Genomic DNA, 144,179 nt, shown 5'->3' with positions numbered 1-144,179 from the left:
TTGCACCAGAGTGAGCCAATCTGTGAAAAATAACCTCATTCAACTGTGAACATTCATGCAACAATTGCACCTGGCCAGGTTTCTAGAGCTGTGCTCTGGCCACTGAGGAGCAGCGAGCACAGGGCCAATCAGCTCTGGCCTTAGTGACAGCACCCCTCCTAGGCCTCACTCTGCTTCTGGACTTTTCTTGTGATTACAGCTCATACCTGTGTGTCCAGCCTGTCTGCTTTGCCTTATTCATTTCTTTTACCTCCTGCATGTTTAACGACCATTCTTTTGCCTGCTGTTCTGTGCCATTTAGTACATCTGGTTTGACCCTAGTTAGCATTTGTCGTTTGATCCAGCCTGTCTGACATGCATCTTTTATCTATCTGTCTGTTTGCCCTTTGCTGTATTGTGCTACTTAGTTTGTGCTTAAGTGAATCCATTGTGTCCTGACCTGATCCCTGACCTCTGTACTGTGTTCTGTTTATTATTTTGACTTGCTACGCCCCTGCACTTTAGTTCAGCAGGGGGAGTGACTCCAAGTTGTGGAATTGTCACCTAGGTTGATTATGCAAGTAGGCAGGGAAAGGTTTTCTGGGTAGTATAAGGCGCACTATTCCCTGCCAATGCCTCAATTCACATCTTTATTAGTCATTACGTGTACATGTGCGCGACTTAAATTCCCTGAATTCAGTGAAGCTGCTAAAAATCAACATTTAAAGGAACAGTGGCAAAATATCCATTCATGTGGCTCAAAAGCTGTATGATTCTTAGTTGAACAACTGTATTAGATTGAATCTGCACAAGAAGTTCAGTAGAATTATTGTGCCAAAAGAAGGAAGGAATCAAGGACTCTTAATGTCAGGGGATCTCATTCCTGCACGTCACACTATGGGAACAACTTTGTTAACAAAATATAGTAGTTGGGTCACAGGGCACATTGGGTTAGCTACATCATCTTGTCAAGTGACATATCAGTTAGAGTACTACAACGTTCAGCTAACCTGCCCCATAGCCATCCTTGCACTCAGTTGCAAAATTCTTAAAATAAATAGAAGGGGGAAAGCTGCAGCAACTTGGATTCACTCTCCATTTAAATAATATCTTCTCAGATCAGTTTCTATACATGGGTTATTGATTAAAGTGTTGGAACTATGGTGTTTTTATACATCTATGTTCCTCTAAAAAACATTGTGCATCTTGTCCCTACCTTTCTCTCTGTCCTCTGGCAGGTCCCTGTAATGGTTAAGAACAGGACACTGAAACTCATAGACACCATTATGACCTTTTTCCTTACCTGTACTACAGATGTACTACTAAATGATAATGAATTCTATAAGGCTTTGTACAATCTTGTTTTGAAGATTCCAGGGGCAAGTGCGGATTAGCTATATAAAATGAATGTTCAGGACATACTTTTAGGAGGGACCCAATGAATGGATTTAAATGAAGAAAATTAGTGTTTTCACTGTCTATATGGACACTGGGAAAGGGACAACAAGGAGCAATTAAATAAATAACAGTCTATCTACAAAAGCTATTATACTGTATTTTAGGGACAGGGTAGTGGGGTACATTCGGAAATCATCGCTTTGGTGCCGTCAGAGCTTCCCAAGTTCTTGAAAGGATCTCTCACCACTAATATGATTACGGCAGGGGAACTGCAATAAGAAGTATAAAATTCCCTATAGCACCACAACAGGAGAAAAGAAGCATCTCCCTTTTCCTATTGAAATCAATGGGTTTTCTGAGTTTTGTAAGAAAGTTCTTGGGCATTCAGTGCTTTAGATATTGACACAGTAGAGCCTCTCTTCTGGCTAGTGGATGTGGGTTCCTGTAGAGTTCCATACTAAGGTATTTGAAGTCTTTGCTAAGACTTTTAAGACTCAGGGAAATAAGAAATAATGCAATCATTATTTTAGGCTATAGACATCTGTTAATACTTTCTAGTTGGCAGAGAGAGCAAGCAAATATGTTTTCATGATATTGTTATTATGTCTCATCAAGATTCTATTGGATATATCACTGTAAATACCACATCATTGATAAAGCTAGCCTGCTATTGACTACTGCATGTTCCTCATCCTAAGACCATGTTATGTCATTTGGATTATTTGCCTGGTAGCTGTTGTATGACTGATATAGATCTGAACTTTGGATATGTTCCTGACTAGAGATGAATGAACTGAACCTGTCTGTGGAAGGAATAGCTTCACCAGTCATTTTAGGGATAGCAGGTGTAAGCGGCTTTGAGCAGATAGGAGTAGGACCACACATATATAATCACTGTAGTTAAAGCAATACTCCAGAGAGTGGTCAACATCTGTTCTGCAAAAAGCGGTACATAGAGGGTTTTGATACTTTTGTGCACTTTCTATGATACTAATCCTATTAGTACTCCCCAAATTGGAATTTTGTGTCAGCTTGTAAAAAGCCATTGCTTCTTCACCTTTCAGGTGTAAAAGCTGTTGCTACTCCCAAAAAGGGATAATTTTTGGACTGCTGGGAGAAAACCTTTGCTTATTCCAATACCCTTGTGTATATAAACCCTGCCAGGTATCTTCCACTAAAAGGAGAACATTTATGTACATTTTTTATTTTAAAAAATCATAAAAATCAGTTAGTGCAGTGTGTTTTTAAACAAGCTGTTATTTACTATTGGGGTTACCCTCCTTTTGCCCATAGCATACATGTTGCCGTAACTTTGAAATGAACTTTGCCTGAAAACAGTACATATAGACACTCCTAGGTGACCTGACAGTGTAATTCAAGGCTTTTAGGGCTATTTAGCATTGTTATACACATGTTTGGGATATTGGTGAAGTGCCTCAAAATAGATTTCACCTGTGCCATACAATCTAAATCTATTCTAACTCTTGTACTAGACCGCTAGGATTGCTTATTACAATGTCTCTGGTTACTGTAGTGTGTTAAAAAAATGTCAGCACTTCAATAGATTCTCGAAGAGAAGATGTTCAAAAAAAAAAAGATGACAGCCAGCTCATAGTTTGCTTCTCACATACATGCCTCCTCACAAGTTATCAGAAAATATGTATTAAAAGCAGCATGACATTGCTTTTGCAACAGCATTGAATTTAATGGCAAAATAGATTCTCTTCAGTGAAAAAAGCTTAAAGGGGTACTCCGGCCCTAAGACATCTTATCCCCTATCCAAAGGATAGGGGATAAGTTGTCTGATTGCGGGGGTCCCGCAGCTGGGGATCCCCGCAATCCCTCATTCCGTCCCCACCTTTTTTTAGCTTTCTGCAGCGCTGGAGGCTCCGAGTGTGAAGCCAGAGTATTGTGACGTCAAGACTCCACCCCCTTGTGACATCACACCCTGCTCCCTCAATGCAAGTCTATTGCAGTCTGATTGCAGTAAATAGTCCCCTATGGGGACATAAAAAGTGAAACAAAAAAAGTAAAAAAAAAAATAAAAAAAAGAAAAATACCCTCCCCCAATAAAAATGTAACTCGCCCCTTTTTCCTATTTTACCCCCAAAAAGCGTTAACATTTTTTTAATAAACATATTTGGTACTGTATTGCCATGTGCGTAAATTTCTGAACTATAAAAATATAATGCTAATTATACCGTATTGTGAACAGCATAAACGTAAAAAAAAAAAAGTTCAAATTGCTGCTTTTTTGTCACATTTTATTCCAACAAAACATTTATAAAAAATGATAAAAAAAATAAAAGTGGTAACAATAAAAACTACAGATCATGGCGCAAAAAGTGAGCCCTCATACTGCCCCGTATACGGAAAACTTTGAAAGTTATAGGTGGTCAAAATAGGGACATTTTTAACACACTAATTTTGATAAAATAGTTTGAGATTATTTTTAAAGTGGTACAATAATAGAAAAGCATATAACATGGGTATAATTTCAATCGTATTGACCCAGAGAATAAAGAAAACACGTACATTTTACCATTAAGTGTACAGCGTGAAAACAAAACCTTCCAAAATTTCATAAATTGCGGTTTTCTTTTCAATTTCCCCACATATTTTTTTTTGCTTGCGCTGTACATTTTATAGTAAAATGAGTGATATCAATACAAAGTAAAATTGATGACGTAAAAAAACAAGCCCTCATATGGGTCTGTGTATGAAAATTTTAAAGAGTTATGATTTTTAGAAGGTAAGGAGGAAAAAATGAAAATGCAAAAATAAAATTGGCCTGGTCCTTAAAGGGGTACTCTGCTGTTAGACATCTTATTTCCTATCCAAAGATGTCTGATCGTTGATTAAATAAGATGTCTGATCGTTGGGGGGCCCGCTGCTGGGGACCCCCATGCCACCCCCCCCCTGCAGCAGCCCGGCACCTCAGCAGCCCAGAGCTAAGTTTTCTCCGAGGCTGATGAGGGGCGGTGCAGGGGATGGGGCATCATGACATAATGGCCCGCCCCCTCGTGACGCCACGTCCGCCCCCTCAATGCAAGTCTATAGAATAGACTTGTATTGAGGGGGCGGGGCATGGCATCACGAGGGGGCGTCCCCTGCACCGACCGTCATCAGCCTCAGAGAAAACTTGGCTTTGGGCTGCTGAGGTACCAGGCTGCTGCAGGGGTGATTGCAGGGGTCCCCAGTGGCAGGCCCCCCGCAATCTGACATCTTATCCCCTATCCTTTGGATATGGGATAAGATGTCTAACTGCGGAGTACCCCTTTAAGGTCAAAATGGGCCTGCTCCTTAAGGGGTGTTGGAACATTAGACTGATGCAAGTTGATACACTTTGATGTTCTCGGATATGCTGGGGGGACATTATATGAGGAGTGAATCTGCTTTCACCCAGTTTTAAATAGCAATGTCAGTAGGCCTGGCATCTGGATATCTTGTTTGATCCTATTGTGGGCAGCAGTATCAATAAGCCTGGGAATTTTGGTTTCATACTGTTGTAAAAGCTGCAAAACAATGCTGAATGATAAGGATGAAAGTGAGCCTCCTGTCCTGAGGAAACGAAACCAGCCCATCCGCAGGAAGATGTAGCTACTGCAACAATATTCATGAACTGACCCATATCCGGTTACTGCCAGTTGATTGGAGAGACTGTAACAAAGAATGCCGAACTATACCGGAGCAAAGGGTGGAGTTGTGGGTGTGAATGTAGTTTGATATGATATATATATACTAGGCCAAATTGTATAAGATATAGCATTAGATTTAGATACTAGGTTTATATGGTATATGTTTATTAATTGCTTATATTCTTTTCCAAGTATAGGACATTGAAGGGAGGTTTTGCTTCATACTTTATTTTAGTTACTTTGTAGCCTTTTATGTTATTTTATCTTTTTGCTAATTAAATAAGCTATTTCTTAAAGTCTGGATTCCTTATATTTCAAAGACTAGTTCAGGATAGATTAGGTAGCAGATTATCATAGATACAACAAGGGGTTAAGGACACAGGGGATTTATTGTTACCTCTTGGGTTTCTTTGCCTTTTTTTTTTTTACTATTATTTAAGTAAATTCACACTACAAAGCCATGGGATGCACTATATAATGTCTCTGTAGAGCACCAAATGCATAGACTAGTTCACAAAGAAGGGTTTAAAGTGAGAACAGGAAGTGGGCCGACGGCAATGTACTACTTTGTGGTTGGGATATGCTGTGTATCAGCAAAGTCCACAACCTCGTCAGCAAAATTTACTTAATTTAAGGTCAGATAGAAATTTGGCTCCTTAACAATATGCCAGTTGTAGTTCGTTCATTTGTCATGACACATCTGTTACAATGGTTACATAGATTTCAAGAAGGATCCAAGAAGTATGGTGTTGCCCTACGTTTGGGCTACATTTTTGTTGTTTTTATTTCTGCATTTGCCTAAAAGCTAAATAAAGCCATTCATTTGTATTGCAAATACAGCTTCTATGTAGTTTATTTGGCACTCACAAAAGCCTCTGTAAAGTCCATGAAGCTTCTACCTTTAATGCTATTTTATCCCCAAGTTGCTCGAGTAAATATCATACAGCAGTTCAATAAGTTCTAGTTAAGTACAATTCTGAACTGCATATTTTATAGCACAATTAAATTTATACATTAAATATCATTAACTGACACGGAGCTTTCCCATAAGGTATTCATTTGCATAATTACAGTACATAATATAATAACATAATACATCTGATATACAAGACAACTGGATGAAAGTATAAGTTATATCTCCAGCTACTTGTGTCACATGGGGTACTGCTCAGACAAAATAAAGCTGAAAGAAGAACTAACTGATTTTTCAAGAATCCAGCAAAAGAACAATTAAACCTGATAGAAAGAAGACTGAGTGAAGCAACAGTTAGGGTGCTCAGCTGCACCCCAGAAGAACCCATAGGGCTGTATTTCTGATCATATAAGAAAAAAAATAAAGCATACCAATACCTTCAAAAGAAGTTAGAAACATGTATGGTTTTGTCAGATTATAAATTCAGTGTTGACAAGGGGATTCCAGTGCATTTACAGCTGTTAGTCCAGTCATGGTGCAAAAAAAAATTTCATTCTGTCCATTTGTCAGCACTGCACATTATTTCCCTTACTCCTCTGGCTAATAACTGAATTGTCAGATGATTTATACTGCAGTATTAATGATGGAATTTGGGGGAATTATTAATGTAGTGGATGGACAAAGAGCTATGTGAGCTGAAATGAAACAAAGAGTAGCAAAGTATCATGAGCATCACAGCAACATGGGGGTTACATGACAAAAGCAGCCCTGGTCTAAGCAGTATCCTGCTTTGAGTTTTATCCTTTTCATTCTTAGGACAGTTTAAAAATATTTTAAAAAACACAAAAAAACATCATTTTAAAATTATAAAATCGTATTATTGAATAATACCCAATATCCAAGTTTGTATCAAAGCATAATATGAAAAAAAAAAATAATAATCAATGTAAAAAATGAATACAAATTTACATTTCTGGCACAAACTCTGACTTTCACAAACTATTTTTGTCTAGGTGTAAAGTTTAGGTATGAAAGAAAAAGTTTGATTTTGTCATTTTTCACTTTTTTTTTAACATATTTTGTTAGGCACAGCAATGACATTTAACATTTCCACTAAAACAACAGAAAACTGTCATTCCGTCTGCCAGCTAATCCTGGTCCAGTCAGCCATACAGTATCTGATATGTCTCAAATCAAACCACATTGCCTTCTCATTTCTACATCCAATCTTTAATTAAAATACATAAATAGCTACTATTTGCAAAATATCTCAATATTTAGCAATAAAGAAAAACAAACCAAAAATGTAATAGAAAAATATAAGGCTGTGTTCACACATTCAGGTTTTTAAATGCAATTATTGAATTCACAGATCATAACTGGAGGAAACTTCTAAAAGGAAGACTGAGACTTCTCCCATTTGCAAATCCATTCCTGGCTTTGTATTCAGTAACTGTAATTAACAATCTGAATGTGGGAAGACACTCTACAAAGAAAAGAATATTGAGGTATGTTAAGATCTAATACACGAGTAGATTTTCTAGTTAAAGGGGTACTCCGGTGGAAAGCATTTGTTTTTAATCAACTGGTGCCAGAAAGTTAAACATATTTGTAAATAACTTAGTCCTTAATCCTTCGAGTACTTATCAGCTGCTGTATACTACAGAGGAAGTTCTTTTGAATTTCCTTTCCTCCATATTTTTAAATAAAAGTAATTTTCAAATTTGTTTAACTTTCTTGCACCAGTTGATAAAAAAAAAAAATAAAGGGCTCCTCGCCCTGTCAATCACTCTTGTGGCAGCCACAAGAGGTAGAGAGAGCGAACGTGTGGGGCTCTGTGGGGGGCACATGTTGTGATCTGTTCATACCTGCCTCTGTTTAATCCCCTTCTGGTATCCTGCACTGGTTTCCATGTTTTACTTTTACATTCATTCGTATATTTATGCTCTGTAGGATAGACAGTTCAGCCAGTATATGAAGTATAGGGCAGCATTACTTCCCTTTGATGTTACACTGTGTAATTTGTAACAGTATTATCTGCCTACCATTTATATACATGTGCCATTTTGAGGGTGATTATATCCTCCCCTCGCAGTCACGTCATCCAATAGGAGCGGTGTGCGTAGCGCTGTGATGGCGACGACGGAGAGCGAGGATGCCGGGGAAGCAGAGGCCTTGCCGGAGCGTTGGGGACACCCCGGGGACGCGGCGACAGCGATGGAGGGCGACATCCAGGGCAGCGGTGACGAGTGGTGACGGTATATATAGATGTCATCTATAGAAAAGTTTCAAACACTCTATTAGGTGGAACCCACCTTCCATTAACCAGAGCAGAAAGTGACTAATGAAAGCATGCAAAGAAATTGAATGCATGCTGCAGGACCATTTTTGCTGCTAGGCCCTGGTTGTCCAGTGCCTAGGGTGGCTGCCTTGAGGGAGTGCCATCAGCTGAAAGGGAAAATTATATATTGATGCTTCTTGATGATTTTACTAGTAATAACAATATCTTCAGGAAGGGCTGTTTGGTGTAATTGAGAACACAATTTGAACAGTAGAGGGGGGGGGATAAGAGACAAGTATAGTTCTTCCCTCTCCCCCACTGTACCCGTGAGCAATGGTCAATGGAGCAGCAAGGTTTTAGTTCTTAATTTCAACCAAGCCAGGTTAGCGTTCTCGTGGAAGTGCGGGCGGGCGGACAGGAGCAAGGGGGGTGGGGGAGTGGGACGGGCAACGGTCCATATCACGCACACAGCGCTTTGTCAGGCCCTTCTAACCTGGCGTGGTTGAAATAAAGAAGTTCCTCGTTGGTTAAATGACCCGGTGAGTGCTCCATTCTTTTTACGTTTTGCTGCTTGGATATTTGTAAATTATGTACATTTGGGCTTTTGTTTCATTAAAAGGTTTCCAATAAGTCCTAAATGTTATGGGGTTACTTCTGTCCAGAACACAGACTCAGCTGTTTTATATTGTTAGTAATAGTAGTAGTGGTAAACTAAGTATATGACCCAGTGATATGGAACATTTATAGGAGACATTATACAATATATGGCATCATTTGACATAGGGAACTTTGGTGGCTATTTTGGCACGTTTTACCGTGAACAGTACTAATTTTATGGCTTAGCAGAGCTGAGTGGAAGAGGTCATCATAGTAATCTTGGTCAGTTAAAAAAGAGTTATTGGATTTAATCTGATAATTACTGTAGCTATTTATTCAGTCCTCCTTATAGTAATATAGTTTGTAAGGTTGAAAATAGGCAAGAGCCCATCGAAGTCAACATAAAACCCTACTGTGTTGATCCAGAGGAAGGCCAAAAAAAAAACATGAGGCTGATGCCAATTGCCTCATGACAGAGGAAAAATTCTGTCCTGACCCCAATATGGCAATCAGAATAAAACCCTGGATCAAGGTTCTACCCCCATAAATCTACTTTCCACAACCTCTTATGTTATTACTCTCTAAAAAAACATTCAGGCCCCCCTTGAACTTGTTTATTGAATCAGAAATCACAACATAATGTGGTAGATGTCAGGGTTCGGCAGGCTGGTTGTGGATCCTCTGTGTCAGTGAGGGATTGGCGTGGACCGTACAGGAGGATCGGTTCTAAGTTGCTACTGATTTTCACAAGAGCCCGCCGCAAAGCGGGATGGTCCTGCTGCGGCGGTAGCAACCAGGTCGTGTCCTCCGATAGCGGCTCAACTTCACTGACTCCTGAGACAGGGGAAGTACTAAGGAGAAGGCAGAAGCGTGGTCGGACGTAGCAGAGGTCAGGGCAGGCGGCAAAGGTTTACAGGCGAGAGGACAATAGCAACGGGTACGGCAACGGCCAAGGCAATACACAACTGTGGGGAACGCTTTCAAAATGGCACAAGGCACAAAGATCCGGCAAGGGCAGGAAGGGGAAGAGCTCTTAAATAGGCAGGGACACAGTGGGGGAATCAGGAACCAGCGCATCAATTATTGGTGCGCTGGCCCTTTAAATTTAACATAGATGGCACGCACGCACTCTGGGGAGCGGGGCCGCGCGAGCCGGACTGCCGAGGACGGGACTGCAGCGCACCGAAGCGCAGGTGAGAAGGAGGGGGACGCGGCGCGTGAGTGGTGGCCAGCCGCCACGCGAGCTGTGTCCCTGGGACAGTAGGACCCGCGCTCCCAGTCGGTGTCTCCGACCGAAAGACGCCGGGGCCCGGGTGCAACGGAGGTAGGCAGCGGGCGCTCCGATCCGAAGGCAGGGATCGGAGTGCTCGCTGTAACAGTACCCCCCCCTTAGTTCTCCCCCTCTTCTTGGTACCAAGAAAGTTGAGAACGAGGCTGCGGTCCAAGATGTTACTCTCAGGCTCCCTTGACCTTTCCTCAGGACCGCAGCCCTCCCAATGAACCAAAAAAAATCTTTTCCCCCGGGAGATCTTAGAAGCTAGAATTTCTTTGACCGTGAAGATGTCAGAGGTACCAGCGACAGGGGTGGGAGAAAAAAGTTTGGGAGAGAAGCGGTTAAAGACAGTGGGTTTAAGGAGGGAGACATGGAAAGAGTTATGGATACGAAGGGAGGGTGGAAGATGGAACTGGTAGGAAACCTGATTAATGCGGCTTTTGACCTTGAAGGGACCCAAGAAACGAGGGCCCAGCTTCTAACTTGGTACCTTGAATGTGACGTACTTAGAAGAAAGCCACACCTTGTCCCCAGGACGGAATTCTGGAGGAGATCTGCGACTCTTATCGGCCTGGATCTTCATATGGGTCGAATCCTTGAGGAGAGCTGAGTGGGTCTCTTGCCAAATGGAAGAGAAGTCTTGAAGAAGATCTTCGACAGCAGGTACAGAAGAGGAAGTGGTGGTTAGAGGCAGAGGTGGCAGGGGATGACGACCATACACCAAAAAAAACAGAGATTTTTTGGAGGCGGAGGATGGCTTGAAATTATAAGAAAACTCCGCCCACGGGAGTAGATTCGACCAATCGTCATGACGGGAAGACACAAAATGACGGAGATAGTCTCCCAGGATTTGGTTGATTCGCTCCACTTGACCATTGGACTGTGGATGGTACGAGGAGGAAAAGTCCAATTTGACTCCGAGTTGACCACAGAAAGCCCTCCAGAATTTGGAAACAAACTACACTCCATGGTCCGAGACGATGTGTCTGGGAAGACCGTGGAGGCGGAAGATGTGAAGAAAAAACTGTTTGGCTAGTTCTGGCGCGGACGGAAGACCAGGCAGGGGCACAAAGTGAGCCATCTTCGTGAACCGGTCCACCACAACCCAAATGACAGTCATACCACGTGAGGAGGGGAGATCAGTAATAAAGTCCATAGCTATGTGAGACCAGGGGGTCTCAGGCACAGGAAGGGGCAGAAGAAGGCCCGCTGGTCTCTGACGAGGAACCTTGTCACGAGCACAGACCATGCAGGATTGAACGAATTCGGTGACGTCTCTCTCCAGAGAGGGCCACCAGTACCTTTGAGAAATTAGGTGAAGAGTCTACTTGACCCCAGGATGACCGGCAAAAAGGGAAGCGTGGCTCCACTTGAGAATCTGTAACTGTTTACGAGGAGGAATGTAGATCTTGCCAGGAGGTAGTAGGCGCAAGTCCGTGGGAGCCACAGAGATGAAACGTTCAGGTGGGATAATGTGTTGGGGAGAAGGTAAGTCCCCCACAACGTCAGAAGAGCGGGAAAGGGCATCAGCCCTAATGTTCTTGGCAGCAGGACGGAAATTAATCTCAAAGTTGAAGCGGGCGAAAAACAGGGACCAACGGGATTGACGGGGGTTCAGTCTCTGGGCAGACTGGAGGTAGGCTAAGTTCTTATGGTCCGTAACAATGTTCACTGGGTGAGGAGCACCCTCAAGAAGATGTCTCCATTCCTCTAGGGCCAGTTTAATAGCCAACAGTTCTCTGTCCCCTATGGAGTAGTTCCTTTCAGCGGAGGAAAACGTTTTAGAAAAGAAGCCGCAGGTTATGGTCTTACCCTTGCACGACTTCTGGGTCAGCACAGCTCCGGCTCCCACCGAGGATGCGTCCACCTCAAAAAGGAATGGTTTGGAGGGGTCAGGCTTGGACAGAACCGGAGCAGAAGCAAAGGCGGATTTCAGGGACTGGAAGGCCTCTTCAGCCTCAGGAGGCCAGGTCTTGGGATTAGCTCCTTTTCTGGTTAATGCCACTATGGGAGCCACCAGGGTAGAATAATGTGGAATAAATTGCCTGTAGTAGTTGGCAAACCTAAGAATCTTTGTATGGCCCGGAGTCCAGTGGGGCGTGGCCAATCCAGAACTGAGGAAAGCTTAGCAGGATCCATTTACAGTCCCTGAGCAGAGATGATGTACACAAGGGATTGGCGTGGACCGTACCGGAGTTGCTACTGGTTTTCACCAGAGCCCGCCGCAAAGCGGGGTGGTCTTGCTGCGGCGGTAGCAACCAGGTCGTGTCCTCCGGTAGCGGCTCAACCTCACTGACTGCTGAGACAGGCGAAGTACAAAGGAGAAGGCAGAAACGTGGTCGGACGTAGCAGAGGTCAGGACAGGCGGCAAAGGTTCACAGGCAAGAGGACAATAGCAATGGGTACGGCAACGGGCAAGGCAATACACAACTGTGGGGAACGCTTTCAAAATGGCACAAGGCACAAAGATCCGGCAAGGGCAGGAAGGGGAAGAGCTCTTAAATAGGCAGGGACACAGTGGGGGAATCAGGAACCAGCACATCAGTTATTGGTGCGCTGGCCCTTTAAATTTACCATAGACGGCGCGCGTGCTCCCTGGGGAGCGGGGCTGCGCGAGCCGGACTGCGGAGGACGGGACCGCAGCGCGCCGGAGCGCAGGTGAGAAGGAGGGGGGCCCGGCGCGTGAGCGGTGGCCAGCCACCACGCGAGCCGCGTCCCTGGGACAGTAGGACCCGCGCTCCCGGTCGGTGCCGCTGCCTACCTCCGTTGCCGGGGATCGGGGGCAACGGAGGTAGGCAGCGGGCGCTTCGAACCGGAGGCGGGGATTGGAGCGTTCACTGTAACAGCAGAGAGTTCCATAGTCTCACTGCTCTTACAGTAAAGAATCCCTGTCTGTGATGATGGTGGAACCTTCTTTCATCTAGATGTAGAGGATGCCCCCTTGTCATGGTTACTGGCCTAGGTATAAAAAGATCATTAGAAAGATCTCTATAAGGTCCATTCATATATTTGTACATTGTAATCAGATCGCTTCTAAGACATCTTTTCTCTAAACTAAATATCCCTTGATAACCTGTCCTGGTACTGTAATCCTACAATACCATCAATTATCTTTGCCGCCTCCTCTGCACCCTCCCCAGTTCGGCCATGTCCTTTTTTTAAACAGGTGCCCAGAATTGGACACAATACTCCATATGTGGTCTGACTAGGGATTTATACCAGTGCAATTGCCATCCCCCCTCCCCCAGATTAATTTCCCCCTTCACATTCGGGACATCCCTGTGTCCCGAAAGATCTTTTCGGGACACAAGGATGTCCCGGTTACTTTTCTTTGGCCCGCATTAACTTTAACCTGTTCAGGACCCAAGACGTATGCATCCGTCTTGGTACCCTGGTACTTAAGGACCCAGGACGTATCATTCGTCCTGAGTCATTCCGGTCTCCGCCGCTCGCCGGGCAGAGATCGGAACGGCATGCCTGCTGAAAGAGTTCAGCAGGCATACCGTGCAAATGCCGAGGGGGGTCCCGGGAACCCCACATGTCGGCGATCGGCGCAGATCGCGAGCAAATTCACGCCAGCGATCTGCGCCGGTTCCGGTCATTTGGGTCAATTGTAACCCGATGACCCGGTAATAAATGGTGATCGGCGGTGTACGATACACCAATCACCTGCCGTTGCTGGGGAGAGGTGACAATACTGTCACCTCCCCAACAACGCTGCTATTGGCCAGCGATCGTCCGGCCAATGGCAGTGCGGCAGAGGAGGGGTTAACGGCTCCTTCTCCCCGCTCTGCGCGCTTACTGAGTTCAGTCAGCAGGCAGAGCGGGAAAATAAGGACCAGGATCCCCCCTCGGAGCATCGGAGACCCTCAGGAAGAAGAGGAGACCATTAGATCAGGGTGAGCTTTTTCCAGGGACAGGTAGGGAATCAAAACGAAAGTAAAAGTGAAAAAACAGTAAAAAAAAAAAGTAACCCCCCCCCCTGACCCCCTAATAGGTCCCCAAGGGTCCGCTGTCACCTGATCCGTGTGACCCCAGGCCCTATTAGGGGTTCAGGGTGCTGCGAGTGTCACCCATTTTTTTTTGGGCCGCAGCTTTTTTTTTCTTTTCTGTAAGTTTACACCAAGTACCACACACTACACACTTCCCTGCCCCCCCCCCCCCCCCTGCACACACACCCTCCCCCTCGCCACCGCCACACCCCCGCAACCGTAGAAAAAAGGCGATGGCCCGCCGGGCATTTTTGGCAGCGGAGGCTTACGCTTTTTTAGCCTCCGACTCCGAATCTGCCAGTGAGGACGAGGAAGATCCTACTATTTTTGTTCTTCCTCGTCCTCCTCATCATCTAGCAGGGATGATGAGTCCCCTGTAAGGTGGCAGGTGAGGCCACGCACCCCCCCATGAGAGTGACCCAGTGGCCGACACTAGTACGAGTCGCAATGCCACTCGTAATAGGAGTCCGGCCCCCCAGACAAGTGCACCGGAGCCCCCTTCCAGTGACCCTGTCTGGAGCCCCCCAGAGGGTTATCAGCCACAGATTACTTAGTTTGTTGGTGACTCAGGAATCCGAATTGACCATGCTGGATTCACTAATATATACTTTTTAAAGTTTTTTTTTCCTTGACAGGTCAATCATATGGTGGAGCAAACAAACTTGTATGCCCAGCAGTTCATTGCCCAACATCCCAATTCATTTTTGGCCAGTTCCAATGAATGGTACGCCATTGATGCAGCCGAAATGAGGACATTTTGGGGCCTCACGCTGCATATGGGCCTGGTCAAAAAACCAAGTGCTCGTCAGTACTGGAGCGGGGACGTCCTCTATCAGACCCCGCTTTACAGTATGCTGATGACACGGAAGTGGTTCGAGGCGATTCGGAAATGCCTGCATTATGCAGATAATGCGGAATGTCCGCCCCAAGGTGATCCCGCCCATGACCAGCTTTACAAAGTGAGGCCTGTCATCGATCACTTTGGGGCCAAATTTTTGGAGGCCTATCTACCGCTCAGGGACCTCTCTGTAGATGAGTCTCTCATCAGTTTTAAGGGGAGACTCATCTTCCGCCAGTATATTCCCTTGAAGCGGGTGCGGTATGGCGTGAAACTCTACAAACTTTGCGAGAGTACCTCCGGGTACACTTGCAAATTTAGAGTATATGAGGGACGAGATTCCCGTATTGAACCCCCAGAATGTCCCCCTCTCTGGGTGTTAGCGGGGAAATCAATTGGGACCTTATGCACCCATTGCTGGATAAGGGTTTCCATGTATATGTGGATAACTTTTATACCAGCATCCCTCTGTTCAAATCCCTTTCCGCCAGATCCACGTCCGCTTGTGCGACCGTGCGGAGGAACCAGAGAGGCCTCCCTCTAAATTTGGTCCAGACGCCTATCCCCAAGGGTGAGTCCCGTGCCGTGACCCACGATAACCTGTTGTTGGTGAAGTATAAGAATAAGAGGGATGTCCTTATACTCACCACTATTCATTGGAACGGCAGCACCCCTGTTCCTGTGCGAGGTAACGTGGGACCGGTCCTCAAACCCGATTGTATTCTGGACTCCAATCGGTATATGGGGGGAGTTGATCCATGAGGAAACCACAGGCATGGTACAAAAAAGTTGCGGTCTACATGGTACAGGTTGCCATGTACAACGCTTATGTACTATCCCAGTACACTGGCAACACAGGGACATTCCTCCAGTACCAAGAAGAAGTCCTAAGGTTCCTGATCTTTGCTGACCGGGAAAGATCAGGCCGGATTTCCCAAGGGTCTGGAGTTAGAGGCACCAGGATCATCCTAGGTCAACACTTTCCAGGTGTGATCCCCCCCACTGGAAAGAAGGGACGAACCCAGAAAAAATGCAGAGGGTGTTTCAGGAAGGGGATTCCGAAGGACACCACATATCAATGTGACACTTGCCCAGATAATCCGGACCTCTGCATAAACTGCTTCAGGGAGTATCACACTTCCATGGAACCCTAAATTTTCCCTTTTTATGTTAATTTTCCATAATTTTACCAATGTACCAAGTCCAGAGTATATTCCAAATTTTTAACCCCATAAATCTCTAAATTGCCCCAAAAACCTAAAAAAAAACTAAACAAAAACCTGATAAGACCTCTGGGGGTGTTTTTAAAAAAATGGGTCATAGGTCACTGAGTCACTATCATCGGGGACTTTTTTATGTTGCCTCAAATACACAGCGCTCTCTCTCCACCTGAGCAGGTGCGCATTTGAGGCAACAGGTTAGGGACGGCCACACACATCACATTCCCAAAATGATGACTCAGAGCATAGGGTTTGGGGCGGGCATATTTTTTTTCAGTTTTGGCTATGCTCTGGGTCATGATTCTGGGAATATATCCTTTTTTATTATAATTTTCTGGCCCTCTGTACCCCACCTGTATACCCCAGTTACGGCCTGTTGTCCCCCATAGTGTTCCCCTGTTTTAGGGCTCAGTGCTCCCCCATTAACGCTCCTTGAGGGGGGGGTCCCACATCCTGGCTCCATATGAAGCTCAAGGCCCCTGACTGCCCTCCCACTCCAGCAAGACCTGCTGTGCATCCGCCGAACCATTATCATCAAAAAATAAGGTATGTCCTTACTCCAAAGAAATGTATTTACAAATTGTGGGGGGTCTTTTCTGCTATTAACTCTTGTAAAAATGTAAAATTTGGGGGGAAACTCACATTTTAGTGAAAAAAAAAAAAATTTTTTTACATATGCAAAAGTCGTGAAACCCCTGTGGGGTATTAAGGCTTACTTTACCCCTTGTTACATTCCTCAAAGGGTCTAGTTTCCAAAATGGTATGCCATGTGTTTTTTTTTTTTTTTTTGCTGTTCTGGCACCATAGGGGCTTCCTAAATGCGACATTCCCCTCGACCAAAATTTTCTCTCAAAAAGCCAAATATGACTCCTTCTCTTCTGAGCATTGTAGCGCCCCTGCAGTACACTTCAGGTCCACTTATGGGGTACTTCCATACACAGAAGAGATGGGGTTACAAATTTTGGGGGGTCTTTTCTGCTATTAACACTTGCAAAAATGTGAAATTTGGGGGGAACCCACATTTTAGTGACATTTTTTTTTTATTTACATATGCAAATGTCATGAAATCCCTGTGGGGTATTTAGGCTTACTTTATTCCTTGTTACGTTCCTCAAGGGGTCTAGTTTCCAAAATGGTATGCCATGTTTTTTTTTCGCTGTCCTGGCACCATAGGGGCTTCCTACATGCGACATGCCCCCCGACCAAAATTTGCTCTCAAAAAGCCATATATGACTCCTTCTCTTCTGAGCATTGTAGTTCGCCCGTAGTGCACTTCAGGTCAACTTATGGGGTACCTCCATACTCAGAAGGGATGGGGTCACGAATTTTGTGGGGTATTTTCTGCTATTAACCCTTGCAAAAATGTGAAATTTGGGGGGGAAACACACATTTTAGTGAATTGTTTTTTTTTTTTTTTTTTTACATATGCAAAAGTCGTGAAATCCCTGTGGGGTATTAAGGCTCACTTTATTCCTTGTTACGTTCCTCAAGGGGTCTAGTTTCCAAAATGGTATGCCATGTGTTTTTTTTTTTTTTTGCTGTCCTGGCACCATAGGGGCTTCCTAAATGCAACATGCCCCCCGAGCAAAATTTGCTCTCAAAAAGCCAAATATGACTCCTTCTCTTCTGAGCATTGTAGTTCGCCCGTAGTGCACTTCAGGTCAACTTATGGGGTACCTCCATACTCAGAAGAGAAGGGGTTACAAATTTTAGGGGGTATTTTCTGCTATTAACCCTTGCAAAAATTTGAAATTTGGGGGGAAACACACATTTTAGTGAATTTTTTTAAACATTTTTTTTACATATGCAAAAGTCGTGAAACCCCTGTGGGGTATTAAGGCTCACTTTATTCCTTGTTATGTTCCTCAGGGGGTCTAGTTTCCAAAATGGTATGCAATGTGTTTTTTTTTTTTGCTGTCCTGGCACCATAGGGGCTTCTTAAATGCAACATGCCCCCCGAGCAAAATTTGCTCTCAAAAAGCCAAATATGACTCCTTCTCTTCTGAGCATTGTAGTTTGCCCGTAGTGCACTTCAGGTGAACTTATGGGGTACCTCCATACTCAGCAGAGATGGGGTTACAAATGTTGGGGGGTAATTTCTGCTATTAACCCTTGCAAAAATGTGAAATTTGAGGGGAAGCACACAATTTTGTGAATTTTTTTTATTTATTTACATATGCAAAAGGGGTATTAAGGCTCACTTTATTCCCTGTTACGTTCCTCAAGGGGTCTAGTTTCAAAAATGGTATGCCATGTGTTTTTTTTTTTTTTTTTTTTGCTGTTCTGGCACCATAGGGGCTTCCTAAATGCGACATTCCCCCCCAAGCAAAATTTGCTCTCAAAAAGCCAAATATGACTCCTTCTCTTCTGAGCATTGTAGTTTGCCCGTAGTGCACTTCAGGTCAACTTATGGGGTACCTCCATACTCAGAAGAGACGGGGTTACAAATTTTGGGGAGTATTTTCTGCTATTAACCCTTGCAAAAATGTGAAATTTGGGGGGAAACACACATTTTAGTGAAAAAAAAATTTGTTTTTTACATATGCAAAAGTCATGAAACACCTGTGGAGTATTAAAGCTCACTTAATTCCTTGTTACGTTCCTCAAGGGGTCTAGTTTCCAAAATGGTATGCCATGTTTTTTTTTTTTTTTTTGCTGTTCTGGCACCATAGGGGCTTCCTAAATGCAACATGCCCCCCAAAAACCATTTCAGAAAAATGTACTCTCCAAAATCCCTTTGTCGCTCCTTTGCTTCTGAGCCCTATACTGCGCCCGCCGAACAATTTACATAGACAATTGAGGTATGTCCTTACTCGAGAGAAATTGAGCTACAAATATAAGTATACATTTTCTCCTTTTACCCCTTGTAAAAAATTAAAAATTGGGTTTACAAGAACATGCAAGTGTAAAAAATTAAGATTGTGAATTTTCTCCTTTACTTTGCTGCTATTCCTGTGAAACACCTAAAGGGTTAAAATGCTGACTGAATGTCATTTTGAATACTTTGGGAGGGGTGCAGTTTTTATAATGGGATCATTTGTGGGGTATTTCTAATATGAAAACCCTTCAAATCCACTTCAAACCTGAACTGGTCCTTGAAAAATAGTGAGTTTGAAAATTTTGTGAAAAATTGGAAAATTGCTGCTGAACTTTTAAGCCCTCTGGTGTCTTCCAAAAGTAAAAACACGTCAATTTTATGATTCAAACATAAAGTAGACATATTGGAAATTTGAATAAAAAACTTTTTTACGGGGAATATCCATTTTCCTTACAAGCAGAGAGCTTCAAAGTTAGAAAAATGCAACATTTTCAAATTTTTCATCAAATTTTGGGATTTTTCACGAAGAAAGGATGCAAGTTACCACAAAATTTTACCACTATGTTAAAGTAGAATATGTCACGAAAAAAATCAGAATGATAACTAAAAGCATCCCAGAGTTATTAATGTTTAAAGTGACAGTGGTCAGATGTTCAAAAAATGGCAGGGTCCTAAGGTGTAAAACGGCTGGGTCCTTAAGGGGTTAAAAACGCAGGAGCCGCTGTGACGTCCCGTGCGTGCGCCCATAGAAACAGAGCAGAGCGTAGCAGCTAGGAGGAGGATGCGCACATGGTAAGTTACCAGCTGCACGTCATCTTCGGTGCCCCGACCACCGTTACTCCGGTCCCGGAGTCTATAGGAGGGGGCGTGTAGACCACCGCACGATACTCTGATAGTGCCCCTCCCAAAACTACACTCTGGAACCACCCCTGATTTATATAGAGGTAACTATGTCCTTATTATGAGTCTCTGTGCCTCTCTTGATACATCCCATTACTTTGTTAGCCTTGGCAGCTGCTGCCACCTGTACCCCAAGTCTTTTTTGGTAGAAGTTTGACCTAATGTCTTATTATTTAGCACATAATTGTACATTTTGTTTTTACGACCCAAGCAGGAGTCAGCGTCGGGAGCTTGTGATGTCAAGGCCCCCATCCTCTCATGACGTCACACACCGCTCCCTCAATGCAAATCTATGGGAGGGGCGTGACAGCCATCACGCCCCTCCCATAGACTTACATTGAGGGGGCGGGGTGTGACATCATGAGGGGTCAGGGCTATGATTTCACAAGCTCCCAGCTCCAGTGTTCAGAACAGTTTGTTCCAAACGCTGAGCAGCGGAGTACCCCTTTAAAGAGAAACTGTGCCCTAACTCTAAAAAAGGAGATTGCATTAAAGCCTTGGCTTTAGTATACAAACCCGGACAAGTGCCTCTGCACTGACTTTCTTATGATGACATTTGGATTATGGATGCTGTACCTGTATCACTGAGTTAGTGCAACGTCGGGGCCTTTGAATCTTGGGTACAAATAAATACTTACTTCCTGGGGAAGTCCGGGCAGTACTAGCTGGTAGTAATTCTTCTGATATAGTATATACAGTAGATGTACAAGTCGCAGAAGTTCTTAACTATGTCACAGTATAACATCAGTTATAGCTTAGTTCATTATCATATACATGGTAGTACTCTGAAAGAAAACATCACATCAAATGATATAAATAATGGGCATATATCTAATCTCTAGATATTTAAAATTAAAGTGACTTGTATAATCACTCTGCCCACTTCTAACTAACCACACAACTCTGGAAGGTTTATTTTAGGTATAGTACAAAATACCTAATCTATAGTACTCTAAATTTGGAGGAATACTTTTTCCTTATGGGAATATCCCTTATATCCATTATATCCATTAGATGTCACGTCACGTCACGGCTTTGCCCCCATGTGACGTCACGCTCTGCCCCCTCAATGCAAGCCTATGGGAGGGGGCGTGACAGCTGTCATGCCCCTCCAATAGACTTGCATTGAGGGGGCGGAGTGTGACGTCACTATGCTCCGTCCTCGTGGTCGAGATGGACTCAGCCTTAGGACTGCATGGTAGATCCCGGGGGTCCCCAGCGGCTGGACCCCGGCGATCTGACATCTTATCCCCTTCCTTTGGATAGGGGATAAGATGTCTAGGGGCGGAGTACCCCTTTAATGGTCCAAAGGTAGTCAGCTAGTTTTTACATTCAGGCTACTTTCAGCTGGTACAATTAGCTATATTCAGACAAATAAAGTGAAGGACCCGTTGCTGTTCGCCTCAGTATATCAACATCACTTTTTGACAGGATGCTAACATATAGCTGAGATGGACATTAATAACACTGTGTAAACCCAGCATAATTTTCAGCTGTAAACAGCCTGGTTAATAGATCTCTTTTTGTTTGGGTAAAATAATAGTTCTATTAGTTAAGGCTGGTGATGCAGACAAAAGCCACTGGGCACTGCCCCAATGACTCATGGTTCAGAAATCATGATAATGACAGGTCCCCTTTAATATGGATCACCACCAGAATGGCTATTCCTATCACATGGAAAACTAGAAATTTATCTTATGATTCTGTTTCAGAGTAAATAAGATGATATTATACAAGGTCTCAGGAATGAGGACTAATGTTAATGTCATTCTGTCGTTATCTCTTTTATGCTACCTGGGTAATTTGTGCAGTCATTTTTGTAAAATTCTTGATAAAATGTCTAAAGAATGTAGTAATTCCTAGAAATCATTTGGCAGGTATCCTATTGCTTAAATTGTACCACAGTCTACTCAGTACCCTTAGGGAGAAATTACATAACCCATGAACTGGATTTCTGTCTGAGGAAATTCAGAATTTAATGAATTTTTCTTATTTAATATATAATTCTATGTGCTCTTACTGCTCTAAGACAATTCCCACATGATTCTGATGTTCTTCTGCATACTTAGAGAACATGAATATATCATCCAAATACTGTGATACCAAGTCTTTGAAAATGTAATTAATAAAATGCTGGAAGTTGTAAGATCACTGCCAGCCCCAAAACACATGGCATAACATAATGTTAATGCGGCTTACTATCCTCACCAAGTCTAAAATGAACCAAATTATGTGCATCTCAAAGTTTTCAGATAGCTAACATCTTTTCTTGACAAACATGAACTATGGGTAATGGTTATTGATGTGTGGATTTTTTTTTTATTTTTTTTTACATTTAATACAAGGTTATGCATTTTGTTAAATTTGCTCCCTCTGTGTCCTATAAAAGAGAAAAAAATATTTAGTACAACACAAAATTATTTACATTTAAAAAGATTGATTCTTCTGTGGATATTTAAGCATCTGAAATCTACTTATTTTATCTTATGTGTGTGGGAACTACTATTATACCTTATATTGGGGGACATACCAATCTTTCCTCATGTGTGGGAAACCTACCTATCTTACATTATGTGAGGGACCTACCACCTATGTGAGCTCATGTGCAGAAGACTTACCTATTTTACCTTATGTGAGGGACCTACCGTATTTTTTGCACTTTTTCTTCCCCAAAACTGGGGGAGAAAAGTTGGTGCGTCTTATACAGCGAATACACACACCTATCGTGGCGGTACCTGCGGCCATCAACAGCCTGGACCTGCGGCTAATACAGGACATCACTGATCGCGGTGATGCCCTGTATTAACCCTTCAGACGCGGCGATCAAAGCTGACCGCCGTGTCTGAAGGGAAAGTGACACTAACTCGGCTGCTCAGTTGGGCTGCACGAGACTGCCACGGTGAAATTGCGGCATCCCGAACAGCTTAAAAGACACCGGGAGGGACCTTACCTGCCTCCTCGGTGTCTGCTCCGTGCCGGGATCCCCTGCATGGCCAGCGCTCTCCTTCAACATCATCACATCGTCGCGCACGCCGTCCGTCATCCAATAGGAGCGGCGTGCTTAGCGACGTAATGACGGCGACATGATGACGGCGACGGAGAGCGTGGATCCCGGGGAAGAAGACGTCCGGAGCGTCAGGGACACCACGGGGACACGGCGACAGCGATGGAGCGACATCCAGGGCAGCGGTGACGGGCCCGGAGCGATGGGGAAACGTGAGTATTACCTCCTATACCAGTGGTCTTCAACCTGTGGACTTCCAGATGTTGCAAAACTACAACTCCCAGCATGCCCGGACAGCCAACGGCTGTCCGGGCATGCTGGGAATTGTAGTTTTGCAACATCTAGAGGTCCGCAGGTTGAAGATCACTGTTGGGTTCAGAATCTTTTTTTTTCTAGATTTTGCACCTTTAAAATTGGCTGCTTCTTATATGCCGGTGCATCCTATAGGGCGGAAAATACGGTACTTATGTTAGCTTACGTGTACAGGACTTACCTATCTTACCTTATGTTGGAGAAACCTACTTATCTTCCTTTATGTTGGGGGTGGGGGGCAGAGAGACCTAACTACAGTTACTTAATTTGGGAGGACCTACATGAGTTAACTTATGAGGGGGGGAAAATGTGCAAATGGGCCATATTAAATGGGGGCTACCTATTTAATGGGTGGGGGATTAATGCAAATGGGTACTTTTAAAATAGGACTACTAATGAGTGGAAATATTGGAGAAAAGTAGCACTAATAGGGGAGGTGGGATTGACCTACCTATATAGTATTGGGGGAAAATATTAGTTCAAAGTGGGGACTATTAAGAGGGTTGGACCTACCTCTAAATAAACCTACTCTAAATAAATTAGAAATGACTGGGGGGGGGGGGGGGCACTCATGAAAATCTTGAACTAGGCCAAGCAATTTGTTAAACGCCACTAAGTATATAAAGAAATAGATCAGCAGAGATATTTGAATCTTTTTAAATAAAACAAAACAAAAAAAAATGGTATGCAATGGTGAAAGTTAAAGTTCAGAAGTTTCCTAGTAGTTTACATGTTCTTTGACAAATTGTCAAATATGATCCAATAATGTTCCATTTTCTCTTCTTTCATTGTAATATTTCCCATCCTAAACTTTTCTCTAATGCTCTCATACAGATGGGTGAGAAGGACAGAGGGTTTTACAGTAACAGGAAGCCATGTTTCCTCAGCTAGTGACTGACATGTTACAACCTGTTTCCTTGTATGCAAAATATGAATTCTCATGCAAACCTAAACTTTAGTCAGAACAAAAACAGAAGTCATATGTACAGAGACATAACAGAGCTGAACTAACCTAGGATATACAATTCATCTTAAAGATGATGTCAGTTTTACTACTGACGCTTTGTCTCATTCTGCACATTGGTGGTGGAAATACAAGAGGGGATTCATTTGGTGTGACCGTGCACCCATGGACAGAACCTGTGGACGCCAACGTTAAGAAGCTTCTCTCTGAACTTGATAGCAAAATTCTCAGGGATCCCACCCAAAAGAGTAACACTGAGGAAACTACACTGTTTGAAGATGAATTCTCTACCACACAGCATTCAACCACAACTGCCCCTGTGCTACCCAACTTAAAAAGAAGAGAGTACAAAATATTTGAAAAGATAATAAGGATGCCAGTAAAAACTCCAACAACTGCAAAAGCGGAACGTGAGAAATCCAGTGACGGACAAATGGGGACTTCAGAAAAGGCAACCAAACAAGTGGAGGAGGTCCAAAAAAGAGCCGATAGTACTTCTGGACTGAATTACATCAATAGAAACGGCCAGAGACCAAGCTTTGAAACAACACGGGGGAAGTAAGACACTTTTTCTCTATGTTTAGACAACTTTTTAAAACTTACATGTCTTAAATTTCAAGAAAAATAACACAACTCTCTTCCACAGAGGGCTATCCAGATGTTGCAAAACTACAACTCTCAGCATGGCCAGACAGCCGTTGGCTGTCTGGGCATGCTGGGAGTTTTAGTTTTGCAATAGCGGAAGGTCTTTAGACCACTGCTTTAGACCAAATATCAGGATTGTTTTTATTTTTTTATTCATAGATCTTTTATCGAGTTTTATCAAGAAAAACTATTTAACAATATGGATGTGGAAAGAAAAAAATATATAAAAATAATATAATAATATATCTTATATCTAAGTAGTCAAATAAGATACTATTAATGCAATCTTACAATGAATGCCAAATTAGCAGCGCAAAAAATAATAAAAAAGAAAGGAAGAAACTAACAGAACAAACATTACCATACAAGACAAAAACACAAATACAAACATAATAGGAAAAGAGGATTAAGCAATAATAAATGGGCACATATTCTTTGAGTTTAGTAATTGTACATAGTAATGACACTATTATGGGGAATAAAAGTAACATCAAATGTATTCAATTAAATGGTCACACATTTAGTGTGTTTGCTCCTAGCATCTGTAATGGAATATCTCAGTTTGCTGTCTAATTCTAAGAAGTCATTGTAAATAAAAGAGTAAATTGTTTATTTAACAAAACTTGTATTTTGCTGTCATTAGACTCTAGTTGTTTTGTAAGACTAGTTTCCTTCTGTGAGCATCATTCTGTCTTGTACTTGTTGAATTGCAACTTGTAGAATTATAGAAATGCTCACTCAGTAGTTTTAAAGACAGATTACATTATTGTACACCATAGGAATGAATATACTTCAACTGGAAAAAAAAATTACACACACACACACACATATATATATATATATATATATATATATATATATATATATATATATAATGCATCATTCCTAGTGTAAATTCAGTGAAAGCAAGTGTTTTATTCAACTAGATTTTATACTGTTGGATTTTAGATGACAAAACATATATTGGGGCCGACACAGGAGAAGCGCTGTTGTAGGGTGTAGGAATTTACGAGATGACCAAAATGGTGTAAATTAGGCCAAGTGTAGAAAAATTGGGCACATCCCATTATAAGTATGCTGCAACTCTCTAGGTATTTAATACACTTCCATGTTATTCCTCATGGTGTATTGTACTACATGGAAACGGGCAAATTGCGAATAGCTATTTGTTTGAAAAAGTAAGGCCACACACATGCCAGATAGTAACCTTATGGCAAGAGTTGAATGCAAGCAAGATAAGTATCTACTGGACTGAGGTGCCATATTAAAGCGTAACTATTACTTGTTACATTTAAAATCCACGTGATAACACACTAAAGTGAATCTCAAGTGAAAAACTAGTCAATATTGGGATATATACAGTACACTTATCCGCTTGCCATATAGCAGTACACATGCTAACAAGGGTCGCAATTCAGACTAATGCTCCCATAGTCTCAAGGTAAGTAAATCCTCAACTCAACACATTTCTATGCAGGCGGCTGGTTAGTCAGTTGACACCTGCACTTCATCCCCCTGGAGTGTGCATATAGGGGAGTGTGCATATAGATAACAAAAAATACACTGCAATAATCAAAAATATTAGAGAGTGATAATGGTATCTATAATCAGTATGTATAGCCTAATACTGTGGTAAATGTTAATAACCATAGCAAACCACAGATGATGCAACCACAAAACCCAACCCATAGGTTAGTTGCCAGGTCATATGGCATCACCACCATCCCTGCTTTGACAGGGTCATAGAAGCGAACTTAGGCAGGCAGTTACAGTCTAATACAGGGAAGCCAAAGAAAGAGGATGCTGTAAATAGTGGTTTTGAGAATGAGGCACAGCAAGGCGATGACTCTGCAGTGGCAGGGTTCCCGGTCTGTAGCCTGCTGCTTTTTCTAGACACTTACCAAAACCATCCAGGTTCATAAAAAGTAACTAAAAGGAATAAAAAAAAGTTAATAAATGTGTTGCCAATCATGTACTATATACTTAATATTTAGCATATTTTGCTTAACAAACCCCACCCATTATTTTGTATATAAATATGCTATAAAACATTTGACACATGATTAGCTAAATCACCACATGCAACATAACTCTGAATAGAAAGACACTAAATAGAAAGTTAAAGCGTATCTGTAATATCACAGAAAAACACTTAATGCTTAAATATGTTACTCACTGCAGATAATTTACATGTCTTTTATAGTGTTGCTCGCGAATATTCGCAATTCGAATATTATTCGCGAATATCGCATATTCGCGAATTCGCGAATTTCGCGAATATAGCGCTATATATTCGTAATTATGAATATTCTTTTTTTTTTTTTTTTTTTTCTTCACAGTACACATCACAGTGATCACCCCTCTCTGCTTCCAGCTTGTGTGGTGTAAAGAAGGCTCTAATACTACTGTGTGAGACTGGCGTGAAAAAATTTGCATATGCGAAAAGTATCATATGCTAATTTTCGCATATGCGAATTTTCGCGTATGTTAATTTTGCATATGCTAATTTTCGCGTATGTTAATTTTGTATATGCTAATTTTCACATATGCTAATTTTCGCATATGCGAAAATAAAACGAGAATAGAACGAACATGCGAATATTCGCGAATATATGACGAATATTCATCCATATATTCGCGAATATTCGCGAATTCGAATATGGCCTATGCCGCTCAACACTAGTCTTTTATATGTATATGTCTAGTTTCAATATTTGGCTCACAAATCCCTCTGTTCTGCTGCTCACTCATTCTGACATCCACTGCTCAGGAAGGGGTGTATCCTAGGCGGGCACTGAGCCTGCCCACCCTCACCATGCATTTACTTTCTCCCTAAGTGCGTTGTGCTGGGCCCCTTCATCCAATCACTGCAGGCTGCTCTGTAACCTACTCCTCTATGTTTTCAGACAGGAGTCTTATAGACAGGACAGGAGTGATAGTGCTAGTCCCATGCTCAGTTACAGGACTTTGTTACATCCCATGCATCAGCTGGGCCAAACATGATGCTGTAGCAGAACAGAAATATGCTCTGGATGGTATGGGGACCCCTAGTGCTATTTTTTGTTTGTAAGCCATGATTTCTATAAAAAAATAAAAAAAAAGGACATGAAAATGTTTTATAAAGTAGATTATAAAGGTTAATGCTTTGCCAAGAAGTACAGTATATACAAAGTATTTAGGAACAATATCCTGCTCAGCACCTTTCTCATATTCACATGACTTTATGAAGTTGGTCTCCTAGTCTGATGATTGCAGGAACCTCAGTCTGTGTTGTCCAAAAGCAACATTGTAATAAAATTCCTTGCCCATTTTGCTACTGTTACAAACTGAAATTTCTATAGATTTAAATAGACTTTTACAATTTCTACAATACAACATGCATTGTATTTGTGACACAAACAATAATGAGAACAAACCATCACTACTCTTACAGCGCTATTTGTTCCTTTCCAGTACAGCTGCATACATGTGTTTCATTACTGTATCTGTTTCATATAATCACAAGTCTATAAAACATGGCCTTTTTTTTGGCAAATAATTATTTTGAGATACAAACCTAAAGGGAAGGGTTAAAAACGCAGCACTTCTATACTATTATATGTTCTCATTTATGGTCACTACACAAGCACTCAATATGTGTAACAAATGACTTAGGCACAATTGCAGTGTGTGCCCAGGAATACATTGGCCGGCATTTATCATTGTCTTTAGACTGTTTTTTGCGTCTACAAGAGGCGCAAAAAGGAGCAAGCAGGGTTTATTTGCGCCTTCTTTGCGTCTTTTTGTTTACACATTTCTGCTGATTTTGAGTTGCAATCCACTGATTTTGAGTTGCGATCCACTGATTTTGGCAATACACATGATACAGAAGGGATTTATGAACTGCGCCTTTTGTAAAAAGGCGCAAAAAAGGTGCAAAGCCACTGAAAAGTGTCTAAAACTACACCATCCCAGACCTGGCATAGCTTTTTGGTGTATGTGAAGAGAGAAATTTGAGAAAATGTTTACCTGCACAAAATGTATCAAATGCTCGGTGAACTTTTAATAAATTTGGTGCTCCTACATATTACTAGCACACAAAAAAGGTGTAGGAAAATGCTTCACTTACACCTACAATCATAAATGTGGGCCATTGTGTATTGTGCTGCTGTAAAAACACTTTTTGAAGTGGTGATAATCTTTGGCTTTGCTCTTTGTAATCTGCAGAATAAGTGATATGCCAATTCTATACAAAGGATAGGGGATAAGATGTTAGATTGTGGGCATCCTGCCACTGGTGATCCCTGTGATCTCCAGCTAGACACCCCAGTCATCTATGCACAGAGCGAACTCCGCTCCATGCGAGATGACTGGCGACTTCAGCCACCACGCCCCCTCCATTCACATCTATGGTAGGAGGCGTGACGTCTGCGTACTAGCCATCACGACCCCTCCCATAGACATAAATGGAGGGGATGTGGCGTGACATCATGAACGTGGAAGCTCCAAGCTTCCATGTTCCGTATGCTGCCGCTGCCGGCCCGGCAATCACGTGGGTCCCCAGTGGCAGGACCTCGCAATCAGACATCTTATTCCCTATGCTTTGCATAGGGAATAAGATGTTTTGCAGCAGAGTACCCCTTTAAGAATATTATATAATTTCTCAGCAATACATCTTGCAGCAAATCCATGACAAATATGCTGCTATTATGTAGAAAAAGCTGTATGTGTTGTGTTTTTGTGCTGCAAATTCACTGCAGATGTTACCTATGTTTGTCAACGTAGTGAAATCCATGGTGGAAATCCATAGCATTTCTTTAACAAAATGAGTATGCTGTAGATTTGATCATCTTTTGCATGTTTGTGTGCTTTAAGGTGAAGAATGTTATTCTCCAAAAATCATCTACATGTATTGTAATGCATTTGGGAGCATATTATCTTTTTCTGCTATGGACCCACTTCTTGTCTGTGTGCAGCTTCAATAGTTAAAGTGCACCTGTCACTTTAATAACCTTTTAATATGTTCTACAGACATTTTGAAAGTTTGGATCAATCAGGGTCCCATTCAGACCCTGACCAATCGCAAGAACGAGAGCGTAGAGTAGCATGGGGCTGAGCACTTTTCTCCACACTCCATGGTCCATGGTACTGTGGTGGCTCCATAAACTTACAGTATGAGATCATTGCTGTCATGTGGTACAGAGCCTGGGGAGAACATGCTTATTTCTCCTGGCTGTAAGAACAATAAGAACCCAATCAATCAAAACTTTGTCTAGGACAGGACATATAATTTTTTTTTTTTTTTTTTTTATGACAGGTACCATAGGAAGACTGTACTTCCACCAGTTGTTGCCTGGATGGTTTACTGGTTGTAGCTTTGTAGCTATTGGAGGATAGTGTTGAGCGGCATAGGCCATATTCGAATTTGTGATATTTCGCGAACATATGGACGAATATTCATCATATATTCGCTAAATTCGCATATTTGTAATATTCGCATTTTATTTTCACATATACGAAAATTTGCGTATGCGAAAATTAGCACATCCGAAAATTAGCATAAGCGAAAATTCACATATGCGAAAATTAGCATATGCAAATTTCCGTATATGCGAACATTTGAACACGCCAGTCTCACACAGTAGTATTAGAGCCTTCATTACACCACACAAGCTGGAAGCAGAGAGGGATGATAACTGTGATGTGTACTGTGAAAAAAAAAAAGAATATTCTTAATTACGAATATATAGTGCTATATTCGTAAATTTGCGAACATGCGATATTCGCTAATAAAATTTGCATGAGCAACACTATTGGAGGACTCAGTTGGAAAAATGCCTTTTAGTCTGATGACAACAGAGCTTTTTCACCCATACACAATTCACTGTATTGCATACAATATTGGAGTACATAGATTGACATCTCAAATACAGTAAGTGCAATGAATCCTATTGTCAATACATTAAAGACTGAATATAGGGCACACCACATGAAATAATCCTTTGCTGAGAAATAATAGTAATAAAAGACTTTACATCTGTCTTGTTCAGTAAGCGATATCCTGATTAAACACAACGTGTGGTTCAGATCAATTCCTTATTTAACAGCCACTTAAAGTAGCTTTCAGACAGAAGACAAGCTCAGGAATAATGAATGGGTATGTCTATAACGTGCAGGTGGAAAAGCAACAAATACTGGAGACTTATGTGGTTGTTCTGGTTAATTTCTTCTTTATAGGAGTAATAATCTATGTGGAATATAGGTGCACTACTGTGGTAGATGTAACAATGACATGGCTTTCATGTTAGAAATACCCCATAAATTACCACATTATAAAAACTGCACCACTCAAAGTATTCAAAATGACATTCAAAGATTGTTAACCCTTTAGGTGTTTCACAGGAATAGCAGCAAAGTGAAGGAAATCTTCATTTTTTTACACTTGCGTGTTCTTGCAGAGCCATTTTTTAAATCTTTACAAGGGGTAACAGGAGAGAAATCATCCCAAAATTTGTAACCCCATTTCTCTCGAGTAAGAAAATACCTCATATGTTGATGTTAAGTGCTCCGTGGGTGCACTAGAGGGCTCAGAAAGGAAGGAGCGACAATGGGATTTTGGAGAGTGAATTTTGCTGAAATGGTTTTTGGGGGGCATGTCACATTTAAGAAACCCCTATGGTGCCAGAAGAGAAAAAAACAAACAAACACATGGTATACTATTTTGGAAACTACACCCCTCAAGGAACGTAAAAAGTGGTACAGTGAGCCGAAATACCTCACAGGTGTTTGATGACTTTTCGTTAAAGTTGGATGTGTAAATGAAAAATAAAAAATGTCACTGAAATGCAGTTTTTCCCCCAAATTTTAATAGGAGAAAATGCCCCTCAAAATTTGAGTTTGGAAATACCTCATGTGTGGACGTCAAGTGCTCTGCTGCCGCACTACAATGCTCAGAACAGGAGGAGCACCATTGGGCTTTTGGAGAGATAATTTGTTTGGAATGGAAGTCGGGGGCCATGAGCATTTACACAGCCCACCGTGGTGCCAGAACAGTGGACCCCCCCCCACATGTGACCCCATTTTGGAAACTACACTCCTCACAAAATGTAATAAGGGGTGCAGTGAGCATTTACACCCCAAAGGCGTTTTACAGATCTTTGGAACAGTGGGCTGTGCAAATGAAAAATAAAATTTAAAATTTTCACGGACCACTGTTCCAAAAATCTGTCAGACACCTGTGGGACGTAAATGCCGCACATCATCCCTGCACGTCATCTCTGTCCGCCGATTGTTGCCCGCTGCTGCCGCCGATGGTGAGTGAACTCCTGTGCCGGTCACCGTCGGTTCCCAGTTCTGCCCGGACTACTGTGGGTGGGCAGAACGGGGGAACCAAACTTTAACCCCCCCCGCCCCCGATCTGCCATTGGTCAGTTGCTTCTGACCGACCAATAGCAGGGATAGGAGGGGTGGCACCCCTGCCACCTCACTACTATCCCTTCATCCCGTCTTGGACAGACCCGATCCCCCTTATTCTCTGTGTCACCAGAGACCCGTTTGACCGGGAATCGACACAGATCGCCGGTCTGAATTGACCGGCGATTTGCGGCGATCGCCGACATGGAGGGGGGGGGGGTCTCAGGACCCCCCTCAGGAATGTGTCGGGATGCCTGCTGAATGATTTCAGCAGACATCCCAGTCTGGTCCCCGTCCGGCTAGCGGCAGGGACCGAAATTCCCACGGACGCACGGACGTACCCATACGCCCTCAGTCCTTAAGGACTCTAAAACGGGGGTGGTATGGATACGCCCTCAATCCTTAAGGGGTTAAAGGACACAGTCTATTTTGGCCTTGAGGAATGGGCCAATTTTTGTTTTTGCTTTTTTTCCCTCTTTGTCTTTTAGACCATTAGACCATTTTTGCTTGACCATCGGTACTTTGTAATTATACTTTTCATTTTACCCTATAATGTATGCCAAATAAAAATATATTATTTGTGAGAGAAAATTGAAAAAAAAAATCTACAATTTTGAAACTTTTAGGGTGTAAGTTTTTCCACAGACGGACACATTATCTTTTTTTCTGTGGGTCAATATGATTAGAACAAAGTCCGATTTTTATATCAAAATGTTTAAAATTATACTATTCTGACCAATACAACTAGAGAAGAGCAAATTTTAGAAAAATTTGATTCGGATGATTTGCAGAACTTTCTGAAAAAATTGGTTAGTTCTCAATGTATTTGCGGCGAATCGCTATTAAAAAGGCTATTTCTGGGCTACAGAGAGCCTCAATAGGGGGTGTAGAACACTTTGCCTTGTCATAACACGCATAGGGAGTGTGCTGTGTTAGTGAAATAATACTGTTATTCAGTATGACATGCAGATTACAGGCATTGTTATTAGAACCACTCCTGCAGAGTGTCTGGATTTGGCGTCACAATTGAAGAGATTAAAGATATTTTTTTATGTAATTTTTATTTTATTTGAACACTATTTGAATTTTTTTAAATCCCATTTTGAGGACCAATTATGGTGAGCATCGAGCTTGGCGGTCCGCCACAAGGCAAACTACCACCAATTCCAGCCCCTGACTCTCAGCACACCCCCATGCTCTGAGTGTCCACTTGAAAAGGGAAGGGCTGCAGTACCAGCAACTTGGACAGGAGCACATTCAGCGTCTGTGCCATTCGGCTGCAGTGAAACAGCTTAAATCTTAAAATCGAGCCGGTGGTCCTCCGTGAGGCGAGCTACCACCTGCTCCAGCCCCTGCCTCTCAGCACCCCCCTGACTGTGAAAGTGCAAATGTTTCATTTAATCAGTCATGGTTCATTATTATCGCTCCAACATGTTTCATTGGATTGTTGTGGTAATTCCACAGGTAATATATAACGACGACCATAGGGCCTCACAATTGAATATCTTGAAGAGATTTTTTTAAATTTAAATTGAAGATTTTGATTAGATTCACAAGTTTAATGCAGATTTAAAATAGATTAAGATAAAAAGTTTCAACTAATGAGCAGCATGAGGAGACCACATGGCCACGGTGTGTCTGGGTGCTCTGTCTTGTCTTCCTCATCACCCTGTAGCTCCACAGCCTGCTCCTGCTCCTCCTCTCCTGTCAGATGACTATAAAAACCACCCATTTCACAAAACCTTGTCTGTCCTCCACTGTCCCCCTCCTCCTCCAGTTCAGCCCCCACAGGGCTCATGTGGCAGTAAGATGTAGGCGCCACATCTCCAGTGCCCTGACCAGCCATTGTTTCCAACACGTGTTGTAGGAAATGAAGCAGTGGAATGATGTTGTTCATTCCGTATTCCTGGCGACTGACTAATAATGTGGCTTCCTCAAAAGGGCTTGAGCAAACGTCAGGTGTCACGTATGAGCTGCCGCAGGTTGACATTGCAGTTACACAGAGGAGTCTCCCTATCCTCTTGATCATCAAGAAATTGGTGATGGCTTTTTTCTGTTTGTATAGTCGGTCCAACATGGAGGGTGGAATTCCAACGTGTAGGAAACGTTGCAAATCAGACTATGTTGGGGGATGCCGTTCTGATGCTGCAGCTCAAGAAGGGTGTGCTTTGCGGTGTACGAGTGGCTGCAATGCATGCAAAGTTTCCTTCCCATTGTTAGGATGTCTTGCAGATGGGGGGAACACTTCAGGATCTGCTTCACAACCAGATTGAACACGTATGCCATGCAGGGCGCATGACTCAGGCTTCTTTGACGCAGCGCAGACAAGATGTTCTTCCTGTTGTCGGTCACCATGGTCCCCATTTCCTGTTTTAGTGGAGTAAGCCATGTTTCAATTTCTTGATGAATGACTTTTAGCAGTTCCTCCCCTGTGTGACTCTTTTTGCCAAGGAAAACCATGTGATGAACAGCGTGTATGCTGTAGGGGCACTAAGACTTGTCCGTGCAGTGGAGGCTGAAGACACGGAGGAGGATGAGGAGGCAGAGTTGCACACTGTCACAGGACCAGAGGTCTGAAAGCGTGGAGGCGGAAGCGGCGTGACCTGACCAAGTTACTGTTGTGGCTGGGCAGGAACCACATTCATCCAGTGGGCCGTATAGGACATGTATTGTCCCTGACCATAGTTACAGCTCCACACATCGGTGCTGCCGTGCATTTTGGCACACTTTGGTAGAGTGGGGTGGTGGGTGTTAATACCAGTCCCAGGTGATGAAGGTCAGTGAAAGAAGGAGAACTTGGCATCAGATGTGTGGCATCAGGCAGGTGGCAGGATCAGAATAGTAGCTGAGGCCGGTAGGCAGAAGAAAACAGTCTCTATTGTCAAAGTGTTGGTGTGCACAAGTAAGTATTAAGGATACGCATTACTTAAAAATGCTTAGGATAAAATATATGAACCCAATTTTTTTTTTAAATCTAACAAAAGGAAAGGTGTGCAAAAAACACCATGTGCCACCTACACCACCAAGTATTGATGTGATGCAAAGACCTCTAAAAGGTGAAGGGAACAACGCATGGCCATTGTAAAAGGTGGGGGTAAAAACTTCCCCTTTAAGGCCCTACTCTCACACTATTTATTCCCTTATTAGTAAGTGTTAGTAAGTCCCACACAGGAACCTCTCCCTATTTCCACCTACAAACACTGCCATTTCTCAGGGTTTTTAGTTGGAAATAGGGAGAGATTCCTGTGTTGGGCCGCCCTTTTTTGCCAAGAAGGGAATTAACCCCTTAAGGACTCAGGGTTTTTCCATTTTTGCACTTTCGTTTTTTCCTCCTTACCTTTTAAAAATCATAACCCTTTTAATTTTCCACCTAAAAATCCATATTATGGCTTATTTTTGCGTCGCTAATTCTACTTTGCAGTGACATTAGTCATCTTACCCAAAAATGCACGGCAAAACGGAAAAAAAATCATTGTGCGACAAAATCGAAAAAAAAATGCCATTTTGTAACTTTTGGGGGCTTCCGTTTCTACGCAGTGCATATTTCGGTAAAAATTACACCTTATCATTATTCTGTAGGTCCATACGGTTAAATGATACCCTACTTATATAGGTTTGATTTTGTCGCACTTCTGGAAAAAATCATAACTACATGCAGGAAAATTTATACGTTTAAAAATGTCATCTTCTGACCCCTATAACTTTTTTATTTTTCCATGGACAGGGCGGTATGAGGACTCATTTTTTGTGCCTTGATCTGAAGTTTTTATCGGTATGATTTTTGTTTTGATCGGACTTTTTGATCACTTTTTATTCATTTTTTTAATGGTATAAAAAGTGACCAAAATACGCTTTTTTGGACTTTGGAATTTTTTTGCGCGTACGCCATTGACTGTGCGGCTTAATTAATAATATATTTTTATAGTTCGGACATTTACGCACGTGGCGATACCACATATGTTTATTATTTTATTTTTTTTTACACTGTTTTATTTTTTTTATGGGAAAAGGGGGGTGATTCCAACTTTTATTAGGAAAGGGGTTAAATGACCTTTATTAACACTTTTTTTAAACATTTTTTTTGCAGTGTTATAGGTACCATAGGGACCTATAACATAGGGACCTATAACACTGCATAGGGACCTATAACACTGCACACACTGATTTCCTATGCTGATCACTGGCGTGTATTAACACGCCTGTGATCAGCATTATCGGCGCTTGACTGCTCCTGCCTGGATCTCAGGCACGGAGCAGTCATTCGTCGATCGGACACCGAGGAGGCAGGTAAGGGCCCTCCCGGTGTCCGGTCAGCTGTTCGGGATGCCGCAATTTCACAGCGGCGGTCCCGAACAGCCCGACTGAGCAGCCGGGTCACTTTCAGTTTCACTTTAGAAGCGGCGGTCAGCTTTGACCGCCGCTTCTAAAGAGTTAATATCGCACATCGCCGCGATCGGCAATGTGTGGTAATAGCCGCGGGTCCCGGCCGTTGATGAGCGCCGGGACCGACGCGATATGATGCAGGTCGCGGGAGCCGGTGCAGGACGTAAATATACGTCCTGCGTCGTTAAGGGGCTAATAGTGCGAGAGTAGGGCCTTACAGAGGAAATTTTTACCCCACCTGTTACAATGAACCCTTCCCTTCACCTTTTAGAGGTCTTTGCATCACATCCATACTTGGTTGTGTAGGTGGCACATGGTGTTTTTTGCACACCTTTCCTTTTGTTAGATTAAAAAAAAAAATCCATATATTTTATCCTAAGACAAATTAAGTTTTAGCTAATACATATCCTCAATACTTACTTGTTGTCTAATGCAGAGGGATTTCTGTAACTGGGGACCAGTATCTTAATTATGTTTTGCTGTATCCATGGCAGCACAATGAGAGAGCCTGGAGGTGGTAGCATCAGCATGAGGAGACCATATAGCAGCACAATGAGAGAGCCTGGAGGTGGCAGCATCAGCATGAGGAGACCATATGGCGGCACAAAGATATAGCCTGGAGGTGGCAGCAGCAGCATGAGAGCCATTCCAACTGAGGATTGAGTCTGAGGAACCCACCCACTAATGACTGGGGGTGTCGGATGTCACTTGGGATGAAGTGGATGATCGCGTGAACCAATCAATCATGGCTGCTGGGTTGCTGGTCGAGACATGACTGCTAGCTGACACCGAGAGCTCAGACCTCTCGTTGCGACTCCTGCTGCCACACTCCCCTACTCTGCTGCGACCTCTGCCTGCCCTTGATGAATTTAGGCCTCTGCCACTCCTCTGTGCACATTCTGGCACTTCTCTGGCTGACATACTTATACACCAGCTGAGTGCGTATATGCTACACTTATGTGAGGAGGACAATGCGCTCCACTATGCTTAAAACTGTATTAGACTACAGAAACAAGCGTGCAGCTTTGGCTGGCCTTTCACAGTTACTAGGCCCAAATTAGTTTAACAGGAAGCTATATAAAGGACACCATGTAGGTATATGTACAGTTTGAACTCATGAGAGGAGGACTATGCACTCCACTACAAACTGTATAAGGCTACAAAAACAAGTGTGTACCTTTGGCTGACCTTTCACAGTAACTAGGCCCAAATTAGTTTTTCCAGAAAAAAACATACACCACATTGGTGTACGTACAGTTTACACTTATGAGAGGTGGACAATATGCTCTGCTTAAAACTGTATTAGGCTACAGAAACAAGTGTGTAGCTTTGGCTGACCTTACAGTAACTAGGCCCAAATTAGCTTTACAGGAAAAAAAAACGTTCACCACCTATGTACGCACAGGTTACACTTATGAGAGGACAATAAGCTCCACTACGCAACCTGTATTAGGCACTGTAATCAGGTGACTATGGATTTTTGTACTCAACCTAACTGGACCCTGTTAGCTTTAGAGTTGTTGTACACCCAACTGCAGCAGTACAGAATCGCCGTGTAGTAGATCCCAGTACAGTATTATTAGGCACTAATAGAAGGTGACAATGGCTTTTAGTGCTCAGCCTAACTGGCCCCTATAAGCTTTAAGGTTGCTGTGCACCCCACTTCAGCAGTACAGAATCGCTGTGTAGTACAGCCCAGTATAGTATTATTAGGCACTAATAGTAAGTGACAATGGCTTTTAGTGCTCAGCCTAACTGGCCCCTATAAGCTTTAGAGTAGCTTTACACCACTTTAGCAGTACAGAATCGCTGTGTAGTAGAGCCCAGTACATTATTATTAGGCACTAATAGCAGATGACAATGGCTTTTAGTGTGCAGCCAAACCGGCCCCATTAAGCTTTAGAGTTGCTGTACACCACTGAAGCAGTACAGAATCTATCTCTATCTCTACATCATCTAACTGTCTCTATATCATTTGACTAAGAGGTCAATCAAAACATATATAATTAGCAATTTTTACCCTAAATCAAGGACACTACATTACATATATGATTAGAATTAGGAATCATAAAGTGTAGATGATATGAAGAAGTATTCATTTAGGAGTATGAGAAAGATATTACATTCATCTTAGAGCAGGTGGTAATAATAGTGTCTTTGTCTCTAGGAGTTTCTATCATTGGGGATTACTTTTCATCTCACCTCAAGTGTTTGATGATCTGCCAAAGTTATTGTGAATGTCAAAAGAGGAAACCTATTAGATTTCATAAAGAACAACATAGCAGAAAGGCACAGTCACATGTATACAATTTGTTGATTAATGAAAGATAGTGGAGATTAACAGAGACAAAGAAAAATGAGCTTTATACTATTCCATGTACTGCACAATATATAGCTATTTTTCTGTTCTTCAACTCACCAATATCATACATGGAGCACTCAGGTTCTTATTTGTAAAGCTGATTAATTGACTTAATGGGGTTGTCCCATCAGGTAAAATATGTATAAACCGATGCAGTGTATAAAATTATTAATTATACTTGGATACAGCTGGCTAGTATTTTAGGTGGTACAGTATTATTTTAGGGGCACAGTGCCCAAGTACCATTTGGAGGGGCACAGTGCCAAAGTACCATTTATAGGGGCACAGTGCCAAAGTACCATTTACAGAAGCCCAGTGGCCCAGTAATAATAGGGGGGGGGGGGGAGGATGACAGCTGGAGGCACACTATAGGGTCGGGTCATCGGCGGATCCGCAGTGTAAAATATGCATGCTGCACAGTGTGTATTATAATAACTTTCTGGGGGAATGGTACATCTTTTTATAAACTTTAGGGTGCACAGTGTACCTTATAATAAATTTGGGGAGCACAGTTTGTGTTATTATACATCTTAGAGGAAACAGTGTACGCTATAATGAGTTTCAGGAGGGCATTGTTTGTGTACATTATAATGAATTTCTGGGGGGGGGGCAGGGTGTGTAATATTGAATATCAGTGGAAATTGTGTGCAGTATAATGAATTACATTTGGCACAGGGTGTCCTATAATTAATTTCTGCGGGAACAGTGGCCTTAATTTATCAATCTGTCTGAGACAGAAACTGGAGTGGAAAAAAAAGTTAATATAGATCATTTCCCCCCTTCCCTAATAAAAGTTTCCCATAAAAAAACAAAAAACAAAAAAAAACAGTGTAAATAAAAATAAACATATGTGGTATCGACGTGTGCAGAAATGTCCAAATTTTAAAAATATATTATTAATTAAACCGCATGGTCAATGGCATACACGCAAAAAATTCAAAAGTCCAAAATAGGGTTTTATTGGTCACTTTTTATAGCATGAAACAATGAATAAAAAGCGATCAAAAAGTCCGATAAATATAAACAAATTGTACCACTAAAAACTTCAGATCACGGCGCATACCGCCCTATACGCGGAAAAATAAAAAAGTTACAGGGGTCAGAAGATGACAATTTTAAACATATACATTTTCCTGCATGTAGTTATGATTTTTTCAAGAAGTACAAAGAAAATCAAACCTATATAAGTAGGGTATCATTTTAATTGTATGGACCTACAGAATAAAGATAAGGGCCCTGATTTACTAAGAGTGGAGTGTTTATTCTGGAGTGATTTCAATATCACTCTTCTTATTTTTTCAGGCTTATTTACTAATCTGTCGCACATGTCGGTTATTTTTCTTTCGCACAGTTTTTGTGTCGCATTAGTCAATTGTGCCGCACAAACTCCGAGCTAAAGAAATTAGTTATGTGAGTCAAATTGGTTTAGACTTGTTTGTTTAAAAATGTTTTCATGAATCAAAAGTATTCATGTGTTATAATTTTTCAAACATTACATCAATTATCCTTGTTTATCAAAAATAAAAAATGAAAATTGAGGCTAAGGGTCAATTTCCATTTTTTATTTATTGCATTTTACACCGTGGGTATAGGTGTTATTTGAGTAGCTCGGGTCCCAGGAAACTAGCTGATAAGAGCCTCTCCTACTCTTTATATATCCTTGTTTATTAGCTTGGGTGTTAAATTGATTTAAACCTGATATTGCAAATGTGTTAAAAAAATAAATAAACATTAACAATCACAAAAGCATTTCAATATTTTATTCATAAAAGTGATGAACTGTACAAAATGTTCAGGTTAGAAAACAAGTTACTTTCACACAAAACACAATGGTAAACAGTCCCTTTTTAGAAATCACTCAATTTTTTTGAATTTCACTCGGACTCTTGGCTGTCGGTTATTGTGTGAGGCAAACTCACACTTTTTCTAGAGGGATTTTGGAAGTACTCTGAGTATATTTTGTTTTTTGTCGGGAGCACGCACATTTTTGCATAAAACACGCCCATTTCAGAGAGAAAAAAAACACTCCAAGTGGTTTCTAAAGTGTCGGTTGTGCGGCATAAAATTTGGTTGCAGAAATAGTCACACAGACATTGCGACTAAAATTTGGGCACAGTAACTGAGAAAAATAGTTGGTTGGACTTTAATTAATCAGTAGTGTTGGGCAGCATAGGCCATATTCAAATTTGCAATATTTCGCAAATATATGGACGAATATTCGTCATATATTTGCAAAATTCTCATATTCGCAATATTCACTGCCTTTTTTTTTTACTATGTGCCATAAAATTAGCATGAGCATCCGCAATATTGCATGATAACCGTTTCGTCGTAGATGTTTGGGTAAAATGACTGATGTTATTACAAAGTAGAATTAATGGCAAAAAAAAAAAGCCATCATACGGATTTTTAGGTGCAAAATTGAAAGAGTTATGATTTTTTATAATGAGGAGAAAAAAAATGAAAGTGCAAAAAAAGAAAAAACCCTGGTCCTTAAGGGGTTAAGATATAAAACATGAGCTGTGTTGCGCTCAGGAGGTTTTTACCTAAGACTGTCTCCTGTCCACGCTGAGAGGGAAAATCATCTTCCAAATCCCGTTTTCTGTTCTCAGACGGAGAATAGACTAGTCAGAAGTAAAAATAGCTGAACAGGGATTCTTCTAGGTGCAAATTCAAGTTGAGAAAGATATGGTCGCACATCCACAATATGTATTTTTATCTACTTGCTTCTCAGCATAAATTCAAAAACTAACAGGTTGTTAAAGGGGTATTCCAGGAAAAAACTTTTTTATATATATCAACTGGCTCCAGAAAGTTAAACAGATTTGTAAATTACTTCTATTAAAAAATCTTAATCCTTTCAGTACTTATGAGCTTCTGAAGTTAAGGTGGTTCTTTTCTGTCTAAAGCCTCTCTGATGACACCTGTCTCGGGAAACGCCCAGTTTAGAAGAGGTTTGCTATTGGGATTTGCTTCTAAACTGGGCATTTCCCGAGACAGGTTTCATCAGAGAGGATTTAGACAGAAAAGAACAACCTTAACTTCAGAAGCTCATAAGTACTGAAAGGATTAAGATTTTTTAATAGAAGTAATTTACAAATCTGTTTAACTTTCTGGAGCCAGTTGATATATAAAAAAAAGTTTTTTCCTGGAATACCCATTTAATATACATTTTGATCAAAAAGTACAAGCCCACTTGCCACGTCAAGGCCACCTATTTAGAGTGGGTCCCTAACATCCCTAGCATAAAATGGCATAGCACTGAGCTGTCACCACCACCGCCGCAACACCAGTGCCCACAGGGGGAATGACCTACTGGCAGAGCGGCCCCAATGCCGCTCAAACCAGTCCCTGGGCTGCACCCCCCACAGACACGGTGCCACGGCAACAATGGATGCCGCACAGCACCACACCAGTGTGAACAGAGTGTAAAAGATCACTTACCATGTGCTCTCAGTCAAACTGGGAGGCTGCTAGAAAAGAAAAGGCCCTTGTGTAGCTACCTGCTACTTAATATAGGGTTCGACTGAGGGGATGAGGCGGAGTGCTGACAAATAAAAAAAGAAGGGATAGAAAACACAATGTGAATTCAAGTAGAGAAAGACTTGGTCGCACATCCACAATATGTATTTTGATCTACTTGCTTCTCAGCATGAATTCAAAAAAAGGTTGTTAGTATACATTTTGATCAAAAAGTACAAGCCCACTCGCCACATCAAGGCCACCCTGCTGCTCATCGCTAGTGAGCAATTGTACTAGCTAAAAATCTCTGATATGCTTTTTGGACTTGCTGAAAAGTTACTAGTGTAGCTAGCTAGTTACAGTCCAATTAAACTTTCATGTGGATGGCCTACACAAGTTGGTTTACTGTGGTGCAAACACTTACCTCACGGTTGTATGACACAATTCCCTGGTGCATGGCATACACTAAAGTAGTTTGTAACATGTTTAGCTAAGCAGAACTAACTCTGACTAGAAGCCCACAAACAGATGAGCTCACCTAGAAGAATGTGAATGCAGGTAAGGAAAACAGACATGGCCGCACATCCACAATTTTGTATTTTGATCTAATTGCTTCTCAGCATAAATTCAAAAACTAATAGGTTGTTAATATATGCTTGAAAAAGGCAGTTTATTGCCGAAACGTTGCACATGGATGGCAAATAAAGTCTTGCTCCATCTACCAGCCTGAGTCCTCAGCTATTTGGTGCTGTATCCACTCTGAATTTCTTCAGGTTGTTAATATACATTTTGATCAAAAGGTAAAAGCCCACTCTCCACGTTAAGGCCATCTATTTAGAGTGGGTCCCTAACGTCCCTAGCATAAAATGGCGTAGCACTGGGCGGCGACCACCACCACCGCAACACCAGTGCCCACAGGGGGAACGACCCACTGTCAGAGTGGCCCCAATGCCACTCAAACCAGTCCCTGGGCTGTGCCCCCCCCCCACAGACACGGTGCCATGGCAGCAACGAACGCCGCACAGTACCACACTGTGAACAGAGTGTAAAGGATCACTTGTGTGGTGCTGTGCGGCGTCCATTGCTGCTGCGGCGCCATGTCTGTGGGTGGGTGTGGCCCGGAGACTGTTTTGAGTGGCATTGGGGCGGCTCTGCCAGTGGGTCGTTCCCCCTGTGGGCACTGGTGTCGCGGCGGTGGTGGTCGCCACCCAGTGCTACACCTTTTTATGCTAGGGACATTAGGGACCATCTCTAAATAGATGGCCTTGATGTGGAAAGGGGGCTTTTACCTTTTGATCAAAATGTATACTAACAACCTGTTAGTTTTTGAATTTAAGCTGAGAAGCAAGTAGATCAAAATACAATATGTGGATGTGCGGCCATGTCTGTTTTCTTTACCTGGATTCACATTCTTCTAGGTGAATTCATCTCTTTGTGGGCTTCCAGTCAGGGTTAGTTGTGCTTAGCTAAACATGTTACGAACTACTTTAGTGTATGCCATGCACCAGGGAATCGTGTCACACAACCGTGAGGTAAGTGTTTGCACCACAGTAAACCAACCTGTGTAGGCCATCCACATGAAAGTTTAATTGGACTGTAACCAGCTACACTAGTAACTTTTCATCAAGTGCAAAAAGCATATCAGAGATTTTTAGCTAGTACAATTGCTCACTAGCGATGAGCAATTATATCTTTCACCTAAAAGAAGGGAGTGATCAGTGCTGATATTCGCAAATATATGTATATTTGCATGTACAAAATATTCGCACTCCACACCGACTCACAGTACATAATATTGGAGCCTTCTTTGGACCACAAGCTGGAAGCAGGGAGGGATGACCACTTTTTTTTCCCACACAGTACACATCATTGTTGTGATGTGTACTGTGAAGAAAAAAAAAAAAAAAAAAAGAAGAATATTCGTCATTATGAATATATCTATTGCTATATTCTAAATATTTGCGAAATCGCGAAGTGCCGATATTCCCTGTAAAAATTTGCATTTTTAATATTTGCGCTCAACACTACTGCTCGCAAAGCATTTACAAAAGAAGCTATGACCCAAATTATAGTAATGTACTCTTAAGTCAATTATTACATTTTATTTATGTTTCAACTGTGTCTGAAATGTTATTGTTTGCAAACAAAGTCACGGGTATACACCCAGATATTCTATCAGGTGTACTTTAGAAGTTAAACAGGCTCACAGGGGACTAATCACGTTAGCAAGCCACCCTGCCATACATGACATTGCCATATGCTTCACGTGAGGGACTACTATCCCAAAATAGCCTGAACCACTAGTCTCATCCTCTACGTAGGCACAACATGGGGTGTAATAAAATGTTTATTCCGGGAGCACAATGTGTATCATAATTCATTTCTATGCATATGATTATTTCCTGGAGCACAGTGAGTAACTTACAAACATTGCGTAGTGGTATTATTTTCTCAGGGCACATATTATGGCTTCATATTCAGGCTGCTATAGCATATAGATTTTGTTTTTAGAGTGGTTATAATTTACAAAATCTAAACATTTGAAACCCAACTGTGTGTGTAGGGGCACACACCAACAAGGTATTCCCACTTGTCAATATTTTTATTTCCAAGAGAAACAACAGAGTAAAGGTACAACGGGAACAGATCCTGCAGAACTGTTATCTTATGGGTAAGGCAATCATTTACTGAAGGTCCTTTTGGATGGGCAGACCCATGCCCTATATGAGTGCCGGAACAGATAATTAAGATCACACCAGGTTTCAGTGCTGAGACCCACTGCGATTGTGACTAATAGCCAGGTTAGGTGCATAGGTTCACTCCCAAGCTGTCAATCAAATCCGACTCTTTCACAGCATTAGTCTATAGAGTGAAAGGGTCAGATTTGGAAGTCAGCAAGGGATTGAAGATCGCTGCTATGCACTTTAGCCAACTAATACTAATGATCACAGTGGGTCTCCACACTGAGACTCAATCTAAACTGCAATCCAAACTTTTGATGTGCTTGGAAAACATGACAAAAGGTTTTAAAAATTACACTAACACTTTATTGCAATGCTCAAACTGCTACATGTTGCTATATTTTCTGTGTACATGCTTCTGCATTGCATCCATATGCATTATTATCCTCTGCTAACTTACAGGGAAAAAGTTGACCGTTTGCCCATAGCAACCAATCAGATTGCTTCTTTTATTTTTCAAAAGGCTTTTAAAAATGAAGGAAGCAAGCTGATTGGTTGCTATGGGCAACTGGTCAACCTTTCCTCTGCACAGGTGTTGATCAATCTCCCCCAATATAACAGTTGGTGTCCAGTGATCAGCTGACAGTGAAGGCAAAAGTTTCCACCAATTTAAAGTGGTTTTCTGAGATTATGTTGGCCTAACAACATGATAGACCATCAATCGCTGATTGGCAGGGTGCCCGCATGTTGCACCCCCTGCCAGTCAACTGTTTAGCACCCTGCACTACTAACTAAATAGATGCTGAGCTTCCAACCCCATTCACTTTGTAGGGCAGGGCGGTGAACAGCGGATCAGCAATTTATGGACAGTTGTAGCAGAGCTAGAGTCTTAGCATGCTAACTTGATTCCCTAACCTACCCAGTATGACTAATTAGACTACATTTGTAGTCCAGAAGCTTTAACTAGAAGCTTTACCATATGGAAAGTGATTCTAATAATAACTCATAGATATACCATATGTTAAGCTATTAAAAGTCTGTATAGGTTTAATGTATTAAACCCTATCTAATTTCAATAAGTCATGGGAAGGCCTGGGCGTTGTAGTGTAATACGAACACTAATATGCCTTAACCTTTAAAGCTTACAGAGCTGTAATATGGCACAAGTGCTTAGGAGAACATTCTATACCTATGTAGGTCTTCAATTTCATAGTCATTTAAAGGTGTTTTCTGTTGGATTTGCGGAATCTTATTACAGCTCTATTGATGGATTTTTGTTACCGAAAATCTTGAACAATTGCAAACCGTGATAAAAATCAATTTAGGTGGGCAAGCAAGTCAATATCTGTGCCGATAAAATGCATATACAGTATGACAAAACATAATATCTTGTATATTATTCTTCACATGTTAACCTGGCATTTGTTGTGAAAACCAGAGGACTATTGATCAATCCTCACAAATCATACGTGGTGCACAATATATTGCTGCAGACTATTGATTCATTCCAGCCTTGTAGAGCAATCAATGAAGTATCCTGATATTAATAGCTGCTGTACTGCACACGGCATATTTAATACATACTTCACTCTGTGAATGCCACATGTTTACTCTCTGACAACACGCTATCATTTTCCTCTATTCACCATGCTCACCAGATGGCATCTCAGATGTCAGCAGTGAACACCAGAAGCGTAGACAGAACTTATTCATGATGAGCTCCAATGAGGATGTCATTCCTATAGTATCTTATATCCATGGTTATTAATAATCTGCTGTATGTACATCAGCGTCACAAAAAAGGCTCAAAAATAGGAAGTTGGTCAATGTAATAATTGCTGCTTACTGGATTTTCCAGTATAAAACAAATGAAGGAAGAACAGACTTTGACGATGGTTGTTTTTTTCTAAATTTTAGCTTTGTAACAGGGAGTTAACTTCCTTTGCTTTCACTACAAAAGATTTTTGAGATTACAGGTTATTTTTATATTTTTGTATGTTTCATGTAATTACGGTACCAATATATGCCTTCAATATAATCACCAATTCGACCAGAGTTTGGGATTGACAAACTGCAGAACACCTGACGCATTGTCTTCTGTGTAGTTTAGCCCTATTAGCTATGTGAACTACCTTGGTCTGATTTGGTATACTTTCTCCAAGTTTCACATTCCGTGTCCAGTTGGTTATTGTGGAGGACCCCTTTACTGGGTACCCCCAGAATTATCTGGTCTCTGCCAACAGAATGAAAAGGCATCAATTCAAAAAGTGAACACTTCATGAGTATTTATGATTTTAAAGGTATGACTGCAAGTCTTCTCAGAGCAGCTTGACTTTTTGGCATTGGTAATTTTTTTCTTAGGGTTTTCTATCACCCATACATCCAACACATTCCCTAAAAGGACACAATAGGGGGAGACAGGCTTTATAGCATAGGGGTAACCTTTTTTTTTTGTTTTGTTTTTTGTTAGAGCAACTGGTGCCAGAAAGTTAAACAGATTGTAAATTACTTCTATTAAAAAGTCTTAATTCTTCCAGTACTTATTAGCTGCTGAATACTACAGAGTGGTATTCAGTAGCTCATAAGTACTGGAAGGAATAAGATTTTTTAATATAAGTAATTTACAAATCTGTTTCAGGTAAGCGAACGCTGTTCCCACAGAGGAAAGGATGTCTTCACGGCGCTCCTCCGGCAGGAATAAATAATTTTGACCGTACAAACGGAATCAGGCGGCCTTCTCTGTACCATGTTCTGCTTCTTCCATGGCGGCAGTTTCTCCTCTGTTCTCTAGGAGCTGCGCGCGAGCACTGGCTGAGACTTATAGGGCCAGTGTGCACTCTCTATTATACAAAGTATTGAGATGAGCTTTTGTTATTGACCAATTACTTATTTTCCACCATAATTTGCAAATAAATTCTTAAAAAATCACACAATGTGATTTTATGGATTTTTTTTCTCATTATGTCTCTCATAGTTGAGGCATACCTATGATGAAAAATTACAGGCCTCTCTCACCTTTTTAACCCCTGAACGACGCAGGTCGTAAATGTATGTCCTGGTGAGGTGGTACTTAACGCACCAGGATGCACATTTACGTCCTATACATAACTGCGAGCACCCGGATGCTCGGGTCATGCACGGCAGGTCCCGGCTGCTGATAGCAGCAAGGGACCCGCCAGTTATGGCGGACATCCGCGATCGTGCGGATGTCCGCCATTAACCCCTCAGATGCCATGATCAATACAGATCACGGCATCTGCAGAAGTGCAGCACTTAATGTCGACGATCGGATCTCCCGGTGTCTTCTGCTCTGGTCTGTGATTGAGCAGACCAGAGCAGAAGACAGCCGATAACACTGATTAGTGCTATGTCCTATGCATGGCACTGAACAGTATAAGCAATCAACTGATTGCTATGAATAGTCCCCTATGGTGACTAAAGTGTAATAATGAAAGTAAAAATAAAATAAATGTGAAAAATCCCCTCCCCCAATAAAAATTTAAATTGTCAGTTTTTCCCCATTTTACCCCCAAAAAGTGTAAAAACATTTTTTATAAACATATTTGGTATCGCCGTGTGCGTAAATATCAGAACTATTAAAATATAATGTTAATTATCCCATACGGTGAACGGCGTGAACATAAAAAAAAGTCCAAAAAAAAAAGAGTTAAATGATCTTTATTCACTTTTTTTTTTACTTTTTTTTTACTTTTTTTTGCAATGTTATAGCTCCCATAGGGGGCTATAACACTGCACACACTGATCTTTTACATTGATCAGTGGTTTCTCATAGGAAAACATTGATCAATGATTCTGCCTCTTGACTGCTCATACCTGGATCTCAAGCACTGAGCAGTCATTCGGCAATTGGACAGCATGGATGAAGGTAGGGACCCTCCTGCTTTCTTTACAGCTGTTCGGGATGCCGCAATGGCAATCCCGAACAGCCCCCTGAGCTAATCGGCAATGCTTTACTTTCACTTTAGATGCGGCGTTCAACTTTAAACGCCACGTCTAAAGGGTTAATAGCGTGCGGCACCGTGATCAGTGCTGCGCGCTATTAGCCATGGGTCCCAGCCGTGGCCCCGCATTATAGAAAGGGAGAGGGTATATAGGTACGCCCTCCATCCCCAAGGAGTTAAGGGGTTAAGTGGAAGAACAATTGGTGGCTGACTAAATACTTTTTTGCCCCACTGTTGGAAGATGTTGAGGTTTTAGGTCCAAACTTTGCCCCAGGGACCATAGGACTGTAGGTACACTTCGGTATGTACAGTAGGTAGATTTGCTGATAGATATAAAATATCATCGTTACCTAGACACCGATATTGTATATAATATACAGGCATTTCTGTGAATTAATAGTAATATACTTCATGAGTGCCATTGCTCTGGGAAGCAAACATGTTAATTCTAACATAGTATAGATATAGGGAAGGTACAAGCGTGTAAATAAGCTTTGACATGGCATGGAGGCACTGGCAGCTATACTGCTGTGTACTACACTGTCCTTCCTAGCTTACTGTATTTAGGCAAATATTGTATCAATTATTTTGAATGATTTGATATTAACATTACACACAATAAGGCAGAAACTGATTATTATTTTCAGTGTGTGTATCGAGGATGTACTGGAGCGTAGTGCTGGCATGTGAATTTTTATTGTTACACTACAATGATAGTTAATGCTGTTTCCATGGTAACAAAGCTGTAAGAAGGCTCGTAGCTGTGGTCTGCCGCTGACAGTCATTTAAGATATAAATGTGCCCTACTGGGAATGCATCTTGCTCTGTTCCGCCACCTTTCTGTGAATAAAGCTCATATTCCCTGTCTCCTGCAGAGATGGCGCTTCACTACACGTGCCCTTAATTTAATGTTAGCCGTGCCACAAGACAATTGCTTTGAAAGGCCAGCATGAACATATAAAAGCAAAAGAAAGGAACAATATTATTCTCTCCAATTGTCAGTGCCCTCCATGTCCTGTGAGCACAGGTACAGACAGCGCTCTCTCTGGTCCAAACCGTGCACGCAGATTAGCCTAGTTTCTATTTAAAAAAATTCTAAAGATGGCTAGTCCCAGGTTGCCAGTTTAGGTGAAGCATTGTACAGCAACAGTATAAATGTTTGGCAGACCGAAGGCACAGAATTGTAGCAAACAACCAGTGGCATAGCGCCAATGGAGGTAGAAAGGTGACTTCTATGGGGAAGAGGGTTGGGGGGGGGGGGGTATTTGAGTTGAGCCAAGAAGTCACCAACAATAACCTCACATACAATCAAAAGTGATTTTAATTTAGAGCATTCCCTTCCAGATTCGAGTGGTCACCAATTGTTGCCCTACACTTGCATGTATTGGTTTTCGGGTACATTATAAGTTTACATATTAGTATTTTAACCTCTGTGGTTCATTATATGGCATAACATTCACATAGTAATAGAAAAATTACATGTAGGCAAAATGCAGGTAAAGCAAATTTCCAGAATGAGGATCTGCTTGTTAGGCTCACCAAGCTATGTATTTCAAAAATAAATTTGAAGCAAAATTACAATTTGTACAATTAAGTTTAATATAATAATATAATGTTATTTTAAAAAAAAGTCCCCCAACAAAAATAAATATTTTTGCTTCATTTCTAACAAAAAGATTTTTATCATATATATTTTTTATAATTTATTTATGATATTTAGTTATATAATAAATTATTTATTATACCTATGTACGTACTTTATGTGTGTATGTGAGTAAACACTGCCACCTTGTATTAGATTTCCTTAAAGGGGTTATCCAGGAAAAAAAACTTTTTTTTTATATATCAACTGGCTCCAGAAAGTTAAACAGATTTGTAAATTACTTCTATTAAAAAATCTTAATCCTTTCAGTACTTATGAGCTTCTGAAGTTAAGGTTGTTCTTTTCTGTCTAAGTGCTCTCTGATGACACCTGTCTCGGGAAATGCCCAGTTTAGAAGCAAATCCCCACAGCAAACCTCTTCTAAACTGGGCGTTTCCTGAGACAATTGTCATCAGAGAGCCCTTAGACAGAAAAGAACATCCGTAACTTCAGAAGCTCATAAGTACTGAAAGGATTAAGATTTTTTAATAGAAGTAATTTACAAATCTGTTTAACTTTCTGGAGCCAGTTGATTGATATATATATATTGAACAGGTTACGCAGGCGCAGTCTGCATTACCCCACGCTAGCTACTGTAATGGCGTTGACTATGCGATCATTCGGTGAGTGTTTACTCCCCCCACCTTTTTAATCTTTATTATTTTCTACACATGGTTATCACTTGTCTAAATTAAATGCGATTAAGCATTTATCTTAATCTCTTTTGCACTGTATGATATATGTGTGTTTTTTACAATTATGTATACAATTTTGATATACTGTGTGATTAATTTTTTGTGGTTGAATATTTTATATGCACTTTGAGTATGCACTATGATGCACTTTATTCACTAATTGTTATTTATTTTTTTTGGTATCTGGTGTGATTGATACCCTTATATAAATGTGGTTAACACTATTGATATACTGCTTGAGAAAGGTCAGGTTGAGCTGACTGAAACGTCGCTGCTGTTTTGACACCTGTTATGGAATAAAATTTTCACTTTTTTGGAATTGGTGCTGTGGACAAGATCTCTTTTTGCTGTTTAAATAATTTGGTCCTCTAACCAAGGATCCAGGATCTGCGTGCACCCCCATACGGATAATTTTTTAAATTGGATGTGCTGTTCTTCTATCTTCTTCTGTATTTGCGGTTTGTGAGCGAGCACCCACATAAACTACTCCGAGGATGGAGAATATGGAGGATCCACTGCCTGCTAGTATCGGTAGGAATACGATTAATTAAATTACTACTGGTGTCTTTACATATACCGAGACTGATATATCACGAATTTTGGGAAATGTATTTGAGGACGCTACATTTTTGCATACTCCTTCTGGTATAGATGTCCAACGCAACTATGAGTTTACTACAAAAAAGCTATTAAGTTTACAACTACACCTAACCATGTTGGTTGAATATTTCAAGGCTAAAAGAATCCCTAGAGGTTTAAGAACACATCCTACTGATAATGCGTATGTACAGGACATGGAGTATAGGAATAAATATGAGGCAATCACCAACAAATATGCATTTGATCTAATTATGCTACAAATAGAGTTTTTACAAAAGGACGTTAATAACACCAAAAAAACTGTGTGTGAATTGGAGTCCACTTTGAGGAATATTTTACCTGATTGTGACTTTGACATCTTTATTAACAAACAAAAGGATTTCTTATCCAAACACAGGACTGAACTGGAGACCGGCAAAAAACGTAAATGGTACAGAGACGTGCAAGACTATGGTTCAGGGAGAGTATATAACTGGAACACATCACATGTTAACTTCAGACGCAACAGACGGGGCAAATCAGTGTCCACTGGAGAATTTAATGATATCAACAAAAACCCTACTAATGTCCAACCGGGACAGAGTGATAATTCACCATCTTTTTTAGGACAAGGACTAACCGGAGACGCCCAAGGAGGGGCGGGAGGAAACATCACCGAGGGAGTAAAAACCAGAAATCGCAAGGATGTGAAGCCCCCACAAGGGAGAGGGAGACAAAGGAAAATCTGAATAATGTTATTAATATCTCCTCTAAGGAACTGTCTAGTGACCAATTGAGCATTCTGGACAAGGGTTTGAATTTTTGTCCTAGTACATTCACAGACTGGTTCCAATTGGAACTAGATTTTAGTCAATTCCTGAGAAGATTGAAATTGAAAATTTGGTTTTCTAACAAAAGTGATTGTAATGTAAGCCTTGGCCATTCTGTTGCTGATTTGAATGTCAATTCTATTTCTAGTGCCACAGGACCCTTGAAACTACAAACACTGGGTCTACGAAATAAGACAAACAAATCTAAAAGACAGACTGGTTAAGGCGGACATTTCTCAGAAACAAGGTGGCACACAGAGGTATCTGTCCGTTGTGAATAAAGGAAGCTTTCCCTGTAGACAATGTATAAATTGTGGATTGATGTGTAAGGGTAACAATTTTGTACACCCTAGGAGTGGACAAACTTATCCTATTAAGTACTATCTAACGTGTAACAGTTCTTATGTGGTTTACGTGCTTTGGTGCCCATGTGGCCTCCTGTATGTGGGGGAGACCACTTGGGACCTGAAGACACGTTTAAACCAACACAGGTACACAATACGTAAAAAAAAAGCTAGATTTGCCGGTATCGAGTCATTTTGCGACTTTTGGACACACAGAAAAGGAATTAAAATTTGTTAAAGTCGATCGTGTCCCTCCGCTTAAACGAGGTGGGGATCAACAAGCTGTCTTAAAGAGATTAGAGTTGAAATGGATTTTTAAACTTGGTTCATTGAAACCAGGGGGCTTGAACGTTGAGTTTAAGACCCCCCATAGGGTGGTTGCTCAATAATCCTCCAATATATGTAATTCGTGGTATTGATACTTGGTATTGCTATATCTTTTTGTGTTACCACTATATGTAACTATACTAATCTGCCCTTCTTTTGTTTTTTCTAGGTGGATCGGGGGAATTTTAGAACACTCATCTGATGACTTATTTATATATTTGTATAATTATCAATATAAGAAATAAAAATATTTTATGTATACTTTTACTTAATTGTTCATGAGTTGTTTGCATGTCCAGCCAACGTAACAAAGGGGATGAGGCCTCGTAAGAATATCTATTTATTTTCGTTTTCTTTATTTATTCATTTATTTATTTATTTTTTTTATTTTTTTATTTTTATATATTTTTTAATTCTTTTAAATTATTTTCCTTTTGTTTTTGTGGGTCTTTTCTATATATTTTGGTGCCCTCCTGCACAATTTCTATTTTTTTATCTTTATTTTCATCGTTATTATTTATTCATTTATTTTTTCTTATCCAGTAGTAGATGGTCCCTTTATGTCCCTGGGAGTGAGTCTCTGAATGTGTTTGATGGACCGAGAGGGTCCTAGGGCTGCCAGCGATCCATGTTGCTGCATACATGTTCCCTCGCACTTGCGTGCGGGGGTTACATGACTGCGTGCACATTATGCGGCACTTGGCTCCGATTTTCGGGGCTAGGTGACGCATTGATTGTGCTGACAGCCTGTAAAAGAGTGAGTGATCTCTTTGAGTGAGGGACTGGGATACATTCCTACCACTGTACAGATCCCAAACAGGGACGAACTAGATTGTTTATAAAAATCTTTTTTTGTTTGGTTACCATCACATCTATATAGATTACGGAGGCTTCATTCCCTTTTTCAAGATGGCGCTGTTGAGCTCATAGGGATGTGCGCATGCGTACTGTGACGCTGCGCTCGTCTCCTTGGGTACTGCAATACCTTCAGCCGATTGGTTGAGTCACGTGGACAAACACTCATTGAACAGGTTACGCAGGCGCAGTCTGCATTACCCCACGCTAGCTACTGTAATGGCGTTGACTATGCGATCATCCGGTGAGTGTTTACTCCCCCCACCTTTTTAATCTTTATTATTTTCTACACATGGTTATCACTTGTCTAAATTAAATGCGATTAAGCATTTATCTTAATCTCTTTTGCACTGTATGATATATGTGTGTTTTTTACAATTATGTATACAATTTTGATATACTGTGTGATTAATTTTTTGTGGTTGAATATTTTATATGCACTTTGAGTATGCACTATGATGCACTTTATTCACTAATTGTTATTTATTTTTTTTGGTATCTGGTGTGATTGATACCCTTATATAAATGTGGTTAACACTATTGATATACTGCTTGAGAAAGGTCAGGTTGAGCTGACTGAAACGTCGCTGCTGTTTTGACACCTGTTATGGAATAAAATTTTCACTTTTTTGGAATTGGTGCTGTGGACAAGATCTCTTTTTGCTGTTTAAATAATTTGGTCCTCTAACCAAGGATCCAGGATCTGCGTGCACCCCCATACGGATAATTTTTTTAATTGGATGTGCTGTTCTTCTATCTTCTTCTATATATATATATATATATATATATATATATATATATATATATATATCTATATAGAAGTTTTTTTTTGCTCGCTCCTGTCTGATAGCACTCCTCTGTGCTCTCTCCTGTCTGATAGCACTCCTCTGTGCTCTCTCCTGCCTGCTAGTACTCAACTGTGCTCTCTCCTGTCTGATAGTACTCCACTGTGCTCACTCCTGCCTGATAGGACTCCTCTGTGCTCTCTCCTGCCTGATAGGACTCCTCTGTGCTCTCTCCTGTCTAATAGCACTCCTCTGTGCTCTCTCTTGTCTGATAGTGCTCCTCTGTGCTCTCTCCTGTCTGATAACACTCCTCTGTGCTCTCTCCTGTCTGATAGTACTCCTCTGTGCTCTCTCCTGTCTGATAGAACTCATCTGTGCTCTCTCCTGTCTGATAGGACTCCTCTGTGCTCTCTCCTGTCTGATAGTACTCCTCTGTGCTCTCTCCTGTCTGATAACACTCCTCTGTGCTCTCTCCTGTCTGATAGAACTCATCTGTGCTCTCTCCTGTCTGATAGGACTCCTCTGTGCTCTCTCCTGTCTGATAGTATTCCTCTGTGCTCTCTCCTGTCTGATAACACTCCTATGTGCTCTCTCCTGTCTGATGCAATTAGAAAAGTTCCCCGGGACACTGGTTCTCAGGAGAAAAAAGTTGGCGTCCAGAAGCGCTCTCTCCTCTGCATCCCAGGTTTAGGATTCAGATGGTGGTCATATAAAGAAGTAGCCAGGCTCGGAGTAGGTTAATAGTTGGGTTTTATTGATAGAAATCACAGATAACGCATTTTGAGGGGTGGAACACCCTCTTCGTCAGATCCAATGATGTGGCATATGTGCAGAGGCCACTGATTTATACACAAAAAGCCTGCGAAACTCACCACGAGTTACCAGGTACAAGATAAAGCATAATTATTTTTTTGCTCTGGTAAGGGAACATTTCGTAGAAGTCACAACTTCCATACAGCGACTATAGTCTATTTTAAAGATGACCTATTAGAATGCTGGTGTAGCGATCTGGGAGAGGATCTGGTGGGTAGATATACCGACTAAGGTTCCTATATAAAAAAATGTTATAATAAAATAGCGGTGCAGCAGTTAGAGAAAAGGATCCAGTGGGTTGGTCTGCAGATTGTGGTGTCTATAATCAACAATGAAATAGGGAACTGTGACGCTCAGTGGTAATGGATTGTTACAATTCTCTGCTACTAATGCCGCTCAATGGTTTAGGGGGGTGATAGTTTCAGATGATGTTGCCTGTCTGATAGCACTCCTCTGTGATCTCTCCTGCCTGATAGCACTCCTCTGTGCTCTTTCCTTTCTGATAGTACTCTTCTGTGCTCTCTCCTGTCTGATAGCACTCCTCTGTGCTCTCTCCTGTCTGATAACACTCCTATGTGCTCTCACCTGTCTGATAGCACTCCTCTGTGCTCTCTCCTGTCTGATGGTACTCCCCTGTGCTCTCTCCTGACTGATGGTACTCCCCTGTGCTCTCTCCTGTCTCCTATCCACTTCTCCAAATATCACAATAGTGACGTGAAAGATCTCCAAGCCCAGATCATTGATGTTATACCCCCACCAAAGAGAGGAGGAGATTGGGATAAGCACCTCCTCCAGAGAGAAGCTTTCTGGACCTATACACTGGAATCTATGAAACCCACAGGTATGAATGGTTTTATTTCCTATGCGTGTTTCATAGATTAACAGAAATAACAGTCATCCAGCAAAGATCCCTATATCCTAAAGAAAAAACTATAATATAAGATACTGAGTTAATGAAATGTAATAAAACAACCAAACAACATACAAAAAACAACCAAGTAAATAAAAAGAAAAAAGTGTTTGCAAATATATGTTCACTTTCCATTTAATAAAGTAGTGCATTGCAATCAAAACATCAACTGGTTGGGGAAAGCAGACAAGCCAGATGAGAGTTAATAAGGATGCACAAAACAACTTCTATTTGGAACGCAAGCCCGATACAAATTAACATGGACACGGAGCTCAGAACGAGGCTTGAACAGCTTACCTAAGTAACGTAAGGAAGACATCCAACCTGGATCCACCTGAGAGGAATAGCCCAATCCTGATTAGAGCCTCGGAAGCACTGCTGACGTCTTTGCCCTTGATTGGGCGTCTCAGGTCACATGACGGATAAAAGGGGAGGGGTTATCTATATAAAAATTCACCACGTAATAGCATCATTGTACAGCCGGTATCAGAGCTGCACAGACCATCACAATATCTGCAAATAGGCGAAGAGATGCCAAATAATCCCTGAGAAATCTGATAAGAGGAAACGCGTAGGATCGGCATTCTCAACCATGTGAACTGTCCTCACGAATACGGACTATCATCTCATAGCTACGCTATCACAGCTAAGTGCGAACCATTGTGTGCTAAGACAAATTGATCACAATGTATGTAATAGTGTGCAAAAACCATGGGACTGTATGTGCAATAAGAGAGTGGACTGCGCAATATATATAAGTGGACGGTGCAATATATATGATTTGTCTATCTTGAATATATACCGGTGGATGTCAGGACTTCACACACCTGAATCCCAACTACCAGTAACCTGTACAACATATAAATACATATGACAACAATGCACTGTGATGCAAACACTAGCACAATAATCAGTCTGAAAGTGACATCTGAACATACCTCTACAAAACACGTAAAAGAAGATGCCCAGTGTGACCCGATGGTCCTAGATGTTCACAAAACAATATTGATGGACTGACAGCATAAGAATAATATTAAGTTGGTGTCATAAATATCGAGTTTTCACATCACAAAAAGGGTTAGGGATTTTTTAATCAAAAAATTATAATAAAATCGAGTTTTTTTTAAAGGTTCCCTTGAATTTTTCAAATTTTTTCTAACATTCCTATGTGCTCTCTCCTGTCTGATGCAATTAGAAAAATTCCCTGGGACACTGGTTCTCAGGAGAAAAAAGTCGGCGTCTAGAAGTGCTCTCTCCTCTGCATCAGCTCACAGGTTTAGGATTCAGATGGTGGTCATATAAAGAAGTAGCCAGGCTCGGTGGAGTAGGTTAATAGTTGGGTCTTATTGATAGAAATCACAGATAACGCGTTTCGAGGGGTGGGACACCCTCTTCGTCAGATCCAATGATGTGGCATATGTGCAGAGGCCACTGATTTATACACAAAAAGCCTGCGAAACTCACCACGAGTTACTGGGTACAAGATAAAACATAATTATGTTTTTGCTCTGGTAAGGGAACATTTAGTTGAAGTCACCACTTCCATACAGCGACTATAGTCTGTTTGAAAGATGACCTATTAGAATGCTGGTGTAGTGATCAAGGAGAGGATCTGGTGGGTAGATATACCGACTAAGGTTCCTATATAAAAAAAAAATGTTATAATAAAATAGCGGTGCAGCAGTATGAGAGAAGGATCCAGTGGGTTGGTCTGCAGATTGTGGTGTCTATAATCAACAATGAAATAGGGAACTGTGACGCTCGGTGGTAATGGATTGTCCCAATTCTCTGCACCTAATGCCGCTCAATGGTTTAGGGGGGTGATAGATAGTTTCAGATGATGTTGCCTGTCTGATAGCACTCCTTTGTGATCTCTCCTGTCTGATAGCACTCCTCTGTGCTCTCCTGTCTGATAGTACTCTTCTGTGCTCTCTCCTGTCTGATAGCACTCCTCTGTGCTCTTTCCTGTCTGATAGCACTCTTCTGTGCTCTCTCCTGTCTGATAGCACTCTTCTGTGCTCTCTCCTGTCTGATAGTACTCCTCTGTGCTCTCTCCTGTCTGATAGTACTCCTCTGTGCTCTCACCTGTCTGATAACACTCCTCTGTGCTTTCTCTTGTCTGATAGCACTCCTCTGTGTCCTCTCCTGTCCGATAGAACTCCTCTGTGCTCTCTCCTTTCTGATAGAGCTCCTCTGTGCTCTCTCCTGTCTGAAAACACTCCTCTGTGCTCTCTCCTGTCTGATAGCACTTCTCTGTGCTCTTTCCTGCCTGATAGTACTCCTCTGTGCTCTCTCCTGTCTGATAGCACTCCTCTGTGCTCTCTCCGATCTGATAGTAGTCCTCTGTGCCCTCTCCCATGCCTGACAGGGCTCATCTGTGCTCTCTCCTGTCTGATAGCACTCCCCTGTGCTCTCTCCTGTCTGATAACACTCATCTGTGCTCTCTCCTGTCTGATAGTACTCCTTTGTGCTCTCTCCTGTCTGCTAGTACTCCTCTGTGCTCTCTCCTGTCTGATAACACTCCTATGTGCTCTCACCTGTCTGATAGCACTCCTCTGTGCTCTCTCCTGTCTGATGGTACTCCCCTGTGCTCTCTCCTGACTGATGGTACTCCCCTGTGCTCTCTCCTGTCTGATAGTACTCCTCTGTTCTCTTTCCTGTCTGATAGTACTCCCCTGTGCTTTCTCCTGTCTGATAGTACTCCTCCGTGATCTCTCCTGTCTGATAGTAGCCCTCTGTGCTCTATCCTTTCTATTTGTACTCCTCTGTGCTCTCTCCTGTCTGATGGTACTCCCCCTGTGCTCTCTCCTTTCTGATAGTACTCCTCTGTTCTCTTTCCTGTCTGATAGTACTCCCCTGTGCTCTCTCCTGTCTGATGGAACTACTCTGTGCTCTCTCCTGTCTGCTAATACTCCTCTGTGCTCTCTTCTGTCTGATAACACTCCTATGTGCTCTCGCCTGTCTGATAGCACTCCTCTGTGCTCTCTCCTGTCTGATGGTACTCCCCTGTGCTCTCACCTGACTGATGGTACTCCCCTGTGCTCTCTCCTGTCTGATGGTACTCCTCTGTTCTCTTTCCTGTCTGATAGTACTCCCCTGTGCTTTCTCCTGTCTGATAGTACTCCTCAGTGATCTCTCCTGTCTGATAGTAGTCCTCTGTGCTCTATCCTTTCTATTTGTACTCCTCTGTGCTCTCTCCTTTCTTATAGTACTCTTTTGTGCTCTCTCCTGTCTGATAGTACTCTTCTGTGCTCTCTCCTGTCTGATAGTAGTCCTCTGTACTCTATCCTTTCTATTACTACTTCTCTGTGCTCTCTCCTGTCTGATGGTACTCCCTCTGTGCTCTCTCCTGTCTGATAGTACTCCTCTGTTCTCTTTCCTGTCTGATAGTACTCCCCTGTGCTTTCTCCTGTCTGATTGAACTACTCTGTGCTCTCTCCTGTCTGATAGTACTCCTCTGTGCTCTCTCCCGTCTCATAGTATTCCTCTGTGCTCTTCTTAAAATGTTTAATATACAATATAACTTATGCAAGGGTATACAAGATGGCTGACAAGAGTCAAAACCTAAAATGGATGCCATGACCTTTAGGAACATTGACCAGTATAAGAATGTAACAGCTCTCATGTCTGAAAGTACTGCCATGTGCTCTCTCCTGTATGATAGCACTCCTCTGTGCTCTTTCCTTTCTATTACTACTCCTCTGTGCTCTCTCCTGTCTGATGGTACTCCCCCCTGTGCTCTCTCCTTTCTGATAGTACTCCTCTGTTCTCTTTCCTGTCTGATAGTACTCCCCTGTGCTCTCTCCTGTCTGATGGAACTACTCTGTGCTCTCTCCTGTCTGATAACACTCCTATGTGCTCTTACCTGTCTGATAGCACTCCTCTGTGCTCTCTCCTGTCTGATGGTACTCCCCTGTGCTCTCTCCTGTCTGATAGTACTCCTCTGTTCTCTTTCCTGTCTGATAGTACTCCCCTGTGCTTTCTCCTGTCTGATAGTACTCCTCCGTGATCTCTCCTGTCTGATAGTAGCCCTCTGTGCTCTATCCTTTCTATTTGTACTCCTCTGTGCTCTCTCCTGTCTTATAGTACTCTTTTGTGCTCTCTTCTGTCTGATAGTACTCTTCTGTGCTCTCTCCTGTCTGATAGTAGTCCTCTGTGCTCTATCCTTTCTATTACTACTCCTCTGTGCTCTCTCCTGTCTGATGATACTCCCCCTGTGCTCTCTCCTTTCTGATAGTACTCCTCTGTTCTCTTTCCTATCTGATAGTACTCCCCTGTGCTCTCTCCTGTCTGATGGAACTACTCTGTGCTCTCTCCTGTCTGCTAATACTCCTCTGTGCTCTCTTCTGTCTGATAACACTCCTATGTGCTCTCGCCTGTCTGATAGCACTCCTCTGTGCTCTCTCCTGTCTGATGGTACTCCTCTGTGCTCTCTCCTGACTAATGGTACTCCCCTGTGCTCTCTCCCGTCTGATAGTACTCCTCTGTTCTCTTTCCTGTCTGATAGTACTCCCCTGTGCTTTCTCCTGTCTGATAGTACTCCTCAGTGATCTCTCCTGTCTGATAGTAGTCCTCTGTGCTCTATCCTTTCTATTTGTACTCCTCTGTGCTCTCTCCTTTCTTATAGTACTCTTTTGTGCTCTCTACTGTCTGATAGTACTCTTCTGTGCTCTCTCCTGTCTGATAGTAGTCCTCTGTACTCTATCCTTTCTATTACTACTCCTCTGTGCTCTCTCCTGTCTGATGGTACTCCCTCTGTGCTCTCTCCTGTCTGATAGTACTCCTCTGTTCTCTTTCCTGTCTGATAGTACTCCCCTGTGCTTTCTCCTGTCTGATGGAACTACTCTGTGCTCTCTCCTGTCTGATAGTACTCCTCTGTGCTCTCTCCCGTCTCATAGTATTCCTCTGTGCTCTTCTTAAAATGTTTAATATACAATATAACTTATGCAAGGGTATACAAGATGGCTGACAAGAGTCAAAACCTAAAATGGATGCCATGACCTTTAGGAACATTGACCAGTATAAGAATGTAACAGCTCTCATGTCTGAAAGTACTGCCATGTGCTCTCTCCTGTATGATAGCACTCCTCTGTGCTCTATCCTTTCTATTACTACTCCTCCTGTGCTCTCTTCTGTATGATGGTACTCCCCCCTGTGCTCTCTCCTTTCTGATAGTACTCCTCTGTTCTCTTTCCTGTCTGATAGTACTCACCTGTGCTCTCTCCTGTCTGATGGAACTACTCTGTGCTCTCTCCTGTCTGCTAGTACTCCCCTGTGCTCTCTCCTGTCTGATGGAATTACTCTGTGCTCTCTCCTGACCTTTAGGAACATTGACCAGTATAAGAATGTAACAGCTCTCATGTCTGAAAGTACTGCCATGTGCTCTCTCCTGTATGATAGCACTCCTCTGTGCTCTCTCCTGTCTGATATCACTCCTTTGTTCTCTCTCCTGTCTGATAGTACTATTTTGTGATCTCTCCTGTCTGATAGTAGTCCTCTAGTAGTCCTCTGTGCTCTATCCTTTCTATTAGGACTCCTCTGTGCTCTTTCCTGTCTGATAGTTCTCCTCTGTCCTCTCTCCTGTCTGATAGTACTCCTCTATGCTCTCTCCTGTCTAATAATACTCCTCTGACATCTCTTCTTTCTGATAGCACTCCTTTGTGCTCTCTCCTGTCTGATAGTACTACTCTGTGCTCTCTCCTGTCTGATAGTACTCTCCTGTGCTCTCTTCTGTCTAACGGTACTACCCTGTGCTCTCTCCCGTCTGATGGTACTCCCCTATGCTCTCTCCTGTCTGATAGTACTCCTCTGTTCTCTTTCCTGTCTGATAGTACTCCTCTGTTCTCTCCTGTCTGATAGTACTCCCCTGTGCTCTCTCCTGTCTGATGGTACTCCTCTGTGCTCTTTCCTGTCTGATAGTACTCCTCTGTTCTCTTTCCTGTTTGATAGTACTCCCCTGTGCTCTCTCCTGTCTGATGGCACTCCTCTGTGCTCTCTCCTGTCTGATAGTAATCCTCTGTGCTCTCTCCTGTCTCATAGTACTCCTCTGTGCTCTTTCCTGTCTGATAGTACTCCCCTGTGCTCTCTCCTGTCTGATGGTACTCCTCTGTGCTCTCTCCTGTCTCATAGTACTCCTCTGTGCTCTCATGTCTGAAAGTACTTCCGTGTGCTCTCTCCTGTCTGATAGCACTCCTTTGTGCTTTCTCCTGTCTGATAGCTCTCCTCTGTTCTCTCTCCTGTCTGATAGTACTCTTTTGTGCTCTCTCCTGTCTGATAGTACTCTTTTGTGCTCTCTCCTGTCTGATAGTGCTCTTCTGTGCTCTCTCCTGTCTGATAGTAGTCCTCTGTGCTCTATCCTTTCTATTACTACTCCTCTGTGCTCTCTCCTGTCTGATAGTACTCATCTGTCCTCTCTCCTGTCTGATAGTACTCCTCTGTGCTCTCTCCTGTCTGATAATACTCCCATGTGCTCTCTTCCGTCTGATGGTACTACCCTGTGCTCTCTCCTGTCTGATGGTATTCCCCTGTGCTCTCTCCTGTCTGATAGTACTCCTCTGTTCTCTTTACTGTCTGATAGTACTCCCCTGTGCTCTCTCCTGTCTGATGGTACTCCTCTGTGCTCTCTCCTGTCTGATAGTACTCCTCTGTGCTCTCACCTGTCTGATAACACTCCTCTGTGCTTTCTCTTGTCTGATAGCACTCCTCTGTGTCCTCTCCTGTCCGATAGAACTCCTCTGTGCTCTCTCCTTTCTGATAGAGCTCCTCTGTGCTCTCTCCTGTCTGAAAACACTCCTCTGTGCTCTCTCCTGTCTGATAGCACTTCTCTGTGCTCTTTCCTGCCTGATAGTACTCCTCTGTGCTCTCTCCTGTCTGATAGCACTCCTCTGTGCTCTCTCCAATCTGATAGTAGTCCTCTGTGCCCTCTCCCATGCCTGACAGGGCTCATCTGTGCTCTCTCCTGTCTGATAGCACTCCCCTGTGCTCTCTCCTGTCTGATAACACTCATCTGTGCTCTCTCCTGTCTGATAGTACTCCTTTGTGCTCTCTCCTGTCTGCTAGTACTCCTCTGTGCTCTCTCCTGTCTGATAACACTCCTATGTGCTCTCACCTGTCTGATAGCACTCCTCTGTGCTCTCTCCTGTCTGATGGTACTCCCCTGTGCTCTCTCCTGACTGATGGTACTCCCCTGTGCTCTCTCCTGTCTGATAGTACTCCTCTGTTCTCTTTCCTGTCTGATAGTACTCCCCTGTGCTTTCTCCTGTCTGATAGTACTCCTCCGTGATCTCTCCTGTCTGATAGTAGCCCTCTGTGCTCTATCCTTTCTATTTGTACTCCTCTGTGCTCTCTCCTGTCTGATGGTACTCCCCCTGTGCTCTCTCCTTTCTGATAGTACTCCTCTGTTCTCTTTCCTGTCTGATAGTACTCCCCTGTGTTCTCTCCTGTCTGATAGTACTCCCCTGTGCTCTCTCCTGTCTGATGGTACTCCTCTGTGCTCTTTCCTGTCTGATAGTACTCCTCTGTTCTCTTTCCTGTTTGATAGTACTCCCCTGTGCTCTCTCCTGTCTGATGGCACTCCTCTGTGCTCTCTCCTGTCTGATAGTAATCCTCTGTGCTCTCTCCTGTCTCATAGTACTCCTCTGTGCTCTTTCCTGTCTGATAGTACTCCCCTGTGCTCTCTCCTGTCTGATGGTACTCCTCTGTGCTCTCTCCTGTCTCATAGTACTCCTCTGTGCTCTCATGTCTGAAAGTACTTCCGTGTGCTCTCTCCTGTCTGATAGCACTCCTTTGTGCTTTCTCCTGTCTGATAGCTCTCCTCTGTTCTCTCTCCTGTCTGATAGTACTCTTTTGTGCTCTCTCCTGTCTGATAGTACTCTTTTGTGCTCTCTCCTGTCTGATAGTGCTCTTCTGTGCTCTCTCCTGTCTGATAGTAGTCCTCTGTGCTCTATCCTTTCTATTACTACTCCTCTGTGCTCTCTCCTGTCTGATAGTACTCATCTGTCCTCTCTCCTGTCTGATAGTACTCCTCTGTGCTCTCTCCTGTCTGATAATACTCCCATGTGCTCTCTTCCGTCTGATGGTACTACCCTGTGCTCTCTCCTGTCTGATGGTATTCCCCTGTGCTCTCTCCTGTCTGATAGTACTCCTCTGTTCTCTTTACTGTCTGATAGTACTCCCCTGTGCTCTCTCCTGTCTGATGGTACTCCTCTGTGCTCTCTCCTGTCTGATAGTACTCCTCTGTGCTCTCACCTGTCTGATAACACTCCTCTGTGCTTTCTCTTGTCTGATAGCACTCCTCTGTGTCCTCTCCTGTCCGATAGAACTCCTCTGTGCTCTCTCCTTTCTGATAGAGCTCCTCTGTGCTCTCTCCTGTCTGAAAACACTCCTCTGTGCTCTCTCCTGTCTGATAGCACTTCTCTGTGCTCTTTCCTGCCTGATAGTACTCCTCTGTGCTCTCTCCTGTCTGATAGCACTCCTCTGTGCTCTCTCCGATCTGATAGTAGTCCTCTGTGCCCTCTCCCATGCCTGACAGGGCTCATCTGTGCTCTCTCCTGTCTGATAGCACTCCCCTGTGCTCTCTCCTGTCTGATAACACTCATCTGTGCTCTCTCCTGTCTGATAGTACTCCTTTGTGCTCTCTCCTGTCTGCTAGTACTCCTCTGTGCTCTCTCCTGTCTGATAACACTCCTATGTGCTCTCACCTGTCTGATAGCACTCCTCTGTGCTCTCTCCTGTCTGATGGTACTCCCCTGTGCTCTCTCCTGACTGATGGTACTCCCCTGTGCTCTCTCCTGTCTGATAGTACTCCTCTGTTCTCTTTCCTGTCTGATAGTACTCCCCTGTGCTTTCTCCTGTCTGATAGTACTCCTCCGTGATCTCTCCTGTCTGATAGTAGCCCTCTGTGCTCTATCCTTTCTATTTGTACTCCTCTGTGCTCTCTCCTGTCTGATGGTACTCCCCCTGTGCTCTCTCCTTTCTGATAGTACTCCTCTGTTCTCTTTCCTGTCTGATAGTACTCCCCTGTGCTCTCTCCTGTCTGATGGAACTACTCTGTGCTCTCTCCTGTCTGCTAATACTCCTCTGTGCTCTCTTCTGTCTGATAACACTCCTATGTGCTCTCGCCTGTCTGATAGCACTCCTCTGTGCTCTCTCCTGTCTGATGGTACTCCCCTGTGCTCTCACCTGACTGATGGTACTCCCCTGTGCTCTCTCCTGTCTGATGGTACTCCTCTGTTCTCTTTCCTGTCTGATAGTACTCCCCTGTGCTTTCTCCTGTCTGATAGTACTCCTCAGTGATCTCTCCTGTCTGATAGTAGTCCTCTGTGCTCTATCCTTTCTATTTGTACTCCTCTGTGCTCTCTCCTTTCTTATAGTACTCTTTTGTGCTCTCTCCTGTCTGATAGTACTCTTCTGTGCTCTCTCCTGTCTGATAGTAGTCCTCTGTACTCTATCCTTTCTATTACTACTTCTCTGTGCTCTCTCCTGTCTGATGGTACTCCCTCTGTGCTCTCTCCTGTCTGATAGTACTCCTCTGTTCTCTTTCCTGTCTGATAGTACTCCCCTGTGCTTTCTCCTGTCTGATTGAACTACTCTGTGCTCTCTCCTGTCTGATAGTACTCCTCTGTGCTCTCTCCCGTCTCATAGTATTCCTCTGTGCTCTTCTTAAAATGTTTAATATACAATATAACTTATGCAAGGGTATACAAGATGGCTGACAAGAGTCAAAACCTAAAATGGATGCCATGACCTTTAGGAACATTGACCAGTATAAGAATGTAACAGCTCTCATGTCTGAAAGTACTGCCATGTGCTCTCTCCTGTATGATAGCACTCCTCTGTGCTCTTTCCTTTCTATTACTACTCCTCTGTGCTCTCTCCTGTCTGATGGTACTCCCCCCTGTGCTCTCTCCTTTCTGATAGTACTCCTCTGTTCTCTTTCCTGTCTGATAGTACTCCCCTGTGCTCTCTCCTGTCTGATGGAACTACTCTGTGCTCTCTCCTGTCTGATAACACTCCTATGTGCTCTCACCTGTCTGATAGCACTCCTCTGTGCTCTCTCCTGTCTGATGGTACTCCCCTGTGCTCTCTCCTGTCTGATAGTACTCCTCTGTTCTCTTTCCTGTCTGATAGTACTCCCCTGTGCTTTCTCCTGTCTGATAGTACTCCTCCGTGATCTCTCCTGTCTGATAGTAGCCCTCTGTGCTCTATCCTTTCTATTTGTACTCCTCTGTGCTCTCTCCTGTCTGATGGTACTCCCCCTGTGCTCTCTCCTTTCTGATAGTACTCCTCTGTTCTCTTTCCTTTCTGATAGTACTCCCCTGTGCTCTCTCCTGTCTGATGGAACTACTCTGTGCTCTCTCCTGTCTGCTAATACTCCTCTGTGCTCTCTTCTGTCTGATAACACTCCTATGTGCTCTCGCCTGTCTGATAGCACTCCTCTGTGCTCTCTCCTGTCTGATGGTACTCCCCTGTGCTCTCACCTGACTGATGGTACTCCCCTGTGCTCTCTCCTGTCTGATGGTACTCCTCTGTTCTCTTTCCTGTCTGATAGTACTCCCCTGTGCTTTCTCCTGTCTGATAGTACTCCTCAGTGATCTCTCCTGTCTGATAGTAGTCCTCTGTGCTCTATCCTTTCTATTTGTACTCCTCTGTGCTCTCTCCTTTCTTATAGTACTCTTTTGTGCTCTCTCCTGTCTGATAGTACTCTTCTGTGCTCTCTCCTGTCTGATAGTAGTCCTCTGTACTCTATCCTTTCTATTACTACTTCTCTGTGCTCTCTCCTGTCTGATGGTACTCCCTCTGTGCTCTCTCCTGTCTGATAGTACTCCTCTGTTCTCTTTCCTGTCTGATAGTACTCCCCTGTGCTTTCTCCTGTCTGATTGAACTACTCTGTGCTCTCTCCTGTCTGATAGTACTCCTCTGTGCTCTCTCCCGTCTCATAGTATTCCTCTGTGCTCTTCTTAAAATGTTTAATATACAATATAACTTATGCAAGGGTATACAAGATGGCTGACAAGAGTCAAAACCTAAAATGGATGCCATGACCTTTAGGAACATTGACCAGTATAAGAATGTAACAGCTCTCATGTCTGAAAGTACTGCCATGTGCTCTCTCCTGTATGATAGCACTCCTCTGTGCTCTTTCCTTTCTATTACTACTCCTCTGTGCTCTCTCCTGTCTGATGGTACTCCCCCCTGTGCTCTCTCCTTTCTGATAGTACTCCTCTGTTCTCTTTCCTGTCTGATAGTACTCCCCTGTGCTCTCTCCTGTCTGATGGAACTACTCTGTGCTCTCTCCTGTCTGATAACACTCCTATGTGCTCTCACCTGTCTGATAGCACTCCTCTGTGCTCTCTCCTGTCTGATGGTACTCCCCTGTGCTCTCTCCTGTCTGATAGTACTCCTCTGTTCTCTTTCCTGTCTGATAGTACTCCCCTGTGCTTTCTCCTGTCTGATAGTACTCCTCCGTGATCTCTCCTGTCTGATAGTAGCCCTCTGTGCTCTATCCTTTCTATTTGTACTCCTCTGTGCTCTCTCCTGTCTTATAGTACTCTTTTGTGCTCTCTTCTGTCTGATAGTACTCTTCTGTGCTCTCTCCTGTCTGATAGTAGTCCTCTGTGCTCTATCCTTTCTATTACTACTCCTCTGTGCTCTCTCCTGTCTGATGATACTCCCCCTGTGCTCTCTCCTTTCTGATAGTACTCCTCTGTTCTCTTTCCTATCTGATAGTACTCCCCTGTGCTCTCTCCTGTCTGATGGAACTACTCTGTGCTCTCTCCTGTCTGCTAATACTCCTCTGTGCTCTCTTCTGTCTGATAACACTCCTATGTGCTCTCGCCTGTCTGATAGCACTCCTCTGTGCTCTCTCCTGTCTGATGGTACTCCTCTGTGCTCTCTCCTGACTAATGGTACTCCCCTGTGCTCTCTCCCGTCTGATAGTACTCCTCTGTTCTCTTTCCTGTCTGATAGTACTCCCCTGTGCTTTCTCCTGTCTGATAGTACTCCTCAGTGATCTCTCCTGTCTGATAGTAGTCCTCTGTGCTCTATCCTTTCTATTTGTACTCCTCTGTGCTCTCTCCTTTCTTATAGTACTCTTTTGTGCTCTCTACTGTCTGATAGTACTCTTCTGTGCTCTCTCCTGTCTGATAGTAGTCCTCTGTACTCTATCCTTTCTATTACTACTCCTCTGTGCTCTCTCCTGTCTGATGGTACTCCCTCTGTGCTCTCTCCTGTCTGATAGTACTCCTCTGTTCTCTTTCCTGTCTGATAGTACTCCCCTGTGCTTTCTCCTGTCTGATGGAACTACTCTGTGCTCTCTCCTGTCTGATAGTACTCCTCTGTGCTCTCTCCCGTCTCATAGTATTCCTCTGTGCTCTTCTTAAAATGTTTAATATACAATATAACTTATGCAAGGGTATACAAGATGGCTGACAAGAGTCAAAACCTAAAATGGATGCCATGACCTTTAGGAACATTGACCAGTATAAGAATGTAACAGCTCTCATGTCTGAAAGTACTGCCATGTGCTCTCTCCTGTATGATAGCACTCCTCTGTGCTCTATCCTTTCTATTACTACTCCTCCTGTGCTCTCTTCTGTATGATGGTACTCCCCCCTGTGCTCTCTCCTTTCTGATAGTACTCCTCTGTTCTCTTTCCTGTCTGATAGTACTCACCTGTGCTCTCTCCTGTCTGATGGAACTACTCTGTGCTCTCTCCTGTCTGCTAGTACTCCCCTGTGCTCTCTCCTGTCTGATGGAATTACTCTGTGCTCTCTCCTGACCTTTAGGAACATTGACCAGTATAAGAATGTAACAGCTCTCATGTCTGAAAGTACTGCCATGTGCTCTCTCCTGTATGATAGCACTCCTCTGTGCTCTCTCCTGTCTGATATCACTCCTTTGTTCTCTCTCCTGTCTGATAGTACTATTTTGTGATCTCTCCTGTCTGATAGTAGTCCTCTAGTAGTCCTCTGTGCTCTATCCTTTCTATTAGGACTCCTCTGTGCTCTTTCCTGTCTGATAGTTCTCCTCTGTCCTCTCTCCTGTCTGATAGTACTCCTCTATGCTCTCTCCTGTCTAATAATACTCCTCTGACATCTCTTCTTTCTGATAGCACTCCTTTGTGCTCTCTCCTGTCTGATAGTACTACTCTGTGCTCTCTCCTGTCTGATAGTACTCTCCTGTGCTCTCTTCTGTCTAACGGTACTACCCTGTGCTCTCTCCCGTCTGATGGTACTCCCCTATGCTCTCTCCTGTCTGATAGTACTCCTCTGTTCTCTTTCCTGTCTGATAGTACTCCTCTGTTCTCTCCTGTCTGATAGTACTCCCCTGTGCTCTCTCCTGTCTGATGGTACTCCTCTGTGCTCTTTCCTGTCTGATAGTACTCCTCTGTTCTCTTTCCTGTTTGATAGTACTCCCCTGTGCTCTCTCCTGTCTGATGGCACTCCTCTGTGCTCTCTCCTGTCTGATAGTAATCCTCTGTGCTCTCTCCTGTCTCATAGTACTCCTCTGTGCTCTTTCCTGTCTGATAGTACTCCCCTGTGCTCTCTCCTGTCTGATGGTACTCCTCTGTGCTCTCTCCTGTCTCATAGTACTCCTCTGTGCTCTCATGTCTGAAAGTACTTCCGTGTGCTCTCTCCTGTCTGATAGCACTCCTTTGTGCTTTCTCCTGTCTGATAGCTCTCCTCTGTTCTCTCTCCTGTCTGATAGTACTCTTTTGTGCTCTCTCCTGTCTGATAGTACTCTTTTGTGCTCTCTCCTGTCTGATAGTGCTCTTCTGTGCTCTCTCCTGTCTGATAGTAGTCCTCTGTGCTCTATCCTTTCTATTACTACTCCTCTGTGCTCTCTCCTGTCTGATAGTACTCATCTGTCCTCTCTCCTGTCTGATAGTACTCCTCTGTGCTCTCTCCTGTCTGATAATACTCCCATGTGCTCTCTTCCGTCTGATGGTACTACCCTGTGCTCTCTCCTGTCTGATGGTATTCCCCTGTGCTCTCTCCTGTCTGATAGTACTCCTCTGTTCTCTTTACTGTCTGATAGTACTCCCCTGTGCTCTCTCCTGTCTGATGGTACTCCTCTGTGCTCTCTCCTGTCTGATAGTACTCCTCTGTGCTCTCTCCTGTCTCATAGTATTCCTCTGTGCTCTCATGTCTGAAAGTACTGCCATGTGCTCTCACCTGTCTGATAGTACTCTTTTGTGCTCTCTCCTGTCTGATAGTAGTCCTCTAGTAGTCCTCTGTGCTCTATCCTTTCTATTAGTACTCATCTGTGCTCTCTCCTGTCTGATAGTACTACTCTGTCCTCTCTCCTGTCTGATAGTACTCCTCTGTGCTCTCTCCTGTCTGATAATACTCCTCTGACCTCTCATCTGTCTGATAGCACTCCTTTGTGCTCTCTCCTGATAGTACTCCTCTGTGCTCTCTCTTGTCTAATGGTACTCCCCAGTGCTCTCTTCTGTCTAATGGTACTACACTGTGCTTTCTCCTGTCTGATGGTACTCCCCTGTGCTATCTCCTATCTGATAGTACTCCTCTGTTCTCTTTCCTGTCTGATAGTACTCCCCTGTGCTCTCTCTTGTCTGATGGTACTCCTCTGTGCTCTCTCCTGTCTGATAGTACTCCTCTGTGCTCTCTCCTGTTTCATAGTACTCCTCTGTGCTCTCATGTCTGAAAGTACTGCCATGTGCTCCCTCCTGTCTGATAGCACTCCTCTGTGCTCTCTCCTGTCTGATAGCACTCCTTTGTTCTCTCTCCTGTCTGATAATACTCTTTTGTGCTCTCTCTCCTGTCTGATAGTGCTCTTCTGTGCTCTCTCCTGTCTGATAGAACTCCTCTGTGCTCTGTCCTTTCTGGTAGCTCTCCTCTGTGCTCTCTCCTGTCTAATAGTACTCCTCTTTGCTCTCTCATGTCTGAAAGTACTGCCCTATGCTCTCTCCTGTCTGATAGCACTCCTCTGTGCTCTCTCCTGTCTGATAGCACTCCTCTGTTCTCTCTCCTGTCTGACGGTACTCTTTTGTGCTCTCTCCTTTCTGATAGTACTCTTCTTTGCTCTCTCCTGTCTGATAGAACTCATCTGTGCTCTATCCTGTCTGATAGCACTCCTCTGTGCTCTTTCCTTTCTGATAGATCTCCTCTGTGCCCTCTCCTGTCTGATAGTACTCCTCTGTGGTCTCTCTCTTGTCTGATAGTACTCCTCTGTGCTCTCTCCTGTCTGATAGTACTCCTCTGTGCTCTCTCCTGTCTGATAGAACTCCTTCGTGCTCTCTCCTGTCCGATAGTACTCCTCTGTGCTCTCTCCTGTCTGAAAGTACTCCTCTGTGCTCTCTCCTGTCTGAAAGAACTCCTCCGTGCGCTCTCCTGTCTGATAGTACTCCTCTGTGCTCTTTCCTGTCTGAAAGTACTCCTCTGTGCTCTCTCCTGTCTGACAGTACTCCCCTGTGCTCTCTCCTGTCTGATAGTACTCCTCTTTGCTCTCTCCTGTCTGATAGGACTCCCCTGTGCTCTCTCCTGTCTGATAGTACTCCTCTGTGCTCTCTCCTGTCTGATAGGACTCCCCTGTGCTCTCTCCTGTCTGGTGGTACTCCTCTGTGCTCTCTCCTGTCTCATAGTGCTCCTCTGTGCTCTCATGTCTGAAAGTTCTGCCATGTGCTCCCTCCTGTCTGATAGCACTCCTCTGTGCTCTCTCCTGTCTGATAGCACTCCTTTGTTCTCTCTCCTGTCTGATAATACTCTTTTGTGCTCTCTTCTATCTGATAGAACTCCTCTTTGCTCTATCCTGTCTGATAGCACTCCTCTGTGCTCTGTCCTTTCTGGTAGCTCTCCTCTGTGCTCTCTCCTGTCTAATAGTACTCCTCTTTGCTCTCTCATGTCTGAAAGTACTGCCCTATGCTCTCTCCTGTCTGATATCACTCCTCTGTGCTCTCTCCTGTCTGATAGCAATCCTCTGTTCTCTCTCCTGTCTGACAGTACTCTATTGTGCTCTCTCCTTTCTGATAGTACTCTTCTGTGCTCTCTCCTGTCTGATAGAACTCAGCTGTGCTCTATCCTGTCTGATAGCACTCCTCTGTGCTCTTTCCTTTCTGATAGATCTCCTCTGTGCCCTCTCCTGTCTGATAGTACTCTCCGTGATCTCTCCTGTCTGATAGTAGTCCTCTGTGCTCTATCCTTTCTTGTAAAAAAAGAAAATGGCAGCAGCACACTTGGTCAACAAAATGGAGGCTCTTAGCGCACTTTTTGATCAAAACGTGTCCCCCATCCACCACGCGGAGGTGGCCTCTTATCGGATGGGTCCCTAAACACTCACCTACCTCAGGCTGGGTGACATGTTGGATCCACTAACGATCCAAACCACCTCCTGTGAAAATAGGGGAGGGGATGCACGGCTACAGAGGGAGCCACTCCCCCCAAATTTGCACAGCAAAGAAAAAAAACTGAAAATGTAGCCAGCACCTAAACCCAATACACGGGTGCACGCTGCTGTGGCAAGTACAAAACATGTAAAAAAAGAAAATGGCAGCAGCACACTTGGTCAACAAAATGGAGGCTCTTAGCGCACTTTTTGATCAAAACGTGTCCCCCATCCACCACGCGGAGGTGGCCTCTTATCGGATGGGTCCCTAAACACTCACCTACCTCAGGCTGGGTGACATGTTGGATCCACTAACGATCCAAACCACCTCCTGTGAAAATAGGGGAGGGGATGCACGGCTACAGAGGGAGCCACTCCCCCCAAATTTGCACAGCAAAGAAAAAAAACTGAAAATGTAGCCAGCACCTAAACCCAATACACGGGTGCACGCTGCTGTGGCAAGTACAAAACATGTAAAAAAAGAAAATGGCAGCAGCACACTTGGTCAACAAAATGGAGGCTCTTAGCGCACTTTTTGATCAAAACGTGTCCCCCATCCACCACGCGGAGGTGGCCTCTTATCGGATGGGTCCCTAAACACTCACCTACCTCAGGCTGGGTGACATGTTGGATCCACTAACGATCCAAACCACCTCCTGTGAAAATAGGGGAGGGGATGCACGGCTACAGAGGGAGCCACTCCCCCCAAATTTGCACAGCAAAGAAAAAAAACTGAAAATGTAGCCAGCACCTAAACCCAATACACGGGTGCACGCTGCTGTGGCAAGTACAAAACATGTAAAAAAAGAAAATGGCAGCAGCACACTTGGTCAACAAAATGGAGGCTCTTAGCGCACTTTTTGATCAAAACATGTCCCCCATCCACCACGCGGAGGTGGCCTCTTATCGGATGGGTCCCTAAACACTCACCTACCTCAGGCTGGGTGACATGTTGGATCCACTAACGATCCAAACCACCTCCTGTGAAAATAGGGGAGGGGATGCACGGCTACAGAGGGAGCCACTCCCCCCAAATTTGCACAGCAAAGAAAAAAAACTGAAAATGTAGCCAGCACCTAAACCCAATACACGGGTGCACGCTGCTGTGGCAAGTACAAAACATGTAAAAAAAGAAAATGGCAGCAGCACACTTGGTCAACAAAATGGAGGCTCTTAGCGCACTTTTTGATCAAAACGTGTCCCCCATCCACCACGCGGAGGTGGCCTCTTATCGGATGGGTCCGTAAACACTCACCTACCTCAGGCTGGGTGACGTGTTGGATCCACTAACGATCCAAACCACCTCCTGTGAAAATAGGGGAGGGGATGCACGGCTACAGAGGGAGCCACTCCCCCCAAATTTGCACAGCAAAGAAAAAAAACTGAAAATGTAGCCAGCACCTAAACCCAATACACGGGTGCAGCAGCGTGCACCCGTGTATTGGGTTTAGGTGCTGGCTACATTTTCAGTTTTTTTTCTTTGCTGTGCAAATTTGGGGGGAGTGGCTCCCTCTGTAGCCGTGCATCCCCTCCCCTATTTTCACAGGAGGTGGTTTGGATCGTTAGTGGATCCAACACGTCACCCAGCCTGAGGTAGGTGAGTGTTTAGGGACCCATCCGATAAGAGGCCACCTCCGCGTGGTGGATGGGGGACACGTTTTGATCAAAAAGTGCGCTAAGAGCCTCCATTTTGTTGACCAAGTGTGCTGCTGCCATTTTCTTTTTTTACATGTTTTGTACTTGCCACAGCAGCGTGCACCCGTGTATTGGGTTTAGGTGCTGGCTACATTTTCAGTTTTTTTTCTTTGCTGTGCAAATTTGGGGGGAGTGGCTCCCTCTGTAGCCGTGCATCCCCTCCCCTATTTTCACAGGAGGTGGTTTGGATCGTTAGTGGATCCAACATGTCACCCAGCCTGAGGTAGGTGAGTGTTTAGGGACCCATCCGATAAGAGGCCACCTCCGCGTGGTGGATGGGGGACACGTTTTGATCAAAAAGTGCGCTAAGAGCCTCCATTTTGTTGACCAAGTGTGCTGCTGCCATTTTCTTTTTTTACATGTTTTGTACTTGCCACAGCAGCGTGCACCCGTGTATTGGGTTTAGGTGCTGGCTACATTTTCAGTTTTTTTTCTTTGCTGTGCAAATTTGGGGGGAGTGGCTCCCTCTGTAGCCGTGCATCCCCTCCCCTATTTTCACAGGAGGTGGTTTGGATCGTTAGTGGATCCAACATGTCACCCAGCCTGAGGTAGGTGAGTGTTTAGGGACCCATCCGATAAGAGGCCACCTCCGCGTGGTGGATGGGGGACACGTTTTGATCAAAAAGTGCGCTAAGAGCCTCCATTTTGTTGACCAAGTGTGCTGCTGCCATTTTCTTTTTTTACATGTTTTGTACTTGCCACAGCAGCGTGCACCCGTGTATTGGGTTTAGGTGCTGGCTACATTTTCAGTTTTTTTTCTTTGCTGTGCAAATTTGGGGGGAGTGGCTCCCTCTGTAGCCGTGCATCCCCTCCCCTATTTTCACAGGAGGTGGTTTGGATCGTTAGTGGATCCAACATGTCACCCAGCCTGAGGTAGGTGAGTGTTTAGGGACCCATCCGATAAGAGGCCACCTCCGCGTGGTGGATGGGGGACACGTTTTGATCAAAAAGTGCGCTAAGAGCCTCCATTTTGTTGACCAAGTGTGCTGCTGCCATTTTCTTTTTTTACATGTTTTGTACTTGCCACAGCAGCGTGCACCCGTGTATTGGGTTTAGGTGCTGGCTACATTTTCAGTTTTTTTTCTTTGCTGTGCAAATTTGGGGGGAGTGGCTCCCTCTGTAGCCGTGCATCCCCTCCCCTATTTTCACAGGAGGTGGTTTGGATCGTTAGTGGATCCAACATGTCACCCAGCCTGAGGTAGGTGAGTGTTTAGGGACCCATCCGATAAGAGGCCACCTCCGCGTGGTGGATGGGGGACACGTTTTGATCAAAAAGTGCGCTAAGAGCCTCCATTTTGTTGACCAAGTGTGCTGCTGCCATTTTCTTTTTTTACATGTTTTGTACTTGCCACAGCAGCGTGCACCCGTGTATTGGGTTTAGGTGCTGGCTACATTTTCAGTTTTTTTTCTTTGCTGTGCAAATTTGGGGGGAGTGGCTCCCTCTGTAGCCGTGCATCCCCTCCCCTATTTTCACAGGAGGTGGTTTGGATCGTTAGTGGATCCAACATGTCACCCAGCCTGAGGTAGGTGAGTGTTTAGGGACCCATCCGATAAGAGGCCACCTCCGCGTGGTGGATGGGGGACACGTTTTGATCAAAAAGTGCGCTAAGAGCCTCCATTTTGTTGACCAAGTGTGCTGCTGCCATTTTCTTTTTTTACATGTTTTGTACTTGCCACAGCAGCGTGCACCCGTGTATTGGGTTTAGGTGCTGGCTACATTTTCAGTTTTTTTTCTTTGCTGTGCAAATTTGGGGGGAGTGGCTCCCTCTGTAGCCGTGCATCCCCTCCCCTATTTTCACAGGAGGTGGTTTGGATCGTTAGTGGATCCAACATGTCACCCAGCCTGAGGTAGGTGAGTGTTTAGGGACCCATCCGATAAGAGGCCACCTCCGCGTGGTGGATGGGGGACACGTTTTGATCAAAAAGTGCGCCAAGAGCCTCCATTTTGTTGACCAAGTGTGCTGCTGCCATTTTCTTTTTTTACATGTTTTGTACTTGCCACAGCAGCGTGCACCCGTGTATTGGGTTTAGGTGCTGGCTACATTTTCAGTTTTTTTTCTTTGCTGTGCTCTATCCTTTCTATTTGTACTCCTCTGTGCTCTCTCCTGTCTTATAGTACTCTTTTGTGCTCTCTCCTGTCTGATAGTACTCTTCTGTGCTCTCTCCTGTCTGATAGTACTCCTCTGTGCTCTCTCCTGTCTGATAGTACTCCCCTGTGCTCTCTCCTGTCTGATTGTACTCCCCTGTGCTCTCTCCTGTCTGAGAGTACTCCCCTGTGCTCTCTCCTGTCTGATAGGACTCCCCTGTGCTCTCTCCTGTCTGGTGGTACTCCTCTGTGCTCTCTCATGTCTGATAGTACTCCTCTGTGCTCTCTCATGTCTGATAGTACTCCTCTGTGCTCTCTCATGTCTGAAAGTACTGCCCTGTGCTCTCTCCTGTCTGATAGCACTCTTCTGTTCTCTCTCCTGTCTGATAGCCCGCCTCTGTGCTCTGTCCTTTCTGATAGCTCTCCTCTGTCCTATCTCCTGTCTGATAGTACTCCTCGGTGCTCTCCCCTGTCCCATCCGACAGGAGAGAGCACAGAAGAGTGCTAGCTCTCCCCACTTCTGGACTTTGTCCATGCCTGTGCTTCAGCTTGGTCAAAGCCACAATTTTATAAGCAATTTTTTATTATTAATTAATTTATTTTAAGTATACAGTATATTAGACAGGTTAATGTGTTGCCACAACACATCAAACATTTTTGTATCTGACAGTGCCCATTTAAAAGTTTTGTTGGCTAGAGCCTTAGTCCCATCATGCACCAAAAAAACAAGGCAGTTCATGATTAAAAGACATGTAAGGCTGGGTTCACATATGTCTGGCGTCCTGTAGAGTTACCCTCCGGCATTTATATGAATGGGACAGTTCACAATCATCCAGCATCTCAGTTTTTGACGCCGGATGGTTGGACACACCAGATGGTACTGGACAGAGGAACGCAGCTTGTGGATGCTGGATGCCATACAACTGATGACAACTGATACATGTCGTCATCAGTTATGGCATCAGTTGTGTTGAGATCTAGGCTGAGTTCACCTATGCTGGAGGCCAGACATATGTGAACCCAGCCTAATAATTCTTGATATATTAATTCCTCTGATTACATGTCTATTTATTATGCTGGAACTGATGATAAAAGGGAACATTTAGTTTTCTATGGAGTGAATAAGAACAAAAGACAAGGCCACTACATTCATACATTAGACACTGAATTACTGTTTCCTAGCAAAATCTGTAACCTACTGTGAGGTTGTTAGTACTTTTTTTTTATCAAATTTTATCATCCAACATCTAACTTCACAGAAACCTCATTAATGTGGTTCCTGCACCTAAGATCTTTTTTTGACAGTGCAGAAGAATCAGCATGTACTGTCTGTGTGTGTATGTATTTTCAATCTTTCTTTAAGCAAATGGTGGCAGTCTCAAGACCAGAATACCCTCCAATTAAATCGTACAACATGTTGCTATGACTCGTTGAACATTCTTAAACACATTAGTTCCCTTTTAAAATTTTAATGTGAACAAAGTTCTAGTAAAAGACATTCCAGTTGTCACTTTACCTGCATTTACCAATAGCAAGGGATTTAAATGAATGAATAAAGTACTGTAGGGATCAGCAACAGGCAACATATACTGCCATAGTAAACTTTATTTCCACCTTCATAACACTGTGCCATGCAGTTGACTTTACCTGTCACAACAAACTAGTGACAGGATATGTGTAAACTGGCCAAGAATTTTAATAGCACAAGACTTGGCCTGACATGACGTGATAAGAATTCAAGATGCAGGAAGTCCCATAGACTTTGCATGGGTCTTTTTTCATTTTGAATACTGCATCATGTCAGGCCAAGTCTCAGGCTTTGTGAAATCCTGCCCAGCGTACAGATATCCTACTGATGCATCAATGTGACAAGTACCTTTTCATGGTGAAAATCAAATGGTAAAAAAAAACAAACAAACGGAAAAGCCTTTATCAGAATGACATTGCTAAACTTTGGCAGTTTAGATGGACTCCATCATATATCCTAGGGAAAAATGTGCAAGTGAAACTAAATATACCTACAATATTAGCCAATGGAGCTAGATAAGAAAGCAATTTAAATGGTATATGGCATACTGTGACACAGTTGTGGTTTTGAATAGTGTTGGGTGCGAATATTCGCATTTCAAATTTTTATCACAAATTTTCGAATTGGCGAATATTGCGAATATATCCGCTATATATTCAAAATTACGAATATTCACTTTTTTCCGCATATGCGCATATTCGCTTATGTGAATATTCGCATAAGTGAATATTCACATTTTCCTTCTTTTCACTTGTGGGCCAATTAGAATGATGCAAATACACTTGTCAGAGGTTATCAACAACATCCCTAGCAACCAATAGTAAAGTTGCCCACCCCCTCACTGTCTTCTTCCTCGAATATGAGAATATGTGAATATTCGCATATGCGAATATAACGAAGACGCAAAATTTGCGAACATAAGACGAATATCGCAAATTCTAATATGGGCAATGCCGCTCATCACTAGTTTTGAATACAGCCAGTATGATTGTTTGTAATTCTGGAACAGTTTCTCTTCTTTCTTTTTTTGGGAGGGGGGGGAGAAGGGATGGGGGGGGGTCCTTTCGCATAATAATATATTTAAGTGAAATAAAAGTTATTAGTCCTCAGCTCAATATCAAAAAAATGATTAAATGGTGGATGTCTGGAGTCAGATAGAACAAAGCACAACAGTAACGCTAATAGCTAATTTAATATTGAAAATAAAAATAAAAATAAAATTAAATGTGTGTCCCGCATGGCAGGGCCCTACGGTAGCGCAATGATAAAAATCACAATATAGAATGCATAAAATGGTTAAGCAATACACTTCTGCAATGAATTCAGCATACACTACAGAATAGAAAAGGATAAAAATTTTCAATCCTCAAAATAGTTACTTGTGACTAATAGCAGTTGGAACATGGAAAAAATGATATTATGTCTATGTTGTGGAAGATTTTGCTAAAAAGATTATTCTACCTTTAGAAATCAAAAGAAATGTCCTGTAAATGTGAACAGTCCTATAAATAAAATAATAGAATGAGTGATGACTTGTAGCAGGTGATGTCCTGAAAGAATAGATATAGTCCTGAGTCAATTATGAATGATCATGTGCAGGTCAAAGAGCAATATTAGATCGTGAATGCCTGTTGATCCACTCCACATTGAATAACTCTGCAATAGAAATAGTACCTGACACAATTGTGCCACTCACCGCACCACCGTCAGGCCGAGTTGGATGAATTCAGAAGCGCTCCAGCCGGGGCGGCGTGGTGTTCGCACGATGTGCGGCCGTTCTCACCGGCGAGCTATTCCTTGGCGTCTGACGTCAGGGGTCAGCTGATGGCAGGTCAGCTGACCTGATACGGATAGCTGGTGAGCACTGGATGGATGCAGGTAAATGATGATATGCAGGTAGATGATAATATGCAGATATTGCAGGATCACTTCAACAGATATTTAGCAACAATGTTCTTGAGATGGAGGGTTTTCAAACCGGCTTTAGCTGATCAACGGCACAATACATCCGTAATGAAAATTAATACTTAAAAGTCTCTCCAATTGCGATATTCCAATAACCGCTGTGAGATTGCAACTGTGGTGTAAACTGAAGCTTAGTGTAAAAAGCTAAATCTTCGTCATCAAACGCGTTTCGGGGTTAAAGAAGCATTAGTATTACCCCTTCTTCAGTGGTATATGCCCCAACGCAGTGGCTACTTACTTATATATGTCTCTCAATATATATGAGAGACATATATAAGTAAGTAGCCACTGCATTGGGGCATATACCACTGAAGAAGGGGTACTACTAATGCTTCTTTAACCCCGAAACGCGTTTTACACTCAGCTTCAGTTTACACCACAGTTGCGATCTCACAGCTCATTTTTGTGGTTGAGCTAACTACGTCCATAATAATATATTTAAATTATATTAATATAATAATAATATATTTATATATTTATGCCACACTGCCCAGCACGTCCCAGTAGCCCCAGTAAGCTTCTGCCTTAGTAAGTAAGTGGTGATATATAAAGGTATTTCCACACTCTTTCTTTGTACTCCCCTCTTCTTAGTCTCCACAACTGAGCTGTGCAGATATAATACAGCATAAGTCAAGGTAACTAGGAGCAGTTAACTCATACCTGCCTACAGACCTCTGGGATGTTACACAGAGCAGGTGAGAACACCGCAGATAGAAAGGGAGCCAAGGGATGCAGGATACACCTAGTGCTCCCCTATCCAGCCAGGCTCCAGAACCATCTGTATCAATGCGAATTCCCACCAGCCTGAGGAGAGGGATGACCACTTCAATTTAGGTTGCAGCCTGCAGTGTCAGTACAGGAAAAAAAGATGTATAGGGCTTTTCATTGCTCCTGGTCAAGTGAGATTCAGATCTTCCTGCTCCTAATTGTTACGTTATACGCTCCGGCTGCACACGCTGCCTGTGAGCGCATGGTCCCCTTACCTGTTGTAGCCCCAGTCTGTCACTCTCCGGGTGTTTCTCCTGTTTCCACCTCTGCTTCTCTGCTCCGGTGCACGTGTCCCTGTCCCCTAGGGCGCGCACGCGCTGGAGCTTTAAGATTTAAAGGGCCAGTACGCTTATTAGTGTAATCCACCTGTGGCCCATTTATAAATTCCTCCACCCTCCTCAGTTTCCTGCCGGATCTTTGTTGCCTTGAGCCTGAGAGAAAGCATTCCTGTTATTGCCTTGCCATGTATCTGATCTCTTGCTTTGTGACTCGACCTTGCTCCTCTGCCCCATGCCTATTGACCTCCTGCTACGTCTAGACTACACTACTGTGCCACCTGTCCTGACCTTCTGCTATCCAGACTATGAGCTGCTTTATCCCTCCTCTGCCTCGCGTCTCCTTAGCCGCCTGTGTGGTCGAGACGTGCCAGGGGTAGCGACCTGGGTGTCACCTGCAGCAGCAAGTCCATCCCGCTTTGTGGCAGGCTCTGGGGAAAACCAGCGGCACCTTAGACTCCGCTCCCTGGTACGGTCCGAGTCATCTACCACACAGTTCCAGCGGATCCATATCCACAGGAGTTCCTATCTTCAGAAATGTGAGTGTTACACTAATCAGTAGTAATGTGTACATTGTATGCATGACCACTCAGTTTACTTACTGCCAGCGAAAAGGGGCACTTTTAGAGGGGACATCAGAAGGGCAGAGTTTCAAGCCTCTTTCTAGTAAACCTGTGCAGGTCCCTGACTGGGTTCTATCATTCCACTTGCTAGTGAGTCCTGATAGTGTTAGGGCTCATTCACACTGGACACCAGGACACATAATTCCGTCAGCCTAATGTCCGCAGTGTGTACAAGACCTCAGGATAGTTTCAACAGGATAGGCCCCAGCGCATACTTAAAACAGATCCATAGATCCCATATGTGCCATTTTGACCCTCATTTGGGATGTTTTCGGAAGAGAACAAAACAGTCTCCCTTGTGACTCCACAGGCAGATAATGTGAACTTTTGTGATACTATACACTGCAGAAAGTTTATAAATTCAACATATTCTAAAAAAAATTCCTTTTATAAGGGGATCATAAAAATATGAAATAAAAATAAATAAATAAAATTGCTGTGTTAAGATCCAGCAATACTGATGTTAAGTTTCCTTTAAACACTGCTTGTGCAGTCAGTAGAGTCTGTTTACTTAATGTGAATGAAATTGCACTTGACTTTACGAAATAGATGTAATTGTTATGGCCAGAACAATGCAATCACAACCTTATTGCCCAATAATTTGTTGATTAAACTAAAATGGGATTTTTACGGGGATATTTAGCTGTTCAGAGTCAAGTGACTGTGACGGATGGTTGCATTTCTGTTCCTGTGGTAAAACACTGCCATCAAGTGGAAGGTTCTTGCACGTGTTGTACTGTATGTTCATTCTGTTCTACTATGTTAGGGCTTATTCATAGATCCATATTATTTCCGTTTTTATTCATTCAAAAAACAATGACAATGCATTTAAAAGGTTTCCATTTTTTAAATGCATATTGTTATGTTAGATTTAAAAACACAAAATGGACCCAATATGGAACCAAACAGAACAAATTGCTAAATATTTTTTTCTTGGTTTGTTATGCCCAGATAAATTATCGCCTTTCGAATATACATTATAAATTATTATTATTAATGCAATTTTTCTATTTAAATGTTTTATGGATTAACAGCGATAGGTGCAACATTTAAATGTGCTATTCATAAGCAGAAATATTGACATTTGCATGATCCTCATGTATACTATATCCTTGTATACTGTAGTATACTACGGACATAGTCACCCAGTGAATATGTTCAGGCCTCTTTCTGCCTAATGGCACTTGAGCCCTGTTAAATTGAGGTTTACCAGTGTAAGGTAACCCAAACATACCGTATTCACTGGGAAACTACTTGGGGGGATGCAGACAGATACTTCTAACATACTGTATAAACACAGTGTGAAGCTACCCTAACGGACTCCTCTGTCCTCCCTTATACCTCTCTTCCCCCAACCCCCCCCCCCCACATCATCATTCTGTCTCTTCCTTACAGACTCCTCTGTTCCTCCATATCCCTTTGTCCCCCCACAGACTACTCTGTTCTCCCCCAGACCCTCTTTTTCCCCTACACCTCTTACGGTAGTACAGTAATTGTAATACAACAAAATGGGGGACATTTATATGTGTCTGTGTGCAGCCACTTCACAGCCTTTTTATTTTTTTTTGACTTTGATAAAATTAGCAAAAATGAAAAATCACCTCAGAACTAGCGGTAGGATGTCATTTTTTACAGAAAAGGCAGAGGTGGTATGAATTTGTGTTTTTTGAGAACATTTGCGCATAAATCTCGTCCACTCCATAGTCAAGAATGAAGCATGTCATTTCAGTTGTCTTTTTTTTTTTAAATCGCGCAAAATAATTGTGCGAAAACTAACTGTGCAAAAAATTTGGCCAAATTTCAGCCGATAACATGTCAGGAAGGCAATGATAAATCTCCCTTTAGTCTTGAAGGAAACTTTTAGATAAATGCACACAGTGAAGTCTGCAAACCAAAGCTGTACCAAATCATGCAGATTTTAGTGCAGACAACATGAATTTGCATTTTATTGTGGATTGCAATTTGTTTATTTCCTAAATTTTCTCTATAGGAAATAAATCCAGGCATGACGTCATGAGGGGGCGTGATGTGACGTCACAACCACTGCTGTCGGAACCCGGCGTTTGTTCAGAATGCTGGATGCTGCGCGGAGATTGAGGAAATCCAAGCAGCAGGACCCCTGTGATCGGACATCTTATCCCTTATGTTTTTAATAGGGAATAAGATGCCTATTTGCCTAGGAGCAGAGTACCCCTTTAACAACACAGTCTTCTAAGGCAGTAATTTATAAAGTAAATAATAGAGATGAGCGAACTTACAGTAAATTTGATTCGTCACGAACTTCTCGGCTCGGCAGTTGACTTTTCCTGCATAAATTAGTTCAGCTTTCAGGTGCTCCGGTGGGCTGGAAAAGGTGGATACAGTCCTAGGAGACTCTTTCCTAGTAATGTATCCACCTTTTCCAGCCCACCGGAGCACCTGAAGGCTGAACTAATTTACACAGGATAAGTCATCAACTGCCGAGCCGAGAAGTTCGTGAAGAATTGAATTTACTGTAAGTTCGCTCATCTCTAGTTAAATAACATACAGTGTTACCCAGTGGTAACCTTAAAGGGATTTTTTTGGTATATATGTTGTCCAGACATATCAAAAGTTTAGATGACACTGGCTTTCAGTCCTAAAACCCATTGCTATTATAAAAAAAATGGCGAGGTAAAGTACACGGCAGTGCAAACTTCACTCCCCGGCTGTCAAGCCAATCCAATTCTTTCACTGTATTATTCTATGGAGTGAAATCCTTGGATTGGGTGGGTGGTCGGCCGCACTCAGGGCCGCCATCGGCGGGATACAGTCAGTACCCCCGTATGGGGCCCGGGCTCCTTGACCGACCCTGCTCACTGCCCGCAGGAAGTAAACCCCGCCCAGCTGGGTTAAGGGCCTGCCACCGCTACTGAGGATCCGGGACACTCTTCCCAGATCCCCAGCAGACAGCGCTGCCTTCTCCTGTATGCGTGATACACGCACATAGAGGAGAAGGCGTCCCCTCTGTGTGAGCCGCATCTGCAGCTTACAAAAAGGAGACGTGACCTCCGCCCCCACGCAGCACGCAGTACAGGCACCGATGACGTTACTCATACTCATCGGTGCCTGTACTGTGGAGGGGAGAAGACGCGCGCCCCTGCTGCTGAGGAGATCGCAGCGGGGGACATCAGATGAGCATCTTTTTTTTTTTTAACTCTGCCTATAACTATAGGGAAAGGGGGGTACCTCTGCCTATACCTATATGGAAAAGGGGGAGGGGAGTCACTCTGCCTATACCTATAGGGAAAAGGGGGAGGGGGTAACTCAGCCTATACCTATAGGGAAGAAGGGGGAGGGGGGTAACTCTGCCTATACCTATAAGGAAAAGGGGGGAGGGGGGGTCACTCTGCTTATACCTAAAGGGAAAAGGGGGGAGGGGGTAACTCTGCCTATACCTATAGGGAAGAAGGGGGAGAGGGGTAACTCTGCCTATACCTATAAGGAAAAGGGGGGAGGGGGTCACTCTGCTTATACCTATAGGGAAAAGGGGGGGGGTAACTCTGCCTATACCTATAGGGAAAGGGCAGGAAAGGGGGGGGGTAACTCTGCCTATACCTATAGGGAAAGGGGAGGGAAGGGGGATAAATCTACCTATAGGGAAAGGGGAGGAAAGGGGGTAACACTGCCTATACCAGTAGGGAAAGGGGGGGGGGGGTAACTCTGCCTATACCTATAGGGAAAGGGGAGGGAAGGGGGATAAATCTACCTATAGGGAAAGGGGAGGAAAGGGGGTAACTCTGCCTATACCTATAGGGAAAGGGGAGGGAAGGGGGATAACTATACCTATAGGGAAAGGGGAGGAAAGGGGGTAACTCTGCCTATACCTATAGGGAAAGGGGAGGAAAGGGGGGGTAACTCTGCCTATACCTATAGTTAAAGGGGAGGAAAGGGGGGTAACTCTGCCTATACCTATAGTGAAAGCGGAGGAAAGGGGGGTAACTCTGCCTATACCTATAGGGAAAGGGGAGGAAAGGGGGGTAACTCTGCCTATACCTATAGGGAAAGGGGAGGAAATGGGGGTAACTCTGCCTATACATATAGGGAAATGGGAGTAACTCTGCCTATACCTTTGGGGAAAGGGAAGGGGGATAACTCTGCCTATACCAATGGGGAAGAGGGAGGGGTAACTCAGCCTACACCTATGGGGAATGGGGGGGTAACTCACTTTATATCTGGATGCCTGTCACGATTCGGCTTCCAGGTAGTGGATCCTCTGTGTCAGCGAGGGATTGGCGTGGACCGTGCTAGTGGACCGGTTCTAAGAGGCTACTGGTTTTCACCAGAGCCCGCCGCAAAGCGGGATGGTCTTGCTGCGGCAGTAGCAACCAGGTCGTATCCACTAGCAACGGCTCTACCTCGCTGACTGCTGAGAAGGCGTGGGACAGAAGGACTAGGCAGAGGCAAGGTCAGACGTAGCAGAAGGTCGGGGGCAGGCGGCAAGGTTCGTAGTCAGGATGGGTAGCAGAAGTTCAGGTACACAGGCTTTGGACACACTAAACGCTTTCACTGGCACAAGGCAACAAGATCCGGCAAGGAAGTGCATGGGAGGAGGTTAGATATAGTCAGGGACCAGGTGGAAGCCAATTAAGCTAATTGGGCCAGGCACCAATCATTGGTGCGCTGGCCCTTTAAGTCGCAGAGAGCTGGCGCGCGCGCGCCCTAGAGAGCGGAGCCGCGTGCGCCAGCACATGACAGCAGGGGACCGGGACGGGTAAGTGACCTGGGATGCGATTCGCGAGCGGGCGCGTCCCGCTGTGCGAATCGCATCCCCGACGGCCATGACAGTGCAGCGCTCCCGGTCAGCGGGACTGACCGGGGCGCTGCGGGGAGAGAGACGCCGTGAGCGCTCCGGGGAGGAGCGGGGACCCGGAGCGCTAGGCGTAACAATGCCTACTTACTCTGGATGCCTAACTACTTACCTACATACAAGGCTATCTAACTACCTACATACCCAGCTATCTAACTATGTACCTGGCCTTTACATGGCTGCCTAACTACCTAGCTAGCCCCCTACTTACCTGGCTTGTCACCTACCTACATATTTGGCTTCCTGATCTACTTACCTAGTTACCTATTTACCTGGCTACCTACCTACCTGCCCTTTTACTGTACAGGACACCAAGGAGGGCATTATTACAGTTTGTGGGCCTATAGATGGAAATATTGTGTAGAGGAGGGAAGGGCACTGAAAAATGCAGAGTCTGACATGTTTGTCCTGCAGATGTTAAGAGATCCACATGACGGTCTTATCCGGATGGAGAAGAAAAGGAAAGAGGACGCCGCTGATCAGAAAAGACGTAATTGTGAGTCTCAAAATCTAACTGTAATCACTTATATGGTATACACTGTGGTAAGCTTGGGGGGTGCAGGGTGAATAGGGTGTAGCTGTGCAGTGATGAAAGGGTGTAGCATTAACCCTTAACTGTCGTGAAGCCAGGGTGCGGGTTCCTCTTAATATATATATCCTACCGCCACCGGTCCCAGGAACGATAGGGAGGAATAAAGGATTGTCCACAACCAGAATTGTAGTAAACTGGAAATTAGTGTTGCTCGCGAATATTCGCGATTCGAATATTATTCGCGAATATCGCATATTCGCGAATTCGCGAATTTCGCGAATATAGCGCTATATATTCGTAATTACGAATATTCGTTTTTTTTTTTTGTTTTTTTCTTCTTCACAGTACACATCACAGTGATCACCCCTCTCTGCTTCCAGCTTGTGTGGTGTAAAGAAGGCTGTAATACTACTGTGTGAGACTGTCGTGCGAAAATTCGCATATGCGAAGATTAGCATATGCTAAATTTCGCATATGCGAATTTTCGTTTGTGCGAATTTTTGCGGGTGCTACTTTTTTATATGCTGATATTCACATATGATAATTTTCGCATACGCGAATATTCGCATATGCGAAAATGAAATGAGAATATAACGAATATTCGCGAATATATGACGAATATTCGCCCATATATTCGCGAATATTCGCGAATTCGAATATGGCCTATGCCGCTCAACACTACTGGAAATTACTTTACTGCAGATTTTATGCAGGATACAATCAGCAAACAGAGGACCGGTATTTAGGCTCCTCACAGGTTGGCTGGGACCTTGTAGAGAATAAGCTTTGAGGCTTGTTTTAGGCTGTTCCACTGAATTTAGGGGTTTGATTTTGGTTCAGTAGTCACGTAAAATTAGCTGAATTGGAGTTAGGTAGACTCACGGTAATCAAGAAGTTGAAGAGATAGGCTTCAGGCCTAATTAGTCTTGTAGATTTGCACAGAGCTCCACTCGCTGTCATATCCCGGGGGAAAGAGAGCGATGATTGGACACAGCACCCTTATATCTGAAGGGGCAGGCTCAAAGCTTATTGGTTCCCCAAACCTGTCAGTCCTATCACAAAGGATTGTGGTACATCACATGACTAAATCGCATGACCTGAAAGGTCCTTAACTTTGGCATAACACATTTACTATTGATTCACATAAGATCCTGTAAGTAACCGTTATATTATAAAACATACTAAATATATACAATAAATTACATTTTGATGAGGTGACTAAGGGTTATCCCACTAAGAGAGTCCGAACAGCACGAAGGAACTCTGACTATGGAGACTTACGACACAAGGTACAGGACTATGTCCAGTACCGGGACACCACAACACATCCTGTGTACAGCTGATATCTACCGCCATATGATCCTGTATATAATCACTTATATTGTATACAGATCCTTGATAGTATACTGGTCTGTGTATAGTAGTTTTATTCAGTACAGTATGGCGGTATTATCCAGTTATTTTGTGGTGGTATATATTTACTCCTTATATACCAGTATTATTGGTCATGGAAATGTACCTATGTCTTACATATATACATTTTAGTTTATTGTGTGTGGGATTTGGGTGAAATAGGGTGTGGCAAAAGATTGATGAGCTGCAGAGCCTAGCAGGGGCCCTTGCCTTTTTTATTGGTCCGGGGGCCCCGAGTGTTGTCAGTCTGCCCCTGGCTATGACCCATAGGCCATAGCAGTGGATCCTGACCCCAGACTGGAGAAGGGATTGGACCACGGAAACTGGCCGATACACAGACATACTGCCTGCAGCTGCATCCTATATATGGCTGGAGGCAGTATGTCTGTGGAGGGCCTACAGCAGTATATGGGGGCAGAGAGGGGAGGGGGGGGGGTCGTTAAATATATATATGGGGACACCAAGAGGGGGTCATTAAATATATTATGGGGGCACCAAGAGGGGGTAATTAAATATATTATGGGGGCACCGAGAGGGAGTCATTAAATATATATATGGGGGCACCAAGAGGGGGGGTCTATAAATATATAGGGGGGCACAGAGGGGTGTACATATATATACAGGGGCACAGAGAGGCACGAAGTGGGCACTATTAATGTGTGCAGCCATACAAATGAGGAGTCTGTAAAGAAGTGGGCATTGTGCTGAAGAAAGGCGCCTAAATTGTTTGTCTGGCAGGATCTTTGGAGACGAGTCTTCATGATGGCCTCTAATCAAAGAAGACGTAGATTGTGAGTCAGTAAATGTAACTGTAATCCCTTATAATGGCTGCAGAGCCCTTGTTAGTATCTACCTCTGTGTGATCAGTATGTGGCAATATTGTTGAATTTTTAGGGAACTATCACAGTAATTAGATTAGGGTGTATTAGAATATAGCAGGGTGCAGTGCAGTAAAATATTGTGCAGCACAACGTCTTACTGCACTGTACTCTGCTTTAATCTAATTAGAAATATATAATTAGAAAGTAAAATAAGATTAGGGACAGGCCCTGGGGGTGGATTCGGGGGGCGGGCAACGTGGTGGAAGGGGGGGGGGGGGGGGGCAGGCCTTGAGCTGTGTAAGGGGCCCCGAATTTTCTAATGGCAGCCCTGGCCTCACTCCAGCTGACTATTACTGAAGATGACAGTGCGATCTAAACTTTTGATATGTCAAATATTTTAACAAGTTTGTCATGGATTTGAAGCTTTTATGTTGCAGATTCACATGAGGTTTTGGACATGGCTTAGGCCTGATTAACATATAGCTGATGATCTGGCAACGTTTCCCTCTGGGGCAATGGAAAAGCACCAGAGAAAAACTGATGGTCAAACTGAGTCCATTTATATAAATAGGACAATTCAAATCATTCAGCGTTTCAATGTGGACTTCTGATCATATGGTAATCACAGGGTGTAAGGTGTAATTGTCAGTTTGTGCACAGTTAACCTACACGGTCCGAGGTTTAGATTCTCCTGGGCCAGGTACGGGGTAATAAATGCACAGATGCGAGGTTACGAATAACTATCTTTACTTTGCTGAAGGTAGCAGATCTCAAACAATTCAATCTCTGGTACAGATGGATGGGCAGAGTGGAACCCGGGGGGTCTGATGCCTTGCTGGGAGTTGTAGTTTCTGTTCACTGCAACTTTAACCCCTTAAGGATGCAGGATGTACTCAAACGGCCCCTTTTCCGAGTCCTTAAGGACTCAGGACGTTTGAGTACGTCCTGTCAATTCCCGGCCCCCCGCCGCTAGCTGAAGGGGAGCTGGTGCCCGATGCCTGCTGAAATCGTTCAGCAGGCATCGGGGCATATCGCCCAGGGGGGCGATTATGCCCCCCCATGTTGGCGATCGCCGCAGATCGCTGGACAATTCAGTCCAGCGATCTGCGGCAGATTCCGGGTCAATCGGGTCTCCAGTGACCCGGTGACCCGGAATTACAGGCTGTTCGGGGCCGTCTCCGACGGCCCCGAACAGCCAGAGCCTGCAGGGGTGAGGTGGCACTGGTGCCACCTCACGATCGCCCTGATTCGTCGGCCGGGTTACCGGCCGACCAATCAGGGCTCCTGCTGCGGGTGTCACTCCCGCAACCCGCTCCGCCCCTCTTCGGGAGGAAGTGAGCGGGTGCGGGACCCCAGGAGCGACGTTGGGATCGGGGATGTTGGGATGTTGGGATCGGGGCCCCAGGAGCGACGGCCGCGGCGGCGACGAAGACGAGGGACTGACCTGTGCGGCGAGGATCGTTGGAGGTGAGTGACAGCCTCCTGCTGTTGCTTAGCAACAGCTCCCAGCATGCAAAAAGGGCATGCTGGGAGCTGTAGTTATGCAACAGCAGGAGGCAGACCACCACAACTCCCAGCATGCCCTTATGGGCATGCTGGGACTTGTAGTTTTGCAACAGCTGGAGGCACATTTTTTCTATGGAAAAGTGTACCTTCAGCTGTTGCGTAACTACAACTCCCAGCTTGCACAAACAGCTAAAGTGCATGCTGGGAGTTGTAGTAGTGCATCTGCTGGTTGCATAACTACAACTCCCAGCATGCCCGTTGGCTGTCGGTGACTGCTGGGAGTTGTAGTTTTGCAACAGCTGAAGGCACACTGAGTTATGTAGCAAACCAGTGTGTCTCCAGCTGTTGCATAACTACAGTCCCCAGCATCCCCAGCCAAAGTAGTATGCCTCCAGCTGTTGCATAACTTCAAGACCCAGCATGCCCTTCCGCTGTCCATACATGCTGGGGGTTGTAGCTTTTGCAACAGCTGAAGGCACACTGGTTGCAAAACACTGAGTGTGTTACCAAACTCGGTGTTTCACAACCAGTGTGCCTCCAGCTGTTGCAAAACTACAACTCCCAGCATGCACTGATAGACCGTACATGCTGGGAGTTGTAGTTTTGCAACAGCTGGATGTTTCTTCCCCCCCCCCCCCCAATGTGAACGTACAGGGTACACTCACATGGGCGGAGGATTACAGCAAGTATCTGGCTGCAAGTTTGAGCTGCGGCAAATTTTCTGCTGCAGCTCAAACTGCCAGCGAGAAACTACTGTGAACCCCCCACCCGTGCGACTGTACCCTAAAAACACTACACTAACACACAATAAAAAGTAAAAAACACTACGTATACACATACCCCTATACAACCCGCCTCCCCTCCCCAATAAAAATGAAAAAACGTCTGGTACGCCACTGTTTCCAAAACGGAGCCTCCAGCGGTTGCAAAACTACAACTCCCAGCATGCACTGATAGACCGTACATGCTGGGAGTTGTAGTTTTTCATCAGCTGGATGCCCCCCCCCCCAATGTGAACGTACAGGGTACACTCACATGGGCGGAGGATTACAGTAAGTATCCGGCTGCAAGTTTGAGCTGCGGCAAATTTTCTGCCGCAGCTCAAGCTGCCAGCGAGAAACTACTGTGAACCCCCGCCCGTGTGACTGTACCCTAAAAACACTACACTACACTAACACACAATAAAATAAAAAGTAAAAAACACTACATATACACATACCCCTACACAGCCCCCCTCCCCAATAAAAATGAAAAACGTCTGGTACGCCACTGTTTCCAAAACGGAGCCTCCAGCTGTTGCAAAACAACTACTCCCAGTATTGCCAGATAGCCACTGACTGTCTAGGCATGCTGGGAGTTTTCAACAGCTGGAGGCACCCTGTTTGGGAATCACTGGCGTAGAATACCCTTATGTCCACCCCTATGCAAGTCCCTAACTTAGGCCTCAAATGCGCATGGTGCTCTCACTTTGGAGCCCTGCCGTATTTCAAGGCAACAGTTTAGGGCCACATATGGGGTATCGCCGTACTCGGGAGTGATTGTGTTACAAATTTTGGGGGGTATTTTCTGCTTTTACCCTTTTTAAAAATGTAAAATATTTGGGAAAAGAGGCATTTTAGGTAAAAAAAAAAATTTTTTTTTACATATGCAAAAGTCGTGAAACACCTGTGGGGTATTAAGGTTCACTTAACCCCTTGTTACGTTCCCCGAGGGGTCTAGTTTCCAAAATGGTATGCCATGTTTTTTTTTTTTTGCTGTCCTGGCACCATAGGGGCTTCCTAAATGCGGCATGCCCCCAGAGCAAAATTTCCTTCAAAAAAGCCAAATGTGACTCCTTCTCTTCTGAGACCTGTAGTGCGCCAGCAGAGCACTTTTCACCCCCAAATGGGGTGTTTTCTGAATCGGTAGAAATTGGGCTTCAAATTTTGGGGGGGTATTTTCTGCTATTACCCTTTTTAAAAATGTAAAACTTTTGGGAAACCAAGCATTTTAGGGAAATTTTTTTTTTTACATATGCAAAAGTCGTGAATCACCTGTGGGGTATTAAGGTTTACTTTACCCCTTGTTATGTTCCCCGAGGGGTCTAGTTTCCAAAATGGTATGCCATGTGTTTTTTTTTTGCTGTTCTGGCACCATAGGGGCTTCCTAAATGTGACATGCCCCTCAAAAACCATTTGTCGCTCCTTCCCTTCTGAGCCCTCTACTGCGCCCGCCGAACAATTAACATAGACATATAAGGTATGTGCTTACTCGAGAAAAATTGGGTTTCAAATACAAGTAAAAATTTTCTCCTTTTTACCCCTTGCAAAAATTCAAAAATTGGGTCTACAAAAACATGCGAGTGTAAAAAATGAAGATTGTGAATTTTCTCCTTCACTTTGCTGCTATTCCTGTGAAACACCTAAAGGGTTAAAATGCTGACCGAATGTCATTTTGAATACTTTGGGGGGTGCAGTTTTTATAATGGGGTCTTTTATGGGGTATTTCTAATATGAAGACCCTTCAAATCCACTTCAAACCTGAACTGGTCCCTGAAAAAAAGCGAGTTTCAAAATTTTGTGAAAAATTGGAAAATTGCTGCTGAACTTTGAAGCCCTCTGGTGTCTTCCAAAAGTAAAAACACATAAATTTTATGATGCAAACATAAAGTAGACATATTGCATATGTGAATAAAAAAAAATTATTTTGAATATCCATTTCCTTACAAGCAGAGAGCTTCAAAGTTAGAAAAATGCTAAATTTTCAAATTTTTCATCAAATTTTGGGATTTTTCACCAAGAAAGGATGCAAGTTACCACAACATTTTACCACTATGTTAAAGTAGAATATGTCACGAAAAAACAATCTCGGAATCAGATTGATAACTAAAAGCATTCCAGAGTTATTAATGTTTAAAGTGACAGTGGTCAGAATTGCAAAAAATGTCTGTGTCCTTAAGGTGAAAAAGGGCTCAGTCCTTAAGGGGTTAATAATATTAGCAGCACATGCTGACTCTAAAGACTTAACCTGACTGTCTGATTTTCCCCCAAAACTTTGCTTACCGCCAGGCTTTGATATTTGGTGCAAGTGCCAGAAGCCATGAAGCGAGGTGTACTCCCTTTGGCTTCATCAAAGCAGTAAACCAAAGGGATGGGGTTCATATCTCCAGTTTCAGTAATAAAAGTGCATATAAACCACATAGGGTGGGCTTAACAGCTGAAATTTTAGGACTCAGTTTTGCTTTGTAAATGCATGTTTGTGGACACTGCCAGTATGCCGTGGTATAAGTGGGCATTCCTTTTTTTTTTTTTTTTTTTGGCAGTATGCTAATTTATTCCAGGAATATAGCAAAATCTAAACAGAAAAATATTTCCTAAGGTTTCCCTAGATTTTGCACTTTTCCCTACGTTTTAATTTTTTTTTTTTTTTTACCCATGCTCTAAGCTGTGGGGTTTTCAACAGCACAAATCCACCACATTTTATGTGAAAACCTTAGTAAATATGTTGGGATTTTTTTTTAAATGTCTGCCACGTCCCTTTTTCTTGTTTTCTCAGTAAAATGGAGAGTCGGTCGGGTTTTTTTCAATTGAGGACAACTGATGCACCTTTATCATAAGTTGTGTCATCAGACATGGTCAGTTTTTGATAAAAAGACTTCAGTGTGATGCAACTTATATACGTGAACTCTGACTTAGACCTATTTAGTGCTGCCTACTCCCCTTTTGGGCTACATGAGGTATGTGCAGACTCCAGTTATGTGAGTCAACTCCTTCCAGCTCCGTTCTCAGATCAGTACAGGTGTCAAACAGCTGATCGTGGGGGTGTCGGGTGTTGGCACCCCACTGATCAACTACTAAAAACCTATTCTTTGGGTAGGCCATCAATAGTTTTCTTCTCCTAGAAAACCTATCAGATGAGTTATGTATCATGTGTTATTTTATGTCATATTTAATGGTCAGGGTTTTTTTTTTTAAATTGAATGACCTAATAATTTTATATATTTTTTCTTACATATATCTTACAATTCTTAGGACGATACTGTTCAATCTGCAGGGTATGAAACTCTTATTCTTTAAGCCATGTGGCCAAATGAAACTAGACTGATTTTCTCAGATTATTCTCCTCTTCATCAATCCCCAACATCTCCGTAGTCCATTTCTGCACCACTAGGCAGTAACATGTGGCTCCACGCAGGAAAAGTATACTTAGTGTGAAAAAGATTAATAAAATCTGCTTAAACAATGTAAGGCCTTGTTCACATCTACAACTGAGGCTCACGGACTCCATTTGGGGCCAGAAATTGGACACCGATGTATGCAATTGACTTTAATGGGGTCCATCTGACTTCCATTTAGTGCCTGTTTATTTAGTAGGATCTGACTGGACAAAAAATTACCTCCTGCAGCATTAAACTTTGCTTCAGCTATGAGCAATGCCTTTTCCTCTATGCACTTTTCACAAGGACTGAATTTGTCTGTGACCAGTCCAAGGAGATGCATGCATGTGTTGACAAAATGGAGAGAGGTATAAAACAAAGGTAGACACATAGGCCCACATTTATCATTGTCTTTTGCCTTTTTTTTTGACTGTCTTTAGACTGTTTATCATTGTCTTTAGACTGTTTCATGGCCGCGCCCTGCTCGTGATGTCACGCCCCCTCCCATAGACTTGCATTGAGGGGGCATGGTCGTGATGTCACAAGTGGGGCGTGACCATGACGTCACGAGCCTCCACCCCGCATTGCCAGTCATCCGGCATGGAGCGAAGTTCATTCTGTGCACCGGATGTCTGTGGTGCCGCATCTGAGATTGGAGGGACCCCCACGATCAGACATCTTATCCCCTATCCTATGGATGGGGGATAAGATGTCTAGGGGTGGAGTAACCCTTTATTGTAAATGGGCATCCTGTTTAAAAAAAAAAGTATGAAATCCCATAGCAATGCTGGGGGAAGAAATGCACAAAATCCAGAATATCTGCTTTTACACACTGATCGATGATAATGTTATATGACATTATCTTGGGAACGTAAATGATGATCACTATAGTTGTGTAAAGGCAGCTTTACATACAAATCGTGTTATTAAACTGTGTCCATAAACACAGCACCTGATATGCTATTTTTCATGGTATTATTCATAAACTGACAGATGGTACATTGTTATGGCCAAAATCTTAGGAGACAAATTCTGCTTATACACTATCTTGTTTTTTTATGCTTTACATATCGAATATTGCAACAGAATGTTAATAAGACGATGGTTGACGTCAGTTATTATTCCAGTGCTTGTTACATAGTGTCTGCAGTATTTTCATGTTGAGCTCTAGTATCATAGAACTTGAGCAATACCTTGAACATAAAGTGTAAAGAGAACAGTTTATTTGTCCACTCATGTCCAGATGCTATGTCTGGTACCGCATAATAGGATTTTTAATTAAACAGTGCTGAGGTGTAATATCATATAAAGCCCATGGAAGAGATGGGAGCTGTTTTTGGAATTAAATCAGATTGCAGCCATTCAGCCAATTAGCAACTTAAACCAACTGAGGTTTAGGTACAAACAGATGACTGGGCACCCTTATATGGTCACTGTTATTTAAAGGGTAGCTCCCACCATCACTTTTTTTCTTTTTTCTGTCCCTGCCTAGTACCCATCTATCCCTAACCCCCTCCCTGCCTCTATTTTTTACATATTAAAAATGCCTTTTTGTCTGCCTGGTAGTGTGTTCACTACCAGGCAGACTTCCCCAGCAGGCATCAGTGACGTGGTGCCTGCTGGGGCCGACACTTCCGCCCGTAGTTCACCTATACAGGGCGCCTCCAGCTGTTTCCCCACTGCAACTCCCAGCTTGCCCTGACATCTATTGGCTATCAGGGCATGCTGGGAGTTGTAGTGGGGAAACAACTGGAGGCATACTGTATAGGTGAACACCGTGATGGCCGCACATCCCGCTCCCCGCCGCGCAGCCCGCAACCCCCCCCGCCCCCGCCCCATCGCACCACTCAACTCCCTCCCCACCCCCCCTTAGTTCACCTATTCAGTGTCCCTCCAGCTTTTTCCCCACTACAACTCCCAGCTTGACCTGACATCTATTGGCTGTCAGAGCATGCTGGGAGTTGTAGTGGGGAAACAAATGGAGGCATATTGTATAGCCCGGAACCCCCCTGGCCCCGCTGCACCGCTCAACCCACTAGAACTTTAGGAAGGCAAAGTTTTATCGACTCAGAGAAGCCCTTAATATAAAATGGGATAATGTCCTCAAACACAAGAATACTGACACTAAATGGGAGACTTTTAAAAAATATCTTAAATTCTTACTGTAAGATGTATATACCTTATGGGAATAAAAGGGTCAGAAATAAAAGAAAACCAATAAGGATGAATAAAAATGTTAAGGGGGCAATAAATGACAAAAATTAAGCATTTAGACTACTAAAACAGGACGGCCGCGAAGAAGCATTAAAAAGCTATATAGAAAAATTTTTAATATGTATAAAACAGATAAAAGCCACAAAAATAGAGACAGAAAGACTCATTGCCAAAGAGATTAAAACTAACCCCAAAATGTTCTTTAATTATATAAATAGCAAAAAGGTTAAAAATTAAAGTGTTGGCCCATTAAAAAAATGATTAGGAAGAAATTATAGATGGGGATAAGGAAAAAGCAAATATATTAAACAAATTCTTCTCCACTGTGTTCACCGAGGAAAATGAAATGCCAGGTGAAATACAGCGAGATAAGGTAAACTCCCCCGTACAGGTCACCTGTATAACCCAGGAAGAAGTACAGTGCCTCCTACAAAAAATCTAAATAGACAAATCACCAGGTCCAGATGGCATTCACCCCCGTGTTCTAAAGGAATTATGTAATGTATTAGACAGACCCATATTTTTGGTATTCAGGGACTCTATAGTGACAGGGACTGTTCTCCAGGACTGGCACATGGCAAATGTGGTGCCAATATTTAAAAAGGGGTCAAAAGATGACCTTAAAAATTATAGGCCTGTTAGTTTAACCTCTGTTGTATGTAAATAGTTTGAGGGTTTTCTAAGGGATACTATTTTGGAGTATCTTGATGAAAATTAATGTATGACTCCAAATCAGCATGGCTTTATGAGGGAGCAAGCTGCGTACCCCTGTCCGGTGCCATCTGGCGTGTTGAACCATCCGGCATCTCAATTTTGAATCAATTTTAAACTGTCCTATTTAAATGAATGTGATCAGTTCTACCATCAGTTTCCCTCCGGTGCACGCTGGAGGAAAACACTGCCAGACAACAGATATATGTGAAGGGGGCCTTACATGAATAATATTCTATATAAAGTATACAATTTATGCCTGTTTTGCATTTTTAATGATTCTTTGCCCATTAGATGCATTGGTGCCCCTAGGCATCTTATCCCCTATCCAAAGGATAGGGGATAAGATGTCTGATTGCTGGGGGCCCCTGTGATCTCACCTGCAGCACCCCTGTCATCTGGTGCATGCTCTGTGCCTGATGACTGGCGATGCAGGGGCTGGAGGATCATGATGTCACGGCCCAGCCCCCTTATGACATCACACCCCACCCCCTTAATACAGGTCAATGGGAGGGGGCATGGTGTTCACCATAGACTTGCATTGAGGGGGCAGGACGTGACATCACGATCCTCTGACCCCTGCATCACCAGTCATCAGGCACAGAGTGAAGCTCGCTCCATGCACCAGATGACAGGGGTGCTGCAGGAAAGATCGTGGAGGTCCCCAGCGGCGGGATCCCCGCGATCAGACATCTTATGCCCTATCCTTTGGATAGTACCCCTTTAAGTCACCAGGTTTTCGATTCATTTTTTTTTTCAAATCAATGATGAATAATAAATAGATACGGATTCTTTGAACTGATTTACTTACTCTGAGTCGTTGCATGAACTGATCACAAGACTCCACTCATCTGATTTTGATCTCTTTCTGCTAAAATGAAAGTGAAACCTGTTTCCCTGTAATACTGAAATCGTCATATTTATCAATGATACGTATTTGAGAAAAAGTCTTATAACTTCATCCGCTTACACTCCTTGTGTCGTTTCAAAACCAAATAGGTCCTCTTTCAAAATGTAAGTTTATTCATTGAAGTTTGTTTAAACAAAACTTTCAAATCGTGTCACTTGGGGCGTAAAAGATAAAACAATATCGTCTGTCAACTTCTTTTTATAAGATAAAAAATATCCGCGGTGTAGCCTTCAATACTGAGATTAGAATTCCGTTTCCTGTGGCAGGTGTTCTGAAGACAAAGAACTGCCTGCATTCCCATTGATCATGAATATGCCAGTAACATGATTTGTTAATAATGAATGTAATGATACTGTCTACCAAGAGATAAGACTGTATACCAAATTAGAGGGAAATCATTATACCAGGAGATTTGATGATGCCCTCCTGAATAATTTAACAGTTTTAATGGAATTAATTTTACAAAGCCTTGGGGTATCTTCCTATTAGAAATCACTCACATGAAGAAAATGACTTTCAAAGTTAGATTTCTTTGAGGCCAAATTGTTTTCTGTTTCATTTTTCTAGGTGTCATAAAAAAGATTATATTGCTTTTTTCCTTTTCACCTATGCTTCTATTTCTGAATGTCTAGAGCTATACAATATACTGTATAATATTTTACAAACAGTAACATTTATTTATTTTTCTTTTGTCACTAATCTGGGTCTGTGACCTTTCTATTAAATGGTGTAGTTAATATACTATACACAATACATTTAGGATTATTGGAATATGAATTGTTACAAAAACAAAAATGTTGTTTCCATTTAATATATATTTCTTAAACACATTGGGTAGAATTTATTATAGACTGGTATGTTAGTATCACTTGTTTAAGTGAAAGCATGACAAACTTATTTCCAGATAAATTCATACATGTTAGACCTAAAAGTTAGGGCACCGTCAGGAAGGACCAAACTGGCTGCAGCAGAAAGGGGTTAGGGCCCCGATCGTTTAAAATCAGTCCCCAGAGCGTGTTCGCTCTGGGTTTGATTACTGTCGATCACGGGGCCGGAGCGTTGTGACGTCAAGGCTCCACCCCGTGTGACATCACGCCCCCCCCCTCAATGCAAGCCTATGGGAGGGGGCGTGACAGCTTTTCAGAATGCTCAGGCATTTCAGAAAAATCATAGTATAAAAAACCTGGCTTAGTAGTCAAGGCCTGGGGTGGTCATGCTTCTGTTCCCCACCCCATCTGCCTTGAGTGATGCAATTTTCCTATCTGTAAATTAACATAATGTTCCGTGACCCTTCTCAGGGTACCTGTTTCATGCTGCCCCTGGTTTGTGCAGCATGAAACAGGTTAGGCTGCTTTCACACTATAAAATTCTTCCATTTTAAAGAGCGGTTATAATGTTCTGTTTTGAAAACGGCCGTTACAAAATCCCATTAAAGTCTATGGGATTTTTACATTATCTGTTTTAACCCATCATAGCCCGTTATTAATAATGGACGTTATTTTGTGACAGGAGAAAAATAGTGCATGTATCATTTTTTTCTCCCGTCACAAATAACATTCATTATTAATAACGGGCTATGATGGGTTAAAACGGATAATGTAAAAATCCCATAGACTTTAATGGGGTTTTGTAACGGTTGTTTAATGGACAATTTGAAGGGTTTTCATAATGGAACATTGAAACGGCTCTTTAACCATTTAAGGACCCAGGGCGTAACTGCACGCCCGTGGGAATTTCGTTCCCACCCCCCCCCCCATATGTCGGTGATTGCCGCAAACCGCCGGTCAATTCAGACCGGCGATCTGTGGCAATTGCGGGTCATACGGGTCCCCAGTGACCTGGAAAATAAGTGGGATCGGGGCTATCCAAGACACCCATGATCCCCCTGAAGATATAGGAGTAAGGTGGCAGGGGTGCCACCCCTCCTATCCCTGCTATTGGTCGGTCAGAATCAACCGACCAATAGCAGATTGGGGGCGGGGGGGTTAAAGTTCAGTTCCCCCATTCTGCCCACTCACGGTGGTCAGGGCAGAACAGGGGAACTGTGGTGTGACCGGAAGTGGTGGAGGTAACTTACCAACACCGATCGGTGGCGGGCGGTGATCCTCTCCCTGGTGCGGCGAACTTGCGACTATGAAAGTGGTGAGTTGTTGCTTAGCAAAATCTGGAGGGCTACAGTTTAGAGACCACTGTATAGTGCTCAGAAGCAATTTGCTGTCTGAGCATGCTGGGATTTGTAGTTTAGCAACATCTGGAGGGCTACAGTTTGGAGATCACATTGCGGTGGTTTCCAAACCATGGCCCTTCAAATTTTGCAAAACTACAACTTCCAGCTTGCACGAACAGCAAACGGCTGTCTCGCCATGCTGGGAGTTGTGGTTGCGTACCTCCAGCTGTTGTATAACTACATCTCCCAGCATGCCCTTCGGCGATCAGCACATGCTGGGAGTTGTAGTTTTGCAACAGCTGGATGCACCCACCCAACTGACGGTTTTCTAACCAGTGTGCCTACAGCTGTTGCAAAAGTACAACTCCCAGCATGCACGGTCTGTCAGTGCATGTTGGGAGTTGTAGTTTTGCAACAGCTCGAGGTTTGCTCCCCCATGTGAATGTACAGGGTACATTCACATATGCGGGTTTACAGTGAGTTTCCTGAGTGTGAGATGCAGCAAATTTTCCGCCGCATCGCAAACTCCTAGCAGGGAACTCATTGTAAACCCACCCATGTGAATGTACCCTAAAAACACTACACTAACACATAATAAAGGGTAAAACACTACATATACACCTCCTTACACTGCCCCCCCCTCCCCAATAAAAATTAAAAACATATTGTACGGCAGTGTTTCCAAAAAGGAGCCTCCAGCTATTCCAAAACAACAACTCCCAGCATTTCCGGACAGCCACTGACTGTCCAGGCATGCTGGGAGTGTTTAGCAACAGCTGGAGGCACCCTATTGGGAATCACTGGTGTAGAATACCCCTATGTTGACCCCTATGCAATCCCTAATTTAGTCCTCAAATGCGCATGGCGCTCTCTCACTTGTCGTATTTCAAGGAAACAGTTTAGGGCCACATATGGGGTATTTCCGTATTCCGTATGAAATTGTGTTACACATTTTTTGGGGCTTTTTCTCCTTTTACCCCTTATGAAAAGGAAAAGTTGGGGTCTACACCAGCCTGTTATCTTAAAAAAACAAACATGCTGGTGTTGCCCCATACTTTGTAATGTAATTACATTTCGGAATTACGGAAATACCCCATATGTGGGCGTAAAATGCTCTGCGGGCCCACAACAGGGCTCAGGAGTGAGAGCGCACTATGTACATTTGAGGCCTAAATTGGCGATTTGCACAGGGGCGGCTGATTTTACAGTGATTCTGACATAAACACAAAAAAATTTATACCCACGTGTGACCCATTTTTGCAACTACAACCCTCAAGGAACGTAACAAGGGGTATAATGAGCCTTAACACCCCACAGGTGTTTGACAAATTTTCGCTAAAATTGGATGGGAAAAAAAAAATTTCAACTAATATCCTGGTGTTACCCTACATTTTTTCATTTTCACAAGGGAAAATAGAAAAAAGCCCCCCAAAAATTGTAACCCCATTTCTTCTGAGTAAGAACATACCCCATATGTGGATGTAAAGTGGTCTGCAGGCAAACTACAATGCTCAGAAAAGAAGGAGCGCCATTGGGCTTTTGGAGAGAGAATTTGGCTGGAATTAAGGCCATGTGTGTTTACAAAGCCCCCATGGTGCCAGACCAATGCACCCCCACCACATGTGACCCCGTTTTGGAATCTACACCCCTCAAGTGATATACAAAGGGATACAGTCAGCATTTACACAGGTGTCTGACAGATTTTTGGAACAGTGGTCCGTGTAAATGAAAAAATGTATTTTTTCATTTGCACAGCCCACTGTTCCAAAGATCTGTCAAACACCAGTGGGGTGTAAATGCTCACTGCACCCCTTATTAAATTATGTGAGGGGTGTAGTTTCCAAAATTCACATGTGGGGGGGTCCACTGTTCTGGCACCACAGGGGGCTTTGTAAATGTACAAGGCCCCCGACTTCTATTCAAACCAAATTCTCTCTCCAAAAGCTCAATGGCACTCCTTCTCTTTTGAGCATTGTGTTGTGCGCCAGCAGAGCACGTGACTTCCACACATGGGATATTTCCATACTCAGAAGAAATGGGGTTACACATTTTGGGGGGCATTTTCTCCTATTACCCCTGTAATTTTTTCATTTACACATCCTACTTTAACAAAAAGCCGTCAAACACCTGCGGGGTGTTATGGCTCACTGTAACCCATGTTACGTTCCTTGAGGGGTGTAGTTTCCAAAACAGTAGGCCATGTGTTTTTTTTTTGCTATCCTGGCACCATAGGGGCTTCCTAAATGTGACATGTCCCCCAATAACCATTTCAGCTAAATTTGCTTTCCAAAAGCCAAATGTGACTCCTTCTCTTCTGAGCATTGTAGTACGCCCGCAGTGCACTTGACGTCATCACAAGGGGTATTTCCATACTCAGAACAGATGGGGTTACACATTTTGGGGGACATTTTCTCCTATTACCCCTTGTAATAATGTAAAATTTGGGGAAAAACCAGAATTTTAGTGAAAAAAAATTCCTTTACACATCCAACTTTAACAAAAAGTCATCAAACACCTGTGGGGTGTTAAGGCTCACTGTACCCCTTGTTACGTTTCTTGAGAGGTGTAGTTTCCAAAATAGTATGCCATGTGTTAATTTTATTTATTTTTTTGCTGTTCTGGCACCATAAGGGCTTCCTAAATGTGACATGGCCCACAAAAACCATTTCAGAAAAACTCATTCTCCAAAATCCCATTGTCGCTCCTTCCCTTCTGAGACCTCCAGTGCACCCACAGAGCACTTTACATACACATATGAGGTATTTCCTTACTCGAGAGATATTGGCTTACAAATTTTAGAGTGTTTCTCTGCTTTTACCCCTTGTAAAAATTCAAAAACTGGGTCTACAAGAACATGCGAGTGTAAAAATTGAAGATTTTGAATTTTCTCCTTCATTTTGCTGCTATTCCTGTGAAACACCTAAAGGGCTCACAAACTTTTTGAATGTCATTTTTAATACTGTGAGGGGTGCAGTTTTTATAATGGGTTCATTTATGGGGCACTTCTAATATGAAGGCCCTTCAAATCAACTTCTAAATTGAACTGGTCCCTGAAAATTAAGATTTTGAAAATTTTGTGAAAAATTTTAAAATTGCTGCTGAATTTCTGATGTCTTCCAAAAGTAAAAACATGTCAACTTTATGATGCAAACATAAAGTAGACATATTGTATATGTAAATCAATATATCATTTATTTGGGATGTCCATTTTCCTTATAAGGGCTTGTTCACACAGCCGTCTGCCCCCGTAAATGTATGCCTGTTCTGCAATCCGTTTGATATTTTTTAAACGGTTTGCAAACGGCTGTAAAATAATCCCATTAATGTCAATGGGATTTTTTTACAATCCTTTATCACCCGTTTGCACCCGTTTCCTGCAGTATTTTTTCTCCCGTCAAAAATAACGGCATGGAAACGGATAGGAAAAATTTAACATTGAAATCTTTGGCAAATGGATGATATAATATCATCTGTTTGCACCCAATTTTAATATCCATTTTTCAACCGTTATTACTTCTGAGCATGCTCAGAAGGAGTGAAATCAGCAAACTCTTGCTGTGCTGTGGGGCTACTACTACTCCCATCATGGAATATACTTGTTTCTTTGATGGGAGTAGTAGTTTCCAGGTCGCGGGAGTCTGGGGAGGCTAGATTAATGCTTGTACTACTACTACCCCCATCACGAAACAGAGTATGTTCCATGTTGGGGGTAGTAGTACAGGGGCTGAGGGATTGATTGCACTGGGTCTCACGTCTGAGACCCCAATGCGATCAAAAGTTATCAATCAGGGAAGTGGGCTGCATGGTCAGCAACCCTGCGATGTAGATCGTGTGTGTGTTTTACTTTCATTTTCAAATACCCCGCCTGGAGCCCTGAATTGCCGTCACCGAGGGGCCATTAAGGGCTCCCTGCAGAGTTTTTAAGGTCATTATTACAAGGATTGTAATGTTGCACTACACTGCGCTGCGTTCCCCGGCTGCCCTTATGCACTGCAGGAGGGCAAGATCTATAGGTAGTGCAGCAGTGGGCAATATACATAGCTAGTGCAGTGAGGGGCCAGACATATAGCGCTATATGTATAATGCCCCCTGGTGCGCTAGCTATGTATAATGCCCCCCACTGCACTAGCTATGTATAATGCCCCCCACTGCGCTTACATATGTCCCCCCCAGCGAGCGCATACATAAATTCCTCGCAGCGCTATCTGTGAATAGTATACTATCAGCAGCACATCATGCTGCTTGCCGGGTAAGGCAGCGCAATGCCGCCCACTTCCCAGCCAGCAGATGTGCTGCTGATAGTATACTATTCACAGATAGCGCTGTGAGGGACATATGTGTATAGAAGCGCTGCAGGGGGACAGATACATATCACTATCTATCTGTCCTCCTGCAGCGCTTCTATGCACATTTGTCCCTCACAGCGCTATCTGTGAATAGCATGCTATCAGCAGCGCATCTGCTGGCCGAGAAGCGGGCTGCATTGCACTGCTTTTCCCGGCAAACAGCATGATGTGCTGCTGATAGTATTCACAGATAGCCCTGCAAGGGATTTATGTATGCGCTTGCTGGGGGGACATATGTAAGCGCAGCGGGGGGCATTATACATAGCTAGCGCAGCGGGGGGCATTAAACATACATACATTTACAATGTATGTACATTTACAATCCTCATAATGACTTTAAAAACCCAGCTGAGCGGGGTATTTAAAAATAAAAGTAAAACACACACACGATCTACATCGCAGGGTTGTGGAGCATGCCGCCCGCTCCCCTTTATAGTGTGAAATCAGCCTTACAGGTTCCTGTTAAGAGGTTATTTGACAGCAAAGTGTACCATTACAGTAAATTAGGATCAATAACAACCATCAAAAGTCTTAATAAAAGTTTAAATATTGAGTTAGACTTGAAGTGAAATACATGCCTGCATATGCATGAAGAAATTATTACACAGTATTGTTTGTTTATGAAGTTATTTCTGTTAATCTTTCTGCAGAAACTGGTGTGCATATGTCCATACGAGACTCTCACCTTCTGTCGTAATGGAAAATACGGAAACATATGTATCAAGTGGAGCAAATCCCTGTGCCTGGACAATGGGAGCTTGTTCTGTGAGGTATGTGCTCACTGTTTAGTGAGTAAGCTCTAATTTATATATTATCATATGATGATTTTGTACATTGACTATGTTATATGATATTATATAGTATACATTTTATAATCTATACCTGGGTGGAAAATATATGCAGCATAAGGTTGACAATTTAAAAAAATTTCATCCAGTTGCCTGCTTCTGTTGGTTCTACCTGCATAAATCTGAATATAAAATCAATGGCATATTTGTCTCTTGTAAATTAACCTTAAAGTTACTCAAGTTACTTAAAGGTACTCCACTGCCCCAGTGTTCAGAACATTTAGTTCCAAAAGCTGGCTGCGGGGTTGTGACATCATGGCCACGCCTCCTTTCGATGTCACACCACACCCCCCTCAATGAAAGTCTATGGGAGGGTGCATTCCCATGAAGTCACGACCCCGCAGCCCACACCCAGCATTCAGAACTAAATGTTATGAATGCTGGGGCAGTGGAGTACCCCTTTAAAGTGAAAATCTTTCTATCCGTCTTTTTAATATGAATACCCGCTCTGGACAAATAAAGTAGGCACTGATCATAGAAGTGAAACTTTTTCACTTATTTATTCACAGGTATAGGCTTTGGCGACAGTTGTCCTACAGGCATAGTGGCAGAGATTCAGAGAAATGAACACATCAGATCCCTAAAAGCTATTCTCTGAATGTGCAGCATATATTAAAAGGAAGATCAAATGACTCAATGTCACATTTTAAACCATTAATAAAAATGCAATAAAAAAAATAACCCAGGGACTTTTAGTATTAACTTGGGAACAAGGTTTGGTAATGGAATATTTATAATATGTATCTCTTCTTGAATGATGCAACATCAGGTTTCACAGTTTTCTTTATTCAGCCATGTGAATAAGATGTTAAGCCTATTTCACAAGACATCACCAACAAGGTTTGATTGTATTTTGTAAAAATATTTAAAGTGTAAATAAAGGGTGTCCAAAAATTGTGTTTTATGCAAATGGATAAACTGGTAAAGAGAATATGCCAAAAAATGTTAGCGTAGGCCAAAGTGTGGCAGGCACCACACTGACTCCCAATATATGAGAAAAAAAGGTTCCTTTTAGGAGTGCATACTATAATAGTATGAAGCACTAATATATTAAATACTTGAAAGGTATCCATGTTGTAATGCACAAAAACATAAGCTAACATTTCCCAACTTGACATATATTTAGCCCATAGAAAATAATGGGAGACTTTCCTATAAATATTACAGGAGCAAATGTTATGAAATGAGCCTGAACCTAATCATCATGCAGTTTTGGAAATAATTTATTACCACTTTTGTCACCCAGGAGTCGAATGATCTCACAGCCTACGTATAGACTGAAACATAAAATAGTGACATCATTGGAATGGAAATGCTGTCCAGGGTACAGCGGAGAGCAATGCAAAGAAAAAGGTTTGGTTCTCTTTCATGTCATCCTTTTTTTTCTATCCTAAAGGCTCGTTCATATGGGCAGAAACCCGTGTTAAGACCTGTGAAGGTGTGCGGTTGTATTTGGCACCAAAACTTTAGCAGCAGATTCCTTAAAGGTTTAACTCTAAAGGGGTCATAGTTGAATTTGCAGTATTTCACGAATATATGGACAAATATTTGTCCTATGTTTGCCAAATTCGCATATTCGCTATGTTCGTTCTCTTTTTTTTCATGCCAAAATTCGTAATGAAATTTGCATAGTGCGCATGCACAATTATTTCTTTTGCCTAAAAAAAGGGAGGGATCCGTGTCCAGTCTGGAAGTGCCAATATTTGCATAAATATTCGTACATAATATTTGCATAAAAACGTTAATATTCGTCATTATGAATGTATATCACTATATTCTAAATATTTACGAAATTGCAAAGTGCCCATATTCGTGGTAAAAATTTGTATTTAGAATATTTCGTGCTCAACACTAGTGAGGCAGTGGAGAGTACTGTGGTCAGACTGGAAAGAACTACACAACTTCCTCGAGGGCATAAAGCAGCTGAGAAGTACTGGAAGGCTTAAGATTGTTTAATATAAGTAAATTACAAATATATATATATATATATATATATATATATATATATATATATATATATCTTTCTGGCATCAGTTGATTGAAAATATTTACTGATTTAAAGGAAATATACAACAATGTAAAATTATTACTTTGGTTTAGTTCAGCAACTTCAAAAACAGATGCACAGGAGCCAGGCAGAAAGCAGTGTTGCTGTAAATGCAGTAGATACAGAAGATAAGAGAACATCAACATATGACCCAGGTAAATCTATTTATTATGTTACTGTGCTTTCAAACTATACATAATGGCTTTATTTATGTATGTATTTATTTAGTTATGAATTTATTTATTTATTTTCTAAAGTTCTGAAAGTGTCTGTTGAAGAAGAAATATGTAGTTGTAATGTAGGCCATAATTACAATGATATATTGATGTAGAGCATCACATATCTTTAGATATCTATAGTAATGTATTGAGACTGAGACCTGTCATTTTCATTTACCTCCGAAAGGTGTTTCTTTTTGGGAAAAAAAAACATACATTGTTTATAATTTTTGAAAAACTGCTATGAATCATAATATCCAAAGAAATGCTTCAGTCCAAAATAGTAAGAAATGCTTCAGTCCAAAATAGTAACATAAACAAGTAAAACAAAAGAACTACACATGAACACTTTATAGGTAGAGAGATAAGTGGACATGGTAATAATAACCATACTAGTAGCTAGTGCTTTGGTCATGACATATGTAGCACAGCCAAAGATAGCAGTGACACACTGACTACATTGCACCTAATGAAAGTGAATGGGATCCTATTGTGGTATGCAAGTTTCTGGGAGCAAAAGCAAACAGCTATGAAAAACTGAGCATGTTTGGATTTCTGGTGACTGTTTTCTGCAGTGTCTGGATGAGAATTTGTCAAATATGCACAATGTGCCACTTTTTGTTACATGTAATATACTGTACAGTGAATCTTACTTACCGCTTTTACCGCCTTAGTCACTTTTAATTCCAGGGTCAATTTGTTTCAGATCCTGACTACAATGCTTACCCTGTAGTCAGGTTTTCTTGGTAGAGTCTCCCTTTATTATTCCCAGCACAATGACTGTTGGGAGCTTCATGTCACCCAGCAGGTGTAAAATTTGAGAAAAGTCACCTCATCTCCAACAGGGTAAAAGGGGAGGCCAGAGAAGTCTAGTGTACTGAGGCTTTGAAAGACATGGCTGTGAAGTGTGGAGAGAATGTGCGGCAACAGTAGGGGGAGATAGAGAGCGTAAATGATATGCCACAAAGCAGAACACAGTAGTCACATGGCAGGAAGCAGTAGAGTAGTTGCCCTGCCAGGCAGGGACACAGATACCGGAAAGGGGGTCCCATTGCTAAAATGAAAATAGGACACCCTTGTAGTTCCTTGTTTGCAAACAGTGTAGGATCTGTAAAAAGGGGATCCTGGAATATGTTCTCACCATCATTTAAAATCAGGCCTGGCCTTATGTTTAATGGACCCTGTACAAGATACAACCAGATCAAACTGTTGAGGAAATGAGGTTCTACAATATAGTGTTTACACAAGTCTAGAATATGCTAATAATAAAATAGCACAATATGTATACAAAAGGGGCTAACAGTACACAAAGACCTGTAAGCGTACATATCTGAATCATGTACTTTGCAAATAAAAAGTCATACAGAGTGCAAAGAACACCTCATTCAAATCACAGCATCTTTTAAAACACTAATAAAAAGCGCTATGCATATATGTGCATACATCTGGGACAGGTGTAATGTCCCATTTGGACTGTTCCAGCTACCATCCTAAGAATGTCTAAATGTTAGCTTTAATGCATAAAAGATATATCAGATACTGGAGAGTCTTGCAAATGTATTTTTGTGCATTGCACTTAAAGGGGTATTCCGGCTTTATACATCTTATCCCCTATCCAAAGGATAAGGGATAAGATGTATGATCGCTGGGGACCCCCGCAATCTCGGTGCAGCCCCGGCATTCTGTGCCAGGCACTACCTCCAAGACAGGGATGTGACGTCACGGACAGGCCCCCTAGTGACATAAAGCCATGCCCCTCCATTCATGTCTATGGGAGGTGGCGTGAGGGCTGTGTCCATCCCACCTTGGAGGCAGCGCCCGGCACAGAATGCCGGGAGCTACACCGAAATCGTGGGGGTCCCCAGCGGCTGGACCCCTGCGATCATACATCTTATCCCCTTTAATTTATTGCATACACTGAAGTCTTGTGAAGTGTCAAGGGTTAACCTATCTTGTATATACTGTACACAGGAAAATTATGCTTAAGTCACATGACACTTCTTGTCAGTCCCTAGTCCAACTCTCCTTCCCTGGGAAAAGGGGAGGAACTAAAACGGTTATAAAACATTCTGGCCTGACTTTTGCCAAAGCCACGTGTGTGTCTCTAAGCTCCGCACTTGCTGAGGGGATAAGTAAAGTTGGCCCTAGGTTTGCTACTGCTGGGCATACCTACACGCAATTCACATGTCTTCTAACTAAGTCTACAGTCAAGTCACTGTCCCTGCTTCTTGTTTCTGTCCACACTGTGAGGATATCGTCTCATGAGGATCAGCTTCATTGACAAAAAGATAATCGTGAGGTTCACAGAAGAACACCACATGACATATAAATTAAGGACTACTACAACCAGCATTACCCTCAACACTTTCCGTATCCACTACACAGGGAATATGAAATAGAATCAGTTAGTTGAGCACTTGCTTTATGATAAGTGATGCCCAATGTGCTTTTTATGACTCTATTACCAATATTTTTGTCAGTGGTTTGTAAGCAATAGCTCAAGCAAAAATGTCTTTAGATATCTTACTGGCCTGTCAGAGACAATCATCTGCCACTTATCTCTGCACAAACACTTCAGCTAAGGCCCCTCTAAATTGATATAGAGATAAAGGGAGAGCTGAGAATTGCTGTCAACGATTCTGTGAGAGTTTCTAGACCCATTACAGTAAACTAACAGCTTTTGTTTTATTGTTATACAACATGATGTAAAGCACTGCAGCAAAAACTGACGGATCAGATTTACAGCCAAGAAATGAAGCTAATCTTTCTCCAAAGAAATGCTGAAAATATTTCATCCAGCCTAAACAATGTACACAGAACATTATATTCTCTGGAAGAAAAAATCAATGAAGCTGATAAGGAGAAAAATCTGCCGTCATTCCTGAAAGGTAAATATGAATCAAAACCAACTTAGATAAATAGAATTAACTCTATAAAGGAAAATACTTAACACTATTTTATTCTATGTCAAGTTGCAAACAAACAATAAAGTAAACTAAAAAGTAGATATGGGCGCATATGACCATGCTGGAGTCTGGCCATACCTTTTTAGCCCTCCGTGCTACTATGACGAACATGGGACTTTTGGCAGCCTGTATGGGGAGGACGTTCACTAATCGCTTCATGACGAATACCCTAGCACTCCTGCTCCCGCTGGTACTTCTCATTAACTTTTTTGGGCAGCTGACTGTCTAATCACAGCTCCATTCAGTGGCAGCCCAGGCCTCCATGCGCAACCTCCAGGACTCCATGTAGGGGACTGGAAAATCTGGCATAGCCCCCCTGCCCAAGACTGCAGCCTTTCTGCTCACAGCCGCACTCCAGCATCCCCGCTTGCAGCTCCGCTCCTGAGTTTACCTCTGTACTTTAACCATCATGATATAGTGTAGGCATCACCTGGCTTCTGTTTTTCATACACTATTTGTGCACAACTGTGATGGGTTTAGTTCTGTCCTTTGGCTGAAGATGGCCCTTGTCCTCCTGGCTGTTTGTTGATGTGTTCTTTACCCTTTGATTTGATTTTAGTGTTGGGCATGAATATTCGCATTTCAAATTTTTATCGCGAATATGGTAAATTAGCGAATTGGCAAATATTGCAAATATATTCGCTATATGTTCGAAATTGTGAATATTCATTTTTCCGCATATGCGCATATTCGTCTATATATTCGCGAAATATCGCAAATTTGAATATGGGCATTGCCGCTCATCACTATTTGATTTATTTTATTTATTCTATGTTGATCCCCTTTTTCTTTTTTAAGTTGTCCATTTAGATAATACTATGTCCCTGTCTGCCTTTTATTAAAGCTTGCATTTTTATTTATTGCTTTTCCAAGCTCTACATAGTGACTATTTACTTGCTCTCTGTGGCCCTCATTTACTATTGCAAACCCGACATGTTTTGTCGGGTTGTGCGCCAGTTTCGGGCGCATTGCGCCTGAAATTCTGTCTGCGCCAGAATATGCGCCTGAAATTCTGTCTGCGCCTGAATTTGCACCTGAAATTGCGCCTGAATTGAAAAAACCCCAACTAACTCTCCACTTTGCTAAGAAAACCCAAAAAGGGGGTGTGACCATCAGGAAAAGGGGTCGTGGTCACAGAAAAGGGGCGTGTTCCCGACATTTTCACAAAATCCCAACATATTTACTAAAGTTTCCACAGAAAATGTGGTGGATTTCAGCTGAGGAAAACCCTACAGGTCAGAGCATGTGTAAAAAAAAGCAACGTGTAGGGTAAGTGGAAACTGTAGGGAAAGCTTAGTAAATACTGTGGAAAATTAATTGTAGGGAATTAAAACCCACAAAGAAACCTACACTCCACTCCACTTATTAGTAAATAAGGGCCTGTATCTTGTAATGCTAACCTGCATTGAATCTTACTGCAACAAGCTCCTTTGCTTAATGTTGTGGTTTTTCTGCGCATGCTCCCTATATCTCCTATTTTATTTACCTTCTTTATCTCAAAGTCTTTTTGAGTGAGGGAAAAAATGTAGACATGTCTGGTAATGTTCAGATTATATCTCAATGCCTTTGTACTATGGATGCATTATTTATCATGATTATATTCGTTATTAGTTAGTATTGGTATACGATTGTGTTAAAGGGAATCTGTCACCGGTGTCACCCGCACTGACCTGATGGAACAGGCTGACACTGTTGATAAGGATACTTACCTATCCCTGATCTGACGCTCCGTTTGCCTGTTATGCTTCTTATTCGAGCGGCAGGCTTTGTACAGAGGCAGAGCTCCAGAAGTAAGCTGCCATCATGGCTGCTGATTCCTCGCTCGGTCCTGCTGCGGGCAGGCTTGGGAAAGTTGCAGTGGTGACATCAGCATGCTCCTAGAGCCAAGTTTGCTGCCGGAATGTGAAGAATAATGGGCGAACAGTGCGATGGGGTCAGGGATTGGTAAATATCATTATCACCAGTGTTCCCCGCACTACCAACCTGTACCAACAAAATATAATGAGCTTAAATATTTTCTTTTATTTTAGATTTGAAATCGAAGAGTATTACAGAACTAGTAAAAGAAATTGTTAAGGAGCAGTTGACAGTGCTGCAGGGAGACATGAAGGAAACAGTAGCTCAGCTGTATAAAAGTATGTCTGAAATATCTCTTGAAGTTGAAAGGACCAAGGAATTTGTGAAAACATTGAATCATACTATCATTTCTACCCATGAAAAATGTGTGTTAGAAGATGAGAACAAGGCAACAATGGATGATGTGGTGGAATTAAAAAACAGAGTTGAGACTTTAAAATATACGGCTTTTGTTTGTACTACTTCTTTTAAAGAAATGGAGGACAAGCATTCAGCACTACAGAAGGAATTAGAACATGAGAAATCAAGAAACAGGGACTACTATGAGTCACTGAATAACACATTGAGCAAAATAAAGGAAATTCATAGTCAAATGTTAACCGAGGAACAAACAAAGGAACCAACCGTCTCAGTAGAAAGCAGCCCCATGCAAGATAACATAACTGACTATCTTATTACTTTGCAAGAAAGGTTAAAAAAACAGAATTTGATGATGCTTCAACTGTATGATGATATTAATTCACAGGACGGCAAAATCAATAACCTAACAATAATGTTGGATCTTCAGAAGGAATCAATTGAGAAAGCCTGCGAAGACAGACTTTCATCTTGCAAGAACGATTTCCAGAAGCAGTTACAGGGAGCTGAAGAGAACATGTACGTCTTAAACAAAACTGTATCTGATGTGATCCTTCCTCTGGATGACAAGATCGATAAGATGGATGAGAAAATTAGTGATTTGTGTTATGACATGGAAATACTGCAACCCTTATTAGAAAGGGGGGCACCATTTCGCATGACAACTGAATATGAACAAAGGACAGAAATTGGTGAGGTTTACAACCAGATTAAGAATATTACAGAATTCCTCAATGATTTAGGTTCTAGAATGCAAGAACTTTCTAAAGGACAGGAGGAACTTCGTAGTAAAGCAGACGCTCAGGCACAGATGTTTGAAAGGCGCCTCAACGAGTGTTTTATGGAAGTTGAAGATGGTCTCAATAGCACTATGGATATCATAAATAATGCTGTTGATTCTATCCATGATAATTTTGTAATTAAATCATCTATATCGGACATGGAAAATGCAGCCGAGCTTTACTATAATGCAACTAATGAGAAACTGGAAAATGTTATATTGGCCATTCCACAACTGAATGAAACCTTGCAGAATCTGGTCAGAGTATCAGGACAAAGTAGACAGGACCGTGAACATTCTTTACATTATACTAAGGTCTCTAATGAACATAACATAAACTTGTTGACTTATGTTGAGCTTTCTCAAAAGATAAATGCCTTGCAAGTCATACTGGAACAAAATCAACTAAACATAACCCACATGGAGGAAAAACTTCAGTTTTCAGAAACTAAGGCAAACAATTGCCAATCACATGTGCAAAGTATAGAATCCCAAATAAATATGATCCTGGCTAACCCTACTCTTCCTTCAAGAAATAGAAAGGATGAGACAATCTTAAAAAACAATGTTCCACAGGATGTAAACTCAAGAATTAAAGCCCTTGAGTTTAAGTCGGTACGAGTGTCATCAAGTTTACCACAACTAAATAAAACAGCCAATGAGGCAAAGGTCTTGTGTCAAACCATGTTCATTACTGTCAAGAAAGTTAATGAGAGTGTCCCCCGATTAATAAAAGCTGCCCAGCCAAATATCACACATTTACAGCAAGGTTTCCAGGAGCTGATTCGTTCCTTAGTGGAAATAAAAATGGAAACATTTCTTTCTAATCTAACTTCCTATGTTGATAATTCTCTATCTGATGTAAGAAATAACATTGCTAAACTGCAAAAACAGATGAAGGCCCCTGTTAAGAAGACAGTTCCACCTAAAAAGATGATGATAAATCCAACTTCATCTACCATTGGTCGTAGTCAGAGAAACACTGATATAGCAGATCAAGGTGAGTAATGTAAGCATTTAAGGTGAATAATGGAAGCATTTAAAGGGTATTCCACAAATGTAACAAATGTTATGTTGTTAAAGAGCTCCTAAAAATAAAAGACATACTCACCCTGGTCGAAACTTCCAGGTCCACTGACTTCTGATTACCTGTTGCTCCCTGTTTGTGGCTACTTCCAAGCTGAAAGGAGCTGCTTCACTGGCTGTAGCAGTGTCCCAGGTCTTGCACCAATGTGATGTCTTGGAAGCAGCTAAAAGTTGAATTCCACTTGGAGATTCTGCTGCATGAAGAGAACATTGGTGTCAATGTGGAAATTCTGCAATACGGATTCCACTGAAAAATGAAATGAACACGAACTCCATGGCGAATTCCCATTTGTTGAATGTTTTTCTTTCTTATACCTATTTCCACAGATGAATTCCATGTGGCGCCAATTGCACAATCTGCTCCAAATAATTCCTAGCAGAAACTCTGCAGTGTGATTGGGCCCTTTAAGTGAAACTGGCATTCCAGAAAACTTTTGACATGTCATAAAGACATGTCAAAAGTTTTCATTGGTGGGGGTCCACATTCTGAGACCTCACCAATCGTAAGAATGGGCAGGAAGATGCACCCAGCTGACCACTGTTTCTTCCCACTGTCTCAGCGCTCAGTGAAAATGGACCCAAAGGCTTTATAAGGAGCCTTTCTTCAGAAGTGCAGAGACACTGTGGAAAAACACTGCTTGGTCTGAGACGTTCTTCCTGCTTGGTATAGGGATCAGTGGGGGTCTTAGCATATGGACCCCCACTAATGAAGTCTTGGGTTCATTTAATCTGACCACTGACACCATTGGTTCTTCTAATCTGACCCTTGACAACATGGTTTCTTCTCATCAGACCATTGACAACATCTGCACAGAGTTTGTATGCTCTACATCATCAAAAAAGCAAAAATAATGATGGCATGTTATATGTATACTATAAAGACAATTCTAATCTGCTTATTCTCTCAATAGATGGATATTTCAGCTGCAGTAGTGGACCTTGTTTGAATGGTGGAACTTGCATTAATGACCTAAAAGGCTTTACCTGCGCATGTCGCCATCCCTTTGGAGGAGTAAATTGCAGTCTAAAGATGTCGGATGACAATACTCAGTCATTAGGCAAGTGTTCTTTAATCTATGTATGACACTAAAGGTAAATGCTGTATATCATGTAGGCATGAAAGATAAGAATAGAAATGACTGACTCAAACACAGGAGTTTATGAAAAACAGTTTGCTATTACATTTAAGGTGGATCAGAGAAACCTTAGTCTGTTAGAGCAGTTTCATACTGATGCACGAGATTATGACACAGTATACCTTTTATATAGTACTGTGTCACTGAAGTCATGGTAGAATATCAAATACTGCACATATATCTATACAATAGTTAATAAAAAGACTCTAAGGTCATTTCTAAAGAACACATTTCAGAGTAGACAGGAATTGACTGACACTGATCAGAACCACCACGTAGAGTAAAAGAGTAGCTTTATTGGACCATCATGCAACGCGTTTCACTGCACTATGGTAGCTTCATCAGACCATATTTTAATATGTGATAGACAGTAGAACATTTGAGTGCTAGAATATCCTTTTCTGTGAAGTGTCCAGCCTCCCTTCATGACTCCCCAGACAACAATTTATATCTTTCAAATTTTCCTCAATAAAAAAAGCAGCAGTGCATATGTATGCATCTCCATGACAGACAAACATACCCAGCAGATCCTGCAGACATGTTTCCTCTTATGTGCCATCTTACTATTTATGTACCAAATATATGTTAGAAAGAAGTAGGAAGGGAATGGATGGGATTATGTCTGCAGGGACAGACTACAAAAGGTTTATTTGTTGTCTGTTATCATGGAAGTGTTGTGTCCCGGTACCACATCCTATACGGTTCCTGTATATAGGTCCCCATAGCCAGAGTCCCTAGGACGTCGGGGTCCTTCTTATTTAGTCCACCCCTTGTCCCCTCTCATCTAGATATTAGTTATCTTACAGTTTACTCAGGATTTATATAAATATAATTGTACAAATGTATATAAGTGGTTAATTACCTGTACGGAGCGTAACAGGACCGGTCACGTGATCAGGTAAACTCTATGGTTTTTGCTTAAGGACCTTTGGAGGTCCCTGTGACGTATTGCACCCACAGTTCCTTGTAACAGTGAGTGACAGATATTCGGACCAATTAAAACGGCCCTGCCCCTGCCCATATAAGGGAGTGGCGGCCATAGCTCGCTCTCTTGTTCCCGGGCTTTCATGAGAGAAGGATCTGGGCTGCTGTCATCAGTGAGTTTAGGCCTGAGCCTTGCGGCAACGGCTGATTGTTACCAAACCGTGAGTGTATCAATCCCTAAGCACTCTGCAAGATCACCGGACCGTATCAATCCCCTAAATCCGGACGGATCTTCGCAGTTAACCCTAAATCTAGAGACTTATGACACAAGTCAAGGTCCGCAACAACTGCCAGTCACTGAAGTGTATAGATACTGTATTGATGAGACTGTTACTGTTCATTAGATGTATCGCAAGCCTTTAAGTAAAGTTTATCCAAGTTCAAGTTCAACTATTTTCTGGACCTTCAGTCATTATTCATATGCACCTGTCGTTACAGGGAAGGGCGGCGATAGGCCAGAGAATTATCTCAGCAAACTAGGCCTCAGTCTGGCGTCATGAACTATAGGGTTAATCTTAACCCCTGATATACCGAAACAATACCCTGACTACATTACCCCTACCCCATAGGCCTACCACAGAAGTCTGTATGGCAACTGTATACACAAAAAAATGATTTAGAAGGGATGCACAGCCTTTAGCCTTCCACCTCTCAACTGATATAAGGACATTTCTTCTATTCTTCCAACTGACACAGGAAATTTAAACCTCCTTCTCATTGGACACAAATAAATTGACCGCTTTCCCCAATGAATAGTTAGCCCTTCCCCAAGGTCTTCAATGCAACAGTGACTGTACATTTACCGGTAGACTCATATTCTTAGGTGGACCCTGGAAACTCCAGCCCAGTCCTAAAGTGAATAGTATGCAAGTACACATCCTAACATTACAATTCAGTGATATATTTTTGTTTTTCACTTTTGGTTCTAGAGAAATTTTAAGAGAGATTATCAGTTTTGTTGTAATTTATGATCTATCAGTTCAGTATGACAGTTACCATTTTCCGCAACACATTGGCTTTAAAACTGTCATAAATAAATGTCATCACGATTACGTCTATTTTTGTATACAGTGAAACTCCCCATTCTGATGCTGCTCCCATTGCTGTCCATCAGCGCCCCCACAGAGTAAACTTTTTTTACTTTGCACTCCACAGTAATAGTACTCTCTCTCTCCATAATAATAATACCCCAATTGTGCCTCAAAAAGTGATAGTTTTCCAGTTTGTGCCCCTACACAATATTAACAATACATCCTTTTTTATGTCTATGTGTCACGGTAAAAGGACCCTTCTTTGTTCCCCACATAATATTACATTGTATGGCCTTTACAGAAAAATAGCTGTCCCCCTTTTTGTGCTCTCACAGTAATATTACCACCTTATGCCCACCCATAGTAATAATTTCCTTGAAGTTATAGTCCACCTTTGTGCTGCAAAACAGTAATGATCTCTTTTTGTGGCCTTGAAAAGTAATAATCCCTTTTTGTGCTACCCAAAGCAATATTACCCTAATAAATACTATTCACATATACAGGATAGGTTTTCAATTGCAGAAATGTTTACAACAAATCTGACAAATGTGAATATACCCTAAATGTCCCCAATTCATTAGACCGGAATAATAAAGACAATATAGGATTAAAATTCTAACCTGATTTATTGAAAGAAAAAAATATATAACGTCTCAATAATAGAATGCATATATTTTTCCACAGATTTCTCAAAAGGATCCTACCGTTATGCACCAATGGTGGCCTTTTCAGCTTCCCATACATACGGAATGACTTCTCCTGGACCAATTAGATTCAACAATTTATATGTAAATTATGGCTCATCGTATGCACCCAGCACTGGAAAGTTTCTCGTACCATACCTTGGAGTATATGTCTTTAAGTTTACCATTGAATCATACAGTCATCGTGTTTCTGGGTATTTAGTGGTTGATGGGGTTGACAAGATTGCCTTTCAGTCGGAAAATCTTAACAGTAGTATGTACAGTGATAGGATGGTGACAGGAGATGCTTTGTTAGAACTGAACTATGGTCAGGAAGTATGGCTCAGATTAACGTCCGGCTCCATCCCAGCACAATACCCACCTGTAACAACATTTAGTGGATACCTGTTATACCGCACATAATGCTAATTTCAGTAAGTTTACTGGTAGGAGTAAAACTGCTTTTTTTTTTTTTTTTACTTTTAATCTAAATCTAAGGGCCAAAAACCATAGCACAGAAACATGTATAGAAATTGCTAGCTTGTAAACTAAAAGACCAAAAAGACAACAAAAAACATATAAATACATTCTAGTTAAAGGGATTCTCCACTGAAAACATTTTTGCCAGAAAGTTTACAGATTTGTAAATTACTTCTATTTAAAAATCTTAACCCTTCCAGAAGTTCTTTTCTTTTTGAACTTTCTTTCTGTCTGACCACAAGTGCTCTCTGCTGATACCACTGTCCATTTTAGGAACAGTCCAAACCTATCCTGCTCTGAACAGTTCATGACGTGGACAGAGGTGTCAGCAGAGAGTATTTCTGGTCAGGCAGAAATGAAGTTATAAAAGAAAAGAACTTCCTCTGTAGTATACAGCAGCTGATTAGTACTGGAAGGATTAAGATTTTTTAATAGAAGTCATATACAAATCTATTTAACTCTCTGGCATCCGTTGATTAAAAAAAATATTTTCCAGTTGAGTACCCCTTTAAGCTGTTTACACTTGTCAACCTCCACAAGAAGTTGGATGAAGCCTCCAGTTATATTTTACAGCAAGAATGCAAATGTCTGCAATTCTATTCTTGACATTAAAATATAGGAAAACACCAAGTAAGAAAGATATCTGATGACGACCGTTTCAATCCACTCTGTTACAGATACATGTCACTGTGTGAGAAGAGCTTACAGTAGTTTCTTGCTCTTTTTAGGTGGCCATAGTCTAAGATTACATTTATCTAGGCAAGCAGGACTAGTATTAAAATGTAAAAAAAAATGTTTAAAGACGATAAGGCAGGAGTCCTAATATATATGATGCAATGACTAAGAAGGTCTATATATAATGTCAAACATATTTTTTTATAACAAATATAGGTGACAACAGTAAATAGATAAATAATATAGTGGACCAGATAGGGTGGGACTTGTTCTAAAATGCAAATATGTATCCATATACATGGTAGTGTGCATTCATATATACAAATAATCTTTATACATCTATGCATGTAAAGTATGTTAAAATACAATAAAATGGTTATGCAAATACAACATCAAGATTTTCCAAAAGAACAAGTGAAATAAATGATACAATATCAGTTTTGATGAGGGGCTATTATTTGTTACGACGACTGTGTCATTTCTAGGAACTCATAGAAGACGGCATAGGTCCAGTAAATGTAATCTACAATATCTTCCTGGACTCTTTTAAGGAATCTCTGCTTCCATTCTGGCTTGGCTGTGAAGCAGCTATTGGCCACACTCTGACGGATGAGGAGTGAATGATGGCTGTGTCCACGTGCCATAAAATTTCTGTATCATATAAGGCTCAGGAAACTAATTACAAACTGCTCACCAGGTAGTACAGGGTTCCGGCCCTCCTCTCGCGTTTCTATTCCTCTTTGCCTGACACGTGTTGGCATTGTGGTCTGCCTGGCAGGACTATCCAACATATCTAGCTGACGTGTCCTGCACTTTCCTCCAACTGGTCCTAGGTACTAGACATGATCCACCGTATGACTGCTACTCACTTGACTTTAGATCTTGTCCCTTTGCTCCTTTCCATTCTCCCAGTCTCAGTTCCCAGGGGGGCCAAGCCCCTGATACGCTTTCTACTCCTCGCAGCAATGACAGTCATACCCCTCCTTTGGAGATCCTCGACCCCTCGACTCTCTCGTCCTGGCTTCAGGAGGTAGCTCACTTACATAGAATGGAGGAACTGATTGCGGAGTCTCACCACAGGATCGATAGGCACACAGCTATCTGGTCCCCATGGATGGACCTAATCACCTCCCTGGACTTTAGAGATCTTCATCCCTTCCCCACCTCCTCTACATAGTGCTCCTGCCCGGACCTGTATAGTCCCCCACTCCTCACTGTTTCTTGCTTTCCAGTAAGGCACACCTTTTTATCCAATCACTGTCTGCAACAGTGTCCCATCTCAAGGTATCAGAACTAAAAAAGAAGTTGCGGGGATCTGGGCACTGGCAATATACTTGAATACCATGTGTTACAGTAAAATTACATCCAGGTGTTATCTTCTCTGATTGAAATAGTTTTTTCAGGCTTTTTCAGGCTTTTGCATCTGTTCCAGACCACCATAAAGAGTTCTTTCAGCTATGCCTTGTCTGCAGAGATTATTGTTCAGCAATCTTTGACTTGTTTGATTTCCACCACCCTTCATACCTTTTCTTACCTAAACAAACACCCTATTCAATTATATGTCTATTGCCACCCCATGTGTCCCTATTACCTGCTGTTATCCAGTGTCCACCAATTGTAATACATCACAAAAATTCCTATCTTAACTATAATTTTCACTAAAAATAGTGCCATAAGAAGACGGCTTCTTATACTGTACACCTTCTTTTACAGACTGCTCCTTCTGTCCCTATTTCTCACAGACTGCTTTTAATGTCCCCCCCTCACTGACTGTTCTGTCCCCTCTCTTGAGGAATGTTTATTATGCCCTCTTTCAGACACTACACCTTATGCTCCTTCTTAGAGAGAGCTCCCTATGCATCCTTATGCTAATAGGAAACTCAAGTTTGAGGGACTGTTTTAGTATCCTGTGCACTGATCATTGAGATAGGGAGTTAAATGGGCACTGTCATGAACCTTTTTTTTTTTAATATGTTGTGGTACTTATGTACTACAACATATCTCTAATATAAATCCAGTATTTTTTATTGTTTAAAATATATTATTTTATAAAACCGGCCACAAGGGTTCTCCCTCATAGTGGCAGGTTGCAGCCTGCCGTGATGTCACTACTGAATATGGACCGATCCCGGCAGGGCAATCAGTCCGAATTCAGTCAGCCTGCGCTGCTCCCTGCCTGTCAATCAGACAGGCGGGAGTGAGCGATGGGGCTGCACGCATATGCTCACTGGCCCCAGCCCGTCCCCGCCCCCAGCAGGGATATCTTGCATGGCAGGTCGGCGATGCTTCTATACTCCTCCTCCCTGGGTAGCACATGGACTGCTAAACAGAGAGTAGGAGACCCCGGAGCAGCCTGCCATGCTATTGGCCGCTCATCTATGCACGCTCCTGACAGGAGCGCAGCATAGATGAGGGCGGAAGTCGGTGCCCAGCAGGCATCGGTGACGTCGCGCCTGCTGGGGAAGGAGGCTTCCTGCAGAGAAAGAGAGACAAGCAGAAGATTAGGCTTTTTTAAGGTAGGAAAACATTTTTAAAAAGCAGGGAGGGGTTAGGGATAGATTAGCAATAGGTAGGGAAAGGAAAAAAAATAAAGATGGTGGGAGCTACTCTTCAAGTATAGGGAGGAAAAAAGGTATAGTGCAGCTATATAGGTTCTCTCTATGATCAGGCAAGATGATTTATTATTGCGCTACCCAATCATTAAGGAGAGGTAGTAGTGCTGGCAGAGAACTAGGAACCGGAACCAGCCAACCCCCCCCCCCCCCCTCATCAGTCCACCCCTGTCTGGCATCAAGATGTTGATTATATCATCTACAACTGCTGTCACTTATGACTTCTTTGTGCAGTTGTTTATTTTGTGACATGAAGTGTGTTTGTGTATGTACACAGAAGCTATCTGGCTGGGTAATATAGCCTTCCTGGGAAGAACAAGGATGCGGAAGCCAAATGTAATTGGCTTGTCGTCCAAACCCCCTTGGTTGGTCCAGACGTCATAACTACAATGAATGATGCATTAGCTAAACTAACCCTTTTGCCAGAGTCAGATAACCCTATTACAGTACCCTACCCCTTTTTCTGAGGGTCCACTGGAACCTTTATCATGAGTGAAGGTTTGTTCAGATAAAAGGTGTGACATTTTCGCATCGGGACCAGGTTAGGAGCATACACATAATCTCTCCTCTGGTCCATATGCCTTCCAATTGACTAGGTACTGAAGTTCAGGGAACAAAAGGGTTAACTAACAACAGCACAGCAAAAGTACAGAAAATGCACAGACAAGTGTAAAATCAGAGTCAAACAAGCCAAGTCACTAATGTTGAAAGCTCCGCAGTACAGATACTGTAAGCAGAAAAGTAGTCAGAGAACCTTCCAAGGTCAGAATACACAGGATTAAATTAGAGCACAAGTCAGAAGTTAGTGTAGAAAGAAAACTCTAAATCAGGCAACGAGTCACAAACTGGTTGAGGTAATATGGCCAACCTGAGGCTTGGATGCCAGATGTAATTGGAGTGGACTCTGAGGCTAGATGTAATTTGCTTGTAGTCCAGATTTGCCCAGGCGTTGTCACAGCAACAAAGGCTACATCAGCTGAACACAAGAGAAATTAACCCTTCTGCAAGACCCAGATACACTCATTACAATTGGATCATGTGAAAACAATCTAAGATTAATGGGGAAGTTGCCATCCTGTATACTGTATGAAAAGCCAATACACACACACACATATTTATATATATATATATATATATATATATATATATATATATATATATATATTACTTGCAGGTGTATCATGAGATTCAGTGGTACATAAGACAACGTGGTGCTTCACAGTGAAAAAGCTTCTTGCATGAAACCATAAATACAGGTAAAAAGGAGATCTGGAGCACTCACCCGATTCTTGATTGTGGGTACTTTATTGACATGTATCCATAAGAATAAGATCTTTAAAAGTGCATGCACGGGAGCGGAGACATAAGCGTGCACTGGGCGATGGAGTCTGTTTCACGCACAGGGGTGTGTCATCAGGCCCATTGGTGACTACCGATCATCTAAACAGCCAATATATATGATGCCAAGATACAAAGTACATATTATAAAGTAGATTTTATGTGGTTAGTATATACATTTGTAAAAATCATGTACTATAAATTCCACCTATGAGTTAATAGCTAAAATCTGGTAAAAAGGATAATTGCTATTACATGTGTTTATCTTTCTTAAATATATACATTCCTACAATTCCAAATTCCATATTTTTGCAATGAAAGAACATTAATATTTTTGGTGTTTTTTATTTTTAGAAAGAGTAGTCATATATTTTACTGCCAGTAGATGGTGCTATTAACAGCTTTAATAGCAAGGCTATTGTATTAAAATGTCTACACTTCAGAGTATTGTATGGAAAATGCTGTAAAAAGAAACAGGAGTATTCTAAATGGATTGAACCAAATTTGCATCACTGTTCTACAGAGGCCAAAGACCATAAATTCTCCTATCTGTATCCCAGCATTTGTATAATAGTGTCTATCTGCTTTTTATTGGCAAAATTGAATAAGTCTAAAGTAAATGATACCTAGAGATCTGACATGTCTTATACTATTGTTCTTGGTGTTTTAAAATGCAGATTTCAGTTTCCTCAATATCAAAGTGTCCATTTAGATGAATGAGTTTTCGGTATAATACAGCACAGGACAGGTCCACACTTTTTGTAACCGCATTTCACTTGGACACTCTTCTAGTAGATTAGAATTCATTAATAGGTTAATGGATATTTGGTCTCTAAGCTGAACAACCCTTTTAATGTAGCATCTGGCTGACACTAGTCAATGTACATTGGGTTGTGTGGAATAATGTTTAAACAAATTGGTGTTCTCTATATAAAGTTGTAGAGTTGTAAAGGTCCCATAAAAATATAACATATGTCTTCCCATTAATATACCAAGTGCAACCTGTAATTCACGTCTATACTGTACTTATGTCACTTTGGCTCCAGGGCCCAGATTTAGCAGCTACCTCTGCACCCCTGGGGCACATGCAACAATGTACTGACAACTAGTTAAAAGGGTACTCCAGCCAAATTTTTATTTATCCTATATGCCTTGGTTGCCGGTATAAAATGAATAAACTTCTCCTGTGCTGCTGGAATCAAACTTTCGTCCTCTGGCTCCGGTCTTCTTCCTAGTTTTGGGACCCGACATGTCACACTGTGGATCAACTAATTGCTAGGCACAGCAATGTCCTACCTCATCCAGTGATAGGCTACGTGGCAGTGTCATGTATTGGACCCGAGCTCGACCCACATATTGGTGCCCGAGCCCGTTACATACACATTGCCGCTCAGCTTGTCACTGGCTGAGGCAGAGTACAACAAAACATACGGAGTGTGCGGGTGATTTATTGTGTGCAGGTCATACAGCGATGCTCAGTAGTGTTGGGCGCGAATATTCGCATTTCTAATTTTTATCGCGAATATCGCTATATATTTGAAATTACGAATATTAACTATTTTCCGCATATGCGCATGTGCGCATAATCGCATATGCGAATATTCGCATATGTGAATATTCACATTTTCCTTCTTTTCACTTGTAGGATAATTAGAATGATGCAAATACACTTGTCAGAGGTTATGAACAACATCCCTAGCAACCAATAGTAAAGTTGCCCACCGCCCACTGTTTTCTTCCTACGCGAATATGCAAATTTTTGCATATGCGAATATAACGAATACGCAAAATTCGCGAGTATAAGACAAATATTCGTCTATATATTTGCGAAATATTGCAAATTCGAATAAGGACAATGCCGCTCATCACTAATGGTCAGTCGACGAACCGTTTCGCGCACCTGCGCTTCATCAATGACCTCTGACTTCCTTCCCCTCCTCTTCCTATTTATACAATCCAAGAAACTTTATTCACAATACGTGCAAAAAATATTAGCGAGAAAAAAAACATTAAAAACAATATAAAATATACAAAATTACAAAAATGCACAAATACTGACTCATTAGCTGAGAGTCACCATTCTTCATGTGTTAATTCAAATTCTATAGCTCAGGCCAGCTTCATATAAGGAACTACTAGTGTTTCATATCGGCGAATGCCAGGTACATGGCTCCGGATTAAATAAAGATGCATTGTGGTTTCTTAAAGGGGAAATACGCTTAAATTGCTGCGTGTGTTCTGACCCAAAGGTCCTAATGCATCTGTGCGTCAAATTAATTCTGTTTCTTTTTGCAACAATAATTTTTGTCAGTCACCTCCCATAGGTGGAATTTGCTGCACATATAACCCTATAAACTTCAAGTGTTCTTTTTTATTGTTGTGTATAGTATTCATATGTTCTAAAAATCTCGGACTTCCGATGCCTGTCGACATTGATCTTATGTGTTCTTTTATCCTTTTATGTAAAGGCCTGATCGCTTTCCCTGTAAAGTATTTTTAACAACTGCACACTAAGACGTAAGCGACAAAGCACGTTTATGAGTATATGAGCCTAATTTAATTTCTTTATGATTGTGCAAATGATAACAAATGTTGCATTGTTCACATTTAAAATTACCGTTCGGCAGCTGTTTCTGTAACCAATTCAGTTCTTTTTCTTCCTTTTCCAATCTGTTTTTAGGTGCTCTGCTTAGTTAAGTAGAGTTGGTGGGGCATGTATATATCCGTTCAAAACTGTAAATACGGAGATATAATGTAGAAATTGGCACTCACCGGGACGTTCAGGATAAAATCTTCAATCTTCCTTAAAAATGTAACTATCATAATCAGAGGATGGCAGGACAGAGGTGAAACAGAGAGGATAGCGGCAGTTACTTTGTACATAGGCACATGCTAGGTAGCTGCCGTCATCCTCTCAATGGGCAACAAAATCTGCTGAAGCAAATCTACAGAAGAAAATACACACGTGTGAACCTTAAGGATTTTCTAATAAAGTATCAAAGATTTTATCCTGTATGTTCTGGTGAGTGCCACTTTCTACATACTAAACTTTATGTGACTTCTCACTGAACTGGTTAACCTGTTGGGGACCACGGGCGTATGGATACGCCCTTGCGTCCTGGTACTTAAGGACCAAGGACGTACCTGGGAATTTAGATCCCCGCCGCTAGGCGGACGGGGATCGCAACGGGATGCCTGCTGAAATCATTCAGCAGGCATCCCGTGCAAATGCCTGGCGGGGTCCTAAGACCCTCCCATGTCGGCGATCGCCACAAATCGCCGATCAATTCAGAGACAGCCCCAATCATCCTAAAGGATAGGAGCGAGGTGCCACCTCCTCCTATCCCCTGTGAATCGCGGGGCAGGGGAAGATGGTGGCGATGTGCGGGGGATGTTGCGGGGACCACAACACCGGGGCCGGTTACCTGGGCTCACGCGGCGACCGAGGACCAGGGACCGGTGGCTGACAGGAAGTGCAGGCAAGTAGAGGCGGCGGCGGCGGTTTCCCAGATACAGCTGTGAAGATCGCCGTAAAGTGATCTTTACTACTGTATCTAGGAGTTTCAAAACTACAACTCCCAGCATGCCCAGACAGCCTTTGGTTGTCTGGGCATACTGGGAGTTGTAGTTTTGCAACATCTGGAGGGCCACAGTTTGGAGACCACTGTCCTTCCAGATGTCGCAAAACTAGAACTCTCAGCATGCCCAGACTGTCCAGGCATGCTGGGAGTTGTAGTTCTGTAAAATCTGGCCCTTTAGATGTTGCAGAACTACAATTCCCAGCATGCTTGAACAGTCTCAGCATGCTGGGAGTTGTAATTTTGCAACATCTGGATGGGCACAGTTTGTCCAAACTCTAGGGCTCCAGATGTCAATTCAAAGTATACAGAGACTGTCCAGGCATGTGGGGAGTTGTAGTTCTGTAACATCTGGCCCTTCAGATGTTGCCGAACTACAACTCCCAGCATGCCTGGGCAGTCTGGGCATGCTTGGAGTTGAAGTCTTGCAACATCTGGAGGGCTACAGTTTGGAGACCACTACACAGTGGTCTCCAAACTGTTCTCCTCCAGTTGTTGAATAACTACAACTCTCAACATGCCCTTTGGCTGTCTGGGAATGCTAGGAGTTGTACTATTGCAACAACTGAAGGCACACTGGTTGGGAAACATTGTCTGTTTCCTAACTCAGTGTTTCCCAACATGTGTACCTCCTGCTGTTTCAAAACTATAACTCCCAGCATGCACTGACAGACCATGCATGCTGGGAGTTGTAGTTTTGCAACAGCTGAAAACACATGAGGTGGGAAACACTGAGTTAGGAAACAGACAATGGTGCGGAAACACTGCGGTAGTCTGTCAGTGCATGCTGGGAGTTGTACAGGGTACATTCACATGGGCGGGGGTTTACAGCAAGTTTCTCGCTTCAAGTTTGAGACGCGGCAAATCTCCGCCCATGTGAATGTACTCTAAAAACACTACACTAACCCAAAATAAAGAGTAAAACACTACATATACACTACACCCTTACACTGTCGCCCCTCCCCCCCAATAAAAATAAAAAACATCTTGTACGTCAGCCTCCAGCTGTTGCAAAATAACAACTCCCAGAATTGCCGGACAGCCATCGACTGTCCAGGCATGTTGGGAGTTTTGCAACAGCTGGAGGCACCCTGTTTGGGGAAAACTGACATACAGTATTTTTGATGTAACGCTTGCATCAGGGTACACCCCTATGAAAATCCCTCATTTAGGCCTCAAAAGCGCATGGTGCTCTCACTTCAGAGCTCTGTCGCAACAGTTTAGTGCCAAACACAGTTTAGTGCCATACTCGGGAGAAATTGTGTTACAAATTTTGGGGCTTTCTCCCTTATGAAAAGATAAAGTTGGGGTCTACATTAGCACGTTATAATTTTTTTTTTTACTCTAACATGCTGGTGTTGCCCCATTCTTTTCATTTTCATAAAAGGTAAAAAGACCCCCAAGTTTGTAACACAATTTCTCCCGAGTACGGAAATACCCCATATGTGGACATAAAAATGCTCTGTGGATGCATAACATGGCTCAGGAGTGAGAGCGCACCATGTACATTTGAGGCCTAAACTGGTGATTTGCACAGGGGTGGCTGATTTTACAGAGGGTCTGACATAACCGTAAAATAAATAAATACCCACATGTGACCCCATTTGGGAAACAACACCCCTCACGGAATGTAACAAGGGGTATAGTGAGCCTTAACACTCCACCGGTGTCTGACAGATTTTTGGAACAGTGGTCCGTGAAAATGAAGAATGTCATTTTTAATTTGCACAGCCCACTGTTCCAAAGATCTGTCAAACGCCAGTGGAGTGTAAATGCTCACTGCACCCCTTGTTACGTTCCTTGAGGGGTTTAGTTTCCCAAATAGTGTGCCATGTGGGGTGTTTTTAGCTGTTGTGGCACCATGGGGGCTTCCTAAATGAGACATGCCCCCCCAAAAACCATTTCACCAAAATTCGCTTTCCAAAAGCCCAATTTGCTCCTTCCCTTCTGAGCCCTCTAGTTCGCCCGTAGAACACTTTACATCCACATATGATATATTTCCTTACTCGAGAGAAATGGGGTTTAAAATTTTGGGGGACATTTTCACCTATTACTCCTTGTGAAAATGAAAAACTTTGGGCTAACATCAGTATTTTAGTAAAAAAAATAAAATTTGTCATTTTCACGTCCAACTTCAATGCAAAGTCGTCAAACACCAGTGGGGTGTTAAGGCTCACTGTACCACTTGTTAGGTTTCTTGAGGGGTGTAGTTTCCCAAATAGTATGCCATGTGGGGTGTTTTCAGCTGTTCTGGCACCGTAGGGGCTTCCTAAATGCGATATGCCCCCCAAAAACCATTACAGCAAAATTTGCCCTCCAAAATCCAACTGTCGCTCCTTCCCTTCTGAGCCCTCTAGTGTACCCACAAAGCACTTTACATCCAAATATGAAGTATTTCTGTCACGATGCCGGCTGGCAGGTAGTGGATCCTCTGTGCCAGAGAGGGATTGGCGAGGACCGCGCTAGTGGACCGGTTCTAAGTCACTACTGGTTTTCACCAGAGCCCGCCGCAAAGCGGGATGGTCTTGCTGCGGCGGTAGTGACCAGGTCGTATCCACTAGCAACGGGACACCTCTCTGACTGCTGATGATAGGCGAGGTACAAGGGAGTAGACAGAAGCAAGGTCGGACGGAGCAGAAGGTCGGGGGCAGGCGGCAAGGTTCGTAGTCAGGGTGGATAGCAGAAGTTCTGGTACACAGGCTTTAGACACACAATACGCTTTCACTAGGCACAAGGGCAACAAGATCCGGCAAGGGAGTGCATGGGAGGAGGTTAGATATAGTCAGGGACCAGGTGGAAGCCAATAAAGCTAATTGGACCAGGCACCAATCATTGGTGCACTGGCCCTTTAAGTCTCAGGGAGCTGGCGCGCGCGCGCCCTAGAGAGCGGAGCCGCGCGCGCCAGCACATGACAGCAGGGGACGGGAACGGGTAAGTGACCTGGGATGCGATTCGCGAGCGGGCGCGTCCCGCTGTGCGAATCGCGTCCCCAACGGCCATGACAGTGCAGCGCTCCCGGTCAGCGGGACTGACCGGGGAGCTGCAGGGAGAAAGACGCCGTGAGCGCTCCGGGGAGGAGCGGGGACCCGGAGCGCTAGGCGTAACAGTACCCCCCCCCTTAGGTCTCCCCTTTTTTTTGTCCGGTGACTGCCTCCCCTGGGATGAGGACACCGGGAAGGAATGGATGGTTTCCTCAATGGCAGGCAGTACAGCAGGAGTAGGAATGGGGAGGGAGGGCAGAGGGTGAAGCTTGGCACGGGGCAGGGAGACACAAGGACGGGAGCCATGAGGGGACACAGAGGCTTGCCTGAAGGGACTGGGAGGGGGGGAAAGGCATTTTCTGTGGCAGGCAGAGTCCCTAACAACTTTAGGGGGACCGGATACAGGAGGAACCACAGGGTCACGGCAGGGAGTACTGGGAACTGGTTTAAGGCAGTCCTTGGAACAAGAGGGACCCCAACTCTTGATCCCCCCAGTGGACCAGTCCAGGGTTGGGGAATGGTGTAGAAGCCAGGGTAGTCCAAGGAGAACTTCGGAAGTGCAATTGGGAAGGACAAAAAATTCAATTTTCTCGTGATGAGGTCCGATGCACATTAGGAGGGGCTCCGTGCGGTAACGCACGGTGCAATCCAACCTGGCTCCGTTGACCGCGGAAATGTGGAGTGGCTTGACAAGACGGGTCACCGGAATGCGGAATTTATTCACCAAGGACTCCCGAATAAAATTCCCAGAAGCACCAGAGTCCAGGCAGGCCACGGCTGAGAGGGAAGAGCTGGCTGAAGTAGAAATCCGTACAGGCACCGTGAGACGTGGAGAAGCCGACTTAGCATCAAGAGACGCCACACCCACGAGAGCTGGGTGCGAGCGTGCGTTTCCCAGACGTGGAGGACGGATAGGGCAATCCACCAAAAAATGTTCGGTACTGGCACAGTACAGACAAAGATTCTCTTCCTTACGGCGATTCCTCTCTTCCAGGGTCAGGCGAGACCGATCCACTTGCATGGCTTCCTCGGCGGGAGGCCTAGGCGCAGATTGCAGTGGAGACTGTGGGAGAGGTGTCCAGAGATCTAAGTCTTTTTCCTGGCGGAGCTCTTGATGTCTCTCAGAAAAACGCATGTCAATGCGAGTGGCTAGATGAATGAGTTCATGTAGATTAGCAGGAGTTTCTCGTGCGGCCAGAACATCTTTAATGTTGCTGGATAGGCCTTTTTTAAAGGTCGCGCAGAGGGCCTCATTATTCCAGGAAAGTTCAGAAGCAAGAGTACGGAATTGTATGGCGTACTCGCCAACGGAAGAATTACCCTGGACCAGGTTCAGCAGGGCAGTCTCAGCAGAAGAGGCTCGGGCAGGTTCCTCAAAGACACTTCGAATTTCCGAGAAGAAGGAGTGTACAGAGGCAGTGACGGGGTCATTGCGGTCCCAGAGCGGTGTGGCCCATGACAGAGCTTTTCCAGACAGAAGGCTGACTACGAAAGCCACCTTAGACCTTTCAGTAGGAAACTGGTCCGACATCATCTCCAAGTGCAGAGAACATTGCGAAAGGAAGCCACGGCAAAACTTAGAGTCCCCATTAAATTTGTCCGGCAAGGACAGGCGGAGGCTAGGAGTGGCCACTCGCTGCGGAAGGGGTGCAGGAGCTGGCGGAGGAGATGATTGCTGCTGAAGTTGCGACTGAAGTTGCTGCACAATGGTGAATACTTCCGACAGCTGGTGGGTTAGATGGGCGATCTGTCGGGATTGCTGGGCGACCACCGTGGTGATATCAGAGATATAAGGCAGAGGGACGTCAGCGGGATCCATGGCCGGATCTACTGTCACGATGCCGGCTGGCAGGTAGTGGATCCTCTGTGCCAGAGAGGGATTGGCGAGGACCGCGCTAGTGGACCGGTTCTAAGTCACTACTGGTTTTCACCAGAGCCCGCCGCAAAGCGGGATGGTCTTGCTGCGGCGGTAGTGACCAGGTCGTATCCACTAGCAACGGGACACCTCTCTGACTGCTGATGATAGGCGAGGTACAAGGGAGTAGACAGAAGCAAGGTCGGACGTAGCAGAAGGTCGGGGGCAGGCGGCAAGGTTCGTAGTCAGGGTGGATAGCAGAAGTTCTGGTACACAGGCTTTAGACACACAATACGCTTTCACTAGGCACAAGGGCAACAAGATCCGGCAAGGGAGTGCATGGGAGGAGGTTAGATATAGTCAGGGACCAGGTGGAAGCCAATAAAGCTAATTGGACCAGGCACCAATCATTGGTGCACTGGCCCTTTAAGTCTCAGGGAGCTGGCGCGCGCGCGCCCTAGAGAGCGGAGCCGCGCGCGCCAGCACATGACAGCAGGGGACGGGAACGGGTAAGTGACCTGGGATGCGATTCGCGAGCGGGCGCGTCCCGCTGTGCGAATCGCGTCCCCAACGGCCATGACAGTGCAGCGCTCCCGGTCAGCGGGACTGACCGGGGAGCTGCAGGGAGAAAGACGCCGTGAGCGCTCCGGGGAGGAGCGGGGACCCGGAGCGCTAGGCGTAACAATTTCCTTACTCGAGAGAAATGAGGTTACATATTTTGTTGCGATTCCTGTGAAACACCTAAAGGGTTAACACACTTTCTGATTTTGGATACGTTGAGGGGTACAGTTTTCATGCTGCTGAACTTTGAAGCCCTCTGATTTCTTCAAAAAGTAAAATATGTCAAATTTATGATGCAAACATAAAGTAGACATATTGTATATATAAATCAATATATAATTTATTTGGAATATTCATTTTCCTTACAAGCAGAGAGCTTCAAAGTTATAAAAATGCAAAATTTTCAAATTGTTCATGAAATTTTTGAATTTTTCACCAAGAAATGATGCAAGTATCGCTGAAAATTTACCACTTACATAAAGTAGAATATGTCATGAAAAAGCTATCTCTGAATCACATAAGTACAAGCATCCCAGAGATATTAAGGCTTAAAGGGACAGTGGTCAGAATTGCCAAAAAATGCTCCCGTCCTTAGGGTCAAAATGGGCTCGGTCCCCAAGGGGTTATTATACTTCTTTCTAAAAACTGTACAGAAAAGACAAATCCTCATATAACAATATAACAGTAATAACTCACTGTCCTTTTTCACTGCACTGACCTATCACCATCTCAGGAGACTATGTGGCAGATGAGAGCTTTTGTTCTATTCTCATGCTCCTGTTTTTGTACAGTAATATAACGTCTCAATTTTTATACCCAATGCTTGTCTGCGTTTTCTTTTTTCTTTTTCTTTTACATTACATAAATGTCCATTATGACATAATCACTCTCTGGGGTCAATTCCGAAGCCCTTAAAGCCAGACATCTTTTTGTTTTTATCATTGCAGCAACATCTTTACCTATCATGTCCAAATAAAGAGTATTATTGCCAAACACAGCTGTGTGTGTTATGGGGGGATTATACTGAGCACTACTCCCACATAAATAGTGTACGCAGTCCAGCTTCACCTTGGGCTCTATTGCTTACTACAATTGGGACATTATAATTTCCCTTTAATGTCAACAAATACATATGGGATGTTTTATCAACAGCAGTGTTTGCCAACCTGTGTGCCTACAGCTGTTGCAACTCCCAGCATGTATGGACAGCCTTTGGCATGCTGGGAATTGTGGTTTTGCAACAGCTGGAGGCACCCTGACCGGGAAACACTGCACTAGAGAGTTGGGTGCTGCTGGAATTCACATCAGCTGGTCATCTAACATCTATAATAATGAAGGCGGATCTTCAGTGACTACAATCATAGTAGACAGCTGTAAGTATTGCATATCTGGGAATAAAACTTTCTTTGGAGATTGGTCTAAAAACGTTCTTAGTTTTGTAAACAATCTATCCATGGTCTACCAGTGGTCTTCAAACTGTCCAGATTTTGCAAAACTACAGTTCAGAACAACTAGTTTTGCAACATCTGGAGAGCCACAGTTTGGAGACCACTGCTCTATAAGCTTGAGCTGAGATCAGGGGCGTAGCTATAGGGGCTGTAGAGGTAGCAGTCACATTTGTGGCCCTGGTGCCCAAGGGGGCCCAAAGCAGAGACCAATATTAAAATTGTCCCATGGGGCCCTTTTTGCAGATTTTGCATCAGATCCCAGAAGCTACAAGTTACGCCGCTGGCTGAGACCCCAGTAGGCTGTATCTATGCTACTTAGAACAGATTTGAGTGTGAGACTGGGATTCCACAGAACTTTTGCTTGGCCTTTTTTTGGTCAGAAAAAAAGCCCCTTGATATTTTTGAGATGCAGTGTTTGTGGTTATATATTTCTTTATTTATTATAATGTTTTTTAGTCATCTTCATGTGATTCATTCATGTGATTAATGATGGGGCTCAAGGGTTCCTAAAGTAGGATTGGGGAGAGATGTCAGAAAAAGAACCAATTTAAAATACACATTGCAATTTTATTTTATTTTTTTTACAATTTTTTTTAGGGGAAATAACGCCAAGATTTTCTGAAGAAATGTTATACCCCCAATATACTGAAACTTTGCAAAATTGCCACAGAGCCTAAAAAATAAGTTGATAAAACACTGTAATAAAAAATGCCATGTGGGTATGGTGTTTCATATTTCCCTGTTGACTCCCAGAAAACATCTGGCTGCAATGTTTTACATCTGGCTTTTTTGGGCTGTTTTTCACAAAAACACCAGGTGGAATCTTGGCCTGAAGGCTGGAATATATGTCATAGAGGTTTATACTCAAGATACAATATGGATCACAGATATGACATATGTTACCATACCAAGCCCTCATTCCAAACATTTCAAACACTGAAAGACTCTGAAGACACCCAGATAACAATAGCTAAACAACACTCGATGCAAGTTGCCCTGCTGTTTTTGTACCCCATAGATGCAGTTTTCGTGGCTGATTTTTTTTTTAAATAGTGGGTTTAAGCCTTGGTGTTTTTTTTTCTCCCTGACACTTTACCATGATAAGTTATTTTCTTCTTTCATCATGTGACTCAGGAATTTCTATTGAAGAAATAGGGGGGGGGGGGGGAATCCACAGAAAAATGCCAATGCAAAACCCATATGGCATGTTATTTTTTTTTATGTACATTTTTTTGCTCTATGGGAGAAAAATTCCAGGATTTTGTACTAAAAAAATAAATTATCTGAACATGCTGCAATTTTGGTAAAACTGCAAAGGAGCCCTAATCCGTAGAAAAACACCAAAGGTGGGTTGAAAATAGCAAAGGGAAAAGACGCCAAGTGGGTGGTTTGACATAAATTCCTATTGACTTTCATTTTCAAGGCGCTAAATGCAATGCTGGGGGTGTTGCATTGTGCGTTGTTCAGATTTTGTTAGCCGGTTATCTTCAGAATCTTTCAATGTTTCTGAGGATGCGATTGGGGGCTTGATATGGTAATATTCTTACCACAATCATCTCACACAATAGAAGAGATTCAGCATTGATTTTCTTGTTTATGTGTTTAGTTGTGTACAGTACTGTATATCTGTGTAATTTGCTATATGTTGTACATCTAATTACAATGTAATTACTGCTCAGCAGTTTCTGTAGCAATAAAGCCCTTAAAATGCAATCTCTTCTTTTACCTGATTTGATCCAGACTCTCCCGCTGTGTAGAAATTTGTCAGCTTCCTTCTACTTAATTAAGCAATCATCGAAGTCAATGCCTTCTAATGCACAAACATTCTCAGCACAGTTTTGCAAATAGTAATGCATTTAACAACTAAAGACACATTCATTAAAAAAAAACACTCATTCCATGGCTTAGGCAAACCAAGGTTAAAGGGTTCACTGCAGAACCCCCCTTCTTACAAACATTTCTTAAAGAAGCTATTAAGATTAGAGAACATCAACTTCCTGCTGCTTCATGAAAAAATTTGTCAAATGGACACTCTCACATATTTTTTTTTGCTATTGCACTCCTTATGGTAAATAAACATCTAATGTATTTTGTTTTAAAAAATGAAGTTTTCTATGTATTATTTGTGTTTAAAAAATCTCCCTACTTGTCCAGAGCACATTTCCCCCAATCTTTGGCACAGTCTTTGGACTCTTGCTGGCCTGGCTGAATTCCACAATCAGGAAATGCAGTCTTGAGTGCTGAGGGGGGTGTGTGCAGCCTTATCCAATCATAGCTCATCTCACACTGAACTGCTCTGGGCTGTGTGTAGCAGAATGAGGGAGGAAGTTCTCCCCTGTATGGCTTCAGATGATGTCACGCCTGCTGGGGAACGCCCCGGCTTCCCAGTCTGTGAAGCTGACCGAGACTGAGCAGAAAATACAGAGAAATATCAAGGTAAAAAGCAAAAAAATAATAAAATGTAAAGACAGGGGGTGGTTTATCATGATAGGGGCAGTGAACTGGGAGGATTATAAAATTTAACAAGATCATGAAAGGTACTCTTTAAAGAAATGTAGAAGCAAAAGATAAATGTATGAATAGATATATTTTTAAAATGAAATAACAATGGGCTGTCAGTCACCACACCTTCCTGTTGTCCCTCTCCTTTGTGATGCCCACAAGATATATAAGAGTAAAAGTTCTGGCTATCTGGGGGTAGTAGTCACTCGGGTTCAATTGATTGTAATGTCACATATGGCAGAGTAGTGAATCCCATTGAGCTGGTGCAATACTTGTCAATAGGGGTCTTGCATAAGATACAGAGTCTTTGACCCTGGGGTACACATGGTGGCTGTACCTGTGTTGTTAAGTGCATAAGGCTACAAACACTCTTGTAACTTGAACTTTACTATTAGTCATTGTGTAGAATCCATGTATTAAGTTCACTTTAGCACAGGGTTGCAAACTTACAGGTCTTAAAGATTTTACTGTCCTAAAACAGCTTAGGCTGCAATGATCACACTCGATCAGAGGTATACTTTGTGCACCTTGCATCCCTTCCACATGTGTCGACACCCTACTCCCTCTTCCCATACAGTTAAATTGAGTGACTCCCAATTAATGTATTTTTTGATCAGTGGCTTCCTCTTTTTTATTCTTCCCCTTCTGGCTCAGACAGCCATGGTGACTTTTATATCAAAACTTTATATCAGTATCTGCAGGACAAAAATATTGAACATTTTTTCCAGTGCCCTTCCCTTCTCTACACAATCTCCCAATCTGTAGACCCCCAAACTGTAGTAATGCTCTCATTGGTGTCCTGCACAATACACCAGTGGGTAGAATAGTAGGTCTCCCATTAAGTAGGTATATCCCCCACAGTATACAGGTAGGTTGGTCCCACAGAAGATAGTTCCCTTATTAGGTAGGCCCCCCATAGGCATGTATATAAGCAGGTGAACTTAATTTTATTAATAGAATAAATATTCCTATCCTGTGTGATATTGTCTGCTGAGTTGCTGCATCTAATCCTATGATGTATGAGGTTACAGCAATCATAACATCACCCATTACAATTATTACCCGGACCATAAATATAATACATATACAGTATCAACGATTTAACATAGTATCACCTAGTGCAATCTAATAAAATATATTGTTTGTGCCACCTGGTGAATGTTGTAAATGGAAAAAATACTGAAGGCCAACATGGCAACTTTTGGTCATGTCTCATGAAATAAAACACAAAACATGAAATAAAAAATCATTAAAAAAAGTCCCATCTACTCCAGAATATATGTAGAAAACTACAGATGTGCACAAAAAAAGAGCCATCACATAGATTTATATACAGAAAAATGTCAAAGTTATAGGGGTTAGAAACTGATGAAAAAGCTATTAAAAGTAAAAGTTTATTTTTTATGCATAGAACTCTATAAATTTGGTATCACAAAAATTATACTGACTCACTGAATAAAGTTATCTATACTGTACAGTGAACTTTTTGGGTACAAGTTTTTTCAATGTCACTTTACAAATTGACTTTACAAATTTGGATGGTCGCTTTCCACTTCTACTGCATATCTATCATCTATCTATCTAATATCTATCTATCTCATATCTATCTATCTATCTATCTATCTATCTCATATCTATCTATCTATCTCATATCTATCTATCTATCTATCTCATATCTATCTCATATCTATCATCTATCTATCTATGTATCATCTGTCTATCTGTCTGTCTGTTTGTCTATTATCTATCTATTTATTGGATTATGATTATTATATAAACTTGCATATTTATTATTTCTTTTGGGTGATGTAAAAGCTTCTGAAACAAGCCTTCAAGTTCAGAAATAGCATAAGAAGGCAGTTGTAAATAATCATTGCATGAGATTACAGGCCGATAATCCATTCGACTTAACGTACCATAGTGGAACTACGGGTCATGCAAAGGACATGGCTGCTTGATATGTCTATAATGTATGTCTAATGCAACACACGCTAGAGTATTAAATATTTAAAACCTTAGATGTTATCACTGCAGCTGATGGAGAAACTAACAAGTTGTAAGTGATAAGAGACCTGGACAGCTGAATTATTTACACAATTTCTGTATTTAGATGGTAATTACTATATACGATAAAATGTCAGATGCAAAATAATGCTTAAATTATTTATTAGATTAGCAGAAAAAAAACCTAACAAAGCACACATAATATATTCAATTTGTATCTAAGGATCATGGAGAAAAAAAAAAAAACTTCAAACTTCAATAGATCAAAAGCAAGTTTTAAATAGTTTTTCTACATACTTAAAGGGGTACTCCGGCCCTAATACATCTTATCCCCTATCCAAGAGATGTCTCCCATCGCTTAAATTTAGCCAATATACACTGGAAGAGCAGCGTATAGTTGAGGGAATAAAGCGTATCAGGGGTCTTCCCAATGTGATTGCCCAAATATGTTATGAAGGAAGGGCCACTTTCTCAGTGTCTAAGGTGAGTAACGCAGGCCAGGTTGCTGTTTGGGACTGGCCCGAACACTGTCCATTACCGCAAGTACCTTCCTAGTGTTTGTGACCGCCAAGCGGGTCTTCACGTATCCCGCCTTGTGCTCTCCAACAAGGGAGGGTAGAAATCTGGCCAAACGATTTGCCAAGATCTTAGATAGCAGTTTCCCATCCTGGTTCATCAGGGAGATTGTGCTGTAGGAACCAGGCTCTAAGGAGTCCTTGCCACGTTTAGGTAGCACCTTAATGTAAACTAGTTTCGCAGCTGGCGAGAGTACTCCCGTGCGCAATATGTCATTAAAATATGCCGTTAAGGGGGGTACCACCTGCTCCACTAGGGGCTTGTAAAATTCACCAGGATAGCCATCTGGCCCCGGTGCTTTCCCATTTGCCAGGGCCCAGACACCAGCCGCCACCTCCTCCGTTGTAACATCAGCCTTGAGTTCCTGACGTTGCTCATCAGATAGGGATGGTAGGGTCAGTCCCTTCACAAATCGTGCCCCCTCATCAGTCCGAGCCGGAGGAGATGAAGGGAGAGCAGCATTGTAGGAGCCCAAGACATCGGTAAGAGAGCATGGTTCATGTTTGATTTGCCCCGTTGAGTCACACAGCACTAGAACATGCACCAGAGTTCGTAAGAGGATTTTGCTTCCTGCCATTGGAGTTTATGGTCGGTGGTGGGGGATTCTAGGGAGCAGGAGTAAGCCTCTGCCAAGGCTGCACTTGCCATTGCATGACCCTTCCGTTTAATCACGTTACTATAAGACATAATCTTACCCCGAAGCACTACTTTTTTTATTTCCCAATAAAAGAGGGGTGGGGGTTGTCTACATTGTGTAGACGTTGTATGTCTGGAATTCCAGTCACCATACTTTGAGAAGACTCAGAAAGGACTCATCTTTCGTGAGATAAGACAGAAACCACCACAAGAAATCAGAACCCTTGGGTGACCATGTCCCATATGTCCACCGTCCCCCAAGTGGGAGCACAGTAGGGGACCAATCAGGAAATGGTCAATGCGAGACCAGGAACCGTGTACATGTGAGAAGTGCATGTATTCACGACCGTCTGGGTGTAGATGTCGCCAGGAACCTAGCAGTCCCGTTTGTGTCAAGAAGGGGCGGGGGGGAGGAGAACTCTGTCACTCTGACGTGGGGTGGCAGATTTAGGGATTAAACATCTATGGTCCACTAGGGGGTCGACCCCCGTATTGAAGTTCCCTCCCAGGATGGTCAGCGGTCCGCTAGAACTATTGACTGCATCTGCTAGAGATTTAAAGAAGGAAGAGTTATCACCATTGGGAGCATAAAGAGATGATATGTAGTGCCATTATGTACTAGTTGTAAATGAGAGAAGCGCCCTTCATCATCCCTGTTATGTGAAAGGATATGGTGTACAAAAGACTTATTAATCAACATTATAACTCCAGATTTGCATTCCACAGCTGGGCTTCCCAACACCTTGCCCACCCATAACTTCTGCAGTCTCTGAAAATCCTTCTCCAGTAAATGAGTTCCCTGGAGAAGGACTATATCTGGACGCAGGTGTTTCAGAAAATGCAGAATTTTAATTTACTTATGAGGGGAGCATACAGTAGTCCCTTAACATTCCACGCCATTTTCTCACCCATAACTGACAAAAAAAAAACCTAGGGGCAAGAGAAAAGGGTGGAAGACTAGACCAAGCTATGGATAGAAAGAAAAAATAAGAGAGAGGGAAGCAGGGTGGACACGTGGAGAATATGGAGGAGGAGATAGCATATGGATCCGTCAATTCCTAGGAAAAGAAAACAGAAGTGGATTCTGTACTGCGAGAAAATCACATGGGGGGGGGGGGGCACTCAGCCGTATAGGGAACCGTAGTTAATTTATGTCTATGAGCCGACCAGAGTGAACCGCAGCCTCCGGTCGGCTGCTTTTTCGGCCGTATGCGGTTTCCCAACCGCAAGCAAAAACGTGGTCGACCACGTTTTTGCTTGTGGTCGGGAAACCGCATACGGCCGAAAAAGCAGCCGACCGGAGGCTGCGGTTCACTCCGGTCGGCTCATAGACATACATTAACTACGGTTCCCAAATACAGTTGAGTGCGGGCGCCGCGATTAAGCCCCGCCCACCCCTACTCCCAGTCGTATACGGGAACCGTAATGACAAACCGTAGTGTGAACTCAGCCTAACCCCCACTATACGTAAATTGTTGTGGGGTGATCTCTAGGTCTTCCAGTTTCTCACTGACGTAGCAGAGATCTGTTTTAGTTTGGCGAAGTCTGTGGTATTTTCATCCTCCAAGGCGACAATGCGCTGTTCCACTTCCTCCAGACTCCCCAATTGTGCACCCAAATCTACTTGCAGTTGTGTTAATGTTGAGCGCAGGGTGCTTTCTATGATGTAGGGTCACGGGCTGACCACGCGTCATAGCGGGGTGGTCCCAGCGGTTATAAACGGCCAGGACCCGTGTCTAATGATGGACATCACCGATCACGGTGATGCCCGGCATTAACCCCACATGCGTAAAAGTCCGAACTTTAAAAATATAATGTTAATTTAACTGCACGGTCAATTGCGTACACGTAAAAAAAATTCTAAATACAAAATTGTGTATTTTTGGTCACTTTCTATACCCTAAAAAAATGTATAAAAAGCAAACAAAAAGTCCCATGAAAACAAAAATGATACCAATACATCCCCATATGCAGAAAAATTCAAAGTTATAGGGGTCAGAAGATGACAATATTAACCCCTTAAGGACTCAGGGTTTTTCCGTTTTTGCACTTTCGTTTTTTCCTCCTTACATTTTAAAAATCATAACCCTTTCAATTTTCCACCTAAAAATCCATATTATGGCTTATTTTTTGCATCACCAATTCTACTTTGCAGTGACATCAGTCATTTTACCCAAAAATTCATGACGAAACGGAAAAAAAAATCATTGTGCGACAAAATCGAAGAAAAAAACGCCATTTTGTAACTTTTGGGGGCTTCCGTTTCTACTCAGTGCATATTTCGGTAAAAATGACACCTTATCATTCTGTAGGTCCATACGGTTAAAATGATACCCTACTTATATAGGTTTGATTTTGTCGTACTTCTGGAAAAAATCATAACTACATGCAGGAAAATTTATACGTTTAAAAATGTCCTTTTCTGACCCCTATAACTTTTTTATTTTTCCACGTACAGGGCTCATTTTTTGCGCCGTGATCTGAAATTTTTATCGGTATGATTTTTGTTTTGGTCGGACTTTTTGATCACTTTTTATTCATTTTGTAATGGTATAAAAAGTGACCAAAATACGCTTTTTTGGACTTTGGATTTTTTTTTTGCACGTACGCCATTGACCGTGCGGTTTAATTAATGATATATTTTTATAGTTCAGACATTTACCACATATGTTTATTTTTATTTTTATTTACACTGTTTTATTTTTTTTATGGGAAAAGGGGGGTGATTCAAACTTTTATTAGGGAAGGGGTTAAATGACCTTTATTAACACTTTTTTTTTACTTTTTTTTTTGCAGTGTTATAGGTCCCATAGGGACCTATAACACTGCACACACTGATCTCCTATGCTGATCATTGGCGTGTATTAACACGCCTGTGATCAGCGTTATCGGTGCTTGACTGCTCATGCCTGGATCTCAGGCACGGAGCAGTCATTCGCCGATCGGACACCGAGGAGGCAGGTAAGGGCCCTCCCGGTGTCCTGCAAGCTGTTCGGGACGCCGCGATTTCACCGCGGCGGTCCCGAACAGCCCGACTGACTAGCCGGGATACTTTCACTTTCGCTTTAGAAGCGGCGGTCAGCTTTGACAGCCGCTTCTAAAGGGTTAATACCGCACATCGCCGCGATCGGCGATGTGTGGTATTAGCCGCGGGTTCCGGCCGTTGATGAGCGCCGGGACCGACGCGATGTAAATATACGTCCTGCGTCGTTAAAGGGTTGAGGACCAGGCCAATTTTATTTTTGCGTTTTCATTTTTTCCTCCTTGCCTTCTAAAAT

At 42.8% G+C, this 144,179-nt stretch overlaps 1 protein-coding gene across 1 annotated transcript; it reads left to right on the top strand.

The window, feature by feature from the left end:
* The first annotated feature begins 24,145 nt into the window (after window positions 1–24,145).
* MMRN1 (multimerin 1) lies at window positions 24,146–120,433 on the top strand. Its single transcript, XM_056551836.1, has 8 exons — window positions 24,146–24,685; window positions 106,312–106,431; window positions 107,756–107,862; window positions 108,610–108,711; window positions 111,486–111,662; window positions 113,771–115,735; window positions 116,733–116,879; window positions 119,657–120,433. Exons 1-8 carry the CDS (start codon window positions 24,201–24,203, stop codon window positions 120,076–120,078), a joined length of 3,525 nt encoding a protein of 1,174 aa, XP_056407811.1. The 5' UTR covers window positions 24,146–24,200; the 3' UTR covers window positions 120,079–120,433.
* The last annotated feature ends 23,746 nt before the right edge of the window (window positions 120,434–144,179 follow it).

Source organism: Hyla sarda, chromosome 1, assembly GCF_029499605.1.
Source record: "Hyla sarda isolate aHylSar1 chromosome 1, aHylSar1.hap1, whole genome shotgun sequence".
Taxonomy (NCBI): Eukaryota; Metazoa; Chordata; class Amphibia; order Anura; family Hylidae; genus Hyla; species Hyla sarda.
This window is presented reverse-complemented; position numbering and strand designations above follow the sequence as displayed.

Coding starts and splice junctions, on each gene's coding strand:
- MMRN1 (XM_056551836.1), top strand. CDS start 24,201: ATGATGTCAGTTTTACTACTGACGCTTTGTCTCATTCTGCACATTGGT. Junction 106,432..107,755: donor ATGGGAGCTTGTTCTGTGAG/GTATGTGCTCAC, acceptor TTTGTCACCCAG/GAGTCGAATGATCTCACAGC. Junction 116,880..119,656: donor TGACAATACTCAGTCATTAG/GCAAGTGTTCTT, acceptor ATTTTTCCACAG/ATTTCTCAAAAGGATCCTAC.